Source organism: Salarias fasciatus, chromosome 6, assembly GCF_902148845.1.
Source record: "Salarias fasciatus chromosome 6, fSalaFa1.1, whole genome shotgun sequence".
In the NCBI taxonomy this organism is placed as follows: Eukaryota; Metazoa; Chordata; class Actinopteri; order Blenniiformes; family Blenniidae; genus Salarias; species Salarias fasciatus.
The window spans coordinates 36,032,439-36,147,063 of NC_043750.1; the positions used below are offsets into that span (position 1 = coordinate 36,032,439).

At 44.9% G+C, this 114,625-nt stretch overlaps 1 protein-coding gene across 1 annotated transcript; it reads left to right on the plus strand.

The window, feature by feature from the left end:
- The first annotated feature begins 25,944 nt into the window (after window positions 1–25,944).
- On the plus strand, window positions 25,945–105,553 carry xylt1 (xylosyltransferase I). Its single transcript, XM_030094449.1, has 11 exons — window positions 25,945–26,280; window positions 69,973–70,561; window positions 77,241–77,413; window positions 78,421–78,623; window positions 82,421–82,501; window positions 83,742–83,958; window positions 84,312–84,488; window positions 89,095–89,360; window positions 93,486–93,684; window positions 99,090–99,423; window positions 105,180–105,553. Exons 1-11 carry the CDS (start codon window positions 26,008–26,010, stop codon window positions 105,500–105,502), a joined length of 2,835 nt encoding a protein of 944 aa, XP_029950309.1. The 5' UTR covers window positions 25,945–26,007; the 3' UTR covers window positions 105,503–105,553.
- The last annotated feature ends 9,072 nt before the right edge of the window (window positions 105,554–114,625 follow it).

Genomic DNA, 114,625 nt, shown 5'->3' on the forward strand with positions numbered 1-114,625 from the left:
ATAATAATAATGCATTGGTTTTATATAGCGCTTTTCAGGACACTCAAAGACGCTTTACATAGCATTATTCATTCACACCATACCAGGTGGTGGTAAGCTACTGCTGTAGCCACAGCTGCCCTGGGGCAGACTGACAGAAGCGAGGCTGCCAATCAGCACCATCGGCCCCTCCGACCACCACCAACCATTCACTCTCACAACTGTCATACTAGGCAACGTGGGTGAAGTGTCTTGCCCAAGGACACAACGACAGTTCTACGCCTGTGGGAGCGGGGATCGAACCGCCAACCTTCCAGTTAAAAGACGACCTGCTCTACCAACTGAGCTACTGTCGCCCCAGTAGTAAACCCTAAACCTAACCCTAACCCATGCACATGTGCAGGAGCAGCGTTTCTGCCATTTTTCCACAGAGACGGGGTCAAAGAGTCTTCAGAAAGTTGCTTGTGGAACCAACTTTCAAATTTGCTTGTTGTAGGTTAACTGCTGTAATCGATGTAAAGCAGCATCTGCCTCTGATTATGTTTTGTACCTTGATAACTGAGGTTCGTTTGTTATCAACGGACCATGATTTAATGTCAGGAGAGTTTCTGTCTGTTGCTTCAAGAAAATCCCTGAAACATCCAGGACATCTAGTCTGTTCCTTCAGTATCAAAAATATCGTCAAACTTCTGCAGTTTGTCTGTTGGATCTGAGCACTCTTTAATAATTCAAAGTCAGTAATTATTTAATTACCCTCAACCACTTGACCGGGGCCCACAGTGACCCCCAGGTGAGGGGATGGCCCTCCTCGAAGCCCCCCATCAGGCCCCGTCCCTGACATAAGGTGGGTTTTTTTTTTTAACCCAGCGGTAAATCAGATCCTGTTTGCAGCTACAGGCCGTCATCGTCTCACTGACTCCTGCTTTGGTTAGTGATGCTGCGGAGTGCATTCAAGGTCGAGGGTTCTTTGCTTTATTTGTTTGGATGTTCACATTCACTCACTTCTCTCCTCTCACTGACAAAACCAGCTCTGACATTTCCAAGGACTGCAGCATCCCTGTGATAAGAGGCTCCTCTGTGTCGCCCGGCTTGTGAAAGCAGTATGCCCGAATGGTAAAACCTACGTCCACTAAAAGGTGAAATGTAGCTTCATTTCTTTCTGGCCGTTACACAGATGAAGGGACAGTAGATCTGAATTTTTATTAACGTAAAGACCGGACCGGATCCAGACTCCCGCAGGACTGATCCGGTATGTGTGAGCATGTCTCGAATGAGAATAGATCATGTTATCAATACCTCTGTGCTTCTAATACTGTCAAATTTCACTTTGGGAGGTATTTATTTAATCCCTGGAAGACATTACAGACCTTGAAAGTCAAAACAAGGACGATTTTTTACTGATCGTACGCAGAATGAAATGCATGGAGATAGCTTTGGTTACAGGAAAAACAAACCTTGAGTATTGCTGCCACTGTATTTACGTGCATGCTTGTATATGTGTGTGTGTGTTTGTGTGTGTGTGTATGAGGAGGAGATGTTATTGCTGAGGGCAGAAAATCAAAGGGAAGAGAAAACAATACGGGCTATTCTCCTCTTCTTTCTCTCCCTCGGTGGTTCTCAGCGACCTGCTTCTCTGCAGAGATGTACCGCCTTCTCTTAATATTCTTCCTTATTTCTCCTTTTTTTTCCCCCCCTCTGCTCCATTTCCTCTTCCCTTTTGAGATGAGTTGTACGTACGCTTCCACAGTTTTCTCTCCGCTCTGTGTCTTTTTCCTCTGACTTCTCCCCGGAGAGAACGACTGAAGCCGTCTCTGCTTGCTTGCAGACGGGTTTTTTTTGCAGAGTGTAAGAGAATGCTGCTTCTGCCTGGAACTGAAAACGGTGCCTAAAGTGAAAGGAATTAATAGTGACATGCCCACAACACACACACACACACACACGGTTGAAGTCAAGCCCACTTGTAACGGCACATCCTGGGATAGATGTATCGCGTCTCTTTAGCGGCGCCGGCTCGGATAAACAGTATTCATCATCTTCTAAAGTATCCTCATTCCTCCCCTTCTTCCCGTTTGACTTTGCCGGAGTCCTCACTGCGTCGTTCGCCCACTCCATCAGCCTGATGTGACTTTTAAAATCTGGCGACAGCCCGGGAGGAGGGAGGAGCGGGCCCTCGCCCACAGACCAGTTCCTGTCCGAGCATTCGCGGCGTCCATTAGCGCGGCTCAGGCAGCCGCGCCGGTTTCACACTACATTTCCCCTCATTCACTTTAACACTTCATTGGCTCTCAAAAAGAAAGGGGTGGGGTGTAATTGCATTTTGAGTGATGTTTGTGTCATTACCTTGCTTCAAAGTCAGCGACAAACAACAACTATTTAGCGACGCGCACTCGGCTCGCCTTTAAAAAAGAGAAAAAAAAAAAAAAGAGGCGCAGCTGGCAATTTGGAGCAGACACACAAATAGAGCACGAGTTTTAAGAGTCACTTTGAACAACATTTTATACTGATGTCCTCCGTAAAAGTAAATTAAAATGGAAATTTGGAGAGTTCTATTTTCTTTAAGTTAATTTTCGGAGTCCGGCAGCCTGGACGGCTCAGCTGGTGGCACACACACAGTCCACTTCTTTGTAAGCTCTTCTTTGAAGTATATCTCTCCTGCGGAGCCTATGAATACTGAAATGTGTGTCCTCTTTTCCCCAACAAGCCCACCAAAGGCCCGATCTGCTAAATGCCTGCACGTAGAGAAACAGGTGCACAAGGAAGCTGATCTGCTGAGAGGGATTGTGTCTGAGAAAATATAGATTCAGTGCATCATGAATATGGAATAACAAGCAGTTTCTGGCAGGACTTCATGTTTAAAGCTCAATGGAAAATGTGATTTCTATTGTTTCTGTTTTGCCGTATTGACAAACACCAAACAAAGAGAATAAAAAAAGAAAAAAAAAAACATCTAAAGAAAAGAAACAAGTGTAGAAAAAGATGAACTATTGCTAATCTGCATTTACATGACACCATGAACAACATGGACATATTAAGGTACTTAGTGCATCAGTTTTTATCATAAATGAATATTTGAGTTGTTAATAAGTTCGCTCATCCATTTTTCAAAGAAACCTGATGACTGTGATGATCCTGAGACCTGCTTAGCCGGGTGGTTATTCATATAATTATGGTGTGACGATCTCACTCTGCATATTTATTTCTACTTTACACGTACTCTGAATTATTCTCTGTTGTTTGCTCTTTTACAGTGTGATATTTCGGGATGGCCCGCAGCGCCGTTAGTTTAACACTCAGGAACTTTGCTGACTGACATTTGTGGTTTCAGCCTTCGCTGGCTTCGGCACACTCCGTGCTTTGTTCTGTCCAAACACAAAAAGCAGGGGGTCGCCTCCAATGTATGTCTTCCATGAATCCAGCTGTGTTACTTAATGACCAGCCGGTGGAAGCTTCACGGCTACAGGCAGGCCTGTGAGCAGCACTCTTCAGTCAAACTGCTGATTTTATGTCCAACATCATGAGAGAGAACAAACGTCCAAGAGCTCCAGGAAGACTTCAGTGTTTTTTTTTTTGTTGTTGTTTTTGTTTTTTTTTTTTGAAGGACGATCATTTGTTTATTGCTATTTCTTTAACAGGACTGGGTGGGATTTGGCAAAAATAAGGCCTCACCATAAACGCCATAAACGCCATTGGTTCAGCTGGACATAAAAGTTGTACAAATTTGGACACAGTTTCAGTAGCAATGGCAAAATAAAAATGCTAATTGATGGGAGTTTTCATCCAATTCCACTATGCAAATTTTTATTGTTGCAACAGAAGCAAGTGCAACAAGATTAGGGAACAAATGTTGGCAACTAAAGTAGAAAGCGAGCTGGAAATGTGGCATTTCAGTTGCTCTGTTTTGTTTTTTTTTAAGTGCCTGAGGACATTCGTGTCACAAGCTTCCAGTCACTGAAGACTGAAACATGTATAGTATATGTACATTTTCCCCCATTTAATTAAATACATAATATACGTGCGCAGACTAACCTGATGAATGAAATGTACAAAGTTTGGTTAAAATTCTGCTAAAACTAAAGTTCAAGTGAAACTCAGATCCCGCTGTCCTCCAAACTACACGAGCAGCAACAAAATAAACTCTTCAAGTTTTTCATTCTCTTTTAGGTTTTGATGTTCATCAAACATATATTTACATTTCTAGATTTAAATTTTGCAATTGACATCATTTCAGTCACTGCCAAAAATACAAAATTCACATTAAACATTAAACTTTCACATTAAACCTGCAGACAGATGTCACATTAGTTGCCTTGACTGCACATTTTGGCTTATTTTTTGTCAGTATTTGGATAAATCCACAGAGCTCACTAATCTGTGACATGCATCTGAGTCTTTTAAGAGAAGAGAATTTTCTTGGACAGCGTTTTTATTTCATTTTATTTTTTTCGGTACCTCTCAGAATACAGGATAATGCTGAATATTGTGTCTGACAGCAGAGAGCGTTTAATCTACTGTGGCTGAATGCTGCAGTTATTTTGTCACATATAATTGCTATCATGTGGCTTTATGTTACAGTGATGACACATAAATCTGAGCCTATTCTCCTAATGTGCCTTTTATAGATGCTTCTGATTTTTAAAATGTGATTTCCTTTTTTTTTTGGCGCGATGCGATTCACGACACTTTAATAGCTACGTCGAAGCTCGAATTAATTCATAAGCCAAGGAGGCTCTGACAGTTGCACAAACGCAGCTGTTGTTTATTTTTGTTGACAAAGGCTTACAAATGCCAATTGTTCCTCGGATTCAAAAGATAATTAAATTATCTGCCGAATTTCTACACCGACGAGCTGGAGGCCAGAGAGGGGCTGCTGTTTGTCACAGTAATGAGGGAGTCGGTTGCCAAGGTGAGAGAAGCTCAGCTGGACTCGTTCATCAAAAATCCACAGTTCACCTGAAAACAGGCCTGTCAGGAAGTTTCCTCTGATGCTCTCCGCCCTGGTGCGTTCACGCAGGTCTGCCATGCACGTAAAGACGAGAGCTTTTTTTGCTGTTTGAGCGGAGTTTCGCCGTGTTTTCAGCGCTAATCTGCTCAGACAACGGGACCGGTGGTGTCCAGAGGCTGTAGGCTAAGGACAGCAGGACCTTGACAGCGTGAGCGCCTCATGTCTCCGCCCACACCGACCGGCGGGGCTCTCTCACGGCGGGACTGTCAAGACAATTATGATTACGCCCGTAGCGTAGAAGTAGATAAATAAGACTCCGGGGTGAAGTGCAGAGAGCTATCTGAGCACGCATGCTCGGAAAGGAGACGGCCGTTTCAGCAGAGACAGCAGGTGAGACTTTTTTTTTTTTACATTAAAATAAATAAATAAAAAAAACAGATAAAAGCTTAATTGAGTGACAGGACAGAGAAGAAGATAGCAGCATGACAGCAGTACCAAGATAGCGGAGCCTGAGATAAAAAAAGCAGCGAGGGAGAAGCGGGGAGATACGGGCGGACGGCCAGTGGCGGCTCTGGAGGGAGTCTGGGATCGCTGGCGGCCGAGCAGCACGTCAAGCAGCTGGTCAGTCCGCACTATTTGCTATATTGGCCTTAGAGCATCGCCGAGATGAAAGCCCCGCACACGCACACACACCCCACACACGCTCTCACCAATCCATATGCCGCCCTCCGAACGCATGCATCTGCACTCCCGTGGCGAGAAGGCAACTCCAATTATCGCGAATGCGATCTTTGCCCCTTCGCTGGAACCGAGCCACCTGGATTTCAAATGAACTGCACCACCTCTTCCTCTTCGGTTGCGTAATGCCGTGCAGGGACCTGAGGAAGAAGAAGAAGAAGAAGAAGAAGAAGAAGAAGAAGAAGAAGAAGAAGAAGAAAAACAGCATGTTTGCCAGGTCAGGCCAGTATTAGCCTTCCACATCACCAAAATCACATTCATCAGCCGTAATAGTGCTCATTCATCACCGTGCGCACCGAGGAAGACCAGCCTCGTGCACACGGCGCTCCAAAGACGTATGGCCGGTTGTCGTGGCGAGGGTCATTTCATAGATTAGATTCATCACAGATCTCATAAAGTGCACAAAGGAAACAAATTGGCTGAAAATGTGCTGTGTTTGTCACGCGTTGACATGCGGCCTACTTCCCACCCCCTCCTGTCGCTCCCTAATTTGAAGCATCGAGGCTGCCGGCTGCCACACAATGCAAAGAAATGTAGCGGCGCAGCTCCGCCGAGAGCGGGCGTTCACTTGTATCCAGACAAACAAATCGATAAGCAGTCCACTCTATTCCATTATTGGGCAGAAAAGTTAACCACCAGCACCAACGGTGGGAGCACAGCTGCTGCCCAGAGTCGGGAAGAGGAGGAGGAGGAGGAAGAAAACAAAATGAATTCCCAATTTATTTGAGAGCGAACACTTACGCTGGCATCTTATTGATTGAGGACAAGTTGGGTGGAAACTATTAGTGTTTTAATGCTGAATTCAGCAGAGCATCCGCTTCAGTGCCACGACTGCCACTGCCAAAAGCGTTAGATATGGCATTAAAGTTTGACCTTCCTTCCATCTAAAGTTCACCACCAAACTTCACATGAAACTTTGAAAATTGACGTGATATTTCTCTCATCTGTGTTCAAAGGAAGTCTGTGTCCAAGGTTGAACTTACTGTAAATACCAAGAGAAAAGTCTTTGCTTTCACCATCTGTTGTATGTTTAGCTTTTTCCCCTCTTCTTCTTCTTCTTTTTTTATTTTGGTATTTGATTTCACATGATCGTCCTTAAATGGAAGGTTTGTGCTGGAGGGATTCTGCAAGATAAAATATTGACGGGTGATTTCCCAAGAAAGGCCGGTAGACGGGCGCCCGGGGAGCAAAATTAACAACATTATTCAAATTAGAAAAGCTTGTAACTTTAGTGAAAACTTACGTACCGTGTCGCTCCGAAGTTAAAGGCAGTCGGAGCGTCAGTCTCAGAGGTCGAACCGACGGGGGGGGGGGACATGACCTCCCTCACCTCCACATCAGAGAGCGGGGCCACTCTAAAGCCTTCTGCAGCCACATACATTTCTCTGGCTTTCTTCCTCACAAGCCGTGTTCTTTCCTATTCTTTTTTTTTTTCCCCTTTATATAAACACTGTCTCTACTCTCAAATCATTGCTGGCGATACTATTTTTACCAGTCTAACAAGGTTCTCGGTCACAGAGGAATGTGGGGAACAGCACACAAGAGAGAAAGGCTCTCTAAGATCCAGGATGGGGACACGGTGCCACTTCCCTTTGAGCAAATAGCCCCGGGGCCGAAAGCAGAGGGCGGGCGGGGTGGGGAGAAGCGGCAGAGGAAGAAGACAGAGTGGGAGCAGGGGCTGGTGCCACAGTCCGGGGGAGAGATGAAAAGAGCGAGCATGAAAGAAATCAGGGTTTAAATCAGGGTCACGTGAAAAGTTTGAACATTTGAAAAGTCAGAAAGGGAGAAAAGACTTTGCGTGATGTGTTAACATGTCCTCTCCCATCAGCGTCAAGCATTTATCTATCAGATAGATAGATAGATAGATAGATAGATAGATAGATACAAAAACTTTCCATTTTGACTTGAAGACGTTTAAACATGGCTTAAGCTGTAGGTCAGAGTTAACATCCATCATGTTTATCAATGGGACAAACTATAAGTGGGTAGTTTCTCGCCGCCACTGACCCGGTCCATTGCCTCAAGTGATTTTACTCCTGCTGAAGTCCTTTGGGTCGACTCACTCCCACCCAGCACGCTTGGCTGTGAGGGCTGACTGTTCACTTTATGTCCTCGATCACAGGATACACTCCTGTTATGATATAATCGATGTCAGTCTCTGCAAGCAAGTCTAATCTGAGGAAGCTCCACCTCGCAACTTTCAGGACTCTAAATCTGCTGCTGCTGTCTGGGTGACAGATACCACAGGGCACCTTCAGAGGTGGCTGATGGCTTTTCTTTCCGCAGAACCGTGGCGTGTGCAGGCAGTCAGCCACCGGGCCCGGCTATATGAAACCCAACACTCCCCTATTTACATAGAGGTCACATAGAGTCCGTTTAATGTAATCCACCGTCCTCCGTGTCGTATCAGTAACTCATGCTGGAAAGGGGAGCACATGTCAGGGCAAAAAAAAAATCATTTTCCCTCCGTCAGACATGGAGAGACCAATGCAAGCCCATTTCGCGATGCTTCACTTTATGTCTAGTCAGCTAAAACCGAGGAGGAGCCGAATCTTCCAACGATAAATTATTCAGCGCTTTAATGAAGGTGCACCGGGGTAGATTTGTGCTTTAAAACAGTTAGTTCCTGGGAGGAGAAGCTCGCCAAGTGACTCGGGATAAAAAGCATCGCTCTGAGGACGTAGGATATCTATAATAAGAGAAGTGACGTTACAGAGAGCTGCTCCTTTCCCCAAAGGTTGATGCTGCTGGAAGGTTACGTGACACAACAGCCATTCCCGTCTGCTACAGGGAAGAGGAAGCTTTAGAGAAAGGTGGCGCTTTATTCCATCCTGATGATGATGATGATGAACCGCACTGCTAGTTACACCACATCATAAAAAGACACCAGAAAGCCACCGTTCCAATTGTATCATTTTCCAAAATGTTTATAGCCGAGCCAGCTCCACAGCCCGGGAGATGGAAGTGTCATTTGGTTGGTCCACCGATTCCCCGCTTTGCTCGAGACGAAAATATCTCAGCAGCAATTGATGAAACGCCGTGAAAATTGATAGAGACATTCACGGTCTCCGGTGAATGACTCCTAATGACTCAGTGATCCTCTGACTCATCCAATAGTGCAACCACAAGATCACTTATCCTCTGACCAGCTCAACATTTCCAAGACGGATTGGCGCGAACCTCCATGAAGACACTAATGGAACGCTGAAAGTAACTCGTGAAAAATAGATGGAGGGAAAAAAAAGAAAGAAACGCCATTTGTGGATTTCAATGACACGTCAAAAGTCATGAAAATCATTACAACGTTCATGTGATCTCTGTCATAATGAAGATATACCTATGAATGTGATAAGTGCTTCAGTGCTCATGGTTGTAGGCATGCGAACATGATCAGGTGAACACATTAGACGTTACCATCAGCGCTGCGCCAGTGACTCCCGGACGGAGTTACATCTGTTCTTCTGATATACAAAAAAAATTATTTAGTCGTGGTCAAGAATGTTTGAGGTGTACTGATATCCTGATAAGGATTCTGTCCACGTTCAATGTTATTTAACTCTGCTTGTTTGTACAAGTTCCAGATGAATCAGTCACAACGCGCAGAGCCGGCTGGTTCATTAATAAAGGCAAATGCTCAGATCATATAGCCTCAGGGGGCGCCACAAAACAGGAAAAAAGATAATTACTGATCTTTGTTACTATGAACTCTTGAAATGGAAAAGCTCACTTCGATTCACATGTAAAGCAATGCCCAGTCAACATTATCACAAATGAAAACACTGAATAGTCCTTCTGTATTTTGTTATTTTATTTAGTTTTTGTATTTGTTTGGCATTTGTTAATGTTGTTCATATTTTATTTCAGATTTGTATTTATTTGTAATTTCTTATGCATGTGAATAATATGGCATTTCATCTAACAGATTAAAGACAATGGTAAAAACAATGCTATTCCTTTTCTTTTGTAGCCGATGGAGGACGCCGTATAGACTCTTGTCTAGAGTTATACATTGGGCTGGTTCTGACAAAGCCTATGACTTCTTTGCTAAAACATGATCAGGGAATGTATTGGTTGTTTAGAGCATGTTTTCTGGATCTTCGTGTTCATCCTGCATTTAGTTCAGCCTGCAGTGAATTCTGCAGCTTCCTCCTACACAGCAGTGTTAGTTTCACTGTGGATCTCGGCTGCTTGTTCGACAAGTTTCAACTGTCTGGCTGCAGTTTTCCCTCAAACCTGGACAAGCTTTCCTTTCCTCTGAGCAGATTGGAGCTTCTTTTCAGCTTCATCGACTGACGGAATAACATTTTTTCTTTCTGTTATCTGATTAGTGGGAGCCAGTCATCGTGCTATCTGTGCAATCCGCAGGATGCTTCGGCCCAAAGCCATCCAAGCCTCCTCCCTCATGCTCCCTCTGGTCAAACATCAAATCAAAAATGTTAATTTTGACCAAACAGCTCAGTTTAACCTTTAACGATGCGAGGTGGAAGGACCCACGCGCAGGCAGCTAGGCGGAGTTCAAACAGTTCTTTACTGTGGATAACAGGAACGGGAACGCAGGGACACAGGAACGCAGGACACAGGAACGCAGGACACAGGAAGGCTGAGCTGAGCTGAGCAGACATGCAGGGACACGGAAGCATGCAGACAGACCCACAAGGAACCAACACAACACAACAGGAGAGCCAGACTTAAATAGGGGGAGGACACAGGTGCCACACATTAGGGCAGTAACGAGGCAGGAGAACATGAGGGCAGACAAACACCAAACAGGATCCAAGTGCCCCCACATGGCCGCAGGGGTACAGGGCGTGACTTTACGTTTGCAGCACTTCTTTCCAAATCGCCTCATCAGCACCCACTAGTGGCCCAACATGAAAACGACATCGTTTTCAACATTTCTGCCATTCGTTTTCCAAAAAGTCGCTTTTTAAATTTGAAACTTTCATGGAGCAAAAAAAAGGAATAATGATGTCTTTTCACTTGAAACGTCTTGAAACGAAAGTCTTTAGATGACTGTTTATTCTGAATCCTGTTAGTAAATCAATGCAACACACTGTGTTGTAACTCCCATGGCAGACAAACAACCTTGCTTTTATTTTGTAGTCATATGATGGCACTGACTTTATATCCATGTGTCCGTCCTGTTTTTTTTTTATATTGTAATCCCAGAAATCCTCGACCCTGCCAGTTTTCTCCTCTGATTGAAAATTTGCCACAGGTGACCGAAAATTACAGACAGAGCTGTTTGTGTTTTGTTATATCAGCTGTTTGTATTTTTCTGGAAACCGAGAAGCCATGAGCTTTTATTTGAAAAAAGAAAATGCAGTTTTAAAAAGCCAGAAAAGTAATGTTTGCTGTCAACATATTGCAAAGTGCTTGGCTCCTGTATTATCTTGTCTGTCCATCCGTTCAACACACTAATCAGCTCCATCTTTCACTCAGGGATGCCAAACTATTGCATTACCTCTAAAAGCAGCCGCGCTGAGCAGCAGTCCGGAGTTTTCTTTTCTCCTCGACACGCGGAGGAGACCGCTATACAGCAGGAAAACAAGCCTTGATGGTGGGCATGTAGGGAGATCGCCGCATGCTTGTTGCTGTCAGAAATGAAAGCACCACGAGCGTCTCTGGTATGTGCATGCTGTTCCACTATGGAAGGAAGCATATTTTCAACTTGATGCTCAAAATGGTTCACGCCGAGAAGCGAGAGCGACTCTGCTCTCAAAACAGTTTGAGGAAAAAAAACATCAGTTTGTTCAAAATATTAGCTTTAGTTTTTATTTGGATATACAGATTTTTAGGAAGCACTGATTCTGACTTTCAGTTTTAAATAACTGTGTATCAGACTGAGATGTTTTATTTCAGACAGGATCTCTTCATATCCGTCTGGAAGGATTTTTCCAAAAGATAATACCGTTGTAATTATATTTGATAACCCCATCGAGGCTAAAGCGCTTCATTAATGTGCACAGGTTATCTATGACTGTGCTCCTCCATGACAAATTAATCATATGATTTAAACATGAATAAGAAAAAAATCTCAATCTTTTGAAGACTGCAACTGTCCCAACACATGATATGATAAGTACAAGTACAAGTACAGGGAAAAAACTAAACAAATTACACACAAAAACACAAAAACAATGAGATTTCACTTGAAACGGGGACCCACATATCAATATTTCACTGCTTCAGCAGTCTCAACAGGCTTTTCACGATCAATTAAATTTCTCATTTGCACCTCTTCGCTCACACACACACACTCACACACCAACGGCAGTTTGCAGTTCAGCGTCTCAAGGACGAGACGCCTGTTGGGAATCGATCCGCTGATCAGGAAGGTGACCCGCTGCACCAGGCGAGCCGCCACTTCCACCACTGCAGCTTCTGCAGGAACTGAACGTGGTTCCAGTGTTTTGGTGGATATTTATTTCACTGCTGTGTTACAAGTTTCTCAAATGTCACTGTGAATAAAGAAAAGCAAAAACTGAATGTAAATAAAAGAAATGAAAATGCATGCCCCACTGGTGTACAGAAAGATAAACCAACCAGCTACAGATAGAGTTTCAGTGGCTTTATTTCTCATTTACAGCAAAGAAAATCAATGTGTAAAACTAAAATACACACATGACTTCAAGTCTTCCAATCCAGAAAGCATAGCACTGACATCCAAAGCTAAGGATATTTGTTTTTTTAACTGTGTATAAGATGTCAGATCCAAACCTCTCTGCTTTACACTGTCCTCGCGCTCGCCAGCGTACACAGCATGTGTGTCTGTTGTTGCTTGGGAACAAAACACGCCGCTATCAGCAACAGGCTGACCTTCCATTAACTCAACATTATCGACGCTGTTTGAAGGAAACATTGGGAACCCAAATGGTTGCTATGGTATTTAGATTATTTCTACAGAGGAACACGAAACTCTTTCATGCAACAAACGTTCCCATTTCGCATCAAATCGCCACTCTGATGTGTAAATATGTGTCTGTATCTTTTGATCGCCTCCCACTTTACAGCCCATGTGATGTTAATGCACTGTCTTGTAGAAATGTTCTCTCGGCCGACTTCACTTCTCCTTATCCGTTTGCCCTTTTGAAGCTGTGGCTTCACATTGTACTGGATGGTCTGTTTTCCCCAGTGGTGATTCCAGCTTTGTACCTGATAAGAAGTGTTGTGTTCCTCCAGGGGAAGCTGTCTGATGTGAGAGAAGCTTAGCACCCTGGCATACATCCATTTCCTCGGGAAACACACTTGGATTCATGCACATGTGCACACGGTACGAATACAAACCGACCTGCAGGCTTCCCACGTATGGAAGATATATGTGAGACCAACAAATCAACTACATACAATAAGACAATCACAAATGTCACTGACCTCTCGGTAACCTCCCAGTGGCCTGCGTGATCCGCGGCTGGATGGAGAACACTCCGTTTTAAATGGATTTCACATATATAGCACTTCTCTGCTGCTTTGGTGGACCCTGAAGTGCTGTAACACGAGGGCTCGGTGTGTGGCGGTGGCTGTAAGAGTGTGTAGAGAAGGAAGCAGACGGAGACGGTCAGGAAGAATCGCCACACTTTTTCCAGATCAATTCACCACTCCACTTCCTGAATCCTGACAGGTTTGCATCAGAACAAGAAGAAGTAAATAACCGTACAAGTATTCTAAATGGATTTTAAAAAAAAAGTACTGGAAATGCATTGACTATATTCACCCGTCCACACACACACACACACACACACACACACACACACACACACACACACACACACACACACACACACACTCACACCAATGGGTCCATCTGCTGGGATCCGGTCAGAGGTCAGTGTCTTGTTCAAGGACACTTGGACTTGTGGACAGGGGGAGACGGGGGATTCAGTTTGAAACATTCTGACTGACTCGACCATCCAAGACCCTGCTGCTTCTGAAAACCAGGGATGGGATTTATTCGTAGCTGGCGTTCAGCTTTCTTCTAAATGACCTTGGTGTAATTTGAAATGGAAGTTTAAAGGGGCTGTATCATGAAAAATTCACTTTTTGTATGTTTTAACCGTGTTATATAGTTATCTACCAACCAAAAACACCCACAAAGTGTTTTTTTCCTTCGTGCCTGCGTGTTTGAGCTTTCCTCCTTGTTGTGCTGCTCAGAGAGGCAGCCCCTCCCGCACCCGTGAAAACGCTCTGTTTCCCACGTTCACGTCACACAATGAAGATGGCTCCCCTGAGCCCCCCTCCCGCAGGCCCTCGGCAATCAGCGTTACCACTTTTTTCTAACTCTGATTACGGAGAAAAACTTTAACCATCGTCTGAAAGCAACAGTCAAGCAAGAGCAAGAGTCTGAAGGGTCTGTGCTTGGTGAGTTTCTCACAGGAAAAGACATTTTCGCGTGTCTTTGTGTGTAGAGAAGCTAGAGCTAAAGATCTAAAGCTAGCCAGCGTATTTGTTTTGAAGCGCTGATTGGCTGAAGTACGCTGTCAGTCAAAGTCCACAGGGGGAGAGGCGGGATTTCAGTGAAACGGAGCGTTTTCTCTTCCGGGTTTCAGAATTAGCCCCAGAAAATCTTTTATTTCACACAAAATGACTTTTCCTTAGCGCCAAAAATAAACTAATACCATGTTAATGCCATTTCTAGGGGTTGGACTAGCTAAAAAAGCATGATACAGCCCCTTTAATGATTCTTTACAGGAAATGGTTTTGTTTTAACAACTCAAAACCATAAACACACAACACACACACACACAGCAACACTGCTTAATAATTGAAAATATTATATTGAAGGAGTAGTGTATTTACCTTCGAAGTGAGAAACCTTGGTTCATTCATTCCTGTGTGGAGATTTCATGTTCTTACTCTGCCAGCACTGTTTTCCAGAAACACACTGGTGAGGGTAATTGTTTTTTCTTCATCGGTTGTAGAAATGATTGTGTGTGTTGTCTCAGCAATGCAAAGGCAGTTTTAACCCTTTGACGGACCGATGACTTGTCCAGAGTCCGTCCCCTCCGATCCCCTCTGACTTATCTGGATCAGGTAGGATCGACTCGAGCGCCGCTCAGTTTCAAGACGAAGTCAAGATATAACAATTGCAAGAAGTCCTCTATGGAGGCTCGCTCTAAACCAGAGTGTGGGAAATTTGATGGACAAGCTGAACCTCAGGCTATAAATGTTTCCATCTCTCATATGAGTCATCTTTGCATTTTGGATGTCTCCTGTGTTTATACTTCAGATTCATCACTGCAAGAAACCTTCAAACTTTCAGCAATCCAATAAATTTGTCCTTTAAATGGTACAAATGACTTTTACATAATTATTGGGTTTATCCAGTGCCTTGAATATTCCAGCAGCAGCATACAAACCATCCCATCTATGTATTAGAGGCATGAGCCCTATATGAAGCACGCACTGCCGCTTGGGTCTGCGGTTGGATCACAGTTGGAGAAAAAAGGCCCCCTCTGGTCACCCGGGGGCGTCTCTGTCGAGGACACCTGTCTGCCGCTGTGTTTCTCCGTGTCGTACCGCACTCCAGTCGGCACGCTCCCCGGTTACATGAAACAGCGAGTGCGTGCGAGCGTCCTGCAGCAGGATGCCCGAGGCATCGGCAGCCGTGTCGTGCAGCGCCCGCCAGAGCTCCTCTTCCTCCCGTCCCACACTCTGTCCACCAGCTGGCCGCTCATCCGGCTCTCTGTCGTCCTCACCATCTATCTTTCCGTCATTCGGACTCCAGAAACCAGCGTCGGGGATCACGGGATATGAAGCAACACTTCGCTACTTTTGGCTATATGTAAATAATCCAGGTTTTAAGATAAATATATGTGGATGATCTAAATAAAGATTTGGAGTTTTACGCTTCTTCTTTAATCTTTAACTCGTCTTTGTAGGATTTGTCGGTACGATTGTTTGTTGTGAGTTTAAAGTGTTTTGTTTCATCTTGTTGTGCTTAGTGCATAAATTAGTTTCTTTTGTTTAATTCAGGGACATCTGCGGTTGGTACAGTTTAATTATTTTCTTTTTTAAGATCTGCATTCAAGTAAACAATGTTTTAATTATGTAAAGCTGAACTTGGAAAGCTTAGTGCAGAGCAACACTTAAGAGGAAATTAAAACAGAGACTGAATTAAAAGATGAAAACAATAATTAAACACTATATTGCATTTTTATGTCAATAATGGCGATCTGAAATTTGTTTGTCATAATTGATCCTTTTCCTCCGATATTTTTTCTAAAAGCTTTCCTTTTGGACTTTGATGGAAAGATAACATCCTTTCCTTGACATACATTTCAAGCATGTTGATCCAGTCATTAATAATATGTCATAGTTTTAAACAGCCTTTTTGTTTGATTGCAGAACAATTTGTGCTCAGTTTTTAAAATTATTTATCCATCTAAATATACTTTCTCACATCGTAAATCTACTTTAACTCCAAATATGTTCTTGGAATGTTTGAAGAGTTCTTGTCAATATGGATTAATGAATGGGCAGTCGCAGAAAAGATGGTAATGGTTGGTGTTATTTACCCCACATCATCTCCAACAGCTGCTCCCTGACGGATTTTACACACTGGTAAAATTAATTAATCCTTGAACATTGTGTCACTGTTTTCTGCTACATTCTTTCCCATCCGTAGATTCGCTTCTTATAAGACCTTAAAGGAGGGGTCGGTGGCCGAGAGGCGAGAAAAATTAGTTTGAGTCTTCGCAGGCCCACTTCTGACAGCGTACAGGCCACCACTGTGGCTCCCTGGGCTTGACCCTTGACCTTCATCACCTCAACGTGGCTGCCCGCTGCATCCTATGAATGAAGGAATTTCCCCCAAATTGATGAATAAAGTTTATAAATTTCTTAAGATTACCAAACAGAACACAACACTTCCATCCTGAGATTAAAGACTTTATTCTGAATTTATGGATATTTCCATATAAAACTGGGCTTCATGCGGCCTCTGAGCTAAAATGCTACAGAGCATCTTCCTCCAGCTCCATCTGATGCTCCTTCTGCTTACAAGCTGCTGACAGCCGTCCAACAGGCTGAAATCTCACCTGATGTGAGGAGAAATCAGAGTCCTTCACCACTTCTTAATCCCAGTAACTCCTAAAATAACTCCTCTGCAGACTTCCTTCCAGCACCTTGCAGGACTCGGCTCAGGGGACCTGGGTGGCGTGCCGCATGCTGCATGCCCGTTTGAATCTCCCAGGAAGTTCCTGCGGTGGGTCAGTGTGTGTGCATCTGTCTGCTGGAGTGACAGAGAGGTCGCCTCTAATTAAAATCAGCATTTGTTGCCGCGGGGAATGGTAACCATCGTGGTGGCGACAGTCGGCCCACTCGGTCCCCAAAGCAACAGAGCTCCAGCTAATGAGAAGGGAAGACGAGGCTCTGCTGCCAGAGGAGGACGCACCGCTTTCTGTCTGATTCTACTCTCCAGTTTTTTTTTTTTTTCCCAGCCTTTAATCTCTTTATTTTGAGCTCATAAACGCTTCTGTTTTTCTGCTCTCTGTCTTCCTCTCACTCGCCCCTCATCCATCTCTCCCTCGCTCTTTACTAATTTAGCAGACCTATAGGCACGCTCGCTGTGCTTTGATTATATTTTCTACTCTCCAGCCCGTTTTCTGACTTCACCCTTACTTTCCAATTACATCTATTTTTGTCTTTAAACCGTTCTTTATCTCGCTCGTCTTTCATTTTGCTCTCATTAAGGCCGGCGCGTGCGTCTCCGCCCTCATTCCTCTGCTCGCTCTCTTGTTCTCACCTCTGTTGTAATTAACAACTTGGCGTTCCTGCGGTTTGTTGAGGCCTCGTTCTCCATCCACCTGTCCCCTCCTCTCCCTCTGGAGCGTCTGTGAGCGGAACCAGCCATTCTGCCATTCAGTGCAGCGTTTATCTGTCTGTGGTCTGCAGCCTTATCTCTGTGGCGTTCGCTCTGTTTGCCTGCAGAAATACCACCAAGTTAATAATTTGTGTGGTGATTCAAATGCTAAAATACTTTAAGAATGCTGTGTGATGAGAATACGGATCAGACGCTTTATTATGCAGAATGCTTTACTTCTCTTTGTGACAAGTGCTGCACTCACACTTATATTTCTGCCGACCCAGCTACACAGAAAGATGCAGAAATCCCTCATCCTCCCTCGTTTTGCTGCTGTTTGGATGGATGTATTAGGACGCCTCTTTTGTGCTATGAGAGAACCTCGAGGGACAAGACTGAAAAATAGTTTTGGCTGAAAATAAACGTGTAAATCCAATTCAAAAAATGGCTGGAATGTCAAATTACCTTCTTAATTTCAGAGCCACTGGGTCAGCGACTGGAGGAAAACGTTCTTTGTCTCCTGTTTTGAACTCTGCGTTTTCTTTGCCTGCGTGTCAGTGAAGGCGTAAATGAAAACCACAATTCAGAGTTAAAAATAATCATTTCCTTTCCCCTGTTTTACTAGATTCTACAGTGTATAATTTACACCCCAATCCTATGCAAGATATATGCAAAACATTGACCAGTGTCTGAATTTAAACCCGGCAATTTCATTGTTTTCCTCCCTCAGTGGTGTTGTTCTAACATCGAGCCGGCCGTCGAATTGTCCCGATGCTGCAGCCGCTGCCTGCGTCCGCACTGCAGTCTTATTCACTCGCCTCAGACCAAGACAAGTGAATTCCTCTCATGGGCGTATCAGTGGGATTTCTCACCATCGTTACGTATATTTTTTGGCGTCTTTCTGTGCATCCTGTGGCCCGGAGGATCCTGAACTTTGGTCTGTAATCAGCAGGGAGCTCAGAAGTGTCCACCTTAAAATAGAAAACACAGAAAGAAGCAGCACAGATGAAATCCACCACTGAGCTGGAGCTCCACTTGTTGAGGACCTTCGAGATGATCATTATCATAACATTGGCCCCCATCAAGGTCTGAGACGCGTTAAATGGTAATTAAACACTTCTCATTGGCAGCTTGTTGGACGCCGGACAAAGAGGAGGCGTGAAGCCCGAAGCGGCTCTGGCACAGGCCGGGTCCTAATGGCCAGGTAACTGGACGGACGCCAGACTGGCGGCTTTGTGAGCTGATTCAGATCAGCAGGAGACACTTCAACCAACTGTTGTCCAACGGACTAACCACAAACAGGATCCTGCAAATCGTTCCTTGCTTTTTCATTTATAAACACACTGTATTTCAGTTAACTCACACAGAATATTAGCTCAACTTGAAGAATGATGAATTAGCCCACCGAATAAATTTACCACCCGCCGCCTTTGCCCAAAACACAATGAAAACTTTTCCTTTTTAAACAAAAACTTTCAGTTTGGTCATCAAGTGTGACTCCAGCGACCAACGCCACCAAAGGCTGTGATGTTTCAAGTTTTTCTACTTCAATCACTATGAAATCTATACGGAGACAATTTTTACATGGTGACTAATAATCAGATATTTCATCCTCAGCCTTCAGTTTTTCCCAAAGCTCAATCACTTATTCAACACCGCAGAGAGAAAGACGATAAATGCTCAGAATAGGCAGCAGGCTCCGCTTTCACTTCCCAATACACCGAGTCTGATGTAACGATCCCTTGTGTGTGAGATCTGGATAAATGAAAAACACTTCCCACACACGGGTTCAAGTTTCATTAAAAGCTTCTCTTCTTGCTTGAATGTGATGCAGATGAGGTTTTAACTGGAACATCACACAGAGATGTCAGTTTTGACTGATCAGGCCAGGCGGAGCTGAAGCTGCTTGTGGTTTATCGTTTCTTTAGACTGACGGGACGAATTTATCACTCATGTTTGTGAGTCACAGTGGATGCTCTGTGCTCAGCATCTTGATTCATGTCTGCTTTTTAATATATTTTGCTCAAATAACAGACTTAACCTCTGAACATTGTATTTGTGTGTGTGTATGTGTGTGTTTGTTGTGATGAACGACTGAGATGTGCTCAGAGAACTCACCTTTAATGCCTCTTTATCTAATTCGGTGGGATACATAGACAGCAATGTCTGAAATGTCCTCCAGCACCTTTACATTAAGATGTTCAGTTTTGCACAGATTTCAGTTTTTGATTTCTAAAAGGTTAAGATATACTTCAGACACGTTATGTAATCATGAAATAAAAGAATGTTGCAAAAGCTCCTCAAACGATGAGGAGCCTTCCATCTTCTGTGCTTCTTTATCCGCCTCTGAGCTGACGAGGAACACACATTTACACCTACACACAGGTTGGCTGCAACGGATACCCACACACGCCTGAGGAGAACATGCAAACCCAGCAGTGAAAGGCCTCCGAGCCCAGACTGGACGCCTTGGACCTTCCCGCTGCACCACCGTGCCACCGCTGTGTGTGTGTGTGTGTGTGTGTGTGAGACAGGCACAAGGAATTTCAAGACATAATGAAGGGTAAAATTGGGCGTATTTTTTTTTTTTTTTTGCAGTTCTCCTGGATTCAGTGTCCTGAGGAGCTGCTACAGTAACCGGAGAGTATCCTGACTCACTGCCGCTGCTGTCAGTCTGCGTTCCCGAGCCTCCGCTCAGCCGGAGCGTTATTTCCAGGGACGGTACATGTACAGTCACCCAAGTACAATTACAGTCTTTAGAGCATCAGAATTACATCATGTGGGTCTAAATCAAATTAAGAACACACGGTGCATGTAAGCGCTGCGTTAATGTGTTAAGACTTGTTATTGGCTTCGGGATTATTTCAGGATTCGTCCTGACACGGTGAGGAAGAGCCCACAGGCTGCACTCTGCGAACACGGAGACGAGGGAAACGTCGGAGATACAGTGAGCTGCACTGTCAGAGCATCATCAAAATAACCTTAAGTACTAAACAGGGCATGGTGAGACATGACCCTCATTTCAGAGACGTCCATGTCCTGTCTTATGTTGATTTATGAGTTGTCTTAATTTCACTTTTATTTATTTTTCCTTTGTTGTTATTATGTTTAACCCTTCCCATGTATTAAAAAGTCTTTGCATGTTCCCTCCGTGCTGACACACCAGAGACTAGTACCTAAGGTTACTTCTTGCCTACATTAGATGAGCGTTGTGTCCTCAGTTTCCTGAGTTGGATAAAGAGCCAGAAAACATACTTTACTGATCTCCTTTTCCTCTAAATGAACCCATCCTATTGTGTTAACTTTAACATACCAGGACAGGGGTGTCAAACACATGAGGCTCCAAACCACATTGTAAAAACTTCTCCAGCTGAGATATTCGGTGATGCTGCCAAGACAGTCAGTTTACTCATTGTTATCAAACGAGCCTGAAAGCCACGCTGTCAGGGAGAGTTTGCAAAAACATGCATAATTCAACAGCCAGAGGAGAAGATTTTTGAACATTTCACTGTTTTGCACCAGAAGGTTTCATTAAAAGTGGCTTTATATTGACTCTAGTAGTTTTCAGTAATTGTTTAGTTTTGTGAAAATACAGACTTTTTTGTCACATATACTTTGTGCCACAACAAAGAAAAACTCTAAAGTTGAAATTTCAAGGTTATTCTGGCATTATTTTACTGGTCAGACTCACTCAAGATGAAATTGAGCTTTATGTGGCCCCTGGACTAAAATGTGTTTGAAACCCCTGTGAGCTGCCACAGTGTGGGACTTTTATGATATTCCTTATCCACTTCTGTTTCTTCATATTTTTTTTTAATCCATATATTTCTATTCTTGTACTTCATTCATGCAGCCTTTCCTTGTTTTGTCTTTTCGTCACTGAGACACGACGAGGTTTTGAAATGAAAATGGAAAGCTTTGGTTGCATTTTGGAGCTCAGAGTGACTGAAAACTCAAACTTTTGAAAACAGCTGACATGTTGGGAACACTGACTAAACATAAACGTGAGGCACTTCTGAAATGAAAGTGCAACAACGCATTTTCACTTGAAACGCTGTCGTGTAAACGGGGACTGAGTCGATCTCTCTGCGAAAGTTTGACTGAATAATTATAGACAAGCAGCCAGTATCTGTATATCCAGGGGCAGCAGGTGCTGCGTGGAGCCGCTGTGGCGTCCAGTCTGTCCTCAGAGTCGTCTGCAGATAAGCTCAGAGTCTCCTCCGCCGCTACAGGCAGAAAAATGACAAAACCGAATTCTCACACTATTTAAATACACACATATTCGTACTTTTACTTGTTGATAACGGGTATTATTTCTGTCTGAACAGCCTCACTCCGGCTCTTTATCTACCGCCAGGTAAGCTGGCAAGTGAAGTACACTTGGCTCTCTCCTGAAAGGACATTCCTCTTATACATATTCAAAGCCACGTTCACACTTTCCCTGCGATTCATCACTGTTTGTTGTGCCCTGCTGTCCCACTGTTGGCAGAGAAGCCGCACGGCTATTAGCTGATTTGTTCATATTTAAACGCTAAGAACAGAATCCTCATGTGTGAGAACAGTCCAGTACTCGGGCCAGAGAGTCTTCTCATGTAGAAAAAGGGAACATATTCAGCGGCTCGGTTTGATGATTCTGGATTTTAATTTTACTACTTGAAACAAATTAAAAAAGAAACTGACAATAGATAGATGGATATTTATCACTGAAACCAGGTGGAGTTTGTCAAAAGTTCATCCTACTGTCGATGACATTGAAAAATTCGCGGTGAGTGTGTGAGAACCGTCCTAATTTGGTGTTTTCCTGTCAGTAAGCGGTTGGGAGGAAACCTAACAAGCATCTCTGAATCACTGAAGATCTCAGCCAGACTTTGATTGGGCTATAAATACTTCCAGCTCCGACTTGAGAGCTATTTACAAAACTTCCTACACAAACTCTCACCAAGAAGACGGGAGTGACGTCAGTACCGTCACAGTCTTTTTACTCACAAACTGATGACTTGATGGTTATTCCAGACAGACATGAAAGCTGAAGGATTCAGTCAGAACACAGTAAATACTGAAGCGTTTTAAAATCCCAGACTTTGACATGTCAGAGCTCTGATGTGTAAATTCAGCAGAAACACCTCTTTGGTTCGAGATGGAACAAGTCAGGCTAAGTCTGCTTTCATCTCCGACTGTGTTCGAGGCATTTGGTGGATTTTTATGAAGCACATGTTGCTCTTTGAATTTTCTCACACCGCGCAGGCCGAAGTTTGGGATTCCCGCTAAATGAAAGACTTTGGATCTAGACTGTGTTAAACCCTTTTAAGTTCAGGGGTCACGTACAGCAAGTCAAGATAACAGAATTTCTGATCAATTATGCCAACTCCAAACGTGTCAATCACTCCGAATGAAGGATGTTCTCAAACGATTTAATGATATCTCCAGAAAGAACATTTCACAAAGTCGCCCCAGTACAGCCCTCAGACAGTGATACTCGTGAGCAGCTTAAGAGAACAAACCAGAAACAGAGGTTACTGTTAATGAAAAACTTCAGTCATTTTCAGATTTCCTGGTAATCCTTGCAGCTGGATTAGATCCTCTGCTGGTTTTGGACTCCTGGATATATGTTTGACATCGATTTATGATCTTTGGGAAACAGCGAGGATAGAACTTAACACACTTTTTATTCTGATCTGAAAAGTTGCATCAAAGATTCCTGAGGAAAAATACTTTAAGAATGTGTGTCTGCTCTGTGCTCTGTAGCAGAGCCAGAGTGGGGGCAAGGGGGCAGTCGCCCCAGGGCCCACAAGGCCATAGGGCCCCGTTTCATGTGATGTGTTCACATTTAATCGGAAATAAATTATTATAATAAAATGTGCAGTGTGTGCGAGAAGGTATACACATATGAGTGTGGGCTCCAATTTGCCAATTCTTAATTTACGACTGTCCATGAATGCATCAGAGCTGTAAGCCAGCGCTGATTGGCTGTGCGGCGTTAAGCATTAAACAGTATGCTAAACACTATGCTAGCCGCTAGCAGTACTACCCAAAACCTAACATCGGAGCCACTGGTGAGTCAGTGAAACCTTCAAAAATATTATCTTTATCAGAATGCTGTGGTCTTAAACACCTGCTATTTGAATGTGCCTTGTGTTGCTCTCAACTATAAGAGACCACCTTGTCCACCAGTCTATTTTTTTCTAGTATACGTGAATTCCAAAAGATATAGATAGCTGTGTCTATATCTATCTGAATAGATTGTGTAATTTTAGACCAACTGTGTTCATTTTATATTTAAGCTGTATCAAAGATGGTACAGATTTAGCCAGTGACTTTTTATATGAATTTTCAGCACCATGGACAGCGGACGCTCTGAGATTGACAGCTGTCACAGGTTGCTTTCGTGTGTGTGCGTGCATATGTGTATTTGTTCTTCAGAACAAGTTTGTGAACTGGTTTGTGACTTTATTCTGCTTTCTGAGGCATATAGGTTTGCTTGGCTCAATAAAACCGAGCATCCGTGTGTTGTTTGATGGTAGCATGAGGGATTGTTTGGAGAATGCTCCGCCCCCTCTGTACTGAGACCCACGCTCCGCCTCTGCCTGTGATGGACGTCTGACAAGCTCAGATATCATAACACACAGTCAGCAGGCATCAGCTCCAGGTCCTTGATCGTTCTTATATGCAGACAATTTTTTGTTTTTCTGTTTTATCTTTTTTTTTATTGTCTTGTAAACGAGGCCTGAAGGTTTAGCTTCATCTCAGCAGCAGGTGGATCGACTCAAACCCTCTTCAGGCGTGGAAGACATAACTGTGCTCTGTTAGTGGAGAAAGTGTTGTCATGTGTGGGAAATGATCATTATATAAGCAAAGGTGTCGAATCCAATTTCGCCAGTTTCAGTATGAGCAGAAGTTTCTGTCGTCACGCTGTGAAATGCTCTTTGCTGGACTGAAAAAAAAAGGAAAAAAATAACTATAAATGATAGAGTTGTTATAAGTTCAAGCAAAATCACAAGAATTATGTTTTGTAGTAAAATTACAGAACAAATAATAATTTCAGCTCTACCTCAACATCCTAAGACTACAGTAACAATTAAGTGTTTTGTATTTGAATGTTTGCCATCTGCTGGATGTCAGCTCTCCAAACACAGACGTTTTTTTGACAGCAGACATTTGGCGTGCCCCAGAAGGAAAAAGCACAGGTGTAAATAATCAAACCAACAACTGAATCCCGCCTGTACACTTCCAGACTCCTGGCTCTTGTCATGCTGGCTCACTGTTGTGGCTGAGTGCAACAAGTGAGTAGAAAAGAGTCATTGTTCATGCTTTTAGTAAAAACCAGGCCGGCATCGACGAGAGAAAGTGCCTGTTGTGATTGAAAAGCCCTGTTAGAGAAGATATTGTGACTTCTTTTTGTGATCACCACTTCATGAAATAGAGAGTAAACAAAAGTGTAAAACAAAGACAGGAAAACTTACAAACAGACTGAGTTTAAAGGGTGTTTGTTTTATAATTTTTCAATCAAACTGTGTTTTACATTCAATTCATTGTTGAGTGAAAAGAATCACCTTCTCCATTGTGGCACATTGGGGAGGTTTTACTTTTATCCCACTTTCCATTTCAATGAGATTTTATGATCATTCCTGATATAGTGGGTTAAAAGTACCAGTGGTAAGTAATCAGTTGATCCAGAACATTCAGTTGTTCCATCTTGTTGCCTCTGAGAGGGCTGGACCTCTTAATTCCAGCTCTGTCTCCTGCTGAGTGAAAGATCAGTGAGGACAGCAGGGCAGATTATTGGCTAAAATGACAGTAAACCAGATGACCGTCCTCCATACTGACAATTATCAGGCGTTTTAGGCCGCGTGGGTGAATCAGCTCCACCACGCACGCAGCTGTAAGACTTCCTGCTGGATTCAAGCTGTGCTCCAGCAGGAGAATTGAATCTAATCTTTACACACACACACACACACACACACACACACACACACACACGCACACAAAACTTTGTGAGGGTACAGAAATTCCGCTGAGATGCATGAATTAGTTAAAAGCTGCTGGAGGCAATAACATGGGGCTATCAGGGGAGCCGGGACGCCTGCGCCCTGTTGGGATCAGTTAAGTGGCTGTGAAGAGCCCCTGGAGGCCGCCCGACGCCGCTATTTTACGCCTTAGAATAATGACGGGAGGCATTTCAGCGTTTCGCAGGTACTCCGTCTATTATCAGGATTCCTTCTTGGAGAGATGAAAAGTTAGACTGTAATTTCTGAGAGGAGAGAGGAGGCAGAGCTGCCTGGAGCATCCTGCCTCCTTCTGCACATCGCCACACGGTGGCCCTGTGTCTCTCTGTCTCTCTCTCTCTCTCTCTCTCTCTCCCTCTGCACGCTCCTCCTCCCCTCCTCCTCCTCCTCCTCCACCTCCTCCTCCTCATCCTCTACCACCACCTCCACCTCCTCGTCCTCCCTCTCCACTTCCACTCCTTCCTGCCGCCGCGCCGCGCCGCGCCGCGCCGCGCACCGCCTCACAGACGCTCCTCGCAGCTCCGTGCAGCCGCGCGCTGGTCAACATGGTCGGCGGCTCGTGCGCTCGCAGGTTGGCCCGCCGGTCGCGGTCCGCCCTGATCGCAGCCCTCACGGTGCTGCTGGTGCAGACGCTGATCGTGTGGAACTTCAGCACCCTCGACTCCGGCGAGGACCGGGAGAACGGACGCTCCGGCGTGCGGGAGAAGCGGGACCGGGGAGCGGGCAACAAAGCCGCTGGCAGCGACTATTTCCAGCGGCGGCCGCCGCAGCATCTCCCCCCGCCGGGGAGGGGGACGTCTCGACACATCCAGCAGCCGGTAAGACACTGTCTGCCACACGAGTCTGAACATCCCCAGTCCTCCGCCCGAGTCTTCGGCGGCCTCTGAATGAACCGGTGTGTGATGATGATGGTGCGGATGTCTGGAGCGACGCGAGCCCGCGGAGCGCAGCCGGGGACAAGACGCGCATCCTCGGCTGCGCGCCTCGCCGATGCGCCGTCTGAATGAAACGCTCTCCGCGATCCAGACCGGCTCCAAAACGCCGGAGCTGGGGGGGGGGGGGGGGGGGATGAAGTCCGCTCTCCGTCAGCTCCTCTGAGGACGTGGTACCGGCGGACATGCCCGGGGAGCGGAGCGCGTCCCGGGGTTGTAGCCTCTACCTGTCACGGTCTATTTGGTAAACCATCTCAAGTCAACTCCAGTGGCTGCGTGGCTCAGCAGCACTGTCTGAGACAAATTGAAGCACAACCTAATTTGCAGAGTAGTTTTTGATGAGTGCACACAGATCAGAGTCATCTGCTGTTTGTGAGAGCATAATAGTTTTATTGGGAGTGACACCATCATCAAACACCAGGCTGGGCTCAGATATGGAGACAAAACAGCCCTCAGAACTGCACAATCAACATCTTACGCACTAAATGAATAAATCATACTGAGTATAGCCTCTGGAACTGTACCCATTCAGAGGTGGAAGTTATAATATACATTTTTCATTGGAAAATTTAAAAAGTGGCTCCCGGAAATCCAAATATTTATAGCTAGATTCTACAGACCGAGGCTGAAACAGTGAGCAGGTTTTTGTATTTGTGCAGAGCTTCCACACAGAGCACAAGATTAATTTTCACAACCTGATGTTGGGAATTAAATTCTCAAAAAACTGAGCTTCTTAGGCGCGTGGTCTCTCAAGCAGCTCGCCGGCCCCTAAAGAAGTTGGACGCAGTTGTTCCTGGCAAGCGTGCAGCAGTTCCCCTCCATAAAGCTGCCAGCCATTCAAGTGGAGCCTGCTCTCCAGCCACCGTGCAACCAGCAGATAACCGGCTTTGATGTAGTACGATACACTGTGTGACAGTCAGTCAGTCGGAGCCGTGCACTGTATCATCTGTCTCCGCCGCACATTTTACACTGATTCACTCACTTGGGCTGGTGGGACGGTGTGTCCCACCTGCCGGCATCTCCGCGGCGCAAAGTCACACCAAGGACGGGTTATATTTGATCCGGTTGTCTATTTTTTTGACAGATGCAGGATCCTCTCAGAAAACGCGACTGTAATTTCTGGCTGGTTTGTTTTGGCGTCACAGTGAGTCCACATTATAGCAACCAGGGTCTTTGCTGTCGTTCCTTTTCACGCTGAGTTGCTGTGTTGTTCCTAAAATACTGAGCGGGAGCTTGTGGATCAGTCACGTCAGAACCTTTTCATGCTGCATCAACACAGATTTGCCCAAAATCGCTAATAAAACACACAGTGGATCTGCACACATGACCTTTTAAAGACGGGCTTATCGCCCGGAGGCTCTTCACACAGTGCCAGCCAGTCCACCAGCCAGGCAGCTCGCCCGCTGCCTGCCTGTCACATTGTCTGCTCTCGCTCTGCACTTCTGTGACCGCCGGACTCTTAAAATTCAACCGGTCGCCCTCAGCCACACACACACATATATTCCCTGCACTGATTAATCACTGCATTTTCACTCTTTCCTCCTCCCTGAGTGTGTGTGTGTGCGTGTGCTGTGTTTGTGTGTGTGTGACTTGGCGAGGCAGGCTTGTCCAGCCTAAGGGTGACGCATAAGCGCCAACTGATGCTATATGAGGCACCACGTCTGAGCGAGGGGACGGCAGCACTTTGATCCAGAATAGAACGAGCCGGAAGCCCCAGTATGACAATAGCAGAGTTTTTTTTTAATGCGATAACGGTTGTTGGACGGAAACATTATGCGAGGCGTTGGCTGTGTCATCCCAGCAGGCAGGAGCTACAGTTGTCATTAGTGGTTTCCTCCTGTTGTGTCTCTGGAGGGGAGTGCTGTGTGAGAGTGTTGCTGCTTTATCCTCTTGTCCACCAGACACCACGGCTCCATGTTCACATCTTCTCTACCTCGTACCTCGGCTTGTAATCGCCTGGATGATGCTGTTCCGGCCGTGAGTTGGTCTTTTCACACCAGCTTCAGCTTTACCTGTTGCTGCCTGGACTCCATCAATTTGCTCGTTTTTACGACAACTTGTTACTCCTAATGGATCCTTATTACCGCAGGTCCTGATGATGGATGTGGAAATCTCTCATTGTACCAGAATAACCTCAACCTACTTCCAGCGTCGGGCTGAGTAAAGCTCCGAGAAGCGTCTGGCTCCCAGCTTCACATCTGGTTGTCAGTGTTTTCTTTCCATCTGCTGCGGTAGTCACATACCGTCATGATACCCGTGCGCCCAGCGGGTGTCCGACTCACACATGTTGTAGAGAGTTTTCCCATTAGTCACGGTAATACACGTAACATTACCTCTGATGTACACTTTTTTCCCCCCGCTCCCTGAAGTTTTCCTAATGGATTCCTGTCAGACACGGCGTTACAAACCATCTGGCCGTGTGCCTTTTACTGTTTCCCGACATGCTTCCACAGCGTCGCGGTGACATATGACCTGCTTCACCACATATTATTACACAGCAAATTGTATTACCGAGACGTTCCACAGAGACTTTCTCACGCTGACTTACTCGGACTTCCTGATGAAGATATTTAAGGAGTATAATCTGTAAATTTTGAGAAATTAGGGTCTTGAGAAATTAGCTTCTGTCTGACTGGATCTGAAACGTGTTCGTTTTAAGAATCCATATAAATGTCTTTTAAAGCTGTTTTTTATGTTTGCATTTGAGCCAGTGGAGACCAGGACGGACTCCAGCCCTCCGAGACTTATGATGGATAACATGGGTATCAGTGATGGATGGATTAGTGGAAGTATAAGCTGCAAAACCTAACATTAATAGGTTTTAAAACAGGAAAAAAAAAAACATCCTCAGTTACAGCAGGATTGCTGTTGAACCGGAGCTCTGGTGCAGCAGCGGAGAGGCCGTGCCGTACATATGTGTTATATTTAGTCGCTTTGCTGGGATCCATTGTCCGTACCAACTATTCTCCAACCACCACCACAACCACAAAGTGATTCATCCCACTGTGTCCATGATCACAGAGCTGACTCACTCACACACACACACACACACACACACACACACACACACACACACACACACACACACACACACACACACACACACACACACACACACACACACACACACGTGTTTTGTATTCATCCCCCTCTGGGGACATTACATTGACTTACACTCAATTCATCTCATTTCTTACACAGTGACTCTGACCTCCACCATAACTCCATCCTGCATAAACATTCTCTAACCTTGATACAGCGCGAAAACATGCCCTCGTCTGAAAATGCAGTGATTTTCCAAACGTGGATTCGATTTTTTTTTTTTTTTTTTGTGCCCACAAGGATGACAAGTCTGCAGAATGAGAGTGTGTGAACAGATGAGCACATGCAAGCACACCAAAGCTTTGTGCGCACGTAGAAGCAGGGAAGCATCTCCTCCCAAACACGCCCACATGCACTCACATTTGTAGCTCCAGACTCCCACACACATACAGAAAGAAGTGTGAGTAATCCTTTTCTAATTTGTGTTGTCGGTGAGAAAACTACGTCAGGGATCTGACTGAGATTTGTGTTTGAAGCCTCTGCTTTGTGTTTCTGGATGTCTTATGCTCAGCCTGACTTGGTTGATCAAGTATTCACTTCATAATGATCTGTTTGATCACAGGATTGTTATTGTTTCTGTATTGGAGACATGCGAGCCCCCCCTTAGGTGGTGCATCTTGACCTTGAACATGTGGAACATGGTTCGATTCCGGCTTGCAGCAGAAGAGCCACCCGGTATTGAAAACACTCGATTCAATGGTGCCATTTGCAATGACTTCCTGTGACAAAGCCTGCAAAATGTGAGCCGCTGAACAGACTCTTCATTAGAGAAACGCCAGTGTTTCCAGAAACTAATTTCCACGTCACCATAAAGAATAATCTCCCATGCTCAAAAACTCACAATGTGTGAGCGTAACAAGCCGTGGCTTGTAGTTCTGGGAAGAGCAGATTCAGTAAATGCTCAATCTGTCTGATCTCCTGTGTTGTGGACCCTGCTGCCCTCCATCAAATTGATTCCATTGTTCTTTTTTGTTAGCACAAACAGCTGACTGGAGAGTAATTATACCAAAGTTTCCACTGCTCGGATTTAGTACTGGGGATAAATAACAGTTGTGACGCTGCATTTTCCCAGTGACAGCCGAGTGGCGGTCCTGTAGATGCAGTTTGAGAGTTATGCTGGATGTGCTGCGGCTAAATCGTTCGGGCTAATAAGTGACGGACCCAACATGGACTGCATATTTCAGAGAGTTATACAAAAGCAAGCTATTGTTCGCTCTGACATTTTCCACGGTGTAATTTCTTTTTTAGGGTCAGCAGTCTCTTTTGTCAAGTCTTCCATTCGCCTTGTAATAAAGCCTCCTTTCTCACCTTTCACACGTTTCAAATTCAGTCCTTTCTCACGTTGCGTTCTTGGCGGTGGCGTCTCCTTCCGCCGTCTGACGGCGCGCCAGCCACCATCACCGTCGGATTTCGTATCAAAGTATCAAAGTCATTTTTTTTGCGGCGGTAATTGGCAGTTAAATTGGCACCCCCAAAAAAAAAAAAACTAAACTGTCTTGGAGTGTGAGTTATTCTTCTTTAAGCAGACCTTTGCACGTAGGTAATTACAGTCCACAGTCGCCCAGAAGATACACTGTGTGATTTAAAATTCTAAACGCCCCAATCATTACACCTATAAATTGTTATTGTGGAAAACCTGCAATGAGGGAAAAGTAAAGTACAGCCTGCTCATCACTCTATCCATCTGCCACTGTGAATTTAGCACACAAAGACTTCCATTCCTTTTTTTTTTTTTAATGCTGTTAGCAGCTATAGAGGTGGGAAACACATTCCAATCTGAGGAAAGATGCTCGCACCTCCGACTCGAAAAGAGGCACATCCGAAACCCGGGACACTTTGATGTTGACGCGTAATTTGTATACATGACACCATGCCGCAATGAGGAAAACATTTTTATCATTATCGCAGTGCAGCGCCGTTAAAACCCTGTCATGTTATTCCGCTAAGCTGATTCCTGGTAATGTGCGAAGCGTCGGCAGAGCTGGTATGGAATCCTCAAACTTTAGATTATGTGTGGTATAGTTTGTAAAAACCCACAGTGAGGGTATCTGGAACAGCTCGTATACCGTAGCAGGTGCTGGATGTACTGCCTCGCTGTGGAATACATGCACTCTGTTTCCAGCACAAGTCTCGCTCTCTTTCTACCCAGCTCACATTGTTTTCTTCTGCTTCTTTGCTGACATGGTGTCGAGGAAGAATACCTATTCAACTGCTCATCAGGTGTCACAACAATAGACACTCCGCATACACTCAGGAAGAGAAAACTCAGCGCCGTGACTCACACAGCCCTGTCAATTATGCTGACTCCTGCATTGGAGATGAGTGGTGCGACTTCCATTATCAGATTATATTTAATAGAGCCAAATGCACAACCGTAGCAGGAAGTTAATAGCAAACATTGTGCCGAGGCTTTAGCGGAACAATGCGTACAGTTTGTTCTGTGGTGATATTTGGCCCATCAGTGGTGTGAGGCTGTTTTTCAGGCAAAAACTCTGCAAAAACTTTTTTTTTCTCTCTCTCCAGGGAAGTTTTGCAGTATGTGAGAAGACTTTTGCTTGATGTGAAACTTTATAGATTCTTGTCTGTCAGTAGAATCACAAACACGGTCCAAACAGATGGAGACAAAAGGAATTAGTGACAAATGCGATCGCATGCTTTGCATTATTTAAAGAGCCACAAGCTTTTTGTTCTTACATTTTCCCAATAATTCTCCCCTGCGTCCAAGAAAGACTGCGGCCCACCCCGACAATCTACGACTCAACTTTTCAAAAACGGCTTCCAAAGTGGAACTTTTCGAAAACGCTGTCGTTGTGGAAATGGGTGAAAACACAACTTTCTGGAAGTGTTCGGGTTTTGTCTCCATGTGAAACGCTGCTGCTGTTATCTTATTCTTCTGCCCACGCTCAGTAGATGGACAGTAACAGTGTTTTCATGCAGAGTGTCATAGCTTCCAGTCTGTACGGACTTCTGTTTACTCGCCATCGTTAACGTTCACATCCTATTGTTCTCCGCTTGCCTGTTTCTGTGGTTTCCCTGCAAAAACAAACAAAAGCACCCACTAGTGGCTGAACATGGAATCTCCAGCAGTTTCAGAATTTCTGCCGCTTCCTTGTAGATGGACGTCGCTGGAACACGAAACCTTCCTGACATGTTGTTGTATAAAGGGAGCTTGAATGGTCCGGATATGTCACAGTACAAAATGCCAACAGGAGAAATGTAGTGCTCCTCGTCACACTTTACAGACGTTTATAGAACTAAATATTTGTTTAAATGTCAAATTTCTAATTTAGATGATGATACTCTCTTGATCCATGTTGTGTACTGCAGTGCACGCCTTGCAGTGGTCACACACACTCTAATTCATACCTTTAGAATGATCACCACACACACGAGCAGGGTAACCCTAACCCAAGCTGGAGTCGAACCAACAGCACCGTGGAACCCTACCGCCTTCAAACAACAAAACACAGCGTGATGTGACTGATCCTCATGCTGTGATGTGAAAAGCATTCAAATAATGTTCTTCGTTGTTACTGCTTTGAAATGCTACTCCGTTAACATTTATCATTGTACAGTATGAAAGGTCTAATGCAGGCGATTGTTGACAAAACTCATTCCAGTGTGATCAGTCATTGAAACCATGACATTTAGATGAAGTTATAATGTCAAGCATAACACACTAACTTGTGTTAATTGTGTAAACCCCATGTGTCTGGTTTTTTTTTTTTTTTTATTGGAGGAAAACACACAGAAACAAGAGCGTGGATCATCTTTGGGGTCGTTCTGACAGCACGCTCACAGAGTGATGCGCATTTCTTCCCCCTGAACAACACATTAGGCTGTGTATCGGTCGGCGTGCCTGTGTGTGCCTTGAGCGCAGCTTGATGCCTTTGTGCGCCTCATCTGTGAAACTGCAAAATCAAAGATCGTAACTGTGCTTCTTCTCTCTCCTGTCAAGTCTGCTCACAGCTTACCAATACCCCCAATTAGAGTTGCACCACTTTGTGTCACCCTCCCTCCCATGCACACAGACACACACACGCACACACACACACACACAAACACACACAAGCCATCTCTCCCGCCTCGGTGGAGCAACCCCCGCCCCCCCGCTCCCCCCACAACAATCTTCTCCTCATCCTCCCATCATCCTCTGCTGCTGCTGTTACAGATGGTTTCATTCCCCAACACATTAATAACGCATCATCCAGATGAATGAAGCTATATAATACCTCGCGTTGCCAATAATCCCATAGGTAAGAGGCTTAGCAGACAGCCCTGAGAGAGAGACAGAGGGAGACACAGGGGGGAGATGGGGGGGGGGGGGGGGCGAGGCTGGACGGGGGGAAGGGGAGGGGGCCTGAATTAGGTTTATCTGAAGTCGGGTATCCATGTTGATGTTTAGTGCCGAGCTGCGCGAAAACAGGGGTTTGGACTCGACCCTGGCCATGTGGAGAGGTTATAGAGCCAATCACTCAGCTCTCTGGCTGTTTGGGAGTTTCAGGGTTATCCCTTTAAATAGATCCGCTGTATTTTGTGGAAAGAGATTACTGCCAACTACTATTAGACACTGCAGCTGAGCTACATTATGCTGCATTGATCATGGTCACATTAAACCACTCAGTGAAGAGTAACATTTTTGTGAATTTTAATAGGACCAATTTAGCCTTACAATATGATTTTTTTCCCTTATATGTTATTAATAAAGCTTGAAAGACTGGCTCTTAGAGCTTGTCCTTAATGAAGTGATTGCAGTTTTCGTAAGTCATTGGGGTTAATTACAAATGCGAGTGATAATTGGGTCCTTAAGTTCAAATACCAGAGGATTTAACCAGCCATGATTGGCTTTTTTTTGTTTTGAAGCTCAAGCACGGAACATATTTGTCAGAGTTCAGCTCAAACCGAATGAAAAGGGCCTGAAACGTATCTTCTCAGTCTGTCTCCTCTTCTGAGTGATGCTTTTCTACATGAATGAAACCGGGCTGACAAAGATAGATTTATTAAATTCCTGCATCTTTGTTTGGCTCTTGTCTTCGGTTTGAGCAAAGTTAATGTTGTGTGTAACCATGCACCAGTGGGAGTGGAGAAAATACAGATTTAATCAACAGCACTGTTCCCTGAGAGTTTTCCAGCAGCAGACCTTAAAGCTCTACTTATTGATTAAAGTGTCACCACGGGGACTTGAAAGATATTAATCAATCAATCAAACTTTTTTCAGTCCTGCTTTTGTTCCTTTCTTACATGCAAAAAGACGTTTAATCAGAAAGCCAACCACATCCCTCCCGAGCCACGTGATTTATTCATATCTGAACGATACTGTGCAATGTGTGAAGAGCCAGAAACACAGTAGTGGGTTGGGCCGGATAGATAAAATAATGCAATAATAATCTTTACATTTAAACTTAAAAGTTTTTCTTTGTTGTGCCGCAGAGCTTAAGTCCATGTTTTTGCAAAACCGAACAATTAGTACCAAAAATTGCTACAATTTCAACATCAAGACAATTTTAATGATACTTTCTGGTGCAAAATACAGTGAAATGTAAGAAAAACTCCTGTAACTGTAGCATTTTGCTTTGCAGTGACAGCATGGCTTTGCAGCTAGTTTGTTAGCAGTGGTGTAGAAAACCTTCATGGCAGCATCCCCGAAATCCCAGCTTGAGTCTGCCACTCTCACACACTCTCACACACACACACACACACACACACACACACACACACACACACACACACACACACACACACACACACACTCACACCTCTGGGGAATCTAACACTCTGAAGATAAAGGTGTCCCAATGAGGCGTCAGGTGGAAAAGTCTTTCAAAAATATCTCAAGAAAATATTCTAATCATGTAAAAATTACATTGTATATGAAGTTAAGCAGGAGAACCTGCTATTTTTATTGTAAATTATTTTTACATGCACCAGTGAACCTGAAGGCGCTCAGGGATAACATGCAAATTCCACACAGAAAACCGAAACAAAAACCTTTAATCAGGAGTTTCTAACCACTACACTACATTGCTGTTACAACAGGACCACACGAGTTTGTAATAGTGCGATAAAAAATGTGTGGAGTGTCCCATCAGTATCAAAAAGCACGAGTGCCGGAGCTTTCAGATCATGATTAAATGCTACATTTAAATAAGTGTGCTTTAAATTCTCACTGTGCCTGACAAATTTAGATTCTAAGCTGACTTACTCAGTATGTGCAATTTTTGAATGTGGTGATTTCTTGTGAGCATGAAACATGGAAATTACTGCAGCTAAAATACAACCCTCTAATCTTTATTCATAGCCAGTGGAGTGGCAATCAATCGTAAAAGTGTGGCGCTATATATACATTACTCTGGGGATTTTGATGCACGCGGTCTGTGGGGACTTTTATTTCAGGGAGGAATCTGCACTTCCTCTATAATGAGTGTAAGTGAATTCCCCTCTCATGGCGTGGGCTGTCAGGCTCGCAGATTTGACATGATGAGAAACTGCAGGTTAGATCGCCTGTAGTGGCAGCCATAGATCCTTTTTTTTTTTTTTTTTTTTGTTGCTGGATATCAGCCTTGATTGCGGTGCGTACTGCGTGTGCAGCATCTCTATGGCAGCCCCTGCAGTACTGCACTCAAATAGACTTCTGTAGGGGATCATTAGACAGTGCGAAGTGCGTTTGTCTTTCAGCCGTAATGGTCACATCTCGGTGAAGGAACACTTGACAGGCTTCGCGGTGGGGAGGCGCGCGGCAGATTGCCCACTCCTCGCAAATCGTTGCAGTGCCGCCGCCGCCACGCTCGCATGCAACACAGCGATCTGCATGTAAAATGCAAATGCACAGGAACATGTAATCACACCCACGCAGACTAATGACACCGAGCATGAGCCACTGCCTCGCTATTTCCTCCTCAACGCACCATACGCTAATCTCCATGTATTGTGTTATTGTAATAAGACAGGAGAGGGGTGGGGGTGGCTCTGACAGAGAGAGAAAAGACTACATGGCAGCGTGGCGAAGACACGGGGTGACGACATGACGGCTGGGGAGAGATAGGGCCGATCCGGCCTGTCAGGGAAAGCTTTTGTCCTTCCAGTCCCGTGGAGCAAGAGGAGAGGAACTGACAGCGGTGCTTTTCTTCCTCTTCCTCCTCCTCCTCCTCCCTTTTTCCTTCTCCTCACCACTGGAGCTGAATGCCAACAGTCCAGAAGACTTGTCTCTGTGATTAAGAGAGAAAGTGAGAAGGGGGGGAAGAAAGGGAGAAAAAGAGACAGATATGCAAGACAGAAGAAAGCTGGAGGAAAAAAATATTGGGGGGAGAGAGAAAAAAAAAAAGAAGAAAAGATAAACGTCTCATCCCTTCTACAAATCCGTTGTCGACTCAAATCCCGGCGTAATCCTCAGGGGAACCCGGTTTGATTTGAAGGCTCGTTAGTGCAGCTCGGGCCCGGCTGGCAAAGACTATGTGGTTGGAGACCATTTGTGGAAACTAACCTGAGTCCAAACAGTCTCCACTCGCCCAGGGATCAGGTCTGTAATTTTCTTCTCTGTTGGAGAAGTTTAGGATTTAGAGGTAAGCTGGTGCCGAGACACTGATCAAGCTGGTTTTATCAAGCATCGCTAAATAGGAGCTCCGATTTAGGATTACTGGAAGGGATGGTTGAGGCAATAATCCTTCTTCTCCATTTCCATTTGAAACTTATGACTCTGGGTGTTCAGTTATTCACTGATTTCACTGAATGTATGCTCCTCTGGGGGGTATTTCTTTGGAGTACTCACATCTGGATGTGATCTGTGTCTGATGCATTGGGTTATAACTTAAATAATATGTTTTTGTGAAGACATGAACTTTTTGAACACTTGTTAGCGTCAGTGATATCTCAGCTCTGGTCTCAGTGATGTGTTGCATCCGCTATATGATAAACACATTTGTTAAAATAAAATATGTTTTTTCTTTGAAATGTTCATTATTTTCTTGGTGGTTTGGTGGCTGTATTGGAGTGTCATTACAGGCCATTTTTGGACCACATGCCTTATGTTTGACACTCCTGCTATAAAGGAAAAAGAGTGAAGTATTTAACAATATGCTTTTATTTAAAAAAAAAAAGTAAAATGAAGTGCAATGAAAAAAGACATATACATATTTCCATATATGTGTTTCTTCACCTTTCCGCCGTGTTCGACGCCCCTGTGCGTCTGCAGAAACAGAGCAGAAAGCATCTCATCTTGAGGGGAGCAGACAGCCGCTCTTTATGTGCAGCCTCATTTGAGCCACATTTGTTTCCAGCTGCAGTGTCCTTCCTGTCTGACTCGGAAACATGTTTTTCTCCTGCACCTTCTCTTGTTGAACAAACAACCAAACAAACCGGCAGCTAATGCCAGTGTGCAACCTAGATCTCTAATTAGGCTCTCTGCTCAAGCACGCTAAACAGCATGTGAACGCTCTTGCAAATGTTGCTCTGTCTTTGCTCCCCTGTACCGTGAGCGGCGTTGTGTTTGCCCTCGACTTGCAGTGACAGTCTGTATTGACAATGCTGTTATCAATCAGCGCACAGACGACGACTGGTCAACTCAGATGGAAACTGACACATGAACTTTCTGCTGGAAACAGCAGCATGAAAATGATTGAATTTACTGCCCTATCACGAATACACATAAAGAAGACGTTGTAGGGTTAGGGTTAGTTATTCCTTGCTATGCGCTCATATAATCTTGGCAACCTCAGAGCAAGAAAACCCTCCAGCCGCTTCATGATCACTGGATCCCAGGTCGGGAGCCGCTCATTCATCCTCCGACAAAGGAGCCGGTCTGTTGGCGAGCGCGAGGTTTATGATGAAGGTCATTGTGGGTAATCTGTCTCCCTGAGGTCGACAGGGCAGCTCGGCCGAGGCTGGTCCCACCTGCTGAGCGGCCGCAGGATGTTTGAAGCTTCTCTGCAGACAGCAGGGATGCACTGTCCGAAGCAAGCACCCACATGAAATGCCCACATGCACATACACACTCCCACACACTCGTTAACATCAGGTTGGTGCTGCAGGCCCACATACACTGAATGTATAACACTAAAACCCAAGCAAAAAAAAAAACAAAAAAACTCACCCACTCAGGGTCTTTCTCACATCTTTGCATTTACACTGAAGTATCCACACACACACACACACACACAAACACACACACTGACAGTAAATACAACTCTAAAACACAGTGTGCAGCAGCTGAATAGCTGCTCTTCAGTATTCATGCTAAAGCACCAGGACCAGCCGGAGAGCTCGTCACCGAACAGGTGTTTTCTTTATCTCCCTGCCTGTTCAGCCTGCGTTCACTCTGCTGAAGGCTTTAAGAGCGGCGGGTTTTAACGCAGGCACGTTTCTGCACCCTTCCCTTTGTCTACTCCCTCGCCGCCCTTCATGGCGCTCCTCTCCTCGGGTGCCCCCGTCCTGCCTCCTCTTCTTCTCCCATCTCGAGTGGGGACGTCTCACCGCACCGCTGAGCCCTCCGCCGGTCCTCCAGACGCCGCAGGCCTCCCAAATCAGCTTCAATGAGGAGCCCTGCAGAGGCTGTCGCTGCCGGGGAGAAATTGCGGTGTAATTGAGCTGCGTGATAATAATACGTTCTTCTCTCTGATTTCCTACCAGCGGTGAATCATCAACACCATCATCTTCATGCCATCACATCAGCGGCGCTCCGCAGATGCTTCCACGCCGCCGCCGCCGCTGCTGGGGCTGACCTGCTCTTTCACTAGATCCCCTCTCTCGTCAATTGCTCTCGTTCCACTTATTTTATTCCCATTTCCTCTCACTTTTACTTTTTCTCTCACTTTGCGCCCTCCTCATCTGTCTCTAACTGTGCTTCCAGTTTCCTTTCTGTTCCACTGGACAGCATGCCTCAGAGGTACACACACATTACAATGTATGAAGGAAAAAAAGTGTGTCTGTGAGGAGGAGGGGGAGGAGGAGGTGGAGGAAGGGAGCTGAGGATGGGGAGATTATTAGGCACAATGCTTTTTCCCCCCCATGATGTAAAATGCAACAACAGTGTGATTTACGATAAACACTTACGCAGACGATCTTAAAGTGTTTTTTAGTTCCAAATAACAGTGCTCTTTCTCTTGATTCTGCTGTGATGGGATTTGTTTTTTGTTGTTTTCCATCACGTGTGCATCGACAGTTTCTTTCAGCAACATTCCAGAGGCCGAGGTTTCTGTTGACGATGCTATTTTCAGTCATTTTCCCTGAATTTTTATTTTTTGACTTTCCGTTTCAGAAAAGTTTGGTGTTTACACGACGTTTTTAAGACAACACCTGTTTATCCATAAATGGCAGAAACCCTGAAAATGGCGTGGTTTGCATGCAGTACCTGTAGTGGGTGCTGCTGCTTGTTTTTGGATTGAAACCACACAATTTAGCCTGTCTTTCAATATATGTATTACCTGTGTTGATATTTTGGTAACTAATATGTTTGCTGATACCTTAAACACTCACGATTCTGCTTCAGTTTTGTAATTTCAGACACTTTGAACATTCAGCCTCTCGGTCCGCTGTTCCTCTCTCTTTCTCACTCTCTCGGTTCTGCTGCAAACTCCTCACATGTTTGCGCATTCCTACATGTACATAAGACTTTCCTCGGACATAACGGCCTCTGTGTTTCCCCTGCAAGCAGCTTGTTAAAGGAGTGTGTGTGTGTGTGTGTGTGTGCCTGTGTGTGTGGATGAAAGGAGAAGCCAAAATTTAAAAAATAGAGAGGGATGAATGTAAAGAGGACAAACGGAGACAGAGGGCTAATGGAGACACTTAGACACAGTTGAGGAGAGAGAAAGAAGAAGTTAAAGCGAGGTGAGGGCTTGCCAAGAAGGATTTTAGATGTGTTTTTTTTTTTTTTTTTTTTTTTTTTGCATTGTGTGAGCAGGAGGGGGAGATTACACATAGCTTTCAGTGCTTTAACCATCCTCACGAGAATTGCCTTTCTATAGAGGAGGGCCATTAGGAAAATCATTGACTGCTTATTGGTGTCAGCACTCTGCTCGTGTTTATGTGTGAGCTGAAACAAAGAACAATACCGCTCTTTTTTTCCCCCCCTCCCTCTCTCGCTCTCACCCCCTCCTCTAAGCGGCTGGTCTAACTTTTTGCAAGAGGAGGGGGTCTTCCAGCAGTTTTTTTTTTTTTTGACCGTTCACTTCATCCTCAGGTTTCTATTTAACCGCAGCGATTGAAATGCGTTCAATTCAGGCAAACAGAGGCCTGCAGCAGCGTTTTCATGTAGCTCTCAGCTTATCTGATAAATGAATATGTCTGGGGTTTTTTTCTTTGTTTTTTTTTTTTTTTTTGCCATACAGGTTCAAGTGAGTTTCTTCAGTAGCTTTCAGACACACTTAGGGTTTTCTGAGGTTGGCTGCTTCTGTGGGGCTGAAATGTGAGTCCACCAACCACATGCCATACCTGTACATGCAAACTGAGCAGATGTTGAACGTATGCATGCGGCGCGGACGGCCAGCGCGGTGTGTTTATTCATATTAGCCTCCTGAATATATGCATGCGCTCCGGAGGTACACACAATATGCAGACATAATTTTCTTAACTGCTGAGGAAGAGATTTGGTCAAGGCAATTAGAATTCAGCCAGGGCACGTATGCTTGCTTAGCACTCAAGTCTATTTGCCTAAAAGACACAAATGACTGCAATTTAACAGCTATAGAGGAGGGCTGTAATGACTTGGTAACTATTTGCCTGATGAGAGTGTGTTGCTGTAAGGTGGGGAGAATAATCAAAGGAATAAGACTATATTTTCACTGGCTTTGTGTCCGGCTGCAACAATGGAGATTAATGAGCAGGGGGATTATGAGCTTCTCTAAGTTATTATGCAACATTTTCTTCATTCTTCTGGTCCTTTATTTTTCTGCCGGACTTGTTGTATGGCTTATACACTTTATTGCTTCTGTTTTCAGCTTTATTTCTCATGGTTTTTAGTGCCGCCGGGCTGAGAGGAAAAGTTTGGCTGGAAGGTTTGATCGGAATAGCCGAGAATATATAACAAGTGTGGACGGTATTTAATAATTTTATGATTTTTCACATTGGGAACATACATTTACATTTACAGTAAACAGTACTTTAAAAAAATTCTTGCAATTCTTCTGCATTAAAGGCAGTAATACATAGCATATTGACCTGGATTTAAAACATTCTTGCATCAGATTCTTATATAGTTTAAAGAGAAATCACAGGGAATAGTTACCTCATGCTTTATTTTTAGACAAGTAACTTCCACCCAAATGATTATGTCTATTTCTAACTTTTGTCCAATGCATCCCATAAACAATATTTGGCTTCTTTGTTTCAAATAAAATCATGTTCTTCATTTCTTTGAAATCTTTGAGAATTTGCTTGGTGGTTTGGTTGGCCAGACAGGGGCCTCTTGGGAACTGGATTTGGAGCATTGTCCTGTATGGCTGAAGCTACTCTGAATCAGTCTCATAGAAAACTTCAAAAAGCTTAAATGTTTTGGTTTTTTCCACTACCAGTTGGATCTTTTTATTTTTTTTAAGAGCTACAGTAATCACCCAGGATTTGTGCAACACTGTTGGAGAGTTAATGTTGTGAAGCTAATTGAATAAAATTAAAGAAGAAACACTAATTCTGATTAAAAAAAAAGCATAATGCTAATTATCATTGAAGGGTTATATAAAAAAAAAACTTTATTCGTTTTTTTTTTTTTTGCTTATTCCTGATGAAAATATGAAGATTCAGCATATTACACCACAGTTTTCAAAATTAACCAAAAAAAAAAAAAAAAATACTACTCCCTTAAAAAAACTTTATAAGCAGTAAAAACTATCCTCAGTTAATTACCTTCTTCTAATTGTTTCAATAATGCATATAATGTACAGGCTTCAGTATTGAACATTTTCCCCAATCTGTGTAGTAACTATACTGTTTTTGTCACGGTTTCTGATCCTTATTGACTCCAGATTTTCTCCATTATACCCGACTTTCTGGCTGCTTCGACGCTGCCGCCATTCAGAGGAGAGTGACAAGTGGTGCTCCATCCTCTGCTCCATCACATGCCCCCCTCCAGCTCCGTCCCCATCAGCAGATGGAATTTGCACATTTCAGCCATGTTAGTTCAAAGTTTCCATGATGCTGAGCACCATCTGCTAATGAGGAATGTCTGATGTGGTTCAAAGCACCCGAACAAGCAAGCAAGTGGACTTGGAGCTGCTGTTTTGTGAGGAGGATATATAATTGGCGTGTGTCAGCATGCAAACAGGAAAGACCAAAAGCCAAATAATAACCTATTCAGCACATCAGCAGGTCGGGCTGGTGTGTAGCTTAAAATCCAGACTGGAGGAAATACAGAGGCTAACAGTGAGATTACTTTCCGGAACTTCACATCGAGTGTGTCCCTTCGGCTTATTGACAGTGCGTTATGGTTGCTGTTCTTGCTCTGGTGCTCTTTCCTCTTATATTTTTCATTACATGTCAGACTTGTTGAATCCGCCCTGACACATTGATTGTATTGTTCCTGCCTATATGTCAGGCTGTAGACGTTATTTACCTGATCCGAGACAAAGCAGAAAAACCTTCAGCCTGTCCTCTGTGCTCACTCTATGATCAGACCAGAAGACGTGTGTGAAGTGTTGAGTTCTTGGCAGAGTACGTCCCCAAGGCCACATGCGGCCCTTCACTCGCCTCTGACCGGCTCATGGGCGGTCAGCGAGAAGTAATGAATAAATGAGTGTACATAATGAATCCAGTACAGCTGCTTTACTTCTATTTTTAATAAGTGTCTGCATTATTATTTCACTGTATAAAGTTTGTGTTTCCTGCAGACTTCTTGGCTCTTAGTAAAAAGAAGGAGGAATGATCCTGAATGCAGGTGTTTGCAGAGCTGGAAGTAAGCAAGAGCCTGTTTATAAATCTTTGAAGTGAAAACACATCGTTTTTCGCGTTTTGGTTTCAGAAAAGTTCTGCAATTACAGGGCAAAGTTTTAAAAATAACATCCGTTTACACCAAAATGGAAGAAATGCTTTTCAGTTCCTCCAAAAAGTTCAGTTTTCCTCAAGTTCCATGAAGACGAAGTCGCAGCGTTTTCAGAAAGTTGCACCTTGGGAGCCGTTTTCAACCAAACATCAAAGCTCAGGTAGAACATGCAAACTCCAAACATCACTGTGCAACCTTTTTTGCCCAAAGAGTTAAAATGGTATCAGGGATTAAAACTATCTCTTAGATTGCGGTATTGACACCAGTGTTTGGCCCATTGAGCTGTTGTTGGTCAAAGTGATGTCCATAGTTTGGACTTCTAGTCGATACGATGAGGATTTGGATCGCAACATTCCTGAGTCCAACAGATCAGTCACAGCAGAGTCGAACCACAGTGCTGCACACTGTGCACACGCCAGCAGAATGATCCATGTTTTTAATTTAGCCGATAGGAGCGGTACGAACGTAAACCTCGTGGGAAGCCGCACTACTGGATCTGCTGAATTATAAATGCGGTGTGTCGAGTGTCAGAAATGCTTTAGTTCAGACCGTGTGTTCTCCAGTCCTCCCCACACTGTCAATGCACACAGCATATTGTATTTATATCATGTAGAGAGTCCGGCAGCACAGAACATGACTTATGTTTAATGGATGAAGGGATGCGATGCCCCCGGCTGTGCAGACCCTTTGTGCACGTGTGTGTGTGGGTAAGTCCCTGTGGTATCGAACATCAAAGGTCAGGGGAGGTGAAATCTGTGTGTGTGCACCTATCTCTGTGAGGAACACTGCTTCAGACTATCAATGTGAGGATTTTCAGGCTGTTCCTCAGTTTCTTCCACCTCTTTAAAGTGCTGCTTTCAGGGTTCCCGGGATAGTTGAGGTTAATATGGTGTGCCTTCTTGAACACTGTGTGTTTGAGCTGGTTGTGTTGTTACCTGCAGCCGGCCCGATGGTTCGGAGGGCCCGGGCTTCCTGACAGACTCTGCCTTTGACCCGTTTCTACAGCAGCTGCTGGTGAATGCTGCTGTGCTGTAATACTAAACATGTACATTTGTCAGACGCTCGTCTTTATTGGAGTGTGTGTGCGTCTCTTTTGCTGTTTTCCATATCAGTGTGCAGCTGTGTGTATTTAGTGCCTGCTGGGTCACCCCAGGCACTCTGCGCTCTTGCCAGTGCCCCGCTTCGGCTCCCAGGGGCCCCAGAGGATTTTTTGCTGGGATATGCTGACAAATTGATGCTGCTGGACTGGCTAACTGCTCCGTCTGTGGCTGGCACTGGCTGCGGCGTCCCCTGAATACCAAGCGATGGCCACGAGCGCTTTTCTCTGTCTCTTTGTTTCCCACAAATGCGCCCAAACAAACAATATGACATCATTGAGCAAAAGCCCGACTTTTCGATGGACTCAGTTTGAGAAAAAAGCTCCAAATCCAGCCTAAAATCTGGATCAGAACCCTAATCCTGAGCTCTGGGGGATCTGATCTGACTCTCTGGGCTGTGGCTATTGGCCATTTCCTCCATTCCTCTTTGCCCTCTCTGTCTCCCGCTTTCCCCTGTTTCTCTTGTTTCTCTGCAGCTTAGTCTCTGAAATTTTGGACAGCTGTTTCACGCTGAGAAAAAAAAGAGGGAAAGTAGCTTTAATTTTGCCAATAATGCCTCAGTCTGTGCATCTGCTATGTCGGAGTGATTAGCGCAGCAAAAGCTGTCTTTACTGTGGTGACAAGCCCATATGGCTTCCGTATGTACTCGTAAGCACGAGGCTTGATCTGTCACTTTGTATTAGAATTTGCTTTGCGTGATAATATAGTCATTAAATATTCCCAGAATATCGAGGAAAGCCTGTGCTTATTTAGAGTACAACAAAATCACCAAATTTAAACAGTCAGTCAATTTGAATTATTTGTGTGTGTGAGCATTATTTAGTGTTGCTGACGGGACCTGATGAGACGCAACCACTCACAAAAACTAAACTCTCTGTTAGCGTATCGAGAATTAGGCCCCGTTTACATGATGACATTTTCTAGTAAAAACAGAAAACTTTTTGTTGCATTTTGGGGATCTGTTTAAATGACAGCAGGGTACGGAGCAACTGAAAACACAGCTTTATAAAAAAAGGTTCCTGAGGTGGAACTTTTTCAAAATGCTTGGAAAACGATACATAGACCCAGTTTACAGGATGACGTTCTGGATGAAAACACGTCGTTGGTTTCAGGAAAAGCTTTTCGTTTACACGACAACATTCTAAAAAAGATCTCTGTTTACATGACAACAGCAGAAACACTGAAAATGATGTGGAATGGCCTGGTCACAAGGTCACAGTCTCAACTAAAAACTAGAATATGGACTGCGAGTCATGTGACTCTGGAGGCAGCCATGTTTCCTATTCGTGCATGAGTAGAGGAACTATTTACCACGGCGTGCGCAGTAACAACACTCCCCTTAGCAACCAGTTTGAAAAAGTGATGGTTTTGTGTCTCTGAGCTCCACTGTCGTACATGCGGATGCCCAAAAGTCGACGACGGTCTTACGATCTCACAGGCTTTCGTGTAAACGGGACCTACGTCGATGCAGTGTCCCCAGAAGATATGAAAACACAGCTTATCTGCGTCTGCGTGCCCAGTGAGGATTTTCAGCAGTGATTAGGCATATGAGTGTTAAATGTGTCATTGTGGAGCAGAGTGGTACCGTTTAGGCTAATCTCACACTAAACCTGATTCACAGGCACAAGACATTTGTATACGCAGGTCTTTACATTCCCAGTGTGGCTGAACTCAATGAACCTCAGTTCTCCCTACACTCCTCAGTAAAGGTATTCGCTGCTGCATCACACACACACACACACACACACACACACTCTCTCTCTCTCTCTCTCTCTCTCTCTCTCTCTCAAACACACAGAGGACGCTCTGTGTGGCTCTTTAACAGTTTCCTCTCAGACAGAGGGAGTGGAGCTCCTACCTCCTTTTGATTTGCCACACATTGCACCACAGTCGCTGGCTGGCTCTGCCTTTAGCGTCCGGCGTTCGGCTGCACCAATAATCAGCGAGTCTCCGCCACTTGCCAAGGCTAGCCATATAATTACTGCACTCGCCCGGCTGACTCTCTTCTCTGAAGCATGATTCTGCAGAGAGGCGTCTTAGCCAAACCCTGGAGCACATGAGACTACAAGGCGAGAGCTCAGCCCTCATAACCCTCGCCGCAGTGTGGTGCAGATAGAGCTGACTTTCTCAGCTTATCATTCTTAGAAGGTCATGGATTAGCAATCCTTGGGCCTTGTAGTTCTGACTCATTCTTATGGATCAGCATCGAGCTCCGTCAACAAACTGGTATCGCAGTCTGAAGCGCTCCCGGCTGTGGTAGGAAAGTCTGATTGGTGGAGGTCTGGGTTGTGGTAGAACAAGATTTTGCTGGCATTCCTCTGGAGGACTGGAGAGTCTCTGTGTCTCTCGATCAGAGGGAGCAGAGCAGACAAAAAGAGCAAACTAGTGGTCACTTTGTACAGATGTATGGCGGTGTGTGGCTGAGTCACTACGTCAACAGTCCCCGCGCCGATGCTGCTGGGGAGTGCACGTGCTGTTAGTCATGGACGACATGAATTTCCCTCGGCTGCATCCTGTCTCCATACAGGAAAAGAAGAAGTAGACAAAACTCAGCCAGGAAACACTTACATCCAACGTCTCTCGGTGCCTTAATTTATAAAGCGTGGCGGCTTCCTCGACTCTGTTTTTTCCGTCGCACATCTGAGAATTTCAGCGGAAGTGTGCAGAAAGCAGGACCTGAAGGCGTTGGATTAGCCAAATGACTTATTCATTTATTTGTTGATTGATTTTCTGTCTGTACATTTCATTTGTCTTTTTTCTGCTTCATTTTGGACTGTAAAGACAATGTCAATATTGAAATTTTCTTATTTTTCTGTTTCATACTGTTTTCCATAGCAGAGCAAATGACACTAGATGACTCGCCAATGTTACGTAATTCATTTAGGTTAACTGAATTTAGAAAGATAATAGGAAACATCCTGCAGAGATTTTCTATCACAGAGACAGCAGACAGTCACACGCACTCACGTTCACAGCCACGAGTAAATTTAATACTCCGTAGTACTCAGAGCATACCCACACACAGGCAGAACGTGCAAACTCCATACAGAAAAGCTCAGCTTGCACTTGAGCCCACAGTTCCTGCAGGATGACATGGAGAGAATGAGATGGAGGAGAGACTATGGGAAAGAGGACAGACTGCAGGAGAGAGAGAGAGACGGACACACACCAACACCCTGAAACCCAGAAAATGATGATGAGTGTGAGCGATCATTAAGACTGCTCATGCTGCTGAAGCTACAGGTGATAACAGACATTTAAACTGGAGCCAGCATCACCGAGAGCCAAGCGCCGGCTTGGCATGTGAGGACTGCTACACCGAACGACTGATCATAAAAGAGAATTGGAAGCAGAAAGGCACCACCTTGGTTGCGTGTGTGTGTGTGTGTGTGTGTGTGTGTAGACCCCCTCAGCAAACCATTTAAGTCGCAGTGTATGTCCTGCTGTGCCAATGCAAAGGATTTTGCCATGTCAGACGCTTCGCGCTGAAAAGTAATTTCCTCTTGTTTCCACTGGGACTGGAGATAAGCCACAAGTCCTGGCACAACTTACAGATTATACATATTTCTCTTATAGCAGAAAACAAACAAGCACACATAAGTACGCCGAACGCCGTAAGCCAAAGTACTTTTGTCTAACGTCTCAGGAGACACTTATGTAAAATACGATCTTACACACACACGCACACACACACACACATACTGTAGGCATTGACCTAAATATGCACACATATACGGCACACAAATCAAACACAACCCATGTCTAATATTTGTCAGCGCACATGAACTGTGTTTCACAAATTTCACATTTTTAAGGATTTCCTCATTTAACCCCAATAGTTTATTTATTTTATCCAGTTCAATAATGCATTTACCTGAGCTGTATTTACCTATGTGGCATCAGGATTGGTTCATAAACCCAAGGTACATCATTAGTGAAATACCCCCCCCGAGTACAACTGACAAGCAGAGAAGAGAAAAGAAAAGAAAAGAGAGACAGCGAATGGAAGAAATGACAAACATGACGAAATAAGAAAAAAAAAAGTTTTTCTGAATAACTCTGCGTGGGAGGAGATTTGGAGTGACCTAATTAAAATGTTGGAATCCTGAGAGGAATAAATTAAGAAAATGTCAGTTAGGCTGAGCCGGAGGAGGACAGATTAGGAGGCGCAAGCTCCAATACTGTCTGATTTCTGCTCTTCTTCTCTTCTGTCACTGCGACGTTGGCCTTTGACAACAACAGAGCCGAGCTGGTGTTTTCCTAACGCTAACTGTCTGAAAACATGGAAAGAGCCTGCGCTGACATGGGGGGAGAAAGGAGATGAAAGTACAGGGCTTTAGGTTGAATAGTAACTGACACAGCTGATGTTCAACTCTTCAAAGACCCTGTGAAAAGTGTGAAATGAGAATGAAAAGCTGAGCACTGAAAGAAAGATGCACCAACCTAACAGCCCCACCTCACAGTGTGAGCTGCTGGAGGCCACGTGGAACTTTCTGGAAACGCTCAGTCTAGGTGGAAACGGGGGGAAATGAGACTTTCTGGAAGCACTGCTGCCACACACACGCTCCAAGACCACCACCACTAAGCTTTCACATCCGTACCGTACAGGTCTGTTAGCATCCGCAGCGTCTCCCACCAGCCGTCCCCCCCCCCCCCCCCCCCCCCCCCCCCCCGCGGGGAAGCCCCATATGGGGGAAACGTTTCTCTGCTGCGCCGGACAGGAGGGGACCAGACGGACGGCGTCGGGCTGCATGTAGCGTATGTCGGTGTCGATGACAGAAATGGTAATGTGGCGGCGGCGGCACGGAGGGCACGGAGGTGGGAAGAACAATGAGAGGCAGTGGAAAGGAGGGGGGGGAGCGGGTTGGAGAAAGGACAGCTGGTACTAAGATTGCTGTTAGTTAAGGATGACTAAGTGACATGTTGACAAGAGGCAGATAAGAGGAGTCCGCGGAACAAAGAGGAGAGAAGCCTCTGATGCCAGTGTGTTTCCATAAAGTACAAGATCTTTGATTTTACTCCCCTTTGAAGTGATCCATAGAAATAACACCATGTGGCATGCATGAATTTCAGCGCCGGATGAAAAAAGATGGAGTCTGGAGCAGCATCCGTAATGCCCAGTCTTCTTCTGCGCAGCGTTTTTGACAACATCACACCGCCAGCCATCCCCACGCTGCTCAATAAGCACTCACTTTGCTTTCGATTGCAATCAATTCCAAAAGTTGTATTCCATCGATGAAAAACTTCTGCACGGGAAGCGATATTATATCTAATCTATTTGGCAGTAATCGCTTCCAAATGAACAGTAGTTTCAGTTTACATTTTCAAGTGAGCCCGAAATGAGAGCAAATTGCCCCCAACACTCGCACGCCACACTCCAGCTCTCAGACCCACACTGCGTAATCCAGGCATGCAGTGTTTGTTCTATTCCTGCGCTCTGCCGTGCTGCGCCCCAAAACAACAACAGCAGGTCATTTGTTTCAATCTAACAAGAGATGGTTGCAGGTCTTTTTTTATCCTTTTCGGTTTTCCCAAAAGTCTCACTTTAGCTTCGGGGGGCTTCTCATAATTCCTGTCATTGTTAGTTATTGCAGAGTTAAATCTCCCGTGGACTGTCAGGTGTGTGTGTGTGTGTGTGTGTGTGTGTGTGTGTGTGTGTGTGTTCTCCTGTGTGGCAGTCGCTTGTTACTGGCAATACACTCTGATTTCTTGTGCAATTATTTCATAAACCTTTTCTTATTACAGACCTGGTGTAGCTGACTTGAATAAATAAGATCAGAGCTGACAAAAAAAAAAAAAAATTGCATAATTCACTCGTCAAACCATCAGTTTATTTACACATTTAAGCTTTTTCCGAGTCGGTTTCAGAAGAGGTTCAGTGTTTCTCTTCCTGCGTTGGGCAAAAGGCGGCAGACACCCTGGACAAGCTGCCAACACAGAAAACCAAGCCTCACACACTGCAGAGAACGTTAAAGTCATCTGTTAACTTCAAAATCAGATCTCTGGAGCACAGGGAGAGGAGGGAACGCTCATGCAACCACTACACTCATGCAGATGGATTTTTACCGTGAAAGATCAGCTGATCCAAACAAAGAATGAACTTCCAAACAGTAACAGTTGAAAGGATGAAGGCAGCTGAAAATGACAAGGTAAGAGAAAATGTAGCTCAAACTGTGGTGTGTGCAATGTACCGGCGGTTCTCCACATGATCCTGAGAGAAACATTTGAATGTCATTTGAATAATGTAACTGCGCTCGCTTTAGTAACAGAGTCTAACGGGACATTATGAACTTAGAGCTCCTACTGAACTCGCACAGCTGTGATTATGACGGCTGCCATCCCAGGTCGGATATAGATTAGGTGAAGATCACCACAGCCCGCCATATTTTCCTCACACGGCTCAAAGTGACAGTAACTCATTAGACAAATATTTTACGGCCTGGAGCGACCATCGGCTGAATGAATTTCTATTCCGGCAGTGTAGTGTCCTGTCAGCAGACACGTATGTGATTACTATAATAAATCTTTTCAGCCCAGCTCAGCAAGAAAAAAAAGCAGAAATTACACTAAATCAGGCCTTCAGATTTAAGGGTCAAATAAAAGGGTTTGTTCACTGTCAGGAAGTATGAAGTACTCTTCTGTAAATTAAAACAAGATTACTAATTTTGTACTATTTCTAATTGTGTTCTCAATAATATGCATTTGATTTAGTTTGCCTACAAGATATTGACGTTTTGAGCCCATCGGTTCATTTCTTCCAGAAACTACTAAATCAGAGGTATTGAAAATGAGTGATGAGTTAGTTTTTATTTTTGGTCTAATCCGCCTACTTAACTCTATAAAATCAAATCAGTGTTTGGTGAAAATCAGCCGACAGACCTTCCGTGACACCAGCCAACAAGACTGGAAGATCCAGGCAGCAGCTGAAAACGACGTCTGTTTACACAGAGACGGCAGGAACACTGAAAATGATGTAGTTTTCATGACGGGCCACTAGTGGGCGCTGATGTGTGTTTGTCATGATGCCACACACACACACACAGGGAACTCTGTAAACAATAATGGGAGTACACGGACATTCGTATGGACAGACGACTAAGTTTGATCCATTGATTATTGCTCCTGGACAATCTGGACTGGGAGTCATGACACTCTGGAGGAAAACTGTTGTGACTGTCCATCTACTGAGTATGTGCAGATGGCTCCAAGCACCACTGTCATACAAACGGACTTCCAAAACGCATTGAAAGTTTTGCATTTTCACTTGAAAACAGTGTTGAGTAAACGGGCCCTGGGACTTCTTGTTACAGTAGAACATCACAAGGCTGAAAGGTGCAAATGAGAAACAGTATGGTGGCGATGACACAGCTCCTGGTCCAGGCGGCAGCATGTCGTCTTTCCTTACTATCGCCACAGCGGATCATTAAAATGCAACTTTAAGAAAAGACACAAAAGCATATGTGACTCACTGCTGACTTGTATTGATTTAATTTTGATTTTGTTTGAAATCTTGCTCGACACATTGAAATAACTGTGCGAAAGAGACACTTGTTCACGTTTTATGAGCTGAAATTTGCTTTAATGAGGCTCAATGCTGTTTGATCCAGGATCAAGGAGTCTGTTGTCTGGCAGAGCTCAGAAACTTTCCTCCTCTCCTTTGGCTTTGTTTTCATTTGCAGTCATATTTTTAATCACTCTTTCTTTTTTAAACTTGCGCAATTCCCCGTGTATTTCCACTCTTCTGCTTTATGCCTGTATCTCATTGTCTTTTTTTCAGTTTCCCTCCTCCAGTTTCATTTTCTCTTGCTTCATCTTACTTTCACACAGTAGCTCTGTCGCCTCAGCACTTCTCCCAGTGTGGTTGTGTGTGTGTGTGTGTTTGTGTGTGTTTGTGTGTGTGTCTTTTCTCCTAGTGACATTTCTGTGCCAGGTGTGACAAATGGCAGGCAGAGAGGAAACATTTATTCCCTGTGGTGAGCTTAATTAGCCTATCAGCTAAGCCTTGGCACCAGCTTGTTTTGAAAACCGCACACACACACACACACACACACACACACACACACACACACTGGCTTGCACACACATTTATCCTCAAGTAGGAATCCACCAACAAGTGCACATGTAGGCACTCACACAAGAAGCAGACAAATCACTGCTGTATATGAACCGCGCAGATAATTGGACAGTACAATTAAAATGATGTCTAAATCTCCGCTCCAATCCTTATTTTTCCTCTCTGGCTTCACATCCTTGGGGGACTCAGTTGTAGCCAACCTCATCTTTTCTCTATTAAAAGGTTAAATCATTGACAAATTACAGCTCTCCTCCAGCAATTAGCATATGGTGGGTGTGCAGAGGCCGTGCGAGGCCAGCAGGCAGGACTGGAGGAGAGAATCTGCACAAGGCGCTCTGCTGCCTGGATTGCTTTTGTGTCGCAGTGCTGTGCCACATATATGTCAACACACACCGCTGTGTGTGTGTGGAAACGTCCGTCTTCGTCGGTTGTCTTGGCAGACTCCACATCTGCAGCTGAGGCAGGGGAACAGCGGGGGGCTTCGGAGGATGCTGGTGTCCAGTTACTGGAACACACCACTGCTAATTAGCGCACACTCGCACACACACAGATAGAAACAAACGCACAGAGACAAGCTCATAAACATGCTTTTAACTGAATGAGCGGTGTCTGAAGGCCTGTCTTTGTCTTCTCTGTCCTCAAACTGTGGACAAATTACAGACATTACTGGTAGCAGAAGACTCCCCGTCTCCCTCCGTCTTCCTCCCTCTCATGCCGAGCCAGAGCCTTGGCATGTCCCGGGGAGCTCCCGCTGCGCAGAAGGAAACGAGGGCCAAAAATGTTGCTGATGTGTCTTCCTGCAAAGCGCTGGGGTTGTGGGCTTTGATGCCAGCCAGGTGGCGGAGGGGATATTAAGGTACCCTTTGGAGGGGAGGCATCGGGGGAAGGCTGAACCTTGTAATTTGACCAGATTGTGTTGCGACTTGTTTTGGGCGCGGCCCGGTCAGGCAGCCATGTTTGAAACAAATGTCTTTTGATGTTGGATTTAAAAGGTTTTTGGTGGGATCTTGGAGAGACTCCATGCTGCTCTGAGGGAAGGATTAGTGTTGGAAAGTCAACAAGGAGAAGAGAGGCGCATTGTTCTCCAGCACCTCAGCAGGTAGGGGAGCTGGATGCAACGTGTGCGTGTGAGTCTAGCAGGAGGTTACCTTCAGCAGGGCCGCAGATGACTTTTAAACCAGAGAGCAGGAGGGAGCTTTCCGTCCACTTACCCGGATTAATGAGGACAATCCACTTTATCCACGCAGGAGTCGGCGTTGGCTCAGAGCCACGCTCTGACCGACACATCACGGCTGTCAAACAGGTGAAACGGTTCCCGTCATCTCCCACTCCATGGACACGGTTAGAAATACAATGTGGAGGTCAAAAACATCATGTGGGATAAAGTTGAGATGCAAGATCACAAATGACTTTAAGGTTTTGTTTACACGAAAACGCTTTCAAGTGAAAACCCAAAACTTTCGACCCATTTTTGGGGAAAATGCAACTTTCTGAAAATACTGGGGTTTGGTGTGGACAGTGGAAATGCTGCGGCTGAATAGAATATAAATGAAGTGACCAATTGGTATTCATACATCCAATGAAATAAGAAATTAAAAAAAAAGAAGGTTTGCAGACTTTGTTCCAAATTTCTACTCTATAAATGTTATCCCTGAACTGTTGATGTTTTTTTTCTTCTTGGGTCCATTTGTGGTTCTTAAAAGTGAAAGCAGCTTAAAGTGTGAAATCTCCTTTCTGCCTGCGGATCCTCTGCGCTGGACAGTGGGGCCTTCAATCATTTAGAAGTTTTAATGATCTGGGTGTCAGACCAAGAGATCGTATCGGCCATCTGTGCTCTCGTTATTGCGAGCTTAGGTGCTTAACTCCTCACCTCCACTTTCTCCCCCTCCAACCGCTCTCCCTGTTTTCCTCTGATTTATATCTCCCCGTCATTCCATTTGACAGATAACTCTGCAGACTTTTTGTGACTTTAGAAAGTTATCAGCTACATTCCTCTGAAAGGGTATTTTGTTGTTGTTGGAGTTTACTTTTTTCATTTGCGGCTGGAAACGCGGCGTGCCTCCTCGCGCCGCAGCTGTTCGGAGGGAACTCATTAGCTGGCGCGCGTTTGTTGTGCAAATGCAAATCTGACCACATGATGTGACTTTCAAATGAATTGATTATGATCATTTGGAAAATTATGTTCATTGTTTAACTGCTCAGCACGCAAAAGTGCATTAAGCGAATGGAAATGCAACAAATGAACCAGCCACACTCCTGAAAAAGATTTTTTTTTTTTTTTTTTTGCATTTCTGCTCGAGCAAACACGTGTAGCTCAAACTGACAGACTTTCACCTGCATTTGTTTATCTGCTGCTACACAACCAACAGCTTCCTCCACACAGACACACACAACACAACACAAAAGTAATTGGAGGCTTCAAGTCCTTTCTTTTTCTGTAATTGAGCAAATGGCACCACTGGTCCGAACTCGGCCGTCTAACAAGGATGTTCTTTTCTATTTTCACAAAAAAAAGAAAAAAAAAGATTTACATAAAGGAGGGCTGAGTGAACAAATGAGGCAGGTCTGTGTTTACTGAGAGTGAATAAGCCACGTCGTCCTGTGATGAATCTAAAGAGGACATTCTTGTAGATGAGATGAAGCTGCAACAACTGCTAACCTCATCAGTCACTTGATTAAACAGTCGTTTCAGTCGTCCTCAAGCCAAAATGTCAAACATGCCCTGGCATCTGAAATGTAATTAGCTTTTTTTTTCCCTCAGTGTTGTGGCATTTTACAGACAAATTAATTAACTGTGAAGATAATGTGCAGATGTGGAAATTAAAATATGAAGCGGCTCGCAAAGACGTCCGCACGAGCATAAGACGATGTGTGATGGAAGGGGCGGATCATAAAATACAAAGGCAGGTTCAGAGGTAAAGCTTTGATTTGAGGGAAAAAAAACAATTAGCGCCATCATTCCAACACATCTTTTAAAACCCTGCAACGCAACAAGGACGCAGACATTATAAGAAACGAGTGTTGTATCAGAATAAACACTGTGGACGCTTCAAAAGTTCTGAATTGTAATAATGCTATTGTATAATTGACTCAATTAAATTCTTTCTTAATGCTCCAACAGAAGAAAAAACAAAACAAGTCCCCATTCTGGTGATTCCCTCTGGGGGCCCCTCTCGGGGGCTGCCTCAGATCACACGGGGCTCCACGCTTTGCATGGGCTTCCCTAAATCTCACCCAGACTTGGGCTGAATCCCATTTCACCCCTTAGCCCTTCCCCTTGGCCCTTCCCCTTAGCCCTCCGCCTATGAAACGGAGTGCTAAGGGGTAGGGGAGAAAGTCAACCCCTCCGAATTGGGACACCCCTCCGACAATCGCGTACGTCATCAGTAGTCGCCGCTGCCGATGACGTAGGCAGATGCGACAATTATCTGCCGAAGAAGAATGTTTTTCTTACATTTTAAAACTTTATTAATTGACAAAATACTGACATTTATGAACGTCTTTCGTTGCGGACGCCGCCATCTTGCCGATCTTGGAAGGCTTTCTGAGAAATCTGTCATCCAGTGGCGCCGGTGGCGAGGGGCGCTTGTTTTGTTCGCCTGGACCGTCAGTGGCGGGTGGGGTTAGTTCACTTCCGCATTGGCGGGGGCGCTCGTTTCCCACCCGCGCATTCCAGGCGGGCCGTGTCGAAGAAACCAGTTTATTGAAAATAATCGTCTATCTGTTGTGTTTGGAATGCGCCTGGAATGCGCGGGTGTGGAAACGATCACTCCCGTCAATGCGGAAGTGAATTCACCCCGCCCGCCAGGCATGACCTAGGCTGAAAGAACAAGCGCCCCTCGCCATCGGCCGATACCCCTCCGTTTGGAGTGTGCCTCTCGAGAATCTCCTTTTGGAGGGGTGACTGGCCCTCTTTCTTGGCCCTACCCCTCCGTCATAATGACAATTGGGACACTCCTACCCCTCCACGTGAACGCGCAAAACGAGGGGTAGGGCCAAGGGGAAGGGCTAAGGGGTGAAATGGGATTCAGCCTTGGAAAACAGCCAGTTGCTTTCATTTTGAAGGTTCCGAGTTTTGCATGAAAGAGTGGGCGTGTCCAGCAGGGTTTGGCTTCACTGTAATGTTTTTGGGGCTCAGAGTGGGATCAGCAGCCCACGACTCCCTGAAGTGTTCACTAACTTAGGTGGAAATATTTTTCATACTTTAGACAGCTCACACTGTTTAAATCAGAAACGTCTGTATTTTCACAAACCAGGCAATTACTACCATGACTATTATCTCTGTATGAAGTCAATTTTAGTGAAACCTTAGTGAAATTCTCCTATAGCTGCTCCATTATGAAACCGCTAAATAGGGTTAAATCAGCTGCACCTAGTGTAATAGCTTAGAAAACAATTAAATATTTCATGAAATGTCAACAGATTCTTCATTAAGCTACAGTTTTAACACCACAAAACTAAATGAGCAACTTTATCTGAAGTTATTCCCTTTTGCTGCTTGGTTCTAGTCTCTCACAGCTGTTTGTGATGTTGGCCATTTGACAGGCTGAGGAATCAACACATGCGTCCTCAGGTGATTAACACCGCACCGTCTCTCCATTTCCGTAATCTCACCTGTCAATGCGGTGAAATTCATTTCCTCTGCCGGTATGAAGGGAATTCTCACTTCTGGGCCGTCAAAGTGACACAAATCACTGACAATATCTGCCATTTTTGAAACTGTACTAGTATTATTGTCTGATGCTGATGGAGTCAGATGCTGTTCTGCTGGTTTCCTCTGGCTTCTTCTTAAGGAGAGAAAGTATCTGTTGTGATCTGAACCCATGTGGAGATGAATGTTGTGCATCTAATTCTGAACGAACAAAAACAAGCAACACAAGTAATTAAGTGGTGTCTGAAACCTGCATGACAGCAGAGATACATCATCATCATTATTATTATTATTATTATTAGAAAGGGAATTCATACAAACACATTAAAATGAACCCTGTGCTGTTTAGACCTCTAATAAAATATGTACCTTCCAGTTTGTTTTTCAAAAGGTAAATGGCGAAAGTCAACCACACGCTCACATTCTCACTTATAGGCAGGTGCTGTAGACTGTAGACCGAGGACGTACTCGCCATTTAAACATTTTTATGGTCCCGATACTCTTTCTTCTTGTTTGTGCTGGTAAATGTAAAAGATTTGTGTCATCATGTTCAGTATTTGGACATAGAATGATTGAGTGAAAACGTCGCCGGTCCACTGCAGTGATTACAGTTCATCCAGAGTGAATCACAATCTGCCAGCAGTCGTCCACAACATGTTTGTTTGTCTGTAATTTCATGGCTGTCCATCACCAGGATGACCAGAAAACTGACACGGCCCTCCTCAGCTTCCTGCCTGTGATTAAAACGACTCCATATATAACAGGCAGCGGCTCTGCAGACGTAAAGACTCTCAGGATGCTCTTTAGTGCTTATTTGTTATGCCATCTTTTACCTAAATGACTGAAATAAAACTAATTAGACAACAGAATGGGGCTTTGTTTCCCGTCAAGTGGATCATCAGGGAATATTTTTCCACTCCTTCATGTTATTGATGTTGCATAATGACGTGCTTCTGGAGGCTGGTCCTGCCAACGTATTTCTGGTCACGTCCGAGAAGTGAAACTGTGCTATATCTGCACATTGTTCCTTTTTTCTAACATTTACCAGCACTAATGGTGCCCATGAATTATGTCCACATTTATATTTATCAGTCTTAGATGATCAGCCACAGTTATTTATTCGTTTCAGGGAAAACACTTCAGTTCAGCTCAAATGAGTAACTTTACGTAATGGCTGCTCTTCTGTTTTTGCTTCACCTTAATGCCGTCACAGATTGTGTACCTGGGAATCAGTAAGATTTTGCTGATTCTCAGCGTACACAACAATACTTCAAGTGAAAAATGCTTTGTTTTTGCATTTTTGTCTCAGAAAAGGTTTTGCGTTTACACAGAAACGTTGTGGATGTGACGCGTGGCAGGCCATGAGTTGGGACTGTTGTTTCTGTGTCATGAAACCACACACATATTGCTGTTATCGTCCATCTACTTGCACATCTGCCATGGTGTACATGCAAGCTCCCAGCATTTCCACTGTGCGCCATTCCACCTCCGAGCGCCACTGTTGTCTAAAAGGACACCAGAAACACAGCAAAAGTTTTCCATTTTCACCTGAAATGTCGTCTAAATCTTGCCTCAGTGTTTTCCTGTGATGGACACCCTGGCTGTTAATCAGCAAACGAACGTTTTGAGTCAAGTAAGTTTGATCCGAGCCAAACTGGGTTTACAACTCGACATCTGCGCTGCGTCGGCGATTCCGTGTGTTGGCAGCGTGAAGGGTCGGTCCTGAAGTTCTGGATGATCGCTCTTCAGTAAATAATCCAGCGGGAACGAGTGAATGCGGCGCTTGTCGTCTGTGTTTTGCCGTGCCGTGGAGGACCTGCGCTGACCTCTGCTGTGTCACCGCCGTGACACACGAGCGCCTGGTATCTCAGCTATGCCGCTTGACTCACCCGCTGCAGACCTTACATCATACATTCGCATGTTGTTCCCACCGGCCCATTCATGCAGAAGGAAAGAAAGGGGGTAAGCCTCACCCCTCCATCCCCCTGTCCTCTTCATCTTTATTGGACGTGCCCCCCCCTCATCCCACCCTCCTCTACTTGTAATCTCGCTCTCTTATTGCCTCCTTTTCTCCCGTCTATTCTTGTCCCCCGGGCCATTTGGGGCCCCTGCTAAATGTTTGTGGAGGGCCCTGGGTCTCTGGCACCGCCACAGTCGCCCCGGCGCGCCTCCTATAGATCAGCTGTAGGCTCCCACTGTGCTGCCTGGCCATGCGGACTCAATGCATAGAGGGGTCCCTGTGTTACGACGCCATTCAGCGGGGGCCCATGATGTCACAGGGAAAAACCTCTCAACACACACACACACACACACACACACACACACACACACACACACACACACACACACACACACACACACACACACACTCGCAGCCCCTCCCCGGCTCTCTTTTCTTCTCATCGCCGTGGTGAATGGAATTGCATGGCTGTGCAGTTCAATCACTGTCAAGTGCAAAGAAAAGGGGTCTCTTGTGCAAAATTTCATGATTCACAATTGATTAAATAGGGGTGTCATTTCATGGCTGAACAGGGAGGTGTACAGAGAGGGGGGGGGGGGCGTTGGCAAGGCTTTTTCATGCCCTTGTGAGATATAGCTCTGAAATCGCCTGACGGTTTTTATTCAAAGCTGGAGATGTAAAACTTAGGGGTCTTTTTTTTTTTTTTTCCAGGGAGGGAAATAAGAGGCTGGGATGAGCGAGACGAGGGGGTAAAGAGACACACTCGGAGAATTGCCACTATCTTCTCATGGCTTGTTTGAAGGGCTTTCACACCACAGAGAGATAGAGACCTATTATACTGTATATAAGCTGTGTGATTTAGATTCCCGTTGTCATATGGAAATTCTCAGGGTTCAGCGAGCGGAGAACCAGAGGACACCGTGGGACTGAAAGAAAGGGGAAGAAGAAATGGTTTTGGGAGTGTGTGATAATCAGCATATATCCTACAACGGGAGCGCAGTACTAATGAGGTGAAGGGGAAACATTTTGCTGCTGTGTTGAGTCGTGAACCTCTCCTGACTCGCTCTAACTCTGTCTGAGCTTTTTAAAGAGCTTTATGTTCAGTAATCTGTACTCTACATAAGTACTTTTCAGCCCAAAGTCCAGTACTTCTGGTGAGCGAGAGCGCTGCATAAAAAGTTCCATGATGAGCGAGAACTGTTGGTTAAAATAGAACAGAAAAGAATTGAATTGAACTGAGATCAAGGAACGTGCTGCCGTTGAACATGTAATCTACCTTATTCATCTATTCACATATTTTAATCCAACTTTTTGCGGCTTTGGCTTTGGTGCCTTTTATTAAAACAGTCAAATGGATGTTGCACTTCTGTTTACACGACAACGTTTGAACACCCACTGTTTTAGCGTTTTCGTTTTAGAAAAGCGTTGCATTTGGACTGCAAGTCCACGGACGCTCATATGGATTCAGACAACCACACTGGATTGTTATTACTGTTGTTATTGCTCCAGGAGAGTCTGGACTGGGAGTCATGACCCTCTGGAGGAAAACATTGTTACTGTGCAGGAGAACTGTGCGCTGCAGCCATGGTGCGCATGCACAGTAGCAGCATTTCAGAAAAGTTGCGTTTTCCCTATTTAAACAGAGTGTTTTCAAAAAGTTGCATTTTCAGTGACGGAGCACCGTTGCCATGTAAACGGATGTAAACACTGGGTTAACGGGGCCTCGATGCGTCTCACTGTGAGTCTGCAGGACTCTCCACCTGTCAGCATAATAAATGGAAATGTTGAAACGTTTCTCTGGGCTCTTTACAAACCAGTTTGTTTTGATGATTTGCCTCAAAGCAACTTGCTCTCAAGCGAATGTAATGAAATGTCTGCTCCCTTCTAATACATCCTGTTGATTCACTCCTCAAGCGGATTATAAACTATTGGCGTTCCTCACTGGTAACTGAGAGGCTTCTTAAACGGTGGAGATTTTGGAGCCATTTATTGCAGAGTTATGTACGAAATGAATGTAACTAGTTATACATTCACCGAAGCGGTTGTTTCTTGAATTATTCAGCTAAAAGTAAGCGCATCGATTCCACTGTAAATATGGAATTTGAGAGTGGAGCAATGCATTTGCACTTTTCCAGGTCAGATATGCATTCATTATAAAAAGCCTCACTCGGTACGGACATGTCAGTTGTTGTTTTTTTTTTTAAGGTTCAGCTCTACTGTAAAGAATATACTGTCAGACTGAGACTCAGAGCTCTGACTGGCTTCCAGCGTCTGCTGCCTCCACAGCAGAGAAATCACATATTATTCCACAGTCAGTCAGACACGCTCTCACACACACACACACACACACACACACACACACACACACACACACACACACACACACACACACACACAGGCCCCAGGATAAGTGGGACTTGTACTAAACCAGTTTCACGAATGACTCGTGTGTGTGTGTGTGTGTGTGTGCGCGCGTGTGCAGATGTGTGTGTGTGTGTGTGCAATGTTGTGTAGCATGACATTCACGAGTGTGTGTGTCTATGTGTGTGTGTGTGTGTGTGTGTGTGTGTGTGTGTGTGTGTGTGTGTGTGTGTGTGTGTGTGTGTGTGGCACAAGTGTAGCTGGTGTTGTGAGGACCTAAATCTATCCAGACAGAAACGTTTTCAGGACTTGTCTTTCTTATTCGGCGCGTCTCTCTTTTGTCTTGTGAATCATTCGGCTTCATGGTTTCCGTTGGATCGGATTTAGGTGGTGGTTATGGTTAACGTTACAGTAGCTGAAAATGAAAGTGTGTTTGTGTGTGTGTGTGTGTGTGTGTGTCTGTGTGTGTGTTAGTAATCCCCCCCCCCTCCCCGACTCCTAAGCTGCAAACCGAACCTTGTGAGGCTCAGGCATGCCGGCCTCACTTTTGCCACATGCTTCGGGGATTTGAGCTCCAGCGTTGTTCTCAGTGTGCGGTTCCTTGTTGTTGGTACACACTCAGAATTAATCTTCAGGGTTATTTGAGGTCAGCTCAATTTTCTCTTAATCCAATTTAGAGAGGAAATTCCAGAAGAGAATAACATTGATACCAGCAGAGTATTTTTTTTTTCTGGTATTTTCTTGTATTTCCACTGTAGCGATCACTTGACTTCATTTCCACAACAGTGAGCAGATTCTAAATTAAATTACGCCCATTAAGCGACTCATTTACATTTCAAGCATTTATCTGATGCTCTTATGCAGAATGACTAAAGAGTAAGTGCAAGATATGAATTAGCCTGAATTTCTGGATTTCAAATGCCCAAAACAGCCCAAAGTAAGAATTATAATAGACCGCAGCGTGAGCTGAGATTACTAATGTATCATAATATATAAAATAACTGTGGAAGACAAATTGTTGTTTGCGGCGCAGACAGAAGGTAATTAAACAGAGGAATGGCTCCGTTGCACAAATGGGATTCAGTCATCATCATTTTATGAAGGGATCCTGACTTTGGTCCATCAAGAAGCAGCCTCCAAGCATTAAAACACGGGAGAGAGTCCGTTTTCAAAACGCACTCGAAACACGGAAAATTATGCGTTTTCACTCGAAACATCTTAAAACGATTCCAAACGTGAAAAAATATGTCCTTTGAGATTTATCTTCAAATACGATTGCTGAGTCATCTTTGAAATCTTTGAATAAAGCACAGCCGAGTTTGGAATTTAACTTTTAAGATATTTGGAGAGCAACATGATGAATATTGGTGTTTTCTCTCATCGACTGCTGCCTCAAAGCCACGAGGACGGAGAGGGAAATGTCGGTCTGTCCACAGGCGGTACACGCCCACGCAGTCTGAGACGACTCACGATCAGCTGGAGTAACAACCACCTGAGGTCTTAAATATCAGATCTGTGCAACCCGGGCTCGATCTGGACCAGACTGCACACAGGTGGGGGCCTCATACATTAACGGGCCATCAAAGAACACCAGTGTTTTCATATGCACAAGCCCAGCTTTGGGGAGAAGCGTTGCACAAGATTACAGTGTGCTGCAAGGATTGCAGAGGAACGCAAACGTATTGAGAGAGAAGCAAAAATGTTATTTAATTCCACTGTGGCCTTGCAGAAAGTCCCCGGAGAGTCCGCCTCGGCTCATGAGACTCCTCGTACGAGTCTGTGGTGAGCTTCTCCGGCAGAGCTCAGCCGTCCAGAATTTTTTCAAGAAGAGGAACTTCTTTCTTCCTTCTCTCTGTGGTCATGAAGTCTGGGCATTTTTGTCAGAGTTGTCAAAACTATTCCCATTTTTAACTTAAGTGGAAGTACAGATACTTAGAAAAAAAAAAGTGTCCGGTGAAAGTAGAAGTACGGATCCGGCTCCTTCACACAACTGGTGTGTATTCGGCTGCTCCATTTTGCAGGTTTTGCCACAGCGAGTCATTGCAAGTTGCAGCGTTGAGTTGGCTGGTTATTACTTTACACGGCTCTCCTGATGCAACTGGGATTCAGACCAGGGTCATCCACGCTCACACTCAGCTACCAGTGCAATCACCAAAAATCCATTTTTACTTCGTTTTCTCATTTCAGAAAGGAAAAACAGGCATTGAAATTACTTTGCTCAACATAAAGCACCATTAAATTATTCTGAAGTTTTGAACATTAATATTTCATGATCTTTTCACAGTTTCCATGTAAAGAGACATCATTTTCTAAACATAGCCATGTAATTGCCAAACTTTTAAAATGAAAACAAAAACGAAACATTTTCTCTTGAATCGTCACATAAACCAGACCTTTTATAGTAAATAGTCCAATATCAATACTATGTGCCACTTCCTACTCCTTTCCCAGTGAAAATTTGTTGCTGTGGTTGCGTCAATAAGCTGAAATGATCACACACTGGAATCTCCATTGGGTAGAAATGGAAATTTTACAGGCAGTTCCCCTTTTCTCTCAGATCTCAGTGAAAACCGACACGCTGCAAACCCGGGATCATGATCTCTGAAAGTCTTTAATCTCTTCTTGGTAGTTTCAACCAGTAGCAACAGATTGCATTCACTTGTGTGTTTATCAGAATTTCCTGAGAGGCCCTTTTCCCTCCCAAATACACTCTGTTTTCTTTCCACTTGGTGCATCCATTCTCCAAATTTCATTTCCTAGACCGAAAGCTGAACTTATTCCCAGCTCTTCTCGCTGTCTGTCTCTCCTAGATATTTGTAACACATTTGCGCGCGCGCACACACACAAACACACACACACACACACACACACAGGGACACACTCGCCTTTAGCTGCAGGGCTTGTCACAGGGCACACAGGAGGCTTCTGTGCATACCAAACCCAGACTGTTCATTCAGAGCTGCCGCTAATCACGCATTTGCTCGCGCACACACGCACACTTACATTACATGTGACTGGCATTCTGCGGCTTTAGCCTCTGGAAAAGAAAAGGGGGTTGAAGGGATTGGCCAAAGGGGGAGGGGGGGAGGGAGAAAAGAGAAGGTGGCAGTAACTCTTGACTAGAAGACAGAAAACTGTGCAGAACACATCCAAGAATCAGGGCTCCTGTGGGATCTACCGAACACATGCATCAGAAAATACCCAGCCTCCTCCACTTCTGCTCCTATTGCTGTGTAACCACAGTTAAATACCTTTTAAAAGTCTCTGCTGCTGGCAGTTTGTTATTGAGCTGAATTGAAATGCAGTCTACTGTGTGAAGCTTCATAAATCCTTGTAATTATGAGCGTTTGATAACTTTAATTTGACTCCCAGTGTACAAAAGAGCTCCATCTCTGGTTCCCCAATCTGTCCGGCTGATTGATAAGACTTTCATGGAGTCAGTGAGCATTTAGGTTGTCCCCGCTCCACCCTGGCTCATTTCTCCACCGAGTGTCCTGAGGTGCCGGAGCAGCTGTGAACCAAGTCTGTCAGTGTATCCGTCTCCCGTGTCACGCCAGACGCCACTCCTCGCTCAGAGTGTTGCGCGGATTCAGTTCAGGTAATTAATCTGAGCTCGTTAGCCACATGGCGGGCGGGTCGGAGCAGAAGCTGACCCGTCTCAGCGCTACATAGATGCTGTTTCCTTATTAAACTGTATTTTTTTAAGGGTGCATTGTGGCCGGACTGCCTGCGCAGCTGTTTATGCAGCAGCTTGCGCTGCTGGCACACACTGTAGCTTATCTCCACCCGGCCCCGTAGGAATGATGTCTCTTAGAAGGGAGCGGGCTGGGAGGGTGGGGCGAAACTGATATGTGCTGCTACCTTGCTCTCCCTCACATCTACCGTGGGACTGCAACAGTAAATGATGGCATTAGGGAGGAGGGGAGGGGGGCGGGGCAGATGAACCGCTTTCCTTCCTGGTGCGAGGGATGATACGGCAGAAAGAGGAGGAGGAGGAGCTGGGGTGGGGGCTGGACAGGTGCTGAGAGAGAGATATGTGTTTTTTTGGGTTTCTTTTTTTTTTTTTTTTTTTTTTTTCCTCCCTCTGCTGCACAGGAGATCAGGAGGGAGCAGGCGAGGGGAGAGGATGGAGAGAAAGGCAGAGCGAGAGAAAAAGGACAGGTGAAATATTTCCCCCTGTGGCAGAGGAAATGAGAGAAAGTGGAAAGGGCCAGCTCTGTACTGAGAAATGGACTAAACCATCCCCAGAGGGGGTGCTGGAGCTCCCGGCTCCACAGGCCTCTCTCTGAATGTACCTACCAGTGATGGATGATTTCAGCGTTTACCCCCTCTGCTTTTTCCTCACTCCTCAGCAGAGCTCAGTGTGTGTGTGTGTGTGTGTGTGTGTGTGTGTGTGTGTGTGTGTGTGTGTGCGTCTGCTTCACAACCAGCTCACCGCATGCCAGGCAATCCTGGCTCGGCCTCCCCGACATTCCCGGGGAGTAGACGACACGTCCCCCCCTGTAACAATCGATGGCTCCCCCCGGCTGCCGCCCCCCCACCCGCAGCCCCACGCATCCCTATCTCCAATGGCCGCCACCGCTATTAATTCTGTGCCCCGCCGCTTCCTGCTTAGAGCGCGGTCCCCGAGATTAAAGAGCAACACGGTTACCGGAGTCCTTTTGCTCACAGGAGGAGTCAGAGGGGGAGGAAGGAGGAAGATTGTTCATCCAGAGAAATCTCCTCTGTGCGAGCTCACAAATACGACTCATTTCCACATCGGGCCGCGTGGGGCCGGCCGTTGTGCACGTCAATTAATTTGCATCAAATCAAATTCTTTGTCCTCCACAAAAGGAAACAGTTACATCCAGCGGGGATGCATTCGAAGGGAAAGCTTGAGCACAGAAAAACCCTCAGTAAAAATGACTCCATCAAGCTGTGTTCAGAACTGTTCGGAATTTTTACAGTTTGCTTGGTGGTTTGCTGGACTGGATGGAGTCTGCAGGCTGGTTTTGGGCTGTTTGCTTGACACCCAACTTGCTTTGTCATGTGTGTTATTTTGCTATTTGTCTTCACTTTTGTCTTTTTGAAAAGAAAAGATTTCCCTGGGATCACGGTGGTGTATTTCCTCACAGTGGCCTTTCTCTTTATTTCCCTGCACAGTCCCAACCCCTGCATGTGGGATAATGAGGTGACCCTAAATGTGTGAATGTGATTGTGTGGCTGTTTGTGCTATGATTTTATGGCCGGTGGATGGATAATTTGTCCATTTTCCTGATGTTGCAGTATCCTTCCCGCAACAGAGCTTTTTGCTGTTTTTTTGCTGAGAAACCAACAATTCTGGAGAAGTCAGACTCAGACGGTTTCATTAATCCTAACCAGTTAAGTTCAGACGTCTGCCCGGTTTAGCCAAGAAAACGAAATAATTAAGGAAATTTCAATCTCTGAGACAAACTTTAAACACAAACAGCAGCTTCTTTAATATATTTGTGACGATCAATGAAGAAGTGTATCAAACACTCAACCTCTGGCCAGAATGTCGTATCTGTGTGGTGATAAGTCGAGGAACACTCTGGCCTTGTTTTCCTCTTTGCTCGCTTGGGCGTTTCTCTAATTTAACTGTGTCCCTCATCTTCTCATCTCTCTCGCAGCAGGAGTCAAAGCGGGAGTATCTCCGGGGCAAACACATGCTGCATCCACTTTACTTCCTCTCCTGCTCTCCCTTTAAACACAAACACAGTAGAGTTTTACACACACACTCACACAAACAAAAATCCCTGAAGAAGCATGTGTTATAATCGTGAATGTGCACAGACTCATTTTACCTCTGTAAACATCCAGTGACTCGCAGTGCTTGGATTAGCCCCCGAAAGCATTTCCCTTTGAAACTCGGCGAGTGGGGATTTCTTTTTAGGTGATCACTGGCCTAAGCAGCTGTTACACGCAGGATTAGCAGGTTCTGCCATTCAGACAAACACGACCTGTTTAAACTGGCAGGGCGAGGAGAGCAGAGAGAGACGAGGAGGAGAGGGGAAGGGCTGAGGGAGGGTATGACGGGCGGGAGACGGAGATGAAGTCGAGAATAATAACGTGAGAAAGAAGAGGAGGCGCCAGAGATTGTGAACCGGGGAGCGGATGATGAGAGAACAGAGCGGGATGTGGAGCAGAAGGGATGAGAGACGGGTGGAGCGGAGGGGAGGAATCGGCATGTGTGAAGAGGACTGTGAAGGGCGGAGGAGGCGGAGGAGTCAGATGGACGTGGAGGAAAGCAGCGAGGGGCCTTCAGGTGTCCCGTGTTGTGAGAATCACAAGCTCACAATAAAAGTGTTGTTCCTCTTTTTGTTTCTTGTTTCAGCGCCATAATATCACAGCCCCTCTTCTGTCTCTCTGTGTGTGAAAGTGTGTCATCCGGCCACCTTTGTAATTGTGCCTGTACAAGGTGTTTACAGAGAGGGAAGGTTGATGGGCCGATAACAGGCCTGGCTTTAGGGCGACACACACATTTCCATGCTGAGCTGCTGGATCACAGCCGCATCCCCCTTCCTTTCCTCGTGTGTCTCACCTCTCCTGCGTCCTACACCTACACTCCCCTCCTTCCTCAGTCTTTTTGTGTCTTGTAAATGGAGAAAACACATCTGGGACCCCTGTTTTTATGAGCTTTATCTTTCTTGAGCTGCTGTGTGTCGTTACGTCACCCCTCGCTCTCCCACACACACACACGTTTTCCCTCTTTCTCTTGTGTCTAGAAAGGTGTGTGACAGTAGGATGGCAGTGAGACCGCCGCCTTGGTTTTTTTCACTGTAACAAATCAACCATTCCTGGAAGCAGAGCTCACGCCTCATGTCAACGCTCCTTCGACTCGCTGCCGTTGCCACTTTTACCTCCGCAGCTCTTCTTCACTTTCAGCCTTTCTCCAATTTTTTTTCTTTGTCTTTTTTTTGGGGGCCGGATTGGAGCCTCTTGTGGGTCAGTTTTGGCCCACGGGCCATATGTTTGACTAACGTGAATAAAAATGGCTGCAAACGTGACATTATTACACAGACATGTGGAGGCTGATTTAGGAACAGGAGGCACCAGCAGATGGGCGAAACAACACAAACTATTCATTGAGCGCGTTTGCCTTCATAAATATGGAATATCAGGTTTGTCTCACAGATTGCACAAAATACTGAAAGAACTTCAGTGATTAATGGAAAACTTCGGTTCATTACCTCTGAAAATAGGAAGGTAGTTCGAATCTTATCATCTTATTATTCTGATGAGAGTCGATTCCTCTCCTGGCTCAGCATGACTTTTATTTGTGACCTTTATTGTAATTTTCTTTCCTCAAATTTCAACTTCGTCTAAAGTCATCCGATCGATGTGTTTATTTTTTTGTCGAAGTTTTATTTTATTTGCTCCAAACACTCCGATATGTCTGAGACTTTCCTCCACCAACATGTCCAGCTCCACAGTTTTGTAATTGCACTGCGTCAAAGCTCCATCCAAACATCAGTGACAGTATTTCTTTCAGATTGACCCTCATTTCATTCATTTATCATCTGCAAAATACAAACTAACAAAAACAACAACCTATTGGCAACATTATGCATTTTAGCATGTGTTATGCATAACTATGGTAAAAATTGCCCAAAGTACCAAAGCCTAAATGTAAACTAAACTTGTTCATTAATTCACCTGAAATTCAAATGACGTGTTTTAAAATCTGCACAGAAGCCAGCGTTTCTGTATCCACAAGGTGGGTCAGACTGCAAATCGAATGTGTGCAGAGTAAAGAGCATGTACACGTACTCACACACACACACACACACACACACACACACACACACACTATCTCTATCTCATACATGCAGACACACGGCACTGTGACAGCTGCAGCCTTTCCAGTCAGACGCCACATCGCTGCATTTCCGTCACATTCTCGTGTGGCTCCAGTGAAAAGGGAATCTAGTACAAACACACACATAGAAAAAGACACACACACACACACATAAACACAAACTCACAGTCATATTCTCGCCCTTTATCCCTTCTTGGTAATCTGTTTACGGAGTGCTGGGCCCATTTGAGGGAGAATTTAATTGAAACCGAGGCTAATCTGATGATGGCACGAAGCGGCGGCGCCCTCGGCCCTGCATCACCCCCAGTCAGGTTGCACCTTGTACTCCTCACACTCAATACCTTGCTACTTCATTTCATGCCTCACGGTTCAATGCAGCGCTGCCCACTCATACATGCCACATTGATTGTTAATCCGACACTTGATATGCACCGTGCTCACTCAATTCTGATCTTGTTTTCCTTGTTTGTGCTCCCCCACCCCGCCTCCTCCTCTTCCTCCATCCTCTCTCTGCACTGTCCATCGCCACCCTCCTCTCTCTCTCCTTCACTCAGGACGGATATTACTCCCACCGGCCCAAGGAGAAAAGCAGAGTCGACAGCAACAACGAGAACTCTGTGCCCAAAGACTTTGAGAATATAGACAATAGTAACTTTGGCGCTCGCTCGCAGCCGCACCGGCAGCCTGTGGGCGCCACCGGCAGCAAGCAGCAGCGGGAGCATCTGCAGGAGAAGGCCCACGCCCAGCGGCAGGCCTGGAGGGACAACTCCCAGAGCCTGGGCCGCAGCTCCAACGAGGTCCTGCCCGTCGGCCACCAGCCGCTGGCGCTCGGCAACAACGCGTCCTACGCCGGTGGTCAGGGCGCCGCCGGGGGATACCGGCACCACTACCGCGCCCCGCAGGCGCAGCAGGCCCAGCCGCAGCACAGGCATCAGCACCCCCACAGGAGGCAGGCCACCGCCGCCACGCTGGAGGTGACCTACGACCAGCCGCCCAAGTGCGAGATCAGCGGGAAGGAAGCCATCTCGGCGCTGTCCAGGGCCAAGAGCAAGGAGTGCCGGCAGCAGATCGCCGAGGTGTACTGCCGACACAAGGAGGGACAGCTGATGCCCGAGAAGGTCACCCGGTACTGCCCCCTCGAGGGTAAGTCCATCGTCCCAGTCACAGTGATTGATTGTTGAGTTTTAGCCCAAGACTCGACACGGTCACAGTAAGTATAACAGAGAATGGGTCAATATCTGTCCAGCGATGCAGCGGGTTGAGTAAAACTTTTCCTTTTAATGTTTAGCCAGCTGGAAGCAAGAGCTTGAATGTTTCACAACACTTTGGTTTTCATGACCACATATGCAGCAACTGTGGTTTAAACTCCAGGATCTTCAGCTGGCACGCCACTTGAAGTCAGCATGAGTTTGGATCAGGTTTAATTTACAGAGTTGGCAGCAAAAAACAATCTAAAATATGTGGCTTTTTTTTTCCTTTTTAACTCACTGCCTTCTTTAGTCCAGCGAGTAAAGCTTGGACAAAGAGAGAAATGCAGAAATCTTTGATGTGAAATCACCAAAACGTTTCAAACCCAAACATTTGTCTCTTCATGTGTGGCCCAGTATCCTGGAGTTAGTAAGTTATCAATGAAGTAGGTTTTTAGGCCATTCGACACCTCATAGCTTGACTGTTTAAATTTATGCTTTACACTCTAACTTTAACTTGATTGTAACTCTCCTAGTGATTCACCAACAAGCAACTTTGCTCATGCAAATGCACTGAGCATGCATTTTGTAACAATACTTCTTTGTTTGAATGGTATTTTATCGATATTTTAGCTCTTCGTGGGCGATGCTTCTCAAATAAAGAGTCTCTTCACTGTCTCATCAGCACTGCAGTTTAACACCGATGTGACCCCGGCTGTCTGCGCTCAGGGTCTTTAAAATCCTTTCAGACTCAATTAATCTGAAACCACGCGTCTTGTGATCGTAGGAAATGAATAAGCTTTTGTGTCTAATATGGATCTGACATTTTCAGAGCTTTATTCAAATGTAATGAAGAAAAATCAACAAGTAGAACAGCAGAAGCAGCATACACAAACTATTTCAAACATATTTTTTCTATAGAAGCAAACTCTTTTTATTGCCACTAAATCTCAGCAGCTGTTTACATCTTTTCTTGCGAAGCATAAAAAAGTCGGGCTTCAACGGAACTACAGTTCACACAGGAAGTCTGTGTTTTCCTTGAAAGTTTGACTTTACAGTAAAAACACCTGATTTATGAAGCTTTACGTAAATATGTTGCGTTCTTCCTTGCATGTGGTTTATTTAGAACGATTGAGTGGAAGCAAGTGCAAACAGGAGTATTTAAATGAAGGTTTTTATTTGTTCATTTCGTGATGTCAATAGCACATAAATCCAGTTTAACATGTCTGAAAAGTGGTAGGAATAAGTCAAACTTACTTAATCCTACCTCTTCTCCAGTATTCAATTATCACGTTTTATATTCACCCCGCTTTGAAAATGAAGAGATCAAATGTCAATGATCTGGTTTGATGTGATTTCCGTTGCAGTAATACAAAGATAAAAGTCATTAAAGCTGCTGTCAGTGCTGTTTTGTCAGTTCTCCTGCCGGGATCCTGCGCCGGCTTATTCCAGAGACAAGTGAAAATCAAGACTGGTTACTGAGCCAAACACAAGGGCTGGACTCTGACAGCCAGACTTTACTAGGAGGTAAAATATTTCCTGTGAATGTAATTACGATTCCTCCTGAAACACTGGAGATTTTGCTGATGTGTAATTGGTAAAGTAAATTGTTGGAGGAAATTGGGACGCTGCTGTATTCTCTCTAAATCGGTCTCCAATTTTCATTTGTTTTGTCAAACTGGCCGCAGAACGCCAGTCCCCCTGTGTGTTTTACACACACACACACACACACACACACACACACACACACACACACACACACACAAGGCAGACACACATGTGCGCGCGCACTTTTTCCAAAGAATTTATGGACATCTGCAGTCTGGTTGCAGATTCTGTAAACAAAATCTGTTGCGGCTGCAGCCATCAGTGAGCAGCATGCATCAGCGGCCATGTTTAAACGAACGCCCCCATACGTGCACGTACGTGCACGCTCGCGGCCGCCGATCGAATGCAGCGGCAGGAGAATGATATAATGCACAACGCGCTCTGTTCAGACACCGCTCCAGAACCTGCTGGTGTTATTTTAACCGCGACCTCTGTGCGTTTCTTTGCCGTCGGAGGAGGCGGCGTGTCGTCTGTGTGCGACTGAGCTCCCGTCATTTCACACAACAACTCACCACCCCACTCAAACTGACAATTTTGATCAAAAGAGACAAAGAAATTGAAAAGGGCTTTCCCCTGGTGGCTGGGCTGTAACAACACGACAGCTAAATTAAATCACCGCTCCCTCCCTCCGTCTGCCCGCCTGCCGCTGTCTTATCTCTCTTTCTCTTCCCCCTCTTCTTCCCTCTCCTCCTCTTCCTCCCAATTCAAGCCCTAACCTTGTTAGCAGAAAATTGTCCGATTTGATTTGATCGGTATTCTGTCCTTGAGGCTTTGGCTGGAGTTAGTGGAGCATTTAGCATGTTAGCTTGACGGGAGTGCGATCTGGACGCTGATTGTTTGGCCGTTGCTTATTGGCTGCAGGAGCAGGAATGTTGGCGAGCGCCGAATCGATGCTGCCGTTTGCGCGTAAAACAAGTGATTTCAGCTGAAATAGTGTCAAATTGTTCAACGTTCGAGGCTAAATTGAATCCACAAGAAAAACTACAGTTTCGGGTACTTCTTTCTTATCTGTATGTAAATATTTCAGTGTTTCTGCTGTTTTCATGTAAACCGTCATTGTTTCCAAAATGTCGCTGTTTAAAGGTGAAACGTTTCTCAAGAAAAATGTAAAAACTTAATTATTTACTTAACTCTGATTCATATGTAATTATCTCCTGAGAACAAGCAGTATGTTACAATCCACTGTTTTAATTCACATTTGAAAGACTGATTGGATTACATGCATCATGCCCACGCTTTTCCAAATGATTGATCATTTCACATTGATCCGTAGCGAGCTAATCAGTCTCATCAAAACCAGGACACGAGAGGCCGCAGTCCATCCAGTCAAACCACCAAGAAAATTGGAGAAAAAAGTAGGGAAACCTTGCTTTTTTAGCAAATTTCTTCAGCGCAGTGAGACAACACGACACTGAGACCCGAGCTGCTATAGCTAGCTACCCGCTAGCTACCGAACTAACCTCAAGGTCATGCTGTCAGGGGGAGTTTGTAAAAACTTATTATAATACAACCGCTATAGAAGTTCTCTGGGATAGGACATCATCGGACAGTATCAGTCCCACATGGAACATTTCGGGCATTTCAACTGAATTTCACACCAGAAGGTTTCATTAAATTTAGCTTAATGTTGAAATTCTAATCATTTTCCTGAGTAACTGGGATTTGATTTTGTGAAAATATATTGATGTTTTCACCATGTATGCTCTTCACCTCAACAAATAAAAGCTTTGAAGTTTAAATTTAAAGGCCACCATGGCACTGTTTTACCAGTCTGGTCTATTCAGGATGAATTTGGGCAGTTAGTGACTCCTGAACTGAACCGTGTTTAACGCCCCCGATTTAAGATACCTTGCAGTTCTCCAATTTAACATGAACGCCGCTGTCAGGCCGCATAAATCTATCATTATCATGCCATCGGAAAGGCATAAAGACTGAGTGAACTGTGTTGAAGTTTGTTCTATTGTGCTGTGGATTCATGTTATGCATATATTAAATATGAAAGTGAAATTGCAATTAATCAAATTGTACGATTAACTCAAGAAAAAAAAAAGCGTAGATAATCCTGAAAGGCTGCTGGTGGGACCTGCAGACACACACGATGGAAATAAACAGTCATCATTTTTGCAATAATCATTAACATCACTGTGATCACTGTGATAGCATGTTTAACTGTCACTGCTGATTAAAACATGCGGCTCCATCCGTCCAGTGAGATTCATTTCAAGAATACGGCCGTGCAGATTGGCACTGCCGACTTAAATTTAGTTATTTCATTCACCTAAATCAAAGCCATCGCTGTGATTTACGCCCCTAAGCCTGCCTTTGTGGATGTGTTCCAGCAGCAGACACCATCTCCGAGACATTTTCTATCGCAATTTGGTACGAGCCCTTTGGGGTAGAGCTCGGCTCTTGTTCTAACCTCTCGTATGAGCAGTTAAGATGGAGGGTGTGGTAAGAGCCCGAAGTTACACAGGATGATGGAGGAAGAGAGTGGGCTGATAGCAGATGAGGGAAAGGCAGTTTAGAAGATTGATGGCGGAGGGAAGGATGATGAAGTGTGATGAGTTCAAGAGGAGGCCTTCTGTTTCTCCTTGCAACCAGACCGGCGCCGTGTCTTCAGGTGTGTGTCGTCTGTAAAGCCACACGCCGAGCTCCGCCACAGATAAACACACCGAAAGTGAGACACACACACACACACACACACGTCCTCATTAGTTCGGCTAGCTAGCATGGCACACACTCTCAAAGTGCTTTCTGAAGCGACTGGCCAATTATCCGTGTGCAAAGCAAACCAGTGAACCTTCTTAGCTGGCCACCAATTACTGTTCAATCTGATACGGCCCACAGCAGATCCCCCCGAGCTGCCTCACACACACACACACACACACACACACACACACACACACACACACACACACACGCACACACACGCACATGCAGACAGAAAGAGGAAGCAGCACTAAGAAAATGAGTGTGAGTGAATGACAGGCGCCACGGCCAATTGGAGCCAGGGGAGCGTGTGATTAGCCTCGCCGCTGCGGTCAGCCTTTACCAGGACCCTGCTGGACACCTGCCCTCACATCGCAGTGAACAAGACAAATCAGGCTCTTCTTTTTTTCTCTTGCCCCACTCATGAGGAGAACACACAGCGGACACATGCCCTTAAATTTGGAGTAATTACAGGACGTAGAAACGATGCAGGAGGGGCTTCTTTTCTTTCTTTTTCTTTTTTTTTTCTTTTCTTTGTCACCCCGGGGGAATAAACACCCCCCTCATTTCCCTCTGCTTCCAAACCACAGAAAGGCTCTTGGGAACTGGAGTCCCAAATTATAGTCATTAATCTGCTTAAAGCACGTTCTGCGAACAAACACGTCTCGTGCGCTGCGTGCGCACATTTGCTGTAATAACTGAATAATCTAAAACAAACAGCGTCTGTGATAGCGTTGGGGGAATTGACAATGCAGAACTGCTTTGGGCATGGTTTTCCTTTCTTTCCTTCTCTAGTTTGAGAGTGTTCTTAAGCGGTTTAGGGTGGTAGGACACCACACAGTGGAGCGACGTGAGGTTAGCGGCGGCTCCGCTCGCCTCTCTGATCGAGGAATGGCGGCACATTGTCAAACCGCGCTCCGGATGCAACAGTTTTTTTTTTTTGTTCCATGCCTCCATCCTTTATGGGGGGTAAAGACGTCTCACATCAACAGGTGGGAGAAGTGGTGGCTCATGGGAATGTTGGCAGGATGAGAGAGGAGGCGGATTAGACATCAGTCGGTTTTAAAAAGGCAGAATAACTGTATTATCAGGAGCAGGGAGTAGAGGCGGACAGATCGAATGAAAGACATCATAATCTGGGATCATTCTGTTTTGAAGTTTATTAAATAAAACAATAGAAATGTCCATATGAGCATAAGCGGGATGTGAATAAACAAGGGTTTCATAATGCTCTTACTGGCTTTATTAACACTTTTAACACCTTTTATTTATCGTCTCCATTTTGCTTATTGTTAGAATTTCATCTTTTGATTTGAATAGTTTTTCATTTTTACCAGTAATGGATCAGCTGCAGTGTTAATGTGCCTTTTCTTACCATGTGAATATGTGTGAATATGATTTTTTTTTTTTGACTGCATGAAAGGCTAAAAAAAACTCATCAAATCTCATTGATCAAAAAAAGTTGGTCTTCAAACTGACAGCAAAAAATTATACATTTTGATTATTACATGGCGATCACTGTCTCATTAAGCTAATACACATGTTTTATCTAAGTCACTACACCAAATGAAGGAAGCACCTCTTTCTGTCATAAATACAGCACGGCCTATGTGCTGGACTAGACTGTACTGCAGTTTGCAAACGTTTCTGAACATCTTTCAACATATGTAACACGTACGGCCATGTAGTTCATTCATCAGTTACTGCATTAATTATTCTGTAGCTGTGTTGAAATCAGACCAGTTTGACTTCTTTAAGAGCATCTCATTAGCTTGATGGTGGTGGTGTACGTACGCCTTTTCCCAATCCTGTTGTTCAGATCTTTCTAATTCATCACTTTAAAACAGGCGTCCTCTGGTTAGACCGTATCACATTTAAAGAGAGATTTAAATATTCATCCCTGACATGGAAGTCATTTATTCTGAATATGCTAATCACCACATAAAGTGCTGCTGACTGCGCTGCTTAGCAACCTTGTTGTTTAGCTATTTCCATTTACTGTCTAATGAAAGAATATCACTTAATTATCATTATTAACTGTAATCATTATGCTTTTGCATTTTCTTTCTTTGTCCCTGGAAGACACTTACAGGTGCTCTCTATCATACGGTGACTAATAGCTCTGTTTGTACGGCCTCTCAAAGCCCCCATTAAACAACAAATTTGATTTAGTAATCAAACATGCAAATAACCCCTGAATGTATCGCTAATGAAGGAGCCGGGCGATGAGGGTGTGTGAAGTAGACGCAGCTTAAAATATGATTTTTGGATGCTTTCGTGGTTCTGCCGGTTTAGATTCAGACTTAATATCTCCACAGGTAAAGCCAACGTGAACATCCAGTGGGACGAGGACTCCGCTGAGAGCTTTCCAGCCAAGCCAGTGAGGATTGCGTTCGTGCTGGTGGTCCACGGACGAGCGTCCCGCCAGTTCCAGCGCCTCTTCAAGGCCATCTACCACACCTCCCATTACTACTACGTCCACGTGGATCAGGTGAGGCACAGACAGCTGAAGATATTATGTAAAGTGCTGGTGTAGTTTAAAAAAAAAAAAAAAAACTACAGATCTGAATTGGGAAAACTCAGTTCTGAAAACTTTTCTAAAAGTAGATGGACAACAACATTAGCATTAACAGTGTCTTGACTCCCAGTCCGTATCCTGCTGGACTTGGAGGTTTTACCGCATTAACAATCCAACTTGGTCATCTGTAGATACGAATGTCCATGTACCTCCACTGGTAATGTTTACAGAGTTTGGTTCTCTGAGGAATTTATGTTGTTTCATTACAAAAATAATGAACAGCACCTACTAGTGGCCTGACATGGTAACTCCATCGTTTTCATCATTTCTGCCATTCCTGTGTAAATGAACATTGTTTTCAAAATGTTACCACTGAAATGCAAAACCTTTCTGGAACCAAAAATGCTAAATTGATGTGTCTTCACCTCAATATATTATGTTATTATTATATTATTTATTTCACGTGTAAATATTTTTCAAAAAAATTAATTTCATTAACAATATAAAGATAAATGTGTGAATGCTGGTCTGCAGCAGAAAATAATGTACTAATACCTGCCAATATGGTTTTGGTTTTGGCCATATTAGATACTTGAATAACTTGTTAATTGTGTATTATGCTGTGAAAACAATCCATAACCATAATAGAGAGAGTGTGCTGCATGGTATTATCATGAATGAATGTGACAACTGAGGCCGTGAACTGTTTTAAAAATCTTTTATTTCCAAGAAATGTCAGCTGATCTATGTATTATTAGATTATTGGCTGCAGTTAATATAGTTTCTAATGGCATTTCAATAATATACTGCAATGATGTAATTGGCTTCAATACATTTAAAATGGCTGGAATGGTGACATTATTGGTGTAATTGATGTAGGTATAACATGCTGATGGAGCTTTTAACAGCGATTGATCCAGCCAGTGTGCAAAATGTCATATTTTCATTCAACATGTCTTCGTCTGCCGTCTGCATTTCAGCGCTCGAACTACCTGCACAGGCAGATCCAGGCCCTGGCGGCCAAGTACCCCAACGTCAGAGTGACACCGTGGCGCATGGCCACCATCTGGGGCGGAGCCAGTCTGCTGACCATGTATCTCCGCAGCATGGCCGACCTGCTGGCCATGAGGGACTGGAGCTGGGATTTCTTCATCAACCTCAGCGCCGCCGACTACCCGATCAGGTATCAGATGAGGTCATCATAACTCTGTGATGTCTGCAGAGATTCACTTGAGCAGTGAATCACCTCGGCCAATACGGAAGGAATCCACTGCGCGCTAGCCGGGGCGCTTGTGGCTAGCAGCGAGCTTTAAATACAGTCACTCCAAACCAAACAGATCAATGGAGAAAAACCTCGGCTTTCGAAAACACTATTCATTCACACCTACTCTTCCAAGCGCCTGCTTCCTTCCTGGCACTCCATCGAATGGGCTACATGCTGAACTGATTGCAATTTAATTGCCCGGGGTCAATACCTATTGACTCTGCAGGCCTGTTGTGTACTGTACGGTCCGAAAGTCATCCCTCCGCCCCCCCACCTGCACCACACACCCCGGTTAAAAGCCAGCAAAGTGTAATTAAAGGCAACAAAATCCACATGAACTGGACATGAAGTCATGGAAAAAGCCCAATTTTTTTTTCTAATCATCCTGGGAGTTGAGGGTCTGCTGGGTTTTTGATGCAGCTCTGCAGCAGCCAATTAAAATCCTCCTATTAAGAGGAGAGTTATCTCTTCTGCACAGCCAGATGTCCACCAGTTGAATCCATGCAGGCTGTACTGGCCGGTGGGTGAAGGCAGGCTGGGTGTGTGCGATGCCTCTGCAGCTGGAGCCGACATGCAGATGGAGTAAACGTGTCTTTTGTCAGTGGGCGGGTTCAGTCTCACTGCGTTAGTTGTTCTCACCATTTAGATGAATAATGCAGACATGTCTGCGTGTTTTCCCTTCGTTTGTGGGAGTCTCTGCTCCATGCTTAAGTGTATATGTTGGTATTGAGTGTGTGTGTGCCTGTCTGCGTCTCTGTCAATGCTTGATTAAAGGTATTTGCCAGTGTGCTCGCCGAGACACTGTTTTCTTCCTCTCCTCTGCCTCCTCATTTGCATGAGGGTGATGTTGTTGAGAAAAGGGCTGACAGTGGAGGTTTTAAGCCCCATCTGTTGGGAAACGAAACGATTGATGGAGCGAAGGAGGGAGCCGAGAGGCAGGAATGCCAGCGAGAGACGGAGGAGCAAGAACGAGCAGTCAGGGAAAGTGAACGGAGGGGGAAACTGCGTGTTTTCGATCCATGCAGAATGAAAATATGTAAATTGCACTCCTGCATCTTTGCTTAGCAAGTGCATTTGTAACCACGGCTCGGATTTGACCGAGTGCGTGCGTCTGGTGTCGGGCTTGCGCGTGCGGCCCTTTAAAGTGGCAGGTCCGGGTTGAAGCCCCTCTGAGAGCGAGCGTCCGTCCCACTCAAGTGTCCTCCAGCAACAAACTGAGACCCATTCAGCAGTTTTTTTAGCTGACAATCCCTTCTGATCTCTTTAGGAAGGGAATCCGGCAGAGAAAGACATTCTTCCCCGGAAATAAACACATCAGCATTACATTATCATTATAGACTTAGCGGCACACAGAAACGTGTTGAAATAAGCAGATGTCTCTCTCTCGCCAGACTGCAAAACCCCACAAGCGCATGAATTACTCTTGTAATTTGTTCGCCATAACACATTACTTAGATTGATCCTATTAAATCTGTCAGGCTGAAACTGTCCAGCCTGCACTGACATTTCCTTAAGATGCAATCATTTCAGTCTCACAATGCTGCTCATCTGCCATTGTGTGAGCGGACCGCGTTGTTGCGGGCAGGAATGCGGGGGGCTCCCCTGCCCTCCGCTGCCCTCGCCACCGCTGTTGTTATCAGTGGGACTGGAGACAAGCATTATTTCCCCTCTAATTCCCTGATAATGTCTGTCCTGCCGCATGGATGGCTCTCAAAGGCAATCCCAGAGCCCCTCACACCAGCGGAGGGGCTGTGTGTCCACAGGGAGAGATACCGTGTGTGTGTGTGAGTCCAGAAAGGCCACAGGAAGAGTTACATGGTTGCTTTGTCAGAAAAGTACAGCCCTCTTTCCCGGCTTTTATCTGCACAGTCTCCATGCATTTTTTTCTCCTACCTCGTTTTCCTTCCTTTAGAGGCTCTTTCATTGACTTTGCGGCGGCAGTCGGAGCATTGTGAGGCGATGACTGGCTGCAGGCATTCTGTCTTCTAATCTGTTTCACTTTGTCATCTGTGTTTTGAAAAAAAAAAAAGAGAGAGTGTTGCATCTCATATTTTCGCTTTGTTTCTTAAGTGATATGTGTCATTTCCTGCTGTTGAAAAAGGAAAACCTTTGTAACTCATCACGACTGAACCAAGTCATTCAAGATCAGCGCGAAAAAGCTCTGGAGGGATTTTCAATTTGCGACTTTTTGTCGCCTTTTTGGAGACAGATGATGAATGTTTGATGTGTCTCTCATCTGTCTGAGTGTTTCTGTCAGCATGTGGCTTCATCCTCTAAAAAACCCTGAAATAGAACAATGAAAAGCTTTGGTATAAATTATGAGCATTAGCAACAGAAAACTGAAAGAACTTTGTAATCACCAAAGATAGACATATATTTCTTAATTTACATCGTTATGCTATATTTGAAGGGTGTGTGCGTGTGTGTGTGTGTGTGTGCGCGCGTGTGAAACAGGGCAGCCACGGGGCTGACAGTAAGCAAACTAGACCCAGCGGAGTGGGTGACCACTCAGGTGGCAAATCTGGAGCTTGACACAAATTTTCCGTGTGTGTGTGTGTGTGTGTGTGTGGGTGTTGTGGGGAGTCAGTGGAGACAGTGAGGCCTGCATGTGTCTGTACAGCACATCATCAGTTAGGCTTTATGGCTCAGGACCTCCTCAGATAAGCCCCCCAGGCTGTGAAATTGCTCCTTGAAGAGAAAATGACATTAATATGCGCTTGTCCCTCCCCCCACTGATCCTTGAGCCGCGCTGCTCTTTTAGAAAGCCAAGCCAAGCCATCATGAAAGGCTCCTCCACAGATGAAATGTTCGCGGCATTGACTGGAGCACTGCCTGCAGAGCAAAGCTTTTAGCCTGTCTGGCCTGTGTATGTGGGAGAAGACTGCTCTACAATGTCGGAGCAGCATGGAGCCATTCATCAAAATCATGGAAAGCACAATGTTTTGTATCTGACTAAATAGCTTTAAGGGCTTGGGGGAACTGAGAAAGTGATCCTGAGAGGAGCCTTTAATTGATTGCTGTGCCTGAACATGAGATTTTTAAATATCAAGCGTTTCCTTATGATGTCCACTCCAACATTTCAGACTCGCTTTAGATTCACTTTCTAGCATATTAGTAGATCCTTAATTATGGTATATCACTGAGCATCGTTGCACCGTGTGATACTTGTTCTGGCATTTTATGTGCATTTAATATCATCTTTAAGCATTCAAGAAATGAAGTTTAGCAGAAAATAAGTTCTACCCCATCGTGGGGCTACTTTATCTCCACTCACATGCTGATTAAATTGACTCCACCGGCAGAGCAAATGAATTTATTTCAAAGTCTGAATGAAGCTCGTGACACTTTTCGCCTGCTCGACTTTGGTTGAATGTCAGATTTTCTAAATACAAGCTATCGGTGTAACTGCCTGATGTCTGGCAGTGACTTTGCGGCTGTATTTTTAACTGGAAGCTGAATGACCAGTTTCAGTCATCGTGAAGGCCGCAAAACTCTGAACCACAAACCGAGGACAAAAAGATCCAAAAATGTGACGTCAAGCTAAATTTTTGGAAAGACCGTTTCAGAATTAACTCACACGTAAAATATTTTTTGTTGCAGATGGTGAAACTTACTTGCATCATTTTCTTTTGGAAATCAAACACTTGTGTGCAGCAAAATAAATGTGTCATTCATCGCAGCGTGTTTGAAACGGAGTGTTTTCTCTTCTGTTTCAGGACGAATAACCAGCTGGTGGCGTTCCTGTCCAAATACAGAGACATGAACTTCATCAAGTCTCACGGCAGGGACAACGCCAGGTACCGAGCAGCAGCAGCAGCTCTCCGTCCGTCCATCTGTGCTTCTCTCCCTGCCCTCCTCGCTCGTGCGCACACACACACACACACACACACACACACACAGAAATAACCTGCGTGCGCGCGGTGCGGCGGGGTCACTGAATCATAACACAATTAGCTCCCATCTGCGGCTTCATTAATTAACCTCCTCGGTGGGGTGAGCCGGTCGGGTCGCGCCATCCTGCCGCCCCCTTGCTTTCTGCCCCCGGTTGGCAAACCAGTCATCACCCGTCACTGCGGGCAAAAATACCCCAAAGCACCGAGAAAAGGAGGGAAAAAAAACGGGTCCGGCACAGAAGCATGAGTCAGCGTGACTCAGCAGTACCTTTTTGTATGTGCAGTCGCAGTGTTTTATTCACTGCTGTCTGATGAAAGCGGAGCTGTTTTGTTCCTGATTTAAAACGCTCGTTATCGAGAAGAACCACCTCGGTCATTCACCGCTGAATTCAGAACGCATCTCTAAGAATTTCTGGGGCTAACAACCACCCGCGTGCACGTCTGGGCGTCGGTTCCTCCCGTCGAGCGCCTCTGTCACCTTTGGGAGACGCCAGCGAGCCGCCTGACGTCTGTGACCTGGATCTGACTCCCTCCGTCTGACGCTCCACACGCCGCCGCCGCAGTAGTAGCTCCTCTCCTCTCTCTGGTCGGCGTGCAGTGACAGGTGTGAAAACCACAATGCAAGGCCGAGCTGAAGACGAGTGATTCTGCCATCATGCAGAAGACCATCGCTGTGTTCATTTACGTGACGACGGTGCTAAACCCCCAGAATCAAACTCAGGATTTATCACTGTGAGGAAAGCGTGCAAACCACTGACCACCGCGCGATGTCAGCTCTCCGTTGTTCAGCGTGGTTATTAAATGTCATCCAGACTAAAGCGAGAATGAAGATTTCCTGGAGGTTTCATTGCGAGCATCTAAAACTTGTGTTGTTTCTTTTTCTGTGAGAGGAAAAATAGTGGGTCCACAGGGAGACGAGCGCCGGTGGAAGATACAAATGAAATGCTGATTATGTATAACTGTAATAAAAGGTCTTGTTTTTATGGAAATGACATTCCTTAAAAGAACGCTTTCACCTTTATTCGAGTATTTTTAGACCCGTAAATGAATTCACAAGACAGAAAGAAGCTCAAACTATTTAAATGTATGCAGCAGTCGGTGCTGTAACTACTCTGATGTGTGTGTGTGTGTGTGTGTTCGTTAGGTTCATCCGGAAGCAGGGTCTGGACCGCCTCTTCTTTGAGTGCGACACCCACATGTGGCGGCTCGGCGACCGTAAAATCCCAGAAGGCATCTCTGTGGACGGCGGCTCCGACTGGTTCCTCCTCAACCGCGCGTTCGTGGAATACGTAATCGACTCCAAGGACGATCTGGTGGCCAACATGAAGCGCTTCTACGCCTACACCCTGCTGCCGGCCGAGGTGAGGGTTTTGACGCCGTGCTTCCGCTCTCAGAGCGTGGAGACGCCGTCCTCTACTGTCAGACGTGCAGAGGGACGTGGAATCATGAAGTGAAGATGTGAAGGCTGACTCTGTATGAGGCCGTAGACGAGTATTGGATGGAAATTGAATGATCTCTGCGGGGAAATTGAATGTTTATCATGAGTTACTGTGAATCTCCCCGACTCCATTTCCTTCCCCTGAATTGCAGGCTGTAGAAAATAAAAGGTATACCATTCTCTAATTTGCTGCCTCTCTGTCTGGGATCCCCCCCTCCTCCTCCTCCTCCTCCTCCTCCCTGCTGCATATCCATTCCTGCTCCTCTTCCCCCCCAGTCGTTCTTCCACACGGTGCTGGAGAACAGCGCGCACTGCGAGAGCATGGTGGATAACAACCTGCGCATCACCAACTGGAACCGCAAGCTGGGCTGTAAGTGCCAATACAAGCACATCGTGGACTGGTGCGGGTGCTCGCCTAACGACTTCAAGCCCGCGGATTTCCACCGCTTCCAGGTAACAATAACTCCCCCCCAATAACAGCATGCTGCTGTCAGCCTCCTGCAATTAAACCCAGTGCAGACTCAAGCATCCTCTCAGCATCCAGATAATGAGTTACAGACTCCATCCCTCAACTTTTCCATCCTTAGAATTCAGAATTCCCTCAAAATAGAGCATATGTGTTTAGTTTTAGGAATTTTTGATCAGCAGTTGTTAAAGTTCCGTCAGTCCCTCTGTTTTACGACTTGTGTGGTTGTGATCCGCTGGAGTGCTGCGACCCGGTTCTCCAGAAGACGTTAGAATAAGTTTTCAGCTGGAACTCATCGTTATCTCCACTTTCTCTCTCAGTTAATCATTCATGAAGTTTAGGAAATTAGGTCTCGGAGCACGTCTGTTTAAATGGCTGCGCTCATTTGTGATGCTTCCCTCCGCTGGGCGTTAACCTGACCAGCTTTACCAGTCGCTGACCAGTCTGTCAGCCGCTCGTGACCCCGGCTGACAGAAACCCCCATCCGCCAAATTCTTCATTCGCCTCCAATCTGACAGAATATATGAAGAGAAGTGATAAAAGGCTAAAGAAAGGTCAAATAGTCGAGCTTCATCTGACAGGCGAACCTTCAAACAAACAAACATGACATGAATGCAACTATTTTAGCAGGTATTTGCAATGCACACACACACACACACACACACACACACGCACAGTGGGAAATCAGCAGCAGTCAATCTGTAAATTCTCTGCCCTCAAGGTCTGTCCTCGCCGCCTCTGCATTCAGCGTGTTCCCACAGCTTTCACAATCAATACGTGCAAAATTATGTCTCTATTAGTATGACCCTGAAAGAGAGGGGAAAAAAAAGAGAAAAAAGTCACAGTAGATGTAATTATATCCGCTTTGCCTCTGGTCTGCGATGGGAGAAGAGGGTTAGCTCGCCTTTCAAAAGCAGACTGAGTGAGTAGCGGCGACTGCGAGACCCCAGAGACATTCAGCGTCGCTGCTTGACTCCTAATGTGCTCCTAAACAGTAAAAAGCCGAGATACAAAAGGCCGCGCCGCAGTTAAATATCGCTTTATGTCATATCCTTCAAGGACGGTGAGTCACTTCACGTCTCCCGCCCTTCCCTCGCTCGCCAATCGCCGCACTGACCTCAGCTCTCTCCCCGCGCCAAACCCGTCCGCCGTCTGTCTCGCCACGGTCTCTGGCGCTGCGCTGCCAACTCCACATGAGCGGCGGCTCCTTGGCACCGCGGCCCGGTCTGGTTGGCACCCTGGTATCGGCGAAGCCCATCCCTGGGAACGGAGCAGCTTTTCCAGAAGCCCGTCCAGGCATTAATGAGACTTAATATCCCATTGAGTGATCCCTCTGAACCCGAGCAGAGGCCGAGTGGAGGAGACGCGAAGCTGAGAATGTGTTGTAGGTTTTTGCTGCATCCAATTTTCTTACAAACACACACATTCACACTTTTTACCTCAAAAAATCCCATGTATAACAGCCCATATTCACACAGGGAAAACATACAAACTCCCCGCAGAAAGGCCTCCAGACTCGATCCGTGATTTCCTCGCAGTGAGGTGACAGTGCTAACCACTACACACGTCTTTTATACGAGCGGGACTCCCGTCGTACTGATATTAACATCCCAACGTCGAGTGTGAGATTACTTTAATGCAACAGTTACACTCATTCCAAAACTGATTGAAATCAATACAACGTTATTTGGTGATTTATTTAATTAATCATTAATTTTATTTCAGCCGACACAAATGCAGACATTATACGATTGTTGCTAAGCAACACGGAGGGATTTCAGCACACGAGCGCATCTCCAGCTCGCCCCGATGTCCACTGCCGTGCATCATGCACATTTCCTTCTGTGCACCCAGAAATGTTGTTACTGTCTCATCCTTCTCCATTCATTAGCACAGTTCTGCATGGTGTGTCGGAAGTTCCATCAGAGACGTGGTGAGAACTATAAAGACTGAAGAGGTATTAAGTAAAATATCAGGTTCAGACATTAAGCAAATATGCCACCTGCTTCTTTGAAATAGAAGTTTTAAATTAACATTATTGAAGAAACAGAAGGCTGATAGTGTGTACAGAAAGGCAACTTAATGCAAATGGAAGACAAATAAAAAGATGCATCATTAAAGTATCCTTATTCCTCTTTGTCAGGACAGTCAAACACACTTGCAAAACCACAATCTCAACTTAAAGCCAATTTTATTGATGCAGTGATATGTCCAGAAGCCTCTCCTCCAGCTGCTGTGTTCTGCATGATTTTACAAACTCACCCTGGGAGCACGGCCTTCTGGTTAATGCTGATTTGCTAGCTTTCATGGGACCTACGCCAATATCTCAGCTCGGTTTTCTGGGCCGGTTTGGAGCCTCTTGCGGACCGCCTTTGGCCCTCTGACCTTATGTTTTGCCATCTCTAATCTATGAAATGCAAACTGACCAAAATTACATCATTTATAAAAGGAACTCAAGAACATATGCATGAATCTTTAAAAAAAAAAAAAAAAAAAAAAGTACATACGTTCAATGTTTATCTGGGTTCTTTGGAGATTTTCACTTAGATATCAAGGCTGCACAATAAATATTGCAAATTGTGTGACTATTTGTTATTAATACACTGAAATTGTGCAGTTACCTGAGCAAAACGTTGATCAGAATCGCTCAAGTGTTTGTATGTATCACAGCTCATATTCTTGAATGCAGGTGGGGATGGTGCGTTAAGAAGTCCCGTCTCATATTGCATGCGGAGTCACAGATAGACCTAAACTCTCAGAAATGTGCCACAGCTTCATTACGTCTGCTTTCTTTTCCCCCTGGCTTCTTTTTTTTTTTTTTCAAAGCAGGTCACGCTCAGGTGTCAGGTGCCGGGTGGCTATTGATAAATAGTTTGGTGTCTGAGGCTGAAAAGATGTCTTTGTGTGTCGTCCAAGTTGTGGAGGTGTGAGAGTTCATGATGCACCATCGGCCGCACAAGAAACTGTGTGACAGGGCCCAAAAGTGGAAGAAAAAAAAAACAAAAACGCCACAGCTGGAGTGGAGGAGACAAATGAAAGAAGACGATAGAAAGAGAAAAGGACGAGTCTGCTGGAATCACATGAGCTTCTGCCATCTTTTTGGCCTCTCCTAGTCAATTACCCCCGGCTACTCTTATCGACTGTAGTTCCTGTAATGAAGCTATCTGACACTAATGCCCCGAGCGACTCGCAACTCAAGTGACGTACCCAAAATCCTTTCATCAATAGCAATTGCGTCGTAATGTGATTAACCTTTTTAAGACCTCTCTTACTGGGCTGTTGGGGAATTTGCTGGAAGGAGACCAATCCACTTCACAGGTTTACAGGACTTTAAAGTTCTGGTGTCACATACCACAAAAGAAGAGCAAGTTCGATCTTGTTATTTTCATTATTCTATTAGAATTCTTTGTTTTTTTAAGTCCTGAAGCATTTTTCTGCAGTAATTTGGAGAAAATACTAATATTAAAGCAAAAAAAAAAAAGCATAATCTCATATGCAAGAAGAATTGTGTTTTCTACTTTTCTCTTTAAAAGAAAAACTTGGATCATTTTACATATCAAAGTCTGTTTCCGGGTCTGGGGTACCAGTTTACTTATTATGTGGAAAACAGTGGAATGAAGCCGTGTGTAGCTGCAGGGAGAGCGGCGCGAAATAATGTCTGAGAAAATGAAGCGGCCACTGCGTGTGTGTGTGTGTGTGTGTGTGTGTGTGTGCGTGCGTGTGCGCGTGTGGATGATGGACAGTGTAAACTGCTTTGAAACTGGTGAGTCGTTTATAAAGAATGTGAGATTAAAGTACATTTAGATCAATGAAGAAACATTTGAATTTCCTACAGATTTTTTGGTGGTGATGTAACAATGTGGCTCACATCCATCCATCCATCCATCCATCCATCCATCCATCCATCCATCCATCACCAATTAACCTCACATGCATGTTTTTGAACTGAGGGAGAAAATTTAGTTCCACAATAGAGATGATAAAAAATGAATTATTATATGTATGTCATCATAATACAGAGAGAGCTGTTAAAACTTTCATATTACATGAAATGAATGGTTGGAGAAGTCGTTCCTAATCTGATATCATGTGGCTTCTCAGTTTTCCGTACAGTCCACAGTCTCCTGTGTCCCCCGCCGGTTCCTCTTTGTTTAGCAGGCCTCCCGTTCAGCACTCCGACATGAGGAGTCTCCACTTCTTCAGGCTCATTTCCGCTCTCACACTGGGACTGATACAGCAGATCCGATTTTCTGTCCATCATGACGGCACAAAGCTGAATTTGTGAGGAAATCCTCCTGTTTATCTTGTAGCCCTTTGTGGCGTCCTGACCTGGAGGTTGAGAGTCACTGATACTATTTGTGCTGTGAAGGGATTAAAGAGAGAGATTGAGGAGAGAGTAACTTTAATTTAATGCGTACAACAATACATCCACAAACTTTTATTTTTTTATTTTTTTTGGGGCTGTTTTATCTGCTCAGTTCAGCCTCCGGTCCACACATCTGATTGGTTCCCCTGACGCTCCGGCACGCAACCATTTCTTAACCTTCTCCTTTCTTTCCTCCTAATCCTCCCTCCCTCCCCCCGCCCCTGCAGCAGACCGTGCGGCCCACCTTCTTCGCCAGGAAGTTCGAAGCCAGCGTGAACCAGGAGATCGTGAACCAGCTGGACGCGTACCTGTTCGGCCCGTTCCCCCAGGGCACGCCGGCCCTCAACTCCTACTGGGAGAACGTGTACGACGAGCCGGACGGCGTGTCCAGCCTGTCGGACACCCAGCTCACCTACTACCACTCCTTCTCCCGCCTGGGCCTGGCCCGGGCGGCCACCTCGCTGCAGGGGAACCCCAGCGACCACAGCTGCAGGTGGGGCTCCTCGACACACACACATCCCCGCCACGTTTCGCCGCACACCTGCACCGCCACGCACAGGTCGTTCACTAAAAAGAGAGTAACGCCCGTCTTAACATTCGAAACCTCTTTTGTGTCACCTAACTGGGATCAAGTGTCATAGAAACTGGAGAACAATGAAATGTTCCAAATGGAAAGTGGGCAGCGCTCTTCATTATGTAACCCAACACGAGGCTCCTGTCAGCGACGAGGCCGCTCGGGTCTGAACCCGCAGGCGGCTGGGTTATTAGTGGAAACTACTTCCAGAGCGCTGTTAGCATATGTAGTGCAAATGAAAACGGAAAACCACGACATGATTTCATATTTAATGGCCAAATGGAACATTTTAGTCTCATGTACTCCTGTAAGGGTTTTCAGCAGCTCCTGTTTTAGTATCGTCTCACATTAGAGTGTCGGAGTCTGACTTCACCGGGTCTCTGCAAAGGGGGCAAAAAAACAGACAAATTAAAAATGCTGATGCAAAACAGATAACTGAGGTTTAAATTGCTTATTTGTCTCCCTCTATTGCAGCGCGCTTTACCTCCAAACCCGAGATAAATAAAACACCTACGATAGTAAATGTGCCCTTAGATCACATTTTTATGGGTATCTTAATGACATCAACAAACATTAAAATTACTTCTCCCCGTACGACACGAGATAAAAGGAAAACTAAATGGAAAACAGCGTGAGGGAAAGTTGTTCCAACAAAATATGGAGACAGTCTAAAGCTTTCCGTCGGTCGTCGGCCACTTTCTCAAGTTGTGAAAATCATTAGGTGGACTGACTGATGGTGTCTGTCAGCGTGGTGCGCTTCCCGCTGTAGAGTGAATCCAGGGAGGCAGATCCATATGCATCCACCGCCCAACATGAGGGGAGGAGACCGTGGGCAGCGGTGTCAAACATAAGGCTGATGGGCCAGAACCGGCCCGCTAGATACCAAACCAACCTCAAAGCCATTCTGTCGGGATGAGCTTGTAAAAACATTCAGGATGCAGCAGATATAGGAGGCAGTTTTGGACATTTTACTGTATTTTGCACCAGATCCTTTCATTAAAATTGTCTTTATGATGAGATGGTGTTCATTTTCTGTTGGATTTTTTTTTTTTGGATTTTGTAAACCGAAATATAGACATCACTCTTGCTCTGCAGAAAGGACATGACAGATTATCATGGTACCATTTAACCAGTTAAGCCTACTTGAGGTTAACACCACCCCCCCCCCCCCCCCCCCCCCCCCCCCCGCTGCATTGTGGGTGTTCTGTATATCTGGCAGGTAACACCGTGCAGTTAAAGAAAGCAGGCTTTCCATCTGTCGAGCCTCGCTGCAATCTATAGGCTGCAGCTGTTTCCATTCAAACATTACATCTGTTTAAATAGAGAGCTGAAGCAAGAAAGGATATTTACGTACATGTGCGAATGTTCAGGCGCGAGAACAAAAGAGACGGTCTGGAGCAACATGGAGCTGATTCAAAAGACTGAGGGATCAGAGGTTGCAGATGAAGCAAACAATGCCAGCTACTGTGCAGACTGAGGCTCCATGTCGTGGACGTGCGCGAGCCTTTGTAGTGATGCTTTTCGAGTGTTTGCATAGTTTCTGTGAACATATTTGCGCAAGCTGTTAATGTGGAGCAACCTTTTTTGTTTTTAAAGGTCTGAGAACTCAGAGCAGCGCTTCAGTTTGTGTAAACATACATTAAGCAGAGGCACACAGATTAAAGCGAAATTTGTGTTTGAGCCGCATTAATCCTTCTGCATAAGGCTTAAGTCCTCGTTTGCAAACTGGAAGTTGGTATGAAGTTGGCAATGTGTATCATATAAATCAGTTTTAATAGTGTTTGTGCTGAGCTTTGGTGAAGAGGTGCGTTTGATTTTAAGTTCCGGGTTTATTAATTAAAGACAAATGTGTGTGATTCAAAGTAAAAAAAAAAAAAAAAAAAGGAGAGTTTAAGTTGTTAAGTCGCGCTCATTTCCATTGTGATCACTGGCACAGCCGATCATGTGAACGGCAAACACTGCTGGAACACAACACAAAGACTCTGAGCGGCTTCAAAGCACAAAGTCATAAATTAACACACAATGTCACAGAGTGAAGCCGGTCCTGCCTCCTCTGTGATGTGTTTACTCATAACTTGATCTCCACAGCTCGGAGATCATGAATAATGCATTGCGTTTTATAATTGTCTGTGCAGTGTGCGGACATAAAGTCATTAGTGATAATCCCTCACATGTTTGTTACTTCTTTATAAAGTATAGGAGGTAAACAGGAGCTGCACTGAGCTGCAGTGAGGCGTTACGTAGATCAAGCTCAACAGAAAAGAGAAATCCAATCCAAATTGCCTTGTGATTTTCATAATCTAGCGACACCCGGGTTTATTAGTGTGATAATTAAATATACATTGCGTATGGCGAGCCTATCCAAAGCCTGCCTGCAGCTGCCTTATTTATGTTTTATTGATCTAAAATTTGAATCGTCAAGCCAAGTAATTAAAACCAATCGAGCCGCAACAGAGTTCTCACTGGGAAGCATGTCTTATTCATGTTGCGGTCTGATTTCTCCAGTCTGCCCACATATGGTGCGCGTGTGTGTGTGTGTGGCGCCATATTCCACAAGCGTGTAGGATTCAGATGGATGGGTCAGCGGCGGTGTGAGGCTGGAGCGCGAGAGCGGGAAAAGGACACGGGGAGCGATTTGGCTCTCTTAGCGGCCCGCTGCGACTCAATTGGAGAGACTGTTGAGTAAAAAGGCTGAATGGGGCTTCTGTGCAGGCTACGCCCAGGCCCCTTCACTCTGCCAGACACATCTCTTTTTTGGGAAAGAGGGGGAAATGAAAGCCAAGAGACGACGACAGAAAGAGAGATGAAAGAAGAAGAAGAAGAAGAAGTGAGGAGCAAAGAGGAAAAGGCAGGTGGGGAGGTGAAAAGAGACGTGAGGACGGAGGAGAAGGGAGCAGGCGAGGAGGGAGGGCGCAGCGCTATCCTTGTGGGGGTAAATATTTGCTGTTCTGCTTGTCAGGGTAGCATTTACCAGGACGGGTTGACTCCTGGTCCTTCAGTGGAATACTGATGAGGCTGCGAGCACAAGGGAGCGGGGAGGAACACCGAGTGTGCGCGCAAAGGAAGAGAGAGAAAATGGAGTTTAAGGAAGCAGAATGATGAGAAATCTGGGCAAGGAAGAATCGGGATGTGTACAGAGAGCAGCTGTGTTGTGTTTCCCAGCAGCGCCCGCCCGGGCCCCTCTTTTGTTTTTCCAGAAGTCACTCCGGCTGGCTGCCCCGCGGGCCGGCCCCCTGCCACACGGGGGGGGGCCGCACACACAAATAAACAACAGGCTAATGAGGAGGGCGAGACCTTCACTGGGTGACCCAGTTCAACTCTGTTCAGCAGACTGAGACCCCGTTTACACCACGGCGTTTTCAAGTTTCATTACAAAGACAAACCACAGCACCCACTAGTGGCCCCACACCAAAAATACATTTTCCTCAGGATGTCATTTTAAAATGCCAAATTTTTCTGTCAAAAAATGGTGAAATAATTTAAAAATTGCAGACCAGTCTTTGCTGTATTGACTCAGAGTCTGCGGTCCTCTCCGTCACTCCCTCAGTCTCCGTTTTCACTGCAGAACTCGATCCCAAACTGAAGCAACGTACAAAGCAGTAGTTGGTACTGGCAGGCGGCGTTCTTCACTCAATTAAACGTTCTCCACTCCATAACGTTATCTTTGATCTCATTTAATCATTATGTGCAGACATAAAGACTAAGAAAACACACACACACACACACACAAACGAGGGCACACACAGCTCTTTAGGGGCATTATCTGCATAGTCGACACATGTCTTCCACTGATTGGATTCCTGTTAAAGGTCATTGAATTAATGTCCGCTGTGTCACACAATCACAGAGCACATTGACTCTGCACTAACCTTCGCTGCAGGAACACATTAGCATCCAGCCGCATTAGCATGTGCACGGCCGTTTCCCTCCAGGCGCGTTATCTGGCTGAATCTTGATATTGGGCGCCGAAAAAGCGGCGCGTTAGGTAGGTCAGCGGGTATCGGGTGTGCTGACGGTTTCTCACTTCCCCCCGCGCTCCGCCAGGTACTTCCCCATGGGGCACCCGGTGTCCGTGCACCTCTACTTCCAGTCGGACCAGTTCCAGGGCTACCTGGTCCGGCACCACGCCACCAACCTGGCAACCAGCAAGCTGGAGACCATGGAGACGTGGGTGGCCCCCAAGAGGAACTTCAAGCTGACCACGCCTCCCGCCAGCACCTTCAGCAGGCTGCAGTTCGCAGAGGTGAGTCAGCGCGCCCGTCTGCGTCGCCTTTTTTAATTTGCATTTAAGTTGCCTGTTTGGCATGAGTCACGAAACGCTCAGCCAGCCGTCGCCGGTGTCGGAAAATGAGTTCCATTAAAACCGGGAGGAGCACACGGGAAAAACACGCTCTCCAGCATGTAATTAGAGGTGAGATATACAGCTCATTGCCATGGTGACCTCATATTCATTGCCGCGGCGCCCTTGCCGAGACTCATAGCGGCACATCTCCACACAATTAAGCCGGCGCCTGTAATGGCCTTGTAAAATGTAAATTGATTGAATTCATCCAAGTTTACAGGGATGAGCGCGTCGTGTGCTGCTTATTTGTTGCTTCCTAATAGAACGTCTTCTCACCTTCACACTGGAATGCTTCCCCTGATTGTCTTGTTATGTTAATCTGTGTTTCTGTTTACCACGACGCCTGTTTAGGATCCAGCCGCCCGGCCGCCGTGTGACAGCCATGGGGTGTCTTTAAAAAAAAAAAAAACAGACGAAATTAACTGAGTGAATGTAAATTGACCTTTTCCTCCGTCTTATCGCGCCAGGCTTCCTTTCCAGCTGAAATGTCAACAAATTTGTCAACGTGTTTGTTTGCTTTGTTCGTCCACGCGGCCGAACGCACAATCTGGACACACCTTGACCCCGTCTGACCTTCTCCGGCGGCGCGGGAGTGGACTCAGAGAAATCCCGACGCCCGCTAAGCCCCCGCTTCGCTTGTGTGTGTAGCTTATGAAGCCCTGAGTGACAGAGAAGTGATGTGAGCTGCGGCTTTTATCTGGATGCTCAGTCTGAGGAAGCGTTTACTGTCTGGCGCCGTGCAGCGGCTGTCAGTCAGTCAGTTTGTCCACGCGTCATTCAGAACGCCAGCCTCGACAGAGCGGCCCGCCGCCGCACCGCCGGCTTTGTGCTCTTTGTCAACTTTGCAGATATGGACCATAATGCTGCGGCTATATGCTGGAGTTTGCTAGATAAACCATATGGTGGGCTTAACAATGTGTTCCCTGTCCTCCTTTAGATATAAAGAAAGACAGATACGTCTTTCTTTCCGCTCCCCCGCTGCAGCTCCTCGGCCGTCTTTATGGGCCCTTTTACAGCATGATTTAGTGTAGGGCCACTTAATGCCAGCACAGTTAAAATTAGTATTTCACCCCAAGTCAGACGTGACATTGAGAGGTGTATTATGTCCTGCTGGATAAATCTTATGCAGTGGAATAACTGACTTTGACTGATGCTTTCGTCCTCGTACATCCAACCGCGGTGAACGCGCACGTGCTGGACGGAAAGAATAACAGCAAAACATCGCGCCGCGACGCAATTCAACACAACTAATCCTCAAAGTACAGACTGAAACATGACACTGGAGCCAGCAGAAACATATACGTCTTTCAAATCTCTTTAAATTAGTTTCAAAAAGGAATTTTGGTTTCAATAAGAGTCGCTTGGAATTTTGTCCCCATTTTCTATTTATACAGTGAAATGTGAACTAAATATACATATACATTTCCATTCCACTGTTTCATTGGGTGTGAGATGTTTAGGTTTGACCTTTATGATCACCCTTCAACTTGTTTCACTCCAGGCTTTTATCTGTAATTAATAGATTTGATAGATCCTGTGACTTATTGCTTATATTTGATGATTTAATTGTTTGACTTACACACTCAAACATAAAGAAATGTATGCTGTGTACATTATTTCATTGTTGGAATAATGCTTTTTTTCGGTAGTGAATCTGAACGCCTGCTGGTGGCATAATTGTGAGAAACATGGATTTGTGGGATGTGAGATGTGAACTTACTTCCTTGAAACTGTGGTGAAATCAAACTATCACATCAGCTGTATAAGACAATAAAGAAACCTCTGGAAGGAAGTTTGTCTCTAAAGCTTTCAGAAATCCAAAGTCTTAGAATTTGTTCTTTGATCAAGTCAGACTGTTTACCTCTGAAGAGTTGAGTATATATAAAGACAAGGAGAAAAACCAGACGACGCAGCAGAACTTAATTTATGCAGCACCTTTCATACGCCGAGTCAAAGTGATTCAGCAGGTAGGAAATCAGACTTTAAACTTCTGGAAGGCATCAGAGGGCGAAACAGAAATATACTGTAAATCAGCAGCAAATGAAAATTTGTATCTTAAGAATGATAAACATTAAAAACAGCCAGACAACACTTTCCCAGATAAATCAGACATTTTCTTAACTGAATATGTTATTTAGCACAGAGAGAAACAGTCTCTCTTCCTGCTGAGGATGCAGATGAAACTATGGGTGCTGGAGAATATTTTTATTTCTTAAAATTTGCTATTGGAGCTTCTTTTCAAGCATCACACGTCTCTTCAGCTTGTACCTTTAGAAATGCGTTTTGTTTTATCTTGTACATCCTTCACCCCTCTCCCGGTGCTTTATCTTCATCAGCTTTAGGATCATCGCGGCGCCTCGCCGGCGTCTGAGTTTCCCAGGAGACTGATTCTGGTGAACACCTGTATTTCATTGGCCCTCGCGTGTCCAAAAAAAAAAAGTGCCACCATTAGTGGCAGGAATAGAGCCTGGAGGGGCTTTAAGCAGGGCCAGATGTAGGGCGGGACTGTCCGTGCCCTGGCCTGATCGAACTGACCGGCCTTATTTAATGGAAGTGTCAGACCGGAGGCGCCGGTGAGCCGGCGACGTGGAGCAGAGGTTTGCGGGGTCGCCGGGTCAGCAGGAAGAAATTGAATAGAGCTGGATTATGAGATGGGAGTGTTTTATGTTTTCTATTAGGTCGAGCGTGGAATTGAGCAGAAGATGAAACAAGTAAAAGAGGCTATAAAAACGAACGGCGGAACATACGGTATGTGGAGATACGAGGGAGGAAAAAAAAAACGTAAATGTATAATGCATGAGTCATTATCAGATCAGGAGCTTTTCTTTCCATTTGTAAGACAATAAATGAGGGTTAAGTCTCTTTAAATTAGCGATGGCTGTAAGTAATTGCCTGTTAGGAATGGAAAATCTGAATAATTGGTCCAAGTGAGTGGAAAGCGAGCGTAAACAGAGCGCTGGACCTGTGGAGTCATGGAGGAACTGGCACAAGCAGGTAGAGGCTGAAGGATCAGCACTGATTCCACAGAAAGGCGTCCTTCTAAGTGCCGCTAGCAGCAAAAGAAGGTCATGAGCCGCCAACTCGGCGAGCAGGCGTACGGCTTGATTGGGTATTGGTCCTAAGCCAAAGCTTATAGGGTGAAATCAGCCAGGGACAGGTTGGGTGTGGAGGTCATGGTGAGCTATAGGCTGAAATGGGCCACAAGTTAATCCTCGTTTGACCTACTTTCAAACTGGAAGAGAGAGTTTCTCACTACTGGTGGTTTTGTCCAATTATCTGGTGGTCCACCTTGACGTTAAGCACCAAGATAGAGACACTTCAGTCGTTTGGAAAACTCAAGAACTGTATTTAAATATTGTAGGTAACTTTTAGTAATGCCGTGTGCGATATTTGTGTGGGCGAACAACTGCAGGCTCTCTGCAAGTCGATTTACAATGCAAATGCGGTGTGTTTCCTCTGTCCTGCACCTCTATAGTAACAAGACCGAGCTGGGTCATGAGGCGAACAGCCAGTCCAGCAGGTTGTGTGTGCACCTTATTAACCTGCCAGTTGTGCGGAGGGAGGAAAGCCTGTGTGCAGCCATGAAGGGAAGGAGGGCGCCCACTCGTCTGGCCTCAAACTGATAATTAAAACAACAAGAAAAAAGAAAAAAAAAAACGTAAGTTAGACTGCAGCGCCAGCTGTGCATAATTTATACTGCACTTAGTTGATGCTTGTTGCTGAATAAACTAGAAGCGAGAAGCAGCAGCGAGCCTCGAGGGGTTCCCTCCTACCCACGACATGTGAGCATTGTCAGAATCTCCCTCTCACAACTCCGAGTTTAGTCGGCCATCTGCTGCATCCCTCCATGTGGAATACCATGAGATTCCTCTGTCGATACTCTTCCTGGACTGAGAAGGAGAACGCTGCCAATCAATCGGCGGTGTGGCGTGTGTGCCAGCAAGTCAGCCTCGAGTAAAGTAATGAGCTGCAGAGGTGCCAGAGAGAGTTGATTAGTGATTTAAAGAGAAAAGAGCTCTGAGGTCTGAGGGGCAGGAGTGGCAGAGGTCAGTCTAATAATTGAGACGGGCTCAATCTGTCTCCAGCACAAGACCCACACTTCTTCCCCGTGTGTCTCATTTATGCGATCTATTTATACTGTACATCACAGCCGCAGCTCTCAGAGGCTGTAAAACCCGCTCGCTTCCAGTCAGCCATTGATCGTCTGGCCGGGCGAGGCCGTGTTAATCAGCCGCCGTCGTCAGGATGAGCGCTTCCTAAAGCCGCCATCCTTCTCACGTTTCTGCCAACACCCCGGACACTTCTTTACTGTCAGCGCATGCATCTGTGTGTGTGTGTGTGTGTGTGTGCTGCTTCCCTCTGCATCGCTCCGTCACCTCATCAATCTCGCTCGGCGGCATTCATTTTGCGGATTGAACAGTTTTGCAGTCAGCGCAGCCCAGCAGACACACAGATCATCACAGATATTACAATTAAATAATTAGCGGCGCTCGTCTTCCCTCCCTGCTGTCCTCTATTCTCTCGATTCAGTTGTAAAAGTAAACTATTAAAAGCAGCAACCTGCGAACATGTGTCTGCTAAATGTTAATGGCGTGAGCTTCCTGGACGGGATCGTCTGAAAGCGGCTCATTGTTGCTCTGGCAGGCCTCCAGTGGGTCGCAGGCTGGCAGCTGGCTCCATGTTCTGCAGCCGCCGGCTCTGTATGCCTCATAATTCAGCAAAGATATATTGGAATTACTGCTGCTATCTGTTAAATTTTTACATTTAGTTTATTTATCTGAATATTGTCACTTTGCTCAGTCTTTGTGGAGGCATTAAAACTCTCCTCCCAAATCGTCACTGGTGGTTGTGTGTGCATATGATCAGCAGCTTCTTCTGTTTTTGTTTTTCTTGTCAAGCTGTAATCTCCCCAGTAGTTTCTGTTTCAGACAAATGCTGCTCGCTCTGGATCCTGGTGTTCATCGCCTCCCGTCTCTCTCCCCTCCCTATAAATTGTGTGCAGAGAGCAAACGACGATGCATTTGATCTGGGCCCCTCGGGGCCCGGGGTGGGGTGTAGTCCTACGCCTGCCTCCTCAGCCTGCCTCCCATATGGTGCTGTTTGATGAAAAATACATGCCCGAGATTGCTTCCCATGATAATTCAGAGCAGATATTGGTTATCGTAATGCTGTGGCGTAACGGTGATGCAGGCGCACAGCGTGTTTCTCGCTCATTATCACTCTGCTGTGCATGTAAGATATGTGCTATCTCGCACAGTGGCTTCTGTATTTTTACCCCCATCCCGTCGCTCACTCTCTCCCTTCAGATCGGCACGGAGTGGGACGCCAAGGAGCGCATGTTCAGGAACTTCGGCGGCCTGCTGGGCCCCATGGACGAGACGGTGGGCATGCAGAAGTGGAGCAAAGGGCCCAACGTCACCGTCACCGTGGTGTGGATCGACCCCACCAACGTCATCGCCGCCACCTACGACATCCTGATCGACGCCAGCGCCGAGTACACCCACTACCGCCCGCCGCTCAACCAGCCCCTGCGGCCGGGCGTGTGGAGCGTCCGCATCCTGCACCACTGGAGCCCCGTGGCGGAGATGCGCTTCCTCATCGCGCCATTAGCTTACAGCAAGCGGCAGCCCATACGGCAAGGTGAGGGAGAGGCCGGAAGCAGCCCGGCTGGCCGTAATGAGGCTGATTTGTTACAAACGCCTGCCATTTGTTTCAGTTTTAGCATAACACAAAATTACTATTGATTGTGTTATTTGAACAAATAGCCTTTGCGGAACTTATTGCACAGCCGCGCCGTTCCTCGGCCGGAGATGATCGTTCGTCACAAAGGTGCTGGAGGTGTTATTTCCAAACTGCCACTCGTTGAGGTTTCAGAATTGCATATCTTGAAGGCTTTCAAAAGCAGAGTCTTATGTTGCAGCACAGTTTGTGAGACTGTGTCACTGAGGGCTTGTTCAGTAATTCACAGAGAGCGAAGGGGTGAAAACTGAGTGCCTTTCACTCCAGCGCTGCACTTAAACACAACTTTAAAATACTGCATTTTCACTTTACCTTTCACTCTTTCTCTGCAACATGTCAGGATTAAAAATAGTCACTGTAGTGTTACTTTTTCTACAGTAGCATAAGTATATTTATGATGCTGCTGAATCCTCATATTTCAGTTCTTTCACCTCTGACGTGTGTGTGTTTGTGTCTGCCAGCAGTCTAAACCTCGAGCAGCTCCACTAGAAGCTTCCACTTCTGATTAATGACAACTAGAGAGTTCAAAAACTGCCAGAAACAGTAGAAGATGAACTTTGCTTTTATAAACAACTGGTCACACATGAGCCTCTTAAAAAGATGACAGTGATATTAATTAACTTCCAGATATTAAAAGTTGAAGTTAGCTTTTAAATTTTTTTTTTTTAAAAAAGTCCCTATTTGTTTAATTTTTTAACAACTGCGCGGCCATAAAATCAAAATGAGTCCAATTTTAAAAAATGTCCTTCTTCTACTACTTTTATTCTCTGTGCACATGAAGCACTAACTCAAAATATATTTATGATTAGTTTGTTTTTTCAATATTTCTGTGCTTTCATTTCCTCTTGGCAACGACTTTGTGTCACAGACCGACATTTGTTTGATTGCTGATTCCTAAAACAAGCACACACACACGAGCACACAGCCTTGTATTTTCTGCGATGCCCTTTCTAATCAAGCCTCTGGGCCTCTGCAGACCCTGGTTATTTGTCATCAAGTCACCCTTAATAACCCAGTGAGCTGCTCATACATACTAAACAGAATGTTAAACAACGGCACACTTAGCCCTCCAAAAACAATGACACAATTAAATCAATCAGTCACCATGGATAAGGGGCAAGACAGCATTGTTCTAATCCATAAACAGCCAGTTTGCTGCGAAAGTCACATGAGAGCCGAGACGCCGCTTTCAGCATAATCACGTCTTTCTCAGTTTAATAATCTCCCTGAGCCGTTTTAATGATGAAGAGAAACAACACATAAAGCTGCGGCTTTTGTCTTTTACCTGCGTCTCGGTGGCTCGGCGGTGTGTCAAAGCGTGTTAAATAGCAGCCGCTGGTTTATGGCTCTTCAAGTTTGTTTGCATTATGCAGTTAAGGTCTCGCTTTCTATTGATGTCTGGAAGGAGATGGGTTCCTTTGCCAGCGCAATATATTTTCCATAATAAAGAGTCGTCCTCCGGTTATATACTGTAACTGTAACCTCTGTACGATACATTAAAGATGAGTCAATACCGTCCGTCCGTCTGTTCCTACAGCAGGTGGGTTTTATTCAGGCGAGGATCGCAACTCACAGTCGTCTGGGGCAACAGGCCCAATCCTAAATCACCCTGCTGGAACTCTGTTTTTCAGCGGACACATATCACCCAGTTTTACCTTTAGTGGGAAAAGGCCTCTTAATTGGTCCTGTAAGAACCTCTGGACAGTCAGTGCACCTCTTTGTTTCCAGTAATACATTATTACTAGTAGTAGCAGTACTAGTAATAGTACTAGTAGTAGTAATAGAGCTGCACGATGCTGGGTGAATGATGCAATAATTTTTGTTGAGCAGTGATATGAATTATGATAAATGCTAAAACTTGGGCCAATGACGTTATTGTCTTTGTGCTTTAAGATCTGATCAGTTCCCGTTGCTCGTTGTTGGTTGGTTGGTTGGTTGGTTATTTGGTTGGTTGGTTGGTTGTTTGGTTGTTTGGTTGGTTGGTTGGTTGGTTGGTTGGTTATTTGATTGGTTGGTTGTTTGGTTGGTTGGTTGGTTGGTTGGTTGGTTATTTGATTGGTTGGTGGGTTGTTTGTTCGGTTGGTTGAGTTTTTCTTTAACACTCTTAGTGCGACTTATATCGACCACGTGGGCTGACATCGTTTACAGTAATGGATCATGTGGCTGAAAATATATGCAGACATACAGAGCGTGGATGCACTGTGCGTTGAAGCACCATAGTTAATCATAAACTATGAATTATGAGTGTTGATGAAAACCATAAACTTGCAATATATCTACAACATTTTGAAGAGAAATATGTCCAGTTTCAAAATTAGCCCATTGTTAACAGTGCATTTTGACATATGGGTTTACAGGAGTGGTTCACTTCTCTGAATCCTGTTAAGTGTAGAAAATATGAACAATTATATTTTTTGAAGGGTTCTCACATTGTAGGATTTTCTCAGTCTTGCTTAAAACTTTTGCACAGTGCCGTCTCTATAACAGAGCGTAGGCGATCTTGAACATCCAATCAAGAATGAGCCAAGGCAGAACTGAAAAGCATGTCATTTAAAGGTGCTGTAGGCAGGATTCCGCATCTTAGGTTTACCTAAGCAAGAAGGTGATTTGACCCATCTAAGATGGCCATTTGAAACCCAGCACAGCCAATCCTGTCCTGTTTTCTCTGACATCACGCCCTTACGCAAGTTAAGCCCCTCCCACAAGAACGTGCGACGAACGCCCCTCGACCAATCACGGTTAGAGCCTCAGGGGCTCTTCTGATTGGTCAAAGATACCTGGAGCTGTCGAGATTCCTTTTCAGCTCAGAACAGAGACAGATGGAAACGCTGCGCCCTCGCGGTAGTGCAATTATGCTACACTCCTAAAGGATTATCAATGGATACTCTAACATTTAATCCAAAGAAAACACAGAAAAATTAGCATTGACTAGCAAAATCCTGCCTACAGCACCTTTAACTGTGTGTATAAGTCAGAGTACATAGGAGAAACCACAAATGAACATAGTCTGAACACAGAAGCAAACGTGTTTCCTCATTATGAGGTGAATGCGTTAACCACTACACAGTGTTTTATTTCTCTTTTTTGCTGTTTAAGAAAATGTCTTTGAATCAAACCCTGTCATGAAAAAACTGTTCAGTCATATTCTTGCATTTTACACTCTAATATTGTAAAAATGGTAAAATTGTCTGCTCTGCAGAGTTAGTGGCTTCTTCTGTGTTTGAGTGGAAATGATAGTCATTACATAATAACCTTGTATACGCTCGGTTTGATGTGTGCTTTGGTCTTAGCTGTTCCATCCGCCCGCCTATAATTTACCACCGTCTGGCACCAGGTTTCCCTCCTACATGCAGTGCCAGTAAAACTTTATGATGTGGCCTTCCACGTGCACACACGCACACAGGCACACACACACACACCACGACGACAGCGCCTATTTGATGCATAAGCAGCAGAACTACACAGATGCATGACTTCACAGGCCAGGACCGGGCCTGGGCTGGTGGAGGTCCTCGGCTCTGGTTCCATTTCTCTGACACCAGGGTGTGAAAAGCGCTGATGTCTGCTCACGCCTGGGTGAGAGGGAGCTTGTGTTGCGCAGACACACTGAGAAGAGACGGCCCGAGCGGCGGTTAGGGAGCCCGTGAGGAATTTGTAGCGTCACTGAGGCTCAGGGTGGAGAAGGTGTTTCAAGGAGAAGCTGTGAGTGTGTTTACTGTCTCCGTTTCGGGGCCTGACCGTCATGGGAAGAAAGGCTGAGGGCACGTCCCGAATATTTCTCACTGTTTCTGAAAAGTCAGCAGTGCTATGGCTTGACGTACCGCATCAAAGAGAACGATTTACGGCCTCATAAACAGCAAAAATGTCAGAAAATTAGAGTTCCTTTCTCAATGGGGTCCTTTCATCCTCCGTAAATCGATCACTGTTTTTGAAAAAAATTAGCTTTAAAGTCATTTGTTAGAAAAATGCCTTTAATGTGCTCAAAGCTCATTACAAATATGGGATTGACAGTGTAGTTGATGAACTTGAACAGAGCTGCTGTCTCTCTGTTTCCAGTTCACGGCTCTGGCCGTTAGCTTGACGCCCCATTTACTCAACATTTTCAAGTGAAAATGCAAAAAATTTGCTGCATTTTGGGGATTTATTTACTCAACAACAATGCTGACAGCACAACTTTCAGGAAGCAGCTCACAAGGTGGAGCTTTTCGAAAATGCTCTGGCTTTGTCACCATATTGACGGCAGGAAACAACTTTTTAAAAACGCTGCTGTAGTAAATACAAGTTTCTGTAGTTTTTCTGCACATACAAGAGTAGATGGACACAAAAAATGGCTTATAATGTATTGATCTCTGCATGCATGTTTGTCTGATTTCATTGGGGAAAGAAAAAACAACAGTAGGCCAAACAACATGAAAACTGCATCATTTTCAGCATTTCTGTCATTTCCCGAGAAAACTTACATCAGTTTCAAAATGTTGCAAACATGAAACCAAAAGGTAAAAATGATGCATTTTCACTTGAACTGTTGTATAAAAGTCATATGAAAATGACCTTAGTGTTAGCCGAAGCTGTTTTTTCAACAGCTATTAAGTGACTTAGCTGTTCACTGGAGGCGAAGCTCCTTCTTAATCCTGAACTAACTCATGAAAAATGTCCAACTTTAGCTCACATTAGCATAATCCTGTATCCAGCCCAGATAAATAAAAAGTCAGCTCATCTTTATAAGCGCTTTCTGAAGCTGTCTGCATGTTGGCAGCTTGTCTTTGTTGCTTCATGCTTTCAAGAACTGGTTTTATTCAGAATTTTGCATGATTGCCTTCTCTAATAATAACAGTTTGAACTGAAACAGATCAGAATAGCATGTGTGGAACAGCATTTGACTTTAACTAACTTCAGCTGAGTGAATCAGCCATGACACTGAGCCCCACAGAGCTGCCAGCTGAGTTATTAAGAGTACAATTTCAAGTCCGTGCCTTTTACACATTCTGAAAATGTTGAAAAGTATTAAATTAAACCAAATAGATCAGCTGCATGTGAGTAAGAACTGCTCCTCTCTGAAGACAAACATCCCAGGGCTCTGTCTCCATTGAAATACAGCCCCTCATAATCCCGTTAAATCAAAGACATTCCAGTAGTTATGAGACAAAAGGGCCACCATTTCAGCTAGTAAGTTGATGATATATTTACTAAGTATTTTGTCACGTTTCTTTGATTTTTTTGTTGTTTATAAAATCCCTCATGCTAGCTTGTGAACCGCCACCGGTAGCTAGCTAGCTAGCTTTAGCATCGATGCTAGCAGCAGTGTGCCTCCCTCCAGTTTGCTGGGGTGTTTCCATGACAGCTGATCTCTCGTAAAATGACGTGTACACGGTTATAGATTTTCCTAAACGGTTATGATTTATTATCCGTTTACATGTGTAAACGTTGACGCGCCTATTAAACACAAGAAATAGAGTAAAGTCCACAAGCAAAAGTTGTGGCGAGCCAGCCGAGGCAATGTCTGTGCTCACAACAGTAGCACATAATATGCACATTATCAATTGGGAAAAACAATTTGAATTAATAAAGAGTAAATTTTACTTTGCTTATGTTTTGTCAATCAGCTCCATCAACTCCTGACTCTTTTCCCTCCCGCCTCTCTGTTTGTCCTCACCCAGACGACACCCTGAAGCTCCACAACGGCCCGGCGAAGAACAGCTACATGGAGCAGAGTTTCCAAGGCCTCAACCCGGTGCTCAACATCCCGGTCAGCCTGGGCTACGTGGAGCAGGCCAAGCGGAACGCGGCCCTGACCGGCCCGGAGCTGGAGCGCTGGCTGGACGGCCTGGTGGGCGAGCTGTGGGAGGCGGCGGACGTCTGCGCCGTGGGCCCCACGGCCTGCCCCGTCATGCAGGCCTGCCCCAAGAACCCCTGGAGCTCCCTGAGCCCGGACCCCAAGTCCCAAGTGGGAGTGCCGCGTGCCGACGGCCGCATCAGGTAGCAGCGACGCCTCCGGCTGGACGGGAGGCCGCGGCGCTGCTTCACATTATTTATTTGATGGGGTTGTGGCTGGTGAGGGAGGGCCGGGTGTGTTTCCTCCCGAGAACAGAAGAGGAGGATTTTTTTTTTTTTTTTTTTTTTTTTTTTCCTTTTCTTGGAGACCCCCAGTGAGGTTTCTTGCACCAGTCATTTTTCAGACACACACCCCCCGCAGGGTTCCTTTCAGGGGGATTATGCTGGCTTTGCTATTTCAGTTCCTCAGTGTATTTATTTTAACTGTCATGGCTGAGTTTTACTGTGATCAAGCGTTGCAGTTTTGGAGCATTTATTTTGCTGCTGAATGAATCATGAAGTCAGCTCGGTGCCCGGCGCAGGGCGCAGTCGTCGTGTGTGTGTGTGTGTGTGTGTGTGTGTATGTACGTGTCTGCGTGTGTGTGTGTGTGGATCGTCGACGCTGCGGCCAGACGAGGGTCTGCTGCATCAAGGCCTTAGCTGGAAGGCACGCAGGAGGCAGCCAGGTACTGGAATTAAAGTGCCTCCTTTAGGTTTATGTCTTCATTAATTATAAATTAATATTTAAAGAAAAAAACCATAGATACAGCCAAGCAAGTGGAAAACATTTCAGTATGAAAATCTCAGCACTATTAGGAAGAAACAGTCAAATTAAAAACATTTTAACCCTTTATTTGGCACCAATTTAACCCTTAAACAGGCAGGACTGTAAGTGACGCTTCTCTTGCTGTTACTTATCTCATTTGTACCTAATTCAACATTAGCACATGCAGTTTTGAGAGGTTTTTTCTATTACATGAGTTTTATCTCTGGATTTGCTGCTCAATTGAGATAATTGGTGCATTTTTGTGTTCTTACTGCAGATACAAGTGTCACAAATTTTCAATTTGCCATTGGATGCGTTCAACGTTTAAAGGGTAATCCGCGATGCCGAGTATATTTATTACACTCCACACCACTAGGAGGCGCCATGAAGGTGAAAGTGACTTTTGTGCATAAACCAATCCTTGGAGAAAAATATACACAAAGGATGCAGATTAGAAATACAATGTAAAAGGAAAAATAACATCACAAATGTATTTTAGACATTTATCAGCACACATCTGACAAGACTTTTGATAAATTCTAAGTTGAATATACCTTAAATCTCACGCCACCTCCTCCAGGATAAAGAATGTGCATCTCATGCCACACGCTGCAAGTTTAAGGGTTAAATACTTTGGTCTGAGGACGTTTCAAGACATCTTGAAACTCACAATTGCCAGTGATTCAGAAGCTCCCATTGTAATGTTTCAGATTTCTTCTAGATTATGTGATTAATTCTAATTTAAGTCATGAGAGGAAATGTGGGGTTTCACTAATGTGGTCATTGATCCAATAAAGGAATAGAACTTGGGCTGCACATTATAGCAGAACTTTATTAATAAGGTGATGTAAACATGTACATATTGCAAAAGACTGATAAATTATGTTTCTGTGCACATTCACAATGAGAGAAGTTTGGATTATAGTCCAGAAAAATCTGCAATTAAATAATAAGAGAAGGAAAATGTAATTCATTTATAACAGCAAAAAAATGACAAAGATCAAAATAAACAAAGTGAATCAGCTACTATTAAAATGCAATTAAAACATAAAGCTGAATGAGCAGAGAGATCACATCACTACGTTTGTATTTTATTAAATGTCGAGCTACTGCTGTGCAGCCCCAGTTCAGAAAGTAATTTTAAACTTCCTTCAGTTCAGTGCCTGAATACGACGTGGAAACTTGATCATCTGCACCAGTCACGTCTCCTTCTCCTGAATAAAGACGAAAACAAAGGCCTTCTCACCAGAAACGTTTGGATAATACCTTTATGTGGCGTTTAGGGATTAGAAACGTGATACTTCTTTTGTAGTTGTACGATAGGATTTTGAGATTTTCCTTCTCATAGTGTAGTTTTCTTTGATAACACTCAGATGTTGAAACTGTTTTCTAAAAAAAAAAGCCCATTTATTTTATTTTTTTTGTTTTGTTTATTTACCGACTTGCCTCAAACTTGAAACTAAATCATCTCGAGCTGACCTTAAAATTCTCGTCCTTGTTTTAGCCGTCACCCTTCTTTTTGTACTTCAGTCATTTCAACGACACTTTTATGTTGTACATAATGAAACAGGAAGAAAATCTCAACCGTTGTGTGAATGGGGGGGGGGGGGGCGGGGTTGAGCCCATGAGTCGCTATTTATTTATAAGTTTATATTAATACTGATATTTTTAGTCAGTGACTAAATAACCGCGACGCTGCCTTGGTAGCATGATAAATATTTTTTTGTAAAGAAAGCTGCCTTTATTTACAAAGGCCAACACCCCAGAACTGATACTGTACCCTTTTTATGGCCCGCACCTGTGTGTTAGTCCGTGTCGTCCCGTCTGAATAGATCTTCTTGTCTCGGTTTCCTACGCGGCTGTTTGCCGAGCGCATCCCAAGAGAAAGCCACCCCGACCCTCCGGGTCAGAGGTCAGGTACCTCACAGCCTCACCAAACAGAGAAGGTGAAGGAAGGGAGGCGGCGTCGGGGGGGGCAAGCCCCCCTGAGGAGCCGACACACTGGACAACGTCTGCATTGAAGGAGCTTTTCTCGGTGTTTCCTGGTTCCTGTCAGTTTCAGAGCGATAGTGAGTGGTCGTAATCTTCATGCTGTGACAATAATGTACAATTTCAAGTGAATATTATATCGTATCTTGATTGCAAAAATGCATAATTCCGTCGAGCGGCCGCTCCGCTCAGCCCCGTATTTACATTTGGAGTCCTTTTTTTTTTTTTTTCTTTCTTTCGTTTTTCTTTTTCCCGCCGTGGAGACAATCTGGAGACAAGTTAATTACACCTCGACGCGTCCTGAACCAGACGTATGGTCCCGTGTTTGTTTTACCTGGAAATAAGTTTCATCTGAAGCCAATTAGAGTTTCAATCTGTGATTGTCAACATTGTTTAGTCGTCACAGGAGCTAAATGAGTGTTTTTGCACAAACCAATTAAGAGACATTACTGTTCATTAATGTCAAGTTCACCTTGGCTCTCTGTCAGATGTGTGTATTATATCCGCGATCACTTCCTCCCTCAGAACCGGCACTGTTTGTGAGGTCGGGGCGTGTAAAAGGACGGCTGTGTGTTTTCTACTGGACGCCGTCTTTAAACTTCTAGTGCCACCGTGCTTGGAACGATTTACTCCACACAACGTATTATTATTATTATTACGGTGTAAACTCAACCACAGTTTTGGAAAAAGGTGAATTAATTCAATGTAACTAAATGTGAAAGTCCTATTTTGTAACAAAATGATTAACAAAATGAAGAAGATGTACATAGGTATTTTGTATTGAATTATTGTTTAAAGAGGTATTGTACGTGTAAATACTGACGTGGTGAAAAGTGAAGAGTTCTCTGGACGTGTCCGTGACGGCGGGGGGAAGGGCGCCAGGAGTCAACCGGTGGTGTTTGTTGATTAAAAAGTACATAACCTGTTTCAGTGTTTTGGGCAACAGCTTTGTCCTATTTGCCTCTCAGAGAAAAATCACATGCCAGATTGTTGTTGTTCTCGCTGGAATGTATTGTTGAGCAACTGTTGCACAAAATTTCTCTGACGGACGTTTTTTTCCCCTCGATACTGTATTTTTTTTTTCTTTCTTTCTTTCTTTTTCTGGGGAGGCTCTGTGTGCCTTAGCTGACTTTTAGACCCTTCTCTGTCCATTACAAACGAAATCCTTATTTTCTTTATGTGTTTTTCGGAACTTATGCGAAGAATACCAGGAGTCTGTCAAGCGATCCGACGGTATTACAACACCAAAATGATGTCTGCTGTTGTATATATCATCAGGCCTTCTGTTGTTATCAAGCTTTTCTTTTTTTCTCTTCCCTTTTGAGGGATTTGTTTTGTTGTACTTGACTGGCTCGTTTTACTTTTCTCTGACTGCTTTTTGGAAATAAAATATATGGAAAAAAACAATAACTGTGTGCGTCTGTGCTGCAGCATTAGCGAGCATATTGCGCCTGAACATTAAGGCCCTGAAGCGTCTTTCCAACACAACTCTGTCGGTGCTTATTAAAGTCTATTTACCAGGTGCTGTAATTAATTTACATGATATTTTTATTCACTCACAGGGATCCTCACACTTTAATCTCATCATTTTAGAGACATTCATAAACAGGCTCCTCTTATGAGAATACCAGAGCTCACAGGTTGAGCAAAATGTGTTCATTAGCATTTCATCAGAAGCCTCTCCTTCGCTGCGGTGACACATTCTTATATTATTGGTTTTTTGCAGCTTTCGGATTCACACATCCAGCAGCTGTTTTTAGCAAACAAAAGTCTGACGAGCGCGCCGCACCAGCGCCGCACCGGCAGCAGGCAGACAAAGTTAGTAACAGGCTGGTGAACACGGTGGAGCACTTTCAGCTGCACACACACATATTTCCCACAGGAGTTGATGCACAGAAAACTCGGGCCTGAAGTGGGAGCTAAAAGTGGAAACCAGACGTAAACCTGAGCGGTGCTGGGGGCAACGCCGCCGCCGCTGCTGGTATTGAACCGCTGGCGACCGATCACTGATGATCCTGTTTCCGAATTTTAAAATTCCATGTGAACTTTTACAAACTAACAGGACAGAGACTTGATGAAACTTGATCGTGATGCAACGTGGCTTTCCAGAGATGTTGTCAGCGTCACTGTGTGGCTTCAGATGAAGGATTTGTTCTTATTTCCTCCACTGGAAAGCATTTTAGAGCCGTTTCGGTTCCTCTGAGTCCTCAAGCCGACGTCTTTCAGATTGGAAACTCATGTCATGTTAGTTATTTAGTCATTAAGCTGCTTTTCTAACTCTCAGTGAACTTCAGACGGTTTGTTTTTGTTTCTTTCAGCTCTGATACCGCAATCTGATATCAGATATCACGATTCCTGCTGAGGAGGATTCTGCTGGAAAACGATTCACCCAGACATGTTTATGAAAGATAAATGACTGCGAGTTGACGGACTTCAATTTGCAGATGGAATCCACCTGCAGGAGTTCTGCAGGAGATCCGAGGGTGAAGCTGCTCAGCGCCACACATTTACTTCACTTTCTTTATGAACCGAAGAAACTGCAGGATTTGTGCTTCTGCCTGCTCATGCAGCCAGATCACATCACTGCAGTTCACTGTAAAAGAAGTGTTTACCGTGGCCGAGGTGTGGATGTGCAGGGGCAGCGGATCAGGAAAACTGCGGTTATCGAGTATACGTATATGTGTGTGTGTGTGTGTGTGTGTGGGTGTGTGTGTGTGTGGGTGCTCCCCGGAGGCGTTCCAACATAAGGCAGGACTGCAGACTGTTTGACAGGCTTGATCAAAGCAGCAGCTCAGTGCCAGCAGATCCCATCTAGCACTGTCCCATAAGATAGATTGGGCCCTTTGGGACATGTAGCCTAATTAGTCCAGGCTTATACTGCCGTAAGTGTGTGTGTGTGTGTGTGTGTGTGTGTGTGTCTTTTATTAACTTTAAGGGGTCTGAAACCTGAGAACACTCCAGAAATACGACCAAGCAAAGCACCGTGGTGAGACGTCAACGCCGTAATGTTTCACATGTTTCAGGGTCAGAGGTGAGTGTTTAAGCCTGAGATCAGAGCTGCTTCTGGAGATCTGTTGTGACTGATGAAGGGTGTGTTCCAGGGCCGGTTTGCTCACACACGGTAGCGACGGTTGACTTCAGAGCGATCCTCAGGAAATGAACAGAAGTCTGTGCTCGTGTCCCCAGCAGACGGCGTTTCCTGAATAAGCACCGACATGAGTCAGGAGGTGAGAAACACCGAAAACAGCAGCGCGGCACAGGATTACATCCAGCGTGCGAAGGCGCTGTTTGAGGAGGATGTGAGGAGCTGGATGAACTCTGATTCCTCCCGCTGATGCTGACAGGAAATGACTCAGATTAATAGCGGATAAACATCCTTGATGATCATTTTCAGGTTTTAAATTTGTCTCGCTGACACACTCGTTTGATTAATTAGAAACTGAATCACACAAGAGATTTCAGCGACTGTGAGCTTTGTGGTGGAACATCAGCGCACGGAGGGTAGAATATGGAGTTCGACTGATTAGAATTGTATTGTAAATCTAAGCTAAAGTCGTTTTCACTGTTGTTCCTTTCCATGTGTTGTTTGCATGTTCTTCCCATCTGCTGTTTCTGTAAACACACATTAGAGGCTGATTGCCACAGAGGAGTCAGAGCTGTGTTTCACTGATAAAGCGGTGTGAGCCGTCTGTATCATTGTTTCCCGGCTTGTTTTCATTACGGATTCATCACTGGCTGCTGGTTTTGTCTGCTGCCCTCATCTTTCTCCGTCTGAGCCGTCCACTTTCTGCCGCAGAGCCGCAGCACACCAAGTTTGATACACAGTGTGTTCCCATCACTCAGTCCGTCCGCCCATTAATATTCATAAATAAAAAGTTACATCTAATATTTAAAGTCACAAAGTGATCATCTGTGCGAGGAACTTGATGACTGCTTTCACCTCTCATCCTCCATCTGTGCAGCCTGCAGGTCTGAGATAGTACACATTAAGATTTTACATCCCACCTACTGAAAGTGCTCCGCTCTCAGACTGAGCTCTAAACCGAGCCAGCGTCCTCAGGCTACACCCAGCGCTCGAGATCTGAAATGTTGGACTGATATTAACTGCATTTTTTTTGATATTCAGGCAGAAGAAAAACTAAGTTTATCTCAAACTCTGGGAATAAACTACATGAAGAAATACTTGGTACATGTTGTTTAAGGAGAGATAACGTCTGGAAATGCAATTACTGCTCGAAGTGGAGGGTTTTTTAATACTGCAGCCCCACAAAACTGAGTTACAAAGTGGCGCTAAGATTTGAAACAGAGCGAGAATGTAATTTGTCCCGAACACAGGCAGCGCGCTCAGCTTGATGCCCAGATCTCCAGAAGCCACTTTGCGTTTGGAAACAATGAAAACTTTATCAGTAACCTCGCAGCCGTCGAACCGCGAAGCTCACAGCCAAGTCAAGAGTCAATCCAAGACAGCATCGAGTGGCCATCTGGCCGGCGAGCTCGCAGATGGCCGACTTCTCCGTCTGAATGGCGCTCTCTTTATTTTTAAAGAGCACTTGGTTAATACTGAAATGTGACTTAGGTGATGGAACTGCATCCTCCTTTCTCACGTGGTCCAAAAGTCCAGAGGAAAACCTCACATGGAAGGAGACGCTCCAGTTTCACTGTGAGATTATGTGATTGAACGTCTGAGGACAACCAGAAACAGGAAACAGCCTTCTTCACATCGGATTTTAGTTCATAAAATGTATTTATTTGTCTGTATTCACGCTGCTGTATTGTCTTCTTTCATTTTATTCATTATTATTCAAGTCAATAAACAATGAATATTCATTGTCATGTGCTTCATCCGGATTTTTAAAATGTTTAACAGGTTGTTTTTCATTAGAATCCTTCTCTTTCTAGTCATTTTAAGAGTTTGCCTTTTAAGCGACTGTTTTCCATTTTATTCTTGTTGCCACTTTATTAATGCTCCTGTAAAACACTTTCAAACTGAACCGACCTGCATGAAAGACAATATAAAGCTGTACAGATCAAATCTGATTCACCAATCCATAAAATTATTAGAAAAGTGGCTCTATCGTGTTTTCCTGTTCATAAATAAGGTGTTTTCAGATTTGCTTTTTTTTTTCTTTATTTAAAATAATGATATGATTCAGAATTACACTGAGTTAAACCAAACTGTGCAGCAGAGAAAAGGTTTATATGAAGTCCTTCTTTTTATCAGAAAACACTACCAGAATGAAAATGACAGTAAAAAAGGATTAAGGGGCAACAAGCAGACAAAAGAAGCATTAAAAAAAAACAAAACGCTGCTAAATCTCACAACATCAGCTGAAAATCAATGATACTATTTGGACAGGAGATAGTTAAATACTGGAGAAATAAAAAAGGCTGAAGAGGAAAACAAAATGTCATGAAAAGTTGATGCTTGAAGGCTCGACAAAGCAGAAAGTGGAAGTGGTCTGGGATCCTCCACGGGAAAAAGGAAAAAGCTTTTCAATAATAAATTGCACCATTTGAAAAATGGGCTGGTTAACACTCCTGCTATGTAGCGACTTCGAGGACTTTCTATGTGGAGTTTTAATGGGTTTTTTTTGTTGTTTTTTGAGATGTGCTTGAGTTGTCGTCACTGAATAAGAAAAAAAACACATGCACTTGAGGCTAATTAGAGACAAACAGTGCTTGAAGCGTCCTGCAGTGACCTCCAGTCAGCCGTCCAGAGTCGGAGCTGGTCGCCGTTTGGATGTTCGGGTTTGTTTCTATCTGAGTGAAAGAGTCATTGGCAGTGTCTTCATGAGCGCACGCTCACCGGCTCATCACCGGCTGCGTCCTCCAAATCACCCCACTTCCCTCCGACGGCTCCTCATAAAGTAACTTTTAAAAGCCTCTGAAAACTGAATGAATCTTTCTCAACGGAGCAAATTGAAACTTCGACGGACGGCGAGAGAGAAAACGGAGCAGATGTAACAACAGACAGCCTCACTGCGGAGCGCCCGGCGGACTTCTGAGCCACAACTAGAACATGACTCAGAGAAGAGAGTTTGGGTTTGAGGGAAAAGAGAAAACAATCCAAAAAGTTTATTCATTTGACTAAGGCCCCGTTTACGACGATCATGTGAAAACATCGTTTTTAAGTTTCTGTCTCAGAAAAGTTTCACATTTACACGACAACGTTCTGAAAACCACGTCCATCTCCATGGAAGCAGCAGAGAACAGCACACCATGAATATTAACAGTGGGAGAACACGGACGCTGACGGCTGCAGTTTGCACCATTCCCATGGAGGAAGAATGTTTTCAGAAAAAAAACCCACTTCAGAAGCTATTTTCAAAGAAACTGCATTTTCAGTGTCTCCAAGCACCATTATCATTTAAACAGACACAAAATGCAACAAAAGTTTTCTGTTTTCACTTGAAAACGGGGCCTAAGTGTTGAAATATATCATCCACAGATGAACAAATCATCAAGGACATGTTGAGTCCCGAGGCCTGGAGACACACGAGTCTCTTTAGTTCCTGAAAATTTCATTCAAGTAAAAAG

What these genes read in the sequence shown, in the direction of transcription:
- xylt1 (XM_030094449.1), top strand. Translation starts at nt 26,008, where the DNA reads ATGGTCGGCGGCTCGTGCGCTCGCAGGTTGGCCCGCCGGTCGCGGTCC. An exon ending in ACTACGTCCACGTGGATCAG is followed by an intron (nt 77,414 to 78,420) that starts GTGAGGCACAGA and finishes TCTGCATTTCAG; the next exon opens with CGCTCGAACTACCTGCACAG. An exon ending in CCCAGCGACCACAGCTGCAG is followed by an intron (nt 89,361 to 93,485) that starts GTGGGGCTCCTC and finishes GCGCTCCGCCAG; the next exon opens with GTACTTCCCCATGGGGCACC.